Below are 144,179 nucleotides of genomic sequence, written 5' to 3'. Positions count from 1 at the left end.
ATTTAAGTCTCACCTTAAAACTCATTTGTATACTCTAGCCTTTAATTCAAGGGTCTCAGTCACGAGCCCCGCGGGCCCCCACCTTAATATGAAAGTTTAATGTTAGTGCGGCCCGCGAGTTTTATATGAATGCCGCTTGAGACTGTTGTGTTATTTAGGTCCGAAATGGTTCTTTCAACGTTCTGGGTTGCCTACCCCTGCATTAGTGGAAAAGCGGCAAATGTATGAAAGCGACAGAGACGTTGCCATGGAAACTAGGGTTTTCTAACACGCCTGGCTGCAATAACAGTCCCCGATAACCTGGACCAATTCAAACCACTATGTGTTTTTTTTTTGTTTAATTTGCATTGCCTCACTTTTTTTAAATCTTTTTTTTTTTCATTTATAATTTGATTTTATTTTGTGTTGAAAATAAAAATAAAGACATTGAAAAATATATTTTTTTAGGAAATATTTTCTCGCGGCCCAGCCTCACCCAGACTCTGCATCCAGTGGCCCCTAGGCAAATTGAGTTTGAGACCCCTGCTTTAACAGACCCCCTTTTTAGACCAGTTGATCTGCCGTTTCTTTTCTTTTTCTCCTCTGTCCCCCTCTCCCTTGTGGAGGGGCTCCGGTCCGGTGGCCATGGATGAAGTACTGGCTGTCCAGAGTCGGGACCCAGCCTGTGTATCGGTTGGGGACGTCTGTGCGCTGCTGATCCACCTCCGCTTGGGATGGTTTCCTGCTGGTTCCACTATGGACGGGACTCTCGCTACTGTGTTGGATCCACTTTGGAATGGACTCCCACAGTTGTGTTAGATCCACTATGAATTGAACTTTCACAGTATCATGTTAGACCTGCTGGACATCCATTGCTTTCAGTCCCACATATGCAGTCCTCTCCAAGGTTTCTCATAGTCATCATTGTCACTGTCACCGACGTCCCCCTGGGTGTGAGTTTTCCTTGCCCTTATGTGGGATCTACCGAGGATGTCCTTGTGGTCTGTGTTGTGGTTTGTGCACCCCTTTGAGACACTGGTGATTTAGGGCTATATAAATAAACATCGATGACTGTGCACTGACGATACTTAAGCACAAAGTTTGTTTAAGGAAATAGTACAACACCATACATTTAAGTTAGCTAACTGGTAGCTATTTCGAACAAGCACCAAATAAACAACTTACACATTGCATATTTTACACATCTTTTATAAATGAAATTATGAGTTGTATTGTAAAAGTTAACCACAAAGGGAGTGTCAGAACAACAATGAAGAGGCTTTGAATAGCAATTAGCATGGAAAGTATGACAACGCCGAGCAGCTTTTTTTGTTGAAACTCACATTTGTGGAAGAAGCGTCCGGTCCGTCACAACATGGCGACTTTATTCAATATTATCAGGATTATCAGGACTCAGCTAGACGTTTCAGCGGCACTTCCCCGGTGAAAACACGCCTTAGTAGCGTCACAGCATGGCTGACACGACCGTTTGTTGTATTGTTACAGGAAGTAAGCGCAAAACAACCGTGACGTAGTTAACTCTTCTTCCTGCGCCATTTGAGGATGTTTAGAAAGCTCATTGCGGGCTCTGCTGCTGTCTACTGGTCAACAATATATGGCGTGGTCCTTTTGATGTACGATACCCCGCGACCCCGAAAGGGACAAGCGGTAGGAAAATGGATAGATGGATACATGGCCGGTGTTGTGCCGAATTCTGCACCCCCGCCGTAAAATGCACCCCCTGTCGGGAGCGCGCTTACGTCACTCGGTTGCATCACCCGTCTCGAAAAGTAGCTAAACTCGGCTAAAATCGCCTCTTTCGGCATAAAAATGTACATAACAAGGTGAATAATCCAAGTTGTCTTTACTTTGGATATATTAATGGATGGATTAATTGTGATTCTTTAATGATTTCGCCGCCATTGCCTTTAATGATTTCGTCGTCATTCAATCGCCTCTTTCGGCATAAAAATGTACATAACAAGGTGAATAATCCAAGTTGTCTTTACTTTGGATTTATTAATGGATGGATTAATTGTGATTCTTCAATGATTTCGCCGTCATTGCCTTTAATGATTTCGTCGTCATTCAGGTGGGTACATCGCCTCTTTCGGCATAAAAAAGTACATAACAAGGTGAAATAATCCAAGTTGTGTTTACTTTGGATTTATTAATGGATGGATTAATTGTGAGCCTTTAATGATTTCGCCACCATTCAGATAAGGCGAAACAATAACCATTTAATATAGGAATATTTGCTGTCCCGAAAATGTATTGAAGTATTGTATTAAAGAATATATACACCAAAGTAAGCCTCTATATGTACTTTTTTAGAGACATCAAGGAGAACGAATGTTTGCTGCTTCACTCGACGGGATCCAATACATGTATTTTAAAAATATGACATTTTCTTTAACTGTAAGAAGCTCATGGGTGGATAGATGAATACATTAATAAATGAATGCATCTGATACCTATCGTTGTTTTGATTTTAAGAATTTTCAAACTGAACATTCACAAATAACTTTACCAAAAGTACCCGAAATACCAGAGATGGAGTTATGGTGGGGGTGCATTTTCAGTGAAGAGTTGATTCCAGCTGCCTGAACATCTATCTATCTCTGGCTAGGATGGTCGTAGAGACATGAAACTCACCCTAGTAACTCATCCTTACCCCATCTGTATACTGTGAAAACCATGTGATGATTGGACCCCCACAGGCGGAGTTAGGGGGGGGTGCATTTTCAGGCAGCACCAACAGCCCACCTGCCGGAAAATGCATCCCCTAGCTATCTCTGGCTAGGATGGTCGTAGAGACATGAAACTCACCCTAGTAACTCATCCTCACCCCATCTGTATACTGTGAAAACCATGTGATGATTGGACCTCCACAGGCGGAGTTAGGGGGGGGTGCATTTTCAGGCAGCACCGATATCTCTGGCTAGGATGGTCGTAGAGACATGAAACTCACCCTAGTAACTCATCCTCACCCCATCTGTATACTGTGAAAACCATGTGATGATTGGACCTCCACAGGCGGAGTTAGGGGGGGGTGCATTTTCAGGCAGCACCAATATCTCTGGCTAGGATGGTCGTAGAGACATGAAACTCACCCTAGTAACTCATCCTTACCCCATCTGTATACTGTGAAAACCATGTGATGATTGGACCTCCACAGGCGGAGTTAGGGGGGGGGGGGGTGCATTTTCAGGCAGCACCAACAGCCCACCTGCCGGGAAATGCACCCCCTAGCTATCTCTGGCTAGGATGGTCGTAGAGACATGAAACTCACCCTAGTAACTCATCCTTACCCCCCCTGCATAGTGTGAAAACCATGTGATGATTGGACCCCCACAGGCGGAGTTAGGGGGGGGTGCATTTTCAGGCAGCACCAACAGCCCACCTGCCGGGAAATGCACCCCCTAGCTATCTCTGGCTAGGATGGTCGTAGAGATATGAAATTCACCCTAGTAACTCATCCTTACCCCCTCTGTATAGTGTGAAAACCATGTGATGATTGGACCTCCATAGGCGGAGTTAGGGGGGGGTGCTTTTTCAGGCAGCACCAATAGCCCACCTGCTGGAAAATGCATGTTTTTCCCCTCTAAACTCTCTCCCTTTGTTTATAATGCCAATTTTTTGCTGGATTTAGTCTCTATAAACTCCAAGGAAAACAATACCCGGCTGGGGACAATTTTTGAAATTGGTCTCCAAACTAAGGCATGCGGGCCGAAAGCGGCCCGCCGACGTCCAAAATCCGGCCCCTGGATTTTTATTCATGTTTTGAATTTTTGGGACATGGGGGACTTGTGGGAATCCATCCCAGGTAAGATTTTTGAACATTTTGAGGACTTTTGCCTACTTTCCCAACTTTCCCCCCCACTTCCAGTGTGACTTTGCGGTGTGCGCTATGGACATGCTGGGCATCCCTTGACTCGGGTGGCCAGCTGCGGGACTTGTGTGATTGATTTTTTAAAACTTTGAGGACTTTTGCCTACTTTCCCAGCTTTTCCCCCACTTCCAGTCAGTTGTGGTGTATCGCTATACATGGGCTATTATTAGGAAGAGGCGTTTATTTGGTAATATACAGTATATATATATATATATACTGTTATATACAATTTCAAAAATTGTCCCCAGCCGGGTATTGTTTTCCTTGGAGTTTATAGAGACTAAATCCAGCAAAAAATTGGCATTATAAACAAAGGGAGAGAGTTTAGAGGGGAAAAACATGCATTTTCCAGCAGGTGGGCTATTGGTGCTGCCTGAAAAAGCACCCCCCCCTAACTCCGCCTATGGAGGTCCAATCATCACATGGTTTTCACACTATACAGAGGGGGTAAGGATGAGTTACTAGGGTGAATTTCATATCTCTACGACCATCCTAGCCAGAGATAGCTAGGGGGTGCATTTCCCGGCAGGTGGGCTGTTGGTGCTGCCTGAAAATGCACCCCCCCCTAACTCCGCCTGTGGGGGTCCAATCATCACATGGTTTTCACACTATGCAGGGGGGGTAAGGATGAGTTACTAGGGTGAGTTTCATGTCTCTACGACCATCCTAGCCAGAGATAGCTAGGGGGTGCATTTCCCGGCAGGTGGGCTGTTGGTGCTGCCTGAAAATGCACCCCCCCCCCAACTCCGCCTGTGGAGGTCCAATCATCACATGGTTTTCACAGTATACAGATGGGGTAAGGATGAGTTACTAGGGTGAGTTTCATGTCTCTACGACCATCCTAGCCAGAGATATTGGTGCTGCCTGAAAATGCACCCCCCCCCTAACTCCGCCTGTGGAGGTCCAATCATCACATGGTTTTCACAGTATACAGATGGGGTGAGGATGAGTTACTAGGGTGAGTTTCATGTCCCTACGACCATCCTAGCCAGAGATATCGGTGCTGCCTGAAAATGCACCCCCCCCTAACTCCGCCTGTGGAGGTCCAATCATCACATGGTTTTCACAGTATACAGATGGGGTGAGGATGAGTTACTAGGGTGAGTTTCATGTCTCTACGACCATCCTAGCCAGAGATATTGGTGCTGCCTGAAAATGCACCCCCCCCTAACTCCGCCTGTGGAGGTCCAATCATCACATGGTTTTCACAGTATACAGATGGGGTAAGGATGAGTTACTAGGGTGAGTTTCATGTCTCTACGACCATCCTAGCCAGAGATATTGGTGCTGCCTGAAAATGCACCCCCCCCCCTAACTCCGCCTGTGGAGGTCCAATCATCACATGGTTTTCACAGTATACATAGGGGGTAAGGATGAGTTACTAGGGTGAGTTTCATGTCTCTACGACCATCCTAGCCAGAGATAGCTAGGGGATGCATTTTCCGGCAGGTGGGCTGTTGGTGCTGCCTGAAAATGCACCCCCCCCCTAACTCCGCCTGTGGGGGTCCAATCATCACATGGTTTTCACAGTATACAGATGGGGTGAGGATGAGTTACTAGGGTGAGTTTCATGTCTCTACGACCATCCTAGCCAGAGATATTGGTGCTGCCTGAAAATGCACCCCCCCCTAACTCCGCCTGTGGAGGTCCAATCATCACATGGTTTTCACAGTATACAGATGGGGTAAGGATGAGTTACTAGGGTGAGTTTCATGTCTCTACGACCATCCTAGCCAGAGATAGCTAGGGGATGCATTTTCCGGCAGGTGGGCTGTTGGTGCTGCCTGAAAATGCACCCCCCCCTAACTCCGCCTGTGGGGGTCCAATCATCACATGGTTTTCACAGTATACAGATGGGGTAAGGATGAGTTACTAGGGTGAGTTTCATGTCTCTACGACCATCCTAGCCAGAGATAGATAGATGTTCAGGCAGCTGGAATCAACTCTTCACTGAAAATGCACCCCCACCATAACTCCATCTCTGGTATTTCGGGTACTTTTGGTAAAGTTATTTGTGAATGTTCAGTTTGAAAATTCTTAAAATCAAAACAACGATAGGTATCAGATGCATTCATTTATTAATGTATTCATCTATCCACCCATGAGCTTCTTACAGTTAAAGAAAATGTCATATTTTTAAAATACATGTATTGGATCCCGTCGAGTGAAGCAGCAAACATTCGTTCTCCTTGATGTCTCTAAAAAAGTACATATAGAGGCTTACTTTGGTGTATATATTCTTTAATACAATACTTCAATACATTTTCGGGACAGCAAATATTCCTATATTAAATGGTTATTGTTTCGCCTTATCTGAATGGTGGCGAAATCATTAAAGGCTCACAATTAATCCATCCATTAATAAATCCAAAGTAAACACAACTTGGATTATTTCACCTTGTTATGTACTTTTTTATGCCGAAAGAGGCGATGTACCCACCTGAATGACGACGAAATCATTAAAGGCAATGACGGCGAAATCATTGAAGAATCACAATTAATCCATCCATTAATATATCCAAAGTAAAGACAACTTGGATTATTCACCTTGTTATGTACATTTTTATGCCGAAAGAGGCGATTTTAGCCGAGTTTAGCTACTTTTCGAGACGGGTGACGCAACCGAGTGACGTAAGCGCGCTCCCGACAGGGGGTGCATTTTACGGCGGGGGTGCAGAATTCGGCACAACACCGGCTCTACGCATGGGCAAGAGGGGGCAGGGCCCCCTTAAATAAATGTCTTGCCCCCTCAAATCAAAATTTGAGAAAGCAAATTTTAATAAACTCACAAAATTACTACATTACAAGTTGACAAAATTATCTGCACTAGCGGAAAAATCCGCCGAAAAAGGGACACACACGATATAGTAGTGTCGGCTTCCCTTTCATCCCTCCCTCCGCTGTGCGTGTATTCAACATTCCACAGGCTGCGCAGCAGACACACACCTGCACACACCCCTCAGCCCTCAGTAAACATCCAATCACTGTTGCAGTATGAAAGTAAAAGAAAATGAAAAGTTGTCTACATTTATCATATACTTGTTAGGATGGGTGTATTTCTGTAGTCTTATCTGTCATAAACACGTTTATCGTTGCGGACTTTCGGCGCTACGGAGTTCCTTTTTTTTTTTTACAACTTGACGAGAGCAGTGACAACGGAGGCTCTGAGCAGCAGTGGTTTGCAAGGCAGAGAGCTTCCACTGTCCCTGTAACAAGCTACAAGTCATTTATGATGCTGTTAATGACGGTAAAAATTAAACATAAGCAGTCCTCCTCTGCTGTCCTCTGTTCAGAGTGGAGTCCCTAGCAACGGACCGTTTTACTTAGCAACGGTCTGGCAATCGACTGCTGGAATTCTTTTTCTGTTGTTTTTCTTGTAATTCTACATAGTCAATCTTTAATGTTTTAATCTACATTTTGTAATAAACAAATTATAAGTTTCATTTGAAGTGAAGTTAATTATATTTATATAGCGCTTTTCTCTAGTGACTCAAAGCGCTTTACATAGTGAAACCCAATATCTAAGTTACATTTAAACCAGTGTGGGTGGCGCTGGGAGCAGGTGGGTAAAATGTCTTGCCCAAGGACACAATGGCAGTGACTAGGATGGCGGAAGCGGGAATCGAACCTGCAACCCTCAAGTTGCTGGTACGGCCGCTCTACCAACCGAGCTACACCGCCTTGATATGACCAAGACACCTAAAAACAAAAACACAGCCGTTTTCATCAATTTACAAGCAAGTGGGCAACACACATACATTGGAGTGAATGAATTTTGTGCCCAGATGAGTGCCCACGTCCACTGCATGTGACAAACTGAAGACAAGTGACCTGTGTCTGACAGACCCCTACGTAAAGCCCCGCCCTAGGCTGTAGTCCTGTACTGTTGTTGTTTTTCTTCATGCAATCACAGCGGGTTTTTTCTGTTGTTGTTCAAGCTTATTTATTTTCTGCTCCAGCTTCCAGCAGCTCACAAAGAGAAAGTTAATGCTCTGTAATGCATCCATTTTTCAGAGCATTTAAAAAGTCTAGTCCTGCTCCTGCATGTAGTAGTAGTAGCAATGATGCTACTGCTAGTACATCAGGGACAGCAGCTAGCAATACTGCACCTTTAGCACCAGCAAGCAGTGTTTCTCCTGCACCAGCTCCCTCCGTCCCCCCAACAAGCGCTCCGCCAAAGCAGCCTGCTCTTGTACCCAGTGACTTAAATGGCAACGCACCATCTCAGCCAATACTGGGTGGCTACCCAAAGCGTGCATTTGGTACAACATTAAGATCATTCAATCCTGTCTGGTACCGCACACGACCATGGCTAGAGTATTCTGTGGTGCGAGACGCCTGCTTCTGTTTCCGCTGTCGGAAATATGGCAGCGCTGTTAATGTTTCCCCCCCTGAGGGATTGCCACCTTATTGTGGTCAGGGGGTTTGCGTGCCTCAGTGACCGTAAGAGCTATACCAGCAGGAGCTTAGTCTTCTGGTGGGACACCCAAGTTGGACAGGTCTGAAGGTAGAGGCCTGACTAAGTGCAATCTACTACTCCAGGTTGGGGTTGGACACATAGCTAAAGACCCATTTCAATGAAGAAAGCATCGTTACTGTAAGCACAGAAAAAAAGTGCTGGAGCATGATGTGTACACATGATGCCCCCTTCACATTTCTGACTGCCCCCTCATACAAGCATGCCTAGAACCGCCCCTGGATGGATACCCTGCGACCCGAAAGGGACACACGGTAGAATAATGGATTTACATTTCACATACGAAACAAACACCATCCTTCATAGGAGCAACACTATGAACATAGATATTAACAAAATATATATTTTTTCAAAAGGTGGATTAAAGGCCTACTGAAATGAGGTTTTCTTATTTAAACGGGGATAGCAGGTCCATTCTATGTGTCATACTTGATCATTTCGCGATATTGCCATATTTTTGCTGAAAGGATAGTAGAGGACATCCACGATAAAGTTTGCAACTTTAGGTGCTAAGAGAAAAGCCCTGCCTCTACCGGAAGTCGTGGACGATGACGTCACAAGTTTGGGGCTCCTCACATATTCACATTGTTTTTAATGGGAGCCTCCAACAAAAAGTGCTATTCGGACCGAGAAAACGACAATTTCCCCATTAATTTGAGCGAGGATGAAAGATTCGTGTTTGAGGATATTGATAGCAACGGACGAGAAAAAAGAAAAAAAAAAGTTTAAAAAAAAACGCGATTGCATTGGGAAGGATTCCGATGTTTTTAGAGACATTTACTTGGATAATTCTGGGAAATCCATTATCTTTCTATTGTGTTGCTAGTGTTTTAGTGAGTTAAATAGTACCTGATAGTCGGAGGTGTTTGTCCACGGGTGTGTTGAGGCGCAGTGTCTCAGGGGAGTCGACGGCAGCTCTCCCGTCCAAAGGCAAAACCTAGTAACTCACTTCTAGCTGATTTTGAGAAAACAAAGGAAAACCAATCTATCTTGATGCTGTCTTACAAAGACCTACAAAGTCATCAAACGTATAGATGTTTTCTTGAGCTTTCATTTTCTTGCCGATTGAGCCATGGATTGAATCTGCTCTCATGAACGTGTGCCCTTTCTCCAGATATTTTATTACAATCTCGAGTGGGCCCCATTCTGCGTTTGCACATTGGGCAAGAGCCGTGTACAGCTTCCAATTTTTATTTTTACCTCCACAGTTATCTGCCCAAAAGAGTATACAAGGGGAAGAATCAAGAACAATACATTTAATGAAAGTGCTTGCAACGTCCTGGGCCAATCTTCCAAATATCCCCTCGTGCCATAATATCACAAAATCAGGTTGACCGTCGGCCCCCATTCGTGCAAATGTCTCATTAAAGACAATAAGGCGACTGACAAAGAAGGTCCGATTGGTCCCTTGAGATATTAGGTTTTTCTGTTGTATCTACGCGGTTATGTGGTAGTTGCTAGGTCTTGCCATGCGCGTAACAGTTTACTTACGGAACAAATTACAATATCGCATACAATAATGTAAAGCATATCACCTAGGAACTCCAAAATTATTATCAGCTCAGTTTTGACCAAAATTGAGTTACTGGGTTTTGCCTTTGGACGGGAGAGCTGTTCGGACGGCACAAGCTCAGCTTTTCTCCGGTAAGAAGCGACTTTTTAACCACAATTTTCTCACCGAAACCTGCTGGTTGAAATTCAGTAGGATCCATGTTCGGTTGACCGCGCTCTGATCCATAGTGAAGTTTCACCTCCAGGAATTTTAAACAAGGAATCACCGTGTGTTTGTGTGGCCAAAGGCTAAAGCTTCCCAACTCCATCTTTCTACTGTGACTTCTCCAATATTAATTTAACAAATTGCAAAAGATTCAGCAACACAGATCTCCAAAATACTGTGTAATTATGCCGTTAAAGCAGACGACTTTTAGCTGTGTGTGTGCGCAGCGTTCATACTTCCTTAAAACCCGTGACGTTCTGCCATACACGTCATCATTACACGACGTTTCCAAGACGAAACTCCCGGGAAATTTAAAATTGTAATTTAGTAAACTAAAAAGGCCGTATTGGCATGTGTTGCAATGTTAATATTTCATCATTGATATATAACCTGTCCGACTGCGTGGTGGGTAGTAGTGGGTCTCAGTAGGCCTTTAAAGATAAGCTGACTCAATTTAAGATATTGAATAGATTGTATTTTATATCTTCTCAGCTGTTTAAAATTGGTGTAGTTGATAGCAAGTTATGTACGAAATGTCGGGCAGCTGAAGGTACTCTTGTTCATTTATTGTGGGAATGTCAGAGAATAAAAGAGTTATGGTTGAAAACAACAAAAGAAGCAATCACATTCCTTAATATAAACACCCCAATGACATTGCAAACTCGTATTCTTGGGGATCTCCATCAATTTAGTTAACGTGTCATCAAAGAGTAAAAATGCATTTCTTTCAATATACATAATAACAAAACGGGTAATATTAAACAAATGGATAGATGTTGATAGTCCAACTCATACTGACTGGTATACACAAGCTATGGAGTTGATATCAGTAGAAAAAACTGCATTAATAATAATGAGTCATATATTGGAATATGGGATGCATTATTGAAATTTGTTTTCAATCATCAATCAATCAATGATTATTTATATAGCCCTAAATCACTAGTGTCTCAAAGGGCTGTACAAACCACAACACAAACCACAACGACATCCTCGGTAGGCCCACATAAGGGCAGGAAAAACTCACACCCAGTGGGACGTCGGTGACAATGATGACTATGAGAAACCTTGGAGAGGACCGCATATGTGGGCAACCGCCCCCTCTAGGGGAACCGAAAGCAATAGAGCGGGTCTAACATGATATTGTGAAAGTTCAATCCATAGTGGATCCAACACAACCGTGAGTGTCCAGTCCAAAGTGGATCCAACACAGCAGAGAGAGTCCCGTCCACAGTGGAGCCAGCAGGAAACCACCACAAGCGGAGGCGGGTCAGCAGCGCAGGGATCTCCCCAACCGATACACTGGCGAGCGGTCCATCCTGGGTCCCGGCTCTGGATGAGCGGTCCATCCTGGGTCCCGACTCAGGACAGCCAGCACATCATTCATGGCCACCGGACCGGACCCCTCCAGCGGGACAGAGGAGAAAAAGAAAAAAAACGGCAGATCAACTGGTCTATAAAGGGAGTTTTAAGTATTAAATGAACCAAAATATGACTTATTATATCTTTGTGTAAAATATTGGACACAATGTGTTATCAAGCTTATGAGATGCGATGCATTGTTCATTTTTTTTAAATAATTTTTTGTATTAACGTTTTTAATGATAATATCAATGAGGGGTTTTTAATCACTGCTATTTTGAAATTGTTACTAATATTGATAATATTCATTTTTGTTTCACTACTTTTAGATTGTACCATGTCATGTTTGTGTGTCCTCAATTGCTCTGTTTATTGCTATTCTGAATGTTGCTGGTTCGGGTTTGGTTTTGGAATTTGATTGCATTATTATGTATTGTTTTGTTGGACGGATTAATTTAAATTCATTAAAAAAAAAAAAACATTTCTCCTTAATAAATTGGCAAAACAAAAGGTGGATACAAAACATATATTTGTATACATGTGCCCTGGTATATTCTTTTTGTTTTATTCTGAAATAAAAATATACATAACTAACTAATAATTGAAAAACAAACAGATAACGAAAACAGTTTAAATCAAAGAAAACAATATTAAGTAATGTGTAGTATGATGCTTTTATTTGCTTTTCTTTTATTCTTTGACTGTTCCCACGCACATGTTTCTTGTTTCTTTTCTTTTTTTTATTGTTTCAATATATGTTTGAAGATTCTAATCGTACCAATAACAATAAAACAATTTGCGTGTACTTATTTTGAAAATGTATCACATGCATGTTTATTTTAATTTTCAGATTGTTTAAATATCTGTATTGTAGTTATTGAAATACAGTTTGCGCATGCGCCGGACAACTTCCGTTCCCGACGTAAGTGCATTTTACCATTTTTATTTCAACAACGGTACGCGGAAGTATCTTTGAAAAACTTCCAACAATCGACAAAAACAGTAAAAAAACAAACAATAAATTTAAGAAATTTCTCCATCCACATAATTTATTCATATTTTACGCTGCACTTTTTTTTAATCTTATCTTTGAACACCAGGCGGTTACATTACAGTAACTAAATATATTTACATTTCACGCTAATAATGAACATGTTCCTTTTTTTGAAAATACATTTCGTGTTTAAATTCACTAGTTTGGATATTTTTGTGAATTTTTTACGACTCAAAGTGGAGTAACACGAAAGAAATTATTTGCGCATGCGCGTAGTTAATCGGTCATAGCCCAGCCTCATCCAGTAGATGTCAGCAAATATATACAGTTGAGGTTTGACGTTTTACGCCAGGCAATGCTCTATTCATATTCAAGTATTTTTATTAAAATGTATATTTGTATAAATAATAATAAAAAAAATGGTATTTATTGTTTTTATAAACATATATTTTTTAATATATTTGGTATTTAATATTTGTATCATGTATAAATGGGGTTGTCATAACATCCTAAGTGATTTATGCAAAACTGCGTAAAAAATAATAGCATAGAGAAGTAAATAAGATATTCCTGTAATACCTTAGTTTATGATGCATTATGGGTATACTGGTACTAACTGTTGGGCCCTGTTTGACTTCTCATATCAGCGTAATTGTATTTAGTTATATAAAGGTCAAAGGTCACGGATGTTGTCATCATATTTAACAGGGTTTATGTGCAGCTTGCCTGCTGCCTCGTCACTTTCACGCCAACAATAGTCGACAGCGTTTGTGCATGTCCAACAATAGCTCTAGACTCCCTGGCGGCGCCGCCTGCCAGTCAGCTCCGCTCCGCGAGCTGCCTCAGAGGCGGTGGCCCCAAATCCATTTAACCCGAATTCCACAGAGGGCAACAACAAGGACCTGCAGGCACACGTCTGAACACCAGCCAACATGGCCGCGCAGTTCATCAAGGCGAGGGCACTTGGTCATAAATACTAAAACGGGGATATATTGCAGGGGCGTCCAAACTTTTTCCATTGAGGGTTACTCTCTGAAAAACTAAAGCACACAAATTTTGATATTTTTCATTTTCAAAACCAATATATAGATTTGTTTTTACCTTTATGTCTCCCCTTAAGTCAATTAAAAAAAAAAAATAAGTCACATCATTTTATATATTTTTTTATTATTATTCGATGCTTAAATCTGAACATCAACCTGAGGTCCATCTGTCTATAGAGTTTTTAAAAATGATGCTCTTTTTGTAGAAAAAACACACAAAAAATAAAAGTAGAATATTTCATGTTAAGTAATTGGAGCCTTGAATAGATCAATAATTGATGTCAACACCGATTTTGATTCATTAACATTTTTGGAGCAATGACAGTTAGAAAAAAAAAACACCAAAATTCCTGGGGACCCAAAAGGGTCCCTCTTAATAAAGCATTAAAAGAAGTCACACATGTATATATTTATTTTATATAGATAAACTTCAAATCTGTTGGTTATGATTTTTACAATGATTTTCTTTGTTTAATCCCCTTTTTGTCAAAGAAAATACATTTTTTTATGGCAAAAACATAAAATATGCAATATATTACCCCCTAAAAAATTTTAAGTGCAATATTTGATGTGAGTTTGTTGGAAACTTCAATAGGTCCATAATTCATAACATTATTGACTTTAATCTATTAATACTTTTTGAGAAATTATTATTTTTTAAAAGTCCCACAAAAATTATTGGGGATCCAAAAGCGTCCCACTGAATAAAATAAGTCTCCATATATATATATATATATATATATATATATATATATGTGTGTATGTATATACATATATATATACATATATATGTATATATATATGTATATATAAATATTTATATATACAAATATATATATATATATATATATATATATATGTATATATACATATATGTATATATATACATATTTATATATATATATATATATATATATATATATATATATATATATATATATATATATATATATATATATACACACAAATACGTAAGGCCTACATTTTCTAATTGGCTTAAAGGTTTACAATAATCAATCAAATCTTGGAGGATGATTAAGAGTACAAAAGCCCTTAAATTTATATATTTTTAAAAAACATTTAAAGTAATTTAGTTAGCCCTTTTTGTCTTTTTTCTTCTTCTTACATTTTAACATATATGTATATAAATATGTATATATACACATATATACATACATACACACATATATATACACATATACATATATACTTGTATAAATACAAGTATATATGTCAGCGTGGCGTGGCGCAGTGGCAGAGTTGCCGTGTGCAACCCGAGGGTCGCTAGTTCAATCTCCACCTAGTACCAACCTCGCCACGTTCGTTGTGTCCTGAGCAAGACACTTCATCCTTGCTCCTGATGGGTGCTGGTTAGCGCCTTGCATGGCAGCTCCCTCCATCAGTGTGTGAATGTGTGTGTGAATGGGTAAATGTGGAAGTAGTGTCAAAGCGCTTCGAGTACCTTGAAGGTAGAAAAGCGCTATACAAGTACAACCCATTTATCATTTATATATACACATACACACAAACAAACATAAAACAAGCACAGACACACACGCACCCACACTTATATATATAAATATATATGTGTGTGTGTGTGTGGTTTATCCGTTATAAAGTGCTCAATACCGGGGTAGAGCGGAAAAAACAAAGAGGCCATTTCATCCCTACAAGCCTGTTTCAATGGTTTCCCTGCTCTTCAGGGGAAAAATCAGGGAAACCCCTGAACACTTTTGAACACTCCTCGGACTTTAACACTTCAAAAGGCACATATTTAACCCCTTTTTTGACCTGCAAAGTATGTCTTTGTGGTGGAGTTGTCTGGTCAAGTGATGGTTACCTTGAAGCTAACAGCTAGCCTGTCTCCTTCCTCGAGCGATGTCGAACCAGCAGGAGAAGAAATCCTCTGAAGAGCAGGGAAACCTCCGAAACAGACTTGTATGGATGAAATAGACTCAGCATTTTTTTCCTGACCTAACATAAATATACATCCATCCATCCATCCATTTTCTACCGCTTATTCCCTTTTGGTGTCACGGGGGGTGCTGGCGCCTATCTCAGCTACAATCGGGCGGAAGGCGGGGTAAACCCTGGACAAGTCGCCACCTCATCGCAGGGCCAACACAGATAGACAGACAATTTAGTGTTGCCAATCAACTTATCCCCAGGTGCATGTCTTTGGAGGTGGGAGGAAGCCGGAGTACCCGGAGGGAACCCACGCATTCACGGGGAGAACATGCAAACTCCACACAGAAAGATCCCGAGCCTGGATTTGAACCCAGGACTGCAGGAACTTAGTATTGTGAGGCAGACGCACTAACCCCTCTGCCATTGTGAAGCCTATACATACATACATACATACATACATACATACATACATACATACATAAATATATATATATATATATATATATATATATATATATATAAAATATATATATATATATATATATATATATATATATTATATACATACATATATTTGTTTTATAAAAAAAGTTTAAGTTTTTTTTTTTTACACTTAATACCCTTGATCAACTTCAGATCTATCGACGTTTTTATTTTATTCATTTTTTTTATGTATTTTGTTTGCCATTTGTTTTGTTTTTTTGTGAAACAAAAGTTTTTTTATAAGGCGCAAACACAAAAATATGCAAAATTTTCCACAAAAAAAATTCAAATCGGGATTTCTGTTGTGAAGTGATTGGAGCCTTGAATGCTGCAAGTCAATAATTCATAACAACAATAATTTTGATGCATTATTAATTTTTAAGCAATGACAGCTTTTGCAACTTTTTCTCTTTACATTATTCCACTTTTTTTTTTTTTTTATTAGGATTTTTTAAAATGTGCCGCAGGCCACTAAAAATGGTCCTTGAGCCGCACTTTGGACCCCCCTGATAAAAAGTATAATATTGTGTGAAAATATTGTCTCGCTATAAATGGCCTCTCAAAGTCTTGTTTTACTGTGAATGTGTTATTGTGGTAGAAACCTCTCAGCTGCAAAACGGAATATAAAATTAGTCTCTCCTGGATTCCAAGGCAACTTTTTCACAAAGCTGCAATGTTTTGAGGTTTTTTTTCCAACAATATTGCCTCACATTATATTTTCTTTTTATTTGTTGTCAGTGTTTTTAGTGTTTTAATGTTATTTATAAACCTTCTCACTCCCACCCCAAAAATACACAGAATTACAAAAAAGTCCGACCAAGTGTGTTTTTTTTTGTTTTTTTTGACACATTTTTTAACATTAATCATGTCGAACTGATTGGTTGAATTAGCAAAGAACGTGTGTAATATTCAGTTTTATTGCATATTTGAAAGGCAGTATTTGTGCAGCCAAGCAGTGGCACACGTCCCTCAGAGGCATGTGAGGGCTCGTGTCTAATTTTAGCAACATCAGTCCCGCCAGGATTTTGCAGTTTTTCGTGTGATTGCTGTGGTCTAAAATGTCCAAATATGCAGCAGTCTCGGTTTACTGTACACCCTAGGGTCAAATATTTGGATACTTTTTGCATGCCAACTGTTAGCATGCTAGCTTTTTTTTCGTTTATTTTGCAGAGATCCACCTCAGTCAAACATGTTATTTCATGCATGCTAATATTTTTAGTAAGTATTTTTGCTGGCATGTCCACACTTTTATTTTTACCTTACCAATGCTAACTGTTAGCATGCAAAAAAAAAAAAATTCTAGCTAATTTTGCAGATATATATATATATATATATATACATATATATATATATATATATATATATATAGATATATATATATATATATATATATATATATAAATATATATATATACCCAAGAGTCATTTGTTTTTTACAACCATGCTAACTGTTAGCATGTAATGGTAACATGTCGGCTTTTTAGCAAATTCTTTCCGTGTAAACCTCAGAGTCAAATATTTAGTTATTTCATGTGTGCTAATTGTTAGCATGTTGTTGTTGTTGTTGTTGTTTTTTTGTTGATAATTTTGCAAATATACACCTCAGAGTCAAATATTTAGTTATTTATGTGTGCTAACTGTCAACAGGCTAGTTTTTCTTCTATCATTTTGCAGATATACACCTCAGAGTCAATCATTTTGTTATTTTACACATGCTAAGTGCTATACCAATAATAACATGCTGGCTTTTTAGCTAATTTTGTCAGCATACACCTGGGAGTCAAATATCTTATTTCATGCGTGCTAACTATCAGCATGCTAACATTAGCATTGTTAGTTTTTCAGCTTATTTTGCAGGCAAATATGTTGTTACTTGATGCATTTACACCGTTAATATGCTATATTTTTAGTTAATTTTCCACGTATACAACTCAGAGTCAAACATGTAGTTATTTTATGTGTGCTAACTGTTAACAGGCTGGTTTTTCTTATATCATTTTGCAGATATACACCTCAGAGTCAATCATTTTGTTATTTTACACATGCTAACTGCTATACCAATGGTAACAAGCTGGGTTTTAGTCAATTTTGTCAGTGTACACCTTGGAGTCAAATATCTTGTTTCATGCGTGCTAACTGTCGGCATGCTAGTTAGTTTTTTAGCTAGTTTTGCAGGCAAATATGTTGTTACTTGATGCATTTTACTGTTTGTATCCGCTATATTTTTAATTGATTTTGAACGTATACACCTCAGAGTCAAATATTTTATTTAAAACATTAGCATGTTAGCTTGTTAGTTTATTAGCTAATTTTGCAGGCAGGTTTACGCTTTAGAGTGAAATATTTTCCTGCTTGACACATTTTAATTGTTAGTATGCCATCTTTTTAGTTAATTTTGCGGGTATACATGTCAAAGTCAAATATTTTGTTATTTCACGCATGCTAACTGTTAACATGCTAACGTTAACATTGTTGTTTTTTTTAGCAAATTTTGCAGTCAAATATTCTGTTGATGCAACTTGACTGTTAGTATGCTATATTTTTAATTGATTTCGCACATATACGCCTCAGAGTCAAATATTTTGTCATTTCAAACATCAGGATGTTTGTTGGTTAGTTTATTAGATAATTTTGCAGGCAGGTTTACGCTTCAGAATCAAATATTTTGTTACTTAACACGTTAACTGTTACTATGCCATATTTTTTGTTGATTTTGCAAATATTCTTGTCAGTGTCAATTATTTTGTTATTTCACACATGCTAAAAGTATGTTAGCTTGTTAGTTTTTTAGATTACTTTTCAGACAGGTCTACAGTTCAGAGTGTAATACTTTTTTATGTCATGCATGCTAACTGTTTGCATGCAAACATCATGTTAACTTGTTAGTTTTTTAGATAACTTTGCAGAGGTTTACACTACAGAGTCTAATACTTTTTATGTAATGAATGCTAATTGTTAGTATGCTAGATATTAGCTAATTGTTAAGGTGTACACCTCATAGTCAAATTTTTTTGTTAAATCAAACGTTAGCATGTTAGCTTGTTAGTTTATTAGCTAATTGTGAAGGCAGGTTTAGCCTTTAGAATCAAATATTGTGTGACGTGACCATATTTGTTACCTTTTGGTATGTCATGTTTACATGTCAGAGTCAAATATTTTGTTATTTCACGCATGCTAACTATTAGCATGCTAACAGCATGTTAGTTTTTTTTAGGTAACTTTACAGAGAGGCTTACACTTTAGAGTCTAATACGTTTTATGTCATGCATGCTAACTGTTAGTAAGCTAGATTTTAGCTAATTTTGAAGGTGTACACCTCAGAGTCAAATATTTTGTTACTTTAAACGTTAGCATGTAAGCTTGTTAGTTTCTTAGCTAATTTCACAGGCAGGTTTAGCCTTTGTAATTAAATAATTTGTCACTTGACACATATATATACTATTATTATGTAATTTTTGCATGTCAGAGTCAAATATTTTTTTATTTCACCCATGTTAACTGTTAGCATGCTAACAGAATGTCAGCTTGTTAGTTTTTTTTAGATAACTTTGCAGAGAGGTTTATACTTCAGAGTCTAATACTTTTTATGTCATGCATGCTAACTGTTAGTATGCTAGATATTAGCTAGTTGTGAAAGTGTACACCTCATAGTAACATTTTTTGTTACGTCGAACGTTAGCATTTGAACTTGCTATTTTATTAGTTACATTTCTAGGCAAATTTAGCCTTTAGAATCAAATATTTTGTTACTTCAAATGTTAGCATGTTAGCTTGTTAGTTTATTAGCTAATTTTGCAGGCAGGTTTAGCCTTTAGAATCAAATATTTTGTTACTTGACACATGTTTACTATTAGTATGTCATTTTTATATGTCAGAGTAAAATATTTTGTTATTTCACACATGTTAACTGTTAGCATGCTGACCGAATGTTCGCTTGTTAGTTTTTTAGATAACTTTGCAGAGATGTTTACACTTCAGAGTGTAATACTTTTTATGTCATGCATGTTAACTGTTAGTATGCTGGATATTAGCTAGTTGTGAACACCTCATAGTCAATTTTTTTGTTTACATGTCGGAGTCAAATATTTTGTTACTTCAAACGTTAGCATGTAAGCTTGTTAGTTTATTAGCTAATTTTGCAGGCAGGTTTAGCCTTTCAAATCAAATAATTTGTTACTTTTAATTATAGCATTTTAGCTTGTTAGTTTATTAGCTAATTTTGCAGGCAGGTTTAGCCTTTAGAATCCAATATTTTGTTACTTGACCATATTTGTTACCTTTTGGTACGTAATTTTTACATGTCAGAGTCAAATATTATGTTACTTCAAACGTTAACATGTTAGCTTGTTAGATTATTGGCTTATTTTGAAGGCAGGTTTAGCCTTTAAAATCAAATAATTTGTTACTTCAAACTTTTTAGGTCATGCATGTTAACTGTTAGTATGCTGGATATTAGCTAGTTGTGAACACCTCATAGTCAATTTTTTTGTTTACATGTCGGAGTCAAATATTTTGTTACTTCAAACGTTAGCATGTAAGCTTGTTAGTTTATTAGCTAATTTTGCAGGCAGGTTTAGCCTTTCAAATCAAATAATTTGTTACTTTTAATTATAGCATTTTAGCTTGTTAGTTTATTAGCTAATTTTGAAGGCAGGTTTAGCCTTTAGAATCCAATATTTTGTTACTTGACCATATTTGTTACCTGTTGGTATGTCCTTTTTACATGTCAGAGTCAAATATTTTGTTACTTCAAACACTAACATGTTATCTTGTTGGATTATTAGCTAATTTTGCAGGGAGGTTTAGCCTTTAAAATCAAATACTTTGTTACTTCAAACTATAGCATTTAAGCTTTTTAGTTTATAACCTATTTTTGCAGGCAGGTTTAGCCTTTAGAATCCAATATTTTGTTACTTGACCATATTTGTTACCTGTTGGTATGTAATTTTCACATGTCTGAGTCAGGTTTAGCCTTTAGAATCAAATAATTTGTTACTTCGGATTATTGCATTTTAGCTTCTTAGTTTATTAGCTAAATTTTGCAGGCAAGTTTGGTCTTTAGAATCAAATATGTTTATATGTTTACGGTTAGTATGTCATTTTTACATGTCAGAGTCCAATATTTTGTTATTTTACGCATGTTAACTGTTAACATGCTAACATATTAGCTTGTTAGTTGTTGTTTTTTTAAGCTAATTTTGCCAGCATGTTTACATTTTAGAGTCAAACATAGTTATTTCACCCATGCTTACTGTTAGTATGCTAGATTTTTAGCTAATTTTGCAGCTATACACTTAACAGTCAAATGTTCTTTTTTACATGCTAATTGTTAGCAATACTAGCTTTTTAAGCGTATTCTGCAGGTACACACCTAAGGGTTTATATATTTTAGGACTTAATGCTATTAGGCTAGCGTGCTAACTGTTTGCATTCACTCTCAATTCCTACCAAAATATGTCTTTTTCAGTTCCGCATGTATTCCACATGTTCCACCAAACCTTGTTTTGAGCACACGGAGTATGATCACATGGTGGTCCAGGCGGCCGTGATGGAGACAAATCATCTCCTGAGTGTCGGCGCCCAGCTGGGATGATGAGGCCCAGACGGTGCGCACACAACTGATGATCACAGCCGCCATGCTGCTCCTGCCCCAGGAAGCTGAAAGAGACGGCTGTCTGGCTCGGGTCATGGAAGGACATGGAGCTGCAAAAGTTGCTCAAAGAAGAATCTTTCAGGGAGTAAAAACACATGATTGTTAATCAAAAATAACTGACAACACAAGTTAGTAGCAACATAATTGTCAAGTTGTAAGTTATCACAACACTTTGTGTTTCAATGAGTTCCTGGCGAGCAGACAAAAGCTGTTTTTGATCCTACCAAAAAAGGGTTGTAAAACTCCACTGTGTAGGATGGGGAGCAACATGAGGGTTCTGTTTCTTTGATTGTATTGTAACCCACAGAAATATTTTGTCTTGACCCGAGATCTACAAAGCGGACAGAAAGCAGGACCTGCCCAAGCTCCAGGCACCTTTTCTTTGAACTGTTTTTAATCATAGGCGATGGCTATGACCCCCCTCCCTTAGAAACAGCCGTCGCCATGTAATCAGGGAAAGTCCAAATAAAAGACGAGGCGTAGAATCTTTCGTCAGAGCGTGTTGGAACTGTATAAAGAGAACAGTCCTGTTAAGATCCGCTTTTCGGATCGCCACATATTATTGTTTATTGTTCCAGTTTTTGTATCACGCCATCGTTCCACCTGCTTAGTACCTGTTTTGTCCGTTTCCTTGGTTTCTCATTGATTTCACCTGCTACTCACGGTCCCCCACACCTGTTACTGTTAATCATCTTCTCTATATAAGCCTGCCTTTTTTGTTGCTCAGTCTGGGACCCAAGTTTGCTTTCATGCAACTGTACGACCAGTTTATGTTTATTCATGCTAGCTTATACGCTATTCTTATTATTCTTGCAAGCTTACATGCTACGAATTTGTTTCCTTTCAGCTCTCACGCTGAAGAATTGTTTTTCTGTTTTTGTGTGCCTTCGTGCCAGTTTAGTTTCTCCATTTTGTATACCTAGCTTTCATGCTAGCGCCCTTGGTTTGTTTTGTCTGTTAGCTCCAGTATTTTTGTTTCATAGCTCCTTTTTGTTATTTAAATAAATCAGTAATTATTATCTTTGCTCTGTTCTCATGTTGACACATCCAGGGAGGGACAACTTTGGCGTTACTATGCCAGCCAGACGCAACAAGTCCAGAACATTCTCCTCAATTGAGCTAAATTGAATTGTGTCTCTATTTAATTCCTTGCTTCTTGTCTTGTTTTATCAATGTCATCAGTGTTTGAACCTGACACTAATTGTCTTGCCCAAAGTCCAGAATGGTGCATGAGTGCTGCCGGCGGCAGGGATCTGTGGTTCATCCAGGGGAACATTAGTTCCAACATGTAGGCTATGGTGATATTCTGAAGTACCGTTTTCTCGGTGGTGGTAGTGTCACTGTCTGAGGCTGCACAAATGCTGCTGACTCTGCACAGCTGTGGTTCATTGAATGAAAACATGACATCTAACATGTACCGTAGGAAACTGGACCGCATGGCGGTTTTCTAGTATGATAAGGATCCCAAACACACCTGAGAGAACATAGCTGCCCCGTTGCTGGCAGCACTCATGCACCCTTAAATGGCGATGCTACCACCACAGAGGTACAGGATATTCAGTCACAGCACATGTCGAAATGAATGTTTCCCCTCAATGAACCTTCACTTCCCTTATAATGGCAGCACTCATGCAGCCCTATAATGTGATGCTACCTCTAACAAGGCAGTGGATATTAAGTCACAGCACAAGTTGGATTAAATGTTTCTGCCCCAAGAACCACAGCCGCACTCGTGCAGCCCCACATTGCGATGCTACCACCACTGAAGAAGAAGATATTCAGTCACAGCACATGTCGAAATCAATGTTTCCTCTCAATAAACCGCCGCTTCCCTTATAGTGGCAGCACTCATGCAGTCCTATACTGTGATGCTACCCTCACCAAGACAGTGGATAATAAGTCACAGCACAAGTTGGATTCAATGTTTCTGCCCACAAGAACCACAGCTGCACTCATGCAGCCCCACATTGCGATGCTACCACCACTGAGGTAATTCAGTCACAACACATGTCGAAATGAATGTTTCCCCTCAATGAACCTTCGCTTGCCTTATAGTGGCAGCACTCATGCAGCCCTATAATGTGATGCTACCTCTAACAAGGCAGTGGATATTAGGTCATAGCACAAGTTGGATTTAATGTTTCTGCCCCAAGAACCACAGCTGCACTCGTGCAGCCCCACATTGCGATGCTACCACCACTGAAGCAGAAAATATTCAGTCACAGCACATGTCGAAATCAATGTTTCCCCTCAATGAACCGCCACTTCCCTTACTGTACAGTGGCAGCACTCGTGCAGCCCTATACTGTGACGCTACCCCCAACAAGGCAATTGATATTAATTCACAGCACAAGTTGGATTTAATGTTTCCGCCTAATGTACGACAGCTGTCTTAGTGCTGGCAGCACTCGTGCAGCCCCAAATTGCAATGCTACCACAACCTGGGTAGAAGATATTCAGTCACAGCACATCAATCAAACAATCAATGTTTATTTATATAGCCCTAAATCACAAATGTCTCAAAGGACTGTATAAACCATTACGACTACGACATCCTCGGAAGAACCCACAAAAGGGCAAGGAAAACTCACACCCAATGGGCAGGGAGAATTCACACCCAGTGGGACGCCAGTGACAATGCTGACTATGAGAAACCTTGGAGAGTACCTCAGATGTGGGCAACCCCCCCCCCCCTCTAAGGGACCGAAAGCAATGGATGTTGAGCGGGTCTAACATGATATTGTGAAAGTTCAATCCATAGTGGCTCCAACACAGCCGCGAGAGTTCAGTTCAAAGCGGATCCAAGACAGCAGCAAGAGTCCCGTCCACAGGAAACCATCCCAAGCGGAGTCGGATCAGCAGCGTAGAGATGTCCCCAACCGATACACAGGCGAGTGGTCCATCCTGGGTCTCGACTCTGGACAGCCAGTACTTCATCCATGGTCATCGGACCGGACCCCCTCCACAAGGGAGAGTGGGACATAGGAGAAAAAGAAAAGAAGCGGCAGATCAAAAGGTCTAAAAAGGAGGTCTATTTAAAGGCTAGAGTATACAAATGAGTTTTAAGGTGAGACTTAAATGCTTCTACTGAGGTAGCATCTCGAACTGTTCCCGGGAGGGCATTCCAGAGTACTGGAGCCCGAACGGAAAACGCTCTATAGCCCGCAGACTTTTTTGGGGCTCTGGGAATCACTAATAAGCCGGAGTCCTTTGAACGTAGATTTCTTGCCAGGACATATGGTACAATACAATCGGCAAGATAGGATGGAGCTAGACCGTGTAGTATTTTATACGTAAGTAGTAAAACCTTAAAGTCACATCTTAAGTGCACAGGAAGCCAGTGCAGGTGAGCCAGTATAGGCGTAACGTGATCAAACTTTCTTGTTCTTGTCAAAAGTCTAGCAGCCGCATTTTGTACCAACTGTAATCTTTTAATGCTAGACATGGGGAGACCCGAAAATAATACGTTACAGTAATGGAGACGAGACGTAACAAACGCATGGATAATGATCTCAGCGACTTTAGTGGACAAAATGGAGCGATTTTTTGCGATATTACGGTGATGAAAGAAGGCCGTTTTAGTAACGCTTTTAATGTGTGACTCAAAGGAGAGAGTTGGGTCGAAGATAATACCCAGATTCTTTACCGAGTCACCTTGTTTTATTATTTGGTTGTCAAATGTTAAAGTCGAAATTGTTTCCCTCAATGAACCGCCGCTTCCCATATAGTTGCAGCACTCATGCAGCCCAGTATTGCAATGCTACCACAACTGAGGTAGAGGATATTCCATCACAGCACACGTCAAAATTGTTTCCTTCAATGAACCGCCTCTTCCCTTATAGTGGCAGCACTCGTGCAGCCCCACTTTGCAATGCTACTACAACCGAGGTAGAGGATATTCAGTCACAGCATATGTTGAAATGAATGTTTCCCTCAATGAACCGCCGCTTCCCTTGTAGTGGCAGCACTCTTGCAGCCGTATCCTGTGATGCCACCTCTACCAAGGCATGATAAGTCAAAACACAAGTTGGATTTAATGTTTCCGCCCAATGAACCACAGCCGCCCTAGTGCTGGCAGCACTCATGCAGCCCCATGTTGCAATGCTGCCCCCCAACAAGGCAGCGGATCTTCAGTCCCGGCACATGTCGAAATGCTTGTTTCCGCACAATGAACCGCAGCTTCCCTAACACCAGCAGCACTCATGCGTCCCTCAACTGTGAACTAGGCAGTGGCTTTAGTCACAGCATATGATGAAATGACTGTTTCCGCTCAAGGAACCGCATGTTCTCTAATAGTGGCAGCACTCATGCAGTCCTATACTGCGATGCTACTCCCCTTAAGGCGGTATATCTCTAAAATGCCATGGTGCATGTAGGAATTATTGTTCCTGGCAACGAACCACAGCTCCCCAGTGCTGGCAGCACTCATGCACCAGGCTTGTTTTTTAGCCACATGCAAGACATAATGATCCTGCCACTCACTTGAGTTACCTTGGCTTTTTTTTCAATAACCATGTGTTGTGTCATATTCACTAAATCCATACAAGCTGTGCACTGGCTACTTTAAAGTAGAGACCAACTGATGTGTTTTTTTGAGGGCCGATACCGATATCGCTTACTAGTAGTCAAGGTAACCGATATTTGGAAATGATATTCATTGGCAGTGAAAGTTATGTTAGATCCACTATGGACTGGACTTTCACTATTATGTTAGATCTACTATGGACTGGACTTTCACTATTATGTTAGATCCACTATGGACTGGACTCTCACTATTATGTTAGATCCACTATGGACTGGTTTCTCACTATTATGTTAGACCCACTATGGACTGGACTCTCACACAATTATGTCAGATCCACCATGGACTGGACTCTCACTATTATGTTAGATCCACAATGGACTGGACTTTCACTATTATGTTAGATCCACTATGGACTGGACTCTCACTATTATGTTAGATCCATTATGGACTGGACTCTCACTATTATGTTAGATCTACTATGGACTGGACTCTCACTATTATGTTAGATCCACTATGGACTGGACTCTCACTATTATGTTAGATCCACTAGGGACTGGACTCTCACTATTATGTTAGATCCACTATGGACTGGACTGTCACTATTATGTTAGATCCACTATGGACTGGACTCACACAATTATGTCAGATCCACCATGGACTGGACTCTCACTATTATGTCAGATCCACAATGGACTGGACTTTCACTATTATGTTAGATCCACTATGGACTGTACTCTCACTATTATGTTGGATCCACTATGGACTGGACTCTCACTATTATGTTAGATCTACTATGGACTGGACTCTCACTATTATGTCAGATCCACAATGGACTGGACTTTCACTATTATGTTAGATCCACTATGGACTGGACTCTCACTATTATGTTAGATCCATTATGGACTGGACTCTCACTATTATGTTATATCTACTATGGACTGGACTCTCACACTATTATGTTAGATCCACTATGGACTGGACTCTCACACTATTATGTTAGAGCCACTATGGACTGGACTTTCACTATTATGTTAGATCCACTATGGACTGGACTTTCACTATTATGTTAGATCCACCATGGACTGGACTCTCACTATTATGTTAGATCCACTATGGACTGTACTCTCACTATTATGTTAGATCCACTATGGACTGGTCTCTCACTATTATGTTAGACCCACTATGGACTGGACTCTCACACTATTATGTCAGATCCACCATGGACTGGGCTCTCACTATTATGTTAGATCCACTATGGACTGGACAGTCACTATTATGTTAGATCCACTATGGACTGGACTCTAACTATTATGTTAGATCCATTATGGACTGGACTCTCACTATTATGTTAGATCTACTATGGACTGGACTTTCACTATTATGTTAGATCCACTATGGACTGGACTCTCACACTATTATGTTAGATCCACTATAGACTGGACTCTCACACTATTATGTTAGAGCCACTATGGACTGGACTTTCACTATTATGTTAGATCCACTATGGACTGGACTTTCACTATTATGTTAGATCCACCATGGACTGGTCTCTCACTATTATGTTAGACCCACTATGGACTGGACTCTCACACTATTATGTCAGATCCACCATGGACTGGGCTCTCACTATTATGTTAGATCCACTATGGACTGGACAGTCACTATTATGTTAGATCCACTATGGACTGGACTCTAACTATTATGTTAGATCCATTATGGACTGGACTCTCACTATTATGTTAGATCTACTATGGACTGGACTTTCACTATTATGTTAGATCCACTATGGACTGGACTCTCACTATTATGTTAGATCCACTATGGACTGGACTGTCACTATTATGTTAGATCCACTATGGACTGGACTCTAACTATTATATTAGATCCACTATGGACTGGACTCTCACTATTATGTTAGATCCACTATGGACTGGACTCTCACTATTATGTTAGATCCACTATGGACTGGTCTCTCACTATTATGTTAGACCCACTATGGACTGGACTCTCACACTATTATGTTAGATCCACTATGGACTGGACTCTCACACTATTATGTTAGATCCACTATGGACTGGACTTTCACTATTATCTTAGATCCACTATGGACTGGACTTTCACTATTATGTTAGATCCACCATGGACTGGACTCTCACTATTATGTTAGATCCACTATGGACTGGACTTTCACTATTATGTTAGATCTACTATGGACTGGACTCTCACACTATTATGTTAGATCCACTATGGACTGGACTCTCACAATTATGTCAGATCCACCATGGACTGGACTCTCACTATTATGTTAGATCCACAATGGACTGGACTTTCGCTATTATGTTAGATCCACCATGGACTGGACTCTCACTATTATGTTAGATCCACAATGGACTGGACTTTCACTATTATGTTAGATCCACTATGGACTGGACTCTCACTATTATGTTAGATCCATTATGGACTGGACTCTCACTATTATGTTAGATCTACTATGGACTGGACTCTCACTATTATGTAAGATCCATTATGGACTGGACTGTCACTATTATGTTAGATCCACTATAGACTGGACTCTCACTATTATATTAGATCCACCATGGACTGGACTCTCACTATTATGTTAGATCCATTATGGACTGGACTCTCACTATTATGTTAGATCTACTATGGACTGGACTCTCACACTATTATGTTAGATCCACTATGGACTGGACTCTCACACTATTATGTTAGATCCACTATGGACTGGACTTTCACTATTATGTTAGATCCACTATGGACTGGACTTTCACTATTATGTTAGATCCACCATGGACTGGACTCTCACTATTATGTTAGATCCACTATGGACTGGACTTTCACTATTATGTTAGATCCACCATGGACTGGACTCTCACTATTATGTTAGATCCACTATGGACTGGACTTTCACTATTATGTTAGATCCACTATGGACTGGACTCACACTATTATGTTAGATCCACTATGGACTGGACTCTCACTATTATGTTAGATCCACTATGGACTGGACTTTCACTATTATGTTAGATCCACTATGGACTCTGACTTTCACTATTATGTTAGATCTACTATGGACTGGACTCTCACACTATTATGTTAGATCGACTATGGACTGGACATCTGCGGTTCCCTCCAAGGTTTCTCATTGTCATCCCATTGGGTTGAGTTTTTCCTCGCCCGGATGTGGGATCTGAGCCGAGGATGTCGTTGTGGCTTGTGCAGCCCTTTGAGACACTCATGAGTTAGGGCTATATAAGTAAACATTGATTGATTGAGAGTGAGGCAGAGGAGAGACGCACTGTAGGAGGGAGAGAAAGGGGGCGTGGCCGTGTGAGCAGACTGTAGAAGAATTCTCACAAAAATTCAAATGTCAGATATCAAAACATATTTGTTGAGTTATTGACAATAAGAGCATTTTTAACTCTTAAATAAATCTGTCTTTTCTCAAGCACTTCACTAAATATGGATTTTTTAATACTAAATACTGGTGTCATACAGTATGTTTATATATTCTATATGCTGATTATAGTTCTGATGTAGTAAAAAAATAAAATCAAATAAAAATGTTTACGTCCAAATGCCAAACATCAGCGGCGACAACGTGCCAGGCCAATAGTCGGTCGACCTCGACTTCAAAGTAGAGCCAAGTTTATATCGTGCGGTGCTGATGCTCGACACGACATCAACAAGGCTAACTGTAGTCCCAGGGTGGTCACATGACACATCACATGGTTAATCATCTCCATTGCAGTGATTGCCGTGTATTACGGCAATAAGCTACGTTAGCATTAGCGGCTAATCTTGCTGTCAGCAGTAAATTCCTGCAGTGACACACACACACACACACACACACACACACACACACACACACACACACACACACACACACACACACACACACACACACACACACACACACACACACCAATTCAACCTCTCTCAGCTCACTGAACTGAATGAAACGACTTTCTGATTAATTTTTTTCTCTCTCCACCACAGTGGGAACGTTGCCTTGGAGACACAACACCCCCCCCCCCCCCCCCCGCCTCCCACCACCACCACACACATCCCCACCCCAATAGCCTTGGCCCCACCTCCCACTTTTCTTCATCAGCATCAAGCTGGTGTGTGTGTGTATAAAAAGCTATCCTACTCCACCTCGCACGATTCTTCAGCCATCTAGTGCCCCCCCCCCCTTCACAAGCCCCCCACTCTTAATTTTCCTTCATTTGTCTAATCCTCCTCCTCCTCCTCCTCCTCTGTCATTTCGCTGCACACCCCGGCTCTTCCCCGTGGTCGTCTCCATCTTTCTGAGGAGATAATGACCACACGACGGATTGTACGAGGGTTGGCGAGTGTGTGTGGGCCCGGTGGGGGGAAGGGGGTGGCAGTAGCCAATCGTGCTCCATTTTGCATTTGGGCAAACTGCAGCCGTAATGAAGAATTCATGACAAAACGGTTGAATAATTACAGGCGACTTAATGCAGAGCAGGTACAGGGGATTATATTGTATTTTGGCCTCATTCTTGTGAGGATCCTGCTCGTGTGGGAAGCATTCAGGAGTGGGACTAACCAGGGCTAGCTGCAGTGCGTTCAATCCACCACCAGGGAGCACCTGTTAGCAGATAATACTGTATCGTCACTTTAAGCAGTAGTCCCCAAACTACAGCCTGCCAGCGTCCAAAATCCGGCCCGCGTGAAGTCCCAAGTTAAATTTTTTGATTTGTATTAATTTTTTTTTTTTTTTTTTACACTCAGTCCTTTCGAATCCATTTTCTACCGTTAGTTACTCTCGGTGTATCCGAGCAGCTCAAGCAAATCATATTGTTTAAAAATGCATTTTCCCATTGAGAATGTGACATCATCAAGCTCGGAATTATATATATATATAAGTACATATATATATATATACATATGTACACATATATACCCACATATATATACACATTATATATATACATATACACAGACATATATATACGCATATATATATATATATATATATGTACGTATATATATATATATATGCATATATACACATATATACCCACATATATACATATTATATATATATACATATACACGCATATATATATATATATATATAAATATATATATATACATAAATATATATATATATATATATATATATATATATATATATATACACATACATACCTATAGATACATAGGTATGTATACATACATACGTACGTATGTGTATACGGGGTGGCATAGCTTGGTTGGTAGAGCGGCCGTGCCAGCAACTTGAGGGTTGCAGGTTCGATTCCCGCTTCCGCCATCCTAGTCACTGCCGTTGTGTCCTTGGGCAAGACACTTTACCCACCTGCTCCCAGTGCCACCCACACTGGTTTAAATGTAACTTAGATATCGGGTTTCACTATGTAAAGCGCTTTGAGTCACTAGAGAAAAGCGCTATATAAATATAATTCACTTCACATACATATGTATGTGTATATATACATACATATATATATATATACATACACACATATAGATACATACACACACACACACACATATATATATATATATATATATATATATATATATATATATATATATATACAGTTCGGTCCCCAGCCATATTGTAACCCAATGCACCCCGAGTCAAAAAGTTTGAGCACACCTGACTTTAAGTGAGGTGTGGAGCAAAAACTAGCCTCTGTAGTCACGTGTAACATCCCACGCATTGCGTAGCCCCGCCCCCTCCCAGAAGAACCTGCTGGCGCCAGGCTGCATGGTACATATCATCATTTTTTTTTACTTCCATCAACACGGCCTCGCCATTGGACCGCATAAAAACAAACTCACTCATGAATTAATCCTTTATTTAAAAAATAATCCAAACTGCAGAGAGATAAATACGCAGAGTATAACAACGCTCGCTTCCGTCAGGGTTGCCCTTGACGACACACTTGACTCGGGAGTCGCCGTCGGACGTATTAGTGCCGAGTTCGCTGGCCGAGCGCCACTTGTGTGGTTTCTCTTTGCATCAAGTTGACATCATTCATGTTAATTAGAAGCATGCAAACCTCCGTGACCATTCACAACTGCACGAACACGACAAGACGGTGGGAAGGGGAAGGGTGTTAGGGTGGGTCGTAGGAAGGGAGGCCAAGATGGAGGAAGAGGACTTGGGGGGTGAGATGGCAGCAGAGGATGAGTGATTAGATGGAGGCGGGGTTCATTCAAATGAGGAGGTGTGGCTAATGCTGCCTTCACACTGCAGGGTCGGGATTTTAATCTTTTTTATGTGGCTATTCACATTACTACAAAAAAAAAAAGGGATTTCTAATGTGAATGCAACCTGACCCGCATGCGGACATGACGCCATGACCGTTTACGCAAGTAAACATGGCTGCCGCTCCAGTCGGGTATCAGTCCTGGCAATTTCAACTCAACTTTTCAAGTAATTTTCTCAACCAGATCATTGCGTGTAGAAGTTTAGCAGTTTTACGGGATATTTGGATTCAAAGTGCGTGCAAGACAGGAGCGGTGTAGCTTTCACGTGAGTGCCAAAAACATTATGTTCACCTGTTGTCAACTCTTCATTTTGTAACCGTCTCTTTTCGGCAAATAAATATGACGCTAATCGCTTTTTGGCGACGTTCCTGTCGGATGAATGCGACCTGAGTGCGGGAGTATTCACAATGAGGACGCATCGCATATACATTATATTACCAAGAAGTATTTGGCCACCCATCCAAATTATGAAAATCAGGTGTCCTAATCACAGGTGTATAAAATCAAGCACTAAGCCATGAAGACTGTTTCCACAAACATTTGTGAAAGAATGGGCCGCTCTCAGTGATTTCCAGCGTGGAACTGTCATAGGATGCCACCTGTGCAACAAATTCAGTCGTGAAACTTCCTCGCTCCTAAATATTCCAAAGTCAACTGTCGGCTTTATTACAAGAAAAAGGAAGAATTTGGGAACAACAGCAACTCAGCCACCAAGTGGTAGGCCATGTAAACTGACAGAGAGTGGTCAGTGGATGCAAAAGCGCATAGTGCAAAGACTTTCTGCACAGTCAGTTGCTACAGAGCTCCAAACTTCATGTGGCCTTCCAATTAGCCCACGTACAGTACGCAGAGAGCTTCATTGAATGGGTTTCCATGGCCGAGCAGCTGTAAATAAAGCCATACACCAAGCATACTTGCCAACCTTGAGACCTCCGAATTCGGGAGATGGGTGGGAGTGTGGGGGTTGCGCGGGGTTTGGTGGTAGCGGGGATGTATATTGTAGCATCCCAGAAGAGTTAGTGCTGCAAGGGATCCTGGATATTTGTTCTGTTGTGTAGTGGCGTAGTGGGTAGAGCGGCTGTGCCAGAAACCTGAGGGTTGCATGTTCGCTTCTCACCTATTGACATCCAAATCGCTGCCGTTGTGTCCTTGGGCAGGACACTTCACCCCTGCCCCCGGTGCCGCCCACACTGGTGAATGAATGATGAATGAATGATTGATGGTGGTCGGAGGGGCCGTAGGCGCAAACTGGCAGCTACGCTTATGTGAGTCTACCCCAGGGCAGCTGTGCCTACAGATGTAGCTTACCACCACCAGGTGTGAATGAATGATGGGTTCCAACTTCTCTGTGAGCGCTTTGAGTATCTAACAATAGAAAAGCGCGATATAAATCTAATCCATTATTATTATTATTATTATTATTGTGTTTATGTTGTGTTACAGTGCAGATGTTCTCCCGAAATGTGTTTGTCATTCTTGTTTGGTGTGGGTTTACAGTGTGGCGCATATTTGTAACAGTGTTATAGTTGTTTATACGGCCACCCTCAGTGTGAACTCTATGGCTGTTGACCAAGTATGCCTTGCATTCACTTATGTGTGTCTGTAAAAGCCGCATATATTATGTAACTTGGCTGACACGCTGTTTGTATGGAGGAAAAGCAGACATGACGACAGGTTTTAGAGGACGCTAAAGGCAGTGTCTTTAAGGCATACCCTCAATATTGTTGTCCGGGTGGAAATCGGGAGAAATTCGGGAGAATGGTTGTCCTGGGAGATTTTCGGGAGGGGCACTGAAGTTCGGGAGTCTCCCTGAAAAATCGGGAGGGTTGGCAAGTATGTCACCAAGTCCAGCGCAAAGCGTGGGATCCAGTGGTGTAAAGCACGTCTCCACTGGACCCTAGAGCAGTGGAGACGCCTTCTCTGGAGTGATGAGTCACGCTTTTCCATCTGGCAATCTGATGGAGGAGTCTGGGTTTAGAGGTTGTTACCAGGAGAACGCTACTTTTCAGACAGCATTGTGTTGAGTGTGAAATATGGTGGAGGAGGAATTATAGTGTGGGGTTGTTTTTCAGGAGTTGGGCTTAGCCTCTTAGTTCCAGTGAAAGGAACTCTGAATGCTCCAGGACACTTAAACATTTTGGACGATTACATGTTCCCAACCTTGTGGGAACAGTTTGGAGCGGGCCTCTTCTTCTTCCAACATGTGCACCAGTGCACAAAGCAAGATCCATAAAGACATAAATGAAAAAGTCTGGTGTGGGTAAACTTGACTAGCCTGCACAGAGTCCTGACCTGGACCTGATAGAATACATTTGGGCTGAATTAGAACGGCGACAGAGAGCCAGGCCTTCTCGACCAACATCAGTGTGTGACCTCACCAATGCGCTTTTGGAAGAAAGGTGGAACAGTCCTATAAACACACTCCGCAACCTTGTGGACAGCCTTCCCAGAAGAGTTGAAGCTGTAATAGCTGCAAAAGGTGGACCGACGTCATATTGAACCCTATGGGTTAGGAATGGGATGGCACTTCAAGTTCATGTGTGTCAAGGCAGGTGGCCAAATACTTTTGGTAATATAGTGTATATGCGATTTATTCCCACATAAGAGGTTTGAGTCGGATATGAAAAATTCTGAATTGCACTGTTCACACGGACATGACAAAATCCGACAAGGTCGCATCTGGGCAAACAAAATTGGAATCCACCTGCAGTGTGAACACGGCCTAAATGGGTCATGGGGACAAGGGGTGCACAAAAATTTTTGTCCAACTTTTAGAAAAATAATCACATTTTAAAAATATGTTTTTAAGCCATCTCCATGCAACCAGAAGGCGCTTTTCTAACCTGTAACCTTTTTTTTTTCTTTCTCAAGTCTCCCTATAATCTTAGAATTATCATACCAAATAATACATTACAAGAATCAAATTTCAATGTATTGTAAATCAAATCATCACCCCAGGAATTGGATGGAATGGTCAGGTGGCCAAAGATTCGCGTCCCTAGTGGGGACTTTGCTTTGACAGTTTCTCCCAGCTGAGCCTTAATCTACAGGTCACATGGCGCGCACACACACACACACACATGCACGCACACACACTCACACACATACATTACACGTAGTGACAGCAAAGTGTGTGTGGGTTGGGAGGAGGGGGTCGATTGATTTTAACAAGGTCCATTCGGCCAAACTAACTCTTCACTCCAAATTTGACTGCACCCTTCAAACTTGCCTCAGACGCACGTTACACACAATACCGAAACACGACAATGTTACACGACAGAGTGGGAGGGGCTTAATGACTGCTAACGAATGCTCGCTTACGGGGACTGCAACATGCTTTATGAACCATAAAGGAAATACAGCCCTGCCTCGGTTTTTGTTTTCGTATGTTTTGATTTTTTACGCAAATTTGCGTCAGAATGTGTATATATATATATATATATATATATATGTCTTGATTGGATTATCCAGAGAATAGTGCTCGATACCGTGGTAGGGCGCAATATATAGGTGTGGGAAAAATCACAAGACTACTTCATCTCTACAGGACTGTTTCATGAGGGGTTCCCTCAATCATCAGGAGATTTTTTTTTTTTTTTTGACGAAATCTCCTGATGATTGAGGGAACCCCTCATGAAACAGTTCTGTAGAGATGAAGTAGTCTTGTGATTTTTCCCACACCTATATATATATATGTATATATATATATTTTTTTTAACAAATCAACATAAAAAACACAATATACACTTACAATTAGTGCCCCAACCACAAAAACCTCCCTTTTTCATGACAAAGAAGAAAAAAAAATTATTAAAAAAAAAAAAAAGGATTCCCCCCACTCCAACCCCCTGGGGCGCGGGACAAATTATCAAGCGTTGACCGGTCCGCGGATAGAAAAAGGTTGGGGACCACTGGTGTACAGCGCCTCAGATTAAAAGACAAACTGAAAAAAAAACAAAGAAATCAGTTTCTGTGCTTTTTTTGACGACTAAAACTGCAAAATAATTCACTAAAGGGCCAAAGAAAGTTGCAAGTGCCAGCACTTTGATATTAAATGCGAGAAACACTTTCCTTCTCCTTCTACACTCATCGTTGTCTTTGCCATCAAGTGTTCATTCAAAGTAAAAGTACTTATCCTTTGTCCTTTATATGTAGGTATATTTCATAGGGATGGCGTGGCGCAGTGGCAGAGTGGCCGTGCGCAACCCGACGGTCACTGGTTCAAATCCCACCTAGAACCAACCTCGTCGCGTCCGTTGTGTCCTGAGCAAGACACTTCACCCTTGCTCCTGATGGGTGCTGGTTGGCGCCTTGCATGGCAGCTCCCTCCATCAGTGTGTGAATGTGTGTGTGAATGGGTAAATGTGGAAGAAGTGTCAAAGCGCTTTGAGTACCTTGAAGGTAGAAAAGCGCTATACAAGTACAACCCATTTATTTATTATTTATTTATTCATTTAGTTTTGTGCTCGTAAAACTATATTTTTCTCAATAAAATGTGTTTTGGGTGTCTGAAATAAGATTCACTGGATATTCCATTATTTTCTCTGAGAAACATTGCTTAGTTTTTTTGTATGATTCGGTTTTTGTTGTACCTTTTGTAATGATAACTACGTCCATCATCAACAATCCTTTATGTGAGACAGGAAAACGCAGGTATTTCCCCTTTCAGTGTGTTCTAAATAGAAAAAAACTGCTAGCAAGAGGCGCGTAATAATGCGGGTAACAGGGAGTCAGCTACTCTGCCTAAAAAGCTCTCTTGAAAAGATCCCAAAACTGCCGACAACGTTTGAAATACGTGTCGTTACCTGCATATTTTTAACCGAGGTATAGCAATACACCAGCAGGCACAAGACATTGAAACAACGTTGAGAACTTGTTGAATTAGGTCCTGAAGTTAAGCAGCTCAAAAATAACATTGAAACAACATGCTTTTTGACGACGTTTAATCAATGTCGGGTTCTGACGTTGATTTGACCATTGAATTTTGGTAATTTGCCAACCAATATGTTACAACGTACCAACAACGTGGATCCAACGTTGGACACCAACATTGTCTCAATTTACAAATACATTTTGCAACCTTGTTTCAAAGTGGGTTTTAAAGGACATGTATGTATAATCAACATTGTATCAATGCCTTGTGCCTGATAGGATTTTTATTGTAAGAGCTAACCAGAGGGACTACTTGTTCACACAGACACTCACACTGCTCCTTTGGCTAGTAGTGAGAGATTAGGTAGGTACTGAGCTGCTGCATCGCCTCTGGGTTGGTAAAAGTTAATGCTTGATTATAAATTATACTTCACACTTGTATAGTAGGAGGTTGTGGTGGTAAGCCGAGAAGTTGGTCAACTTTGAAATTCAACTTAGACTCGAAGACTTCGCCGAGATGTTCCTTTCCTCCTAGCATTTTTTACCTGAGAAGAACGGATTATGCTAACAAAGGAACTCAAGAGTTGAACGATACAACCGTCCTATCAGTTGGCTTACCATGAATTGATTAACGTAGACCCCGACTTAAACAAGTTGAAAAACTTATTCGGGTGTTACCATTTAGTGGTCAATTGTACGGAATATGTACTGTACTGTGCAATCTACTAATAAAAGTATCAATCAATCCATCAATCAATTCCCAGTGAGGGCGGACATAGTGAGTGATTGTTTTATTGTGCTCCAATTTTGTGAAGCATTCATTCTACATATTGGTTTAGTGTTTCACTTTACAGTGGAACCTCGATTTTGGATTTACACACTTTTAGATCGAGCCAAAATAGGCCTCCGTGTGCCAACCACATCTCTATGAACCAACATTTCATTCATCCCTTCATTTTGTGTGACGCCTGCAGGCAAAAAGCAGGGGGCTTGCTGCCCAGCACACTACTAGTCACTTCAGCGTCTGCGCTTTTTCCGTGTCTTTTTCCGCCGTTTGACGCGTTTTGTCCAACTTGCTAACTCAATATGAGTCCAATATAGACAACAGACCAGTGTGGAAAGATGGAGGGGATTGATGCACATTTAATGGCGCTCACAAGTATAGAAGACTCGACGAAGCAATCTTCATACCACAGCAAGTTATAAGTGTGATGAGACCGGACTTTTTCCGTAAAAGCAGAATTATTTCACAGCGGATGATAAGACACTACCTCTTGGTCAGTGGAGTCTCTTCCAAGAGCACATAGACGGCCCCTCTTCCCCCACATCCCTGTCTCCGATGTTAATGTAAGTGGATTTCACTTTCTTTAAATGTTTATTATTGGAAGAAATATGGTTGTTAGAGTTAAAGATTTTGGGGATTTCTGATTGTTTGTGAAGGCACCAATCAGACTTGTGTGTGTGATTGTGTTGGCAGAGCAGCGCAAATATAGGACAGTACAGCTTTGTCGTCGTTTTTGCCTGTTAATAAAGAGAACGTTGATGTATTACCTCATTTTTGAGTTTGTTTGAATATAAAGTGAAATACATTACTGCATATCAAAGTGTTCAAACCTTCACTAAAACATGGGCTTTTGTCGAGGCTGGAACTCATTCACACAAATGGAGAAATTTCTTTCACCGTACGCATTTTTCCATTTACGAACTTTGTCAAGAACCAATTAAGTTTGTAAATTGAGGTTCCACTGTATATGAAACAGGGTTTTTTCTAAGATTTTACAGGCAAAATAAAATGGTTTCCAAATTGCTTGCACTGTTAGCCGCCTCTTGCCAGCAGTTTTATCCTATTTAGAACGCACAGAAAAGAGAAACACTTATGTCTTCTTGTCTTACGGAAAAATCATGAAAGACAAGAAAAAAATCCCACCAAAGTTCCCCTTTAAGACAAAGACCTAAGACCTACAGGGGTCTTGTTCAATTTCTCGTTGATGAAGAACTGCGTCCCAATACTTTTTGACACAGGCATGTCCCCAGGATGTAAACAAATGCTTTGTCTCCATCTTTAACTCTCTCGGTGGGTCCCCCCCCGGCTGAGACGTGACGGATGGACACACCGGCGAGCTGTCATGTCCCGCGAGACACAAAGTCGATGCCGACTATAAACTCCCAGAGTGACCGCATATCTGAAATATTTGTGTTTGTCTTTTTTTTTTTGCAGAACTTTAAAACCCGTTACGGAACACAAAGGAAACGTTGCAGTCGGCGTAAAGCGTCCACATTCTCCCGCCTGGTGACACACGACAACACGGAACATTCACACAAAAACGCGGCTCCTTGTGAAGACGTCAAGACAGACGGCGGCGGCGGCTCGGAGATAGTGATGTGCCAATACCGCCGATACCAGTTTCCTTATGCTTTAATATCTATCCTCAAATCAAAATACCTGTCTAAATCAGCGTTTTTCAACCATAGCGCCCCCTAGAGAGCCGCCAAAAATATGGTTCTCAGCATTGGGCCATATGGGCCGCAGCGGTACTCAGCTGTGATATACACTTTTCCACCACTTGTGGCAGTAGTGAGAAATGGAGAAGTTTCTTTAGCGCAAAAATTATGACTTAAGTGGTGCAGCGGTAACGCTTCAAAAATACTACCTTTTATATTTTACCAGACACATTAGGTATACCATGTATTCGGGACTATAAGGCGGAAACATTTTCCTATGCTTTGCACCCTGCGGCTGATGAAACGTGGCGACTAATTAGTGGGTTTTTCTTCCCTGACGGCCATAACACAGATAGTTTTTGTTAGACACTTGCAAAGACACTTAAAATGTGTGTTATTGTTTGTGCTACAGAGCCGTTTTTTGGACGAGTTCGCTAACTGCAGGTGCTGTGCTGGGTGACTGCCTACAAGTGTTTCCTGCTGTTTAAAGTTTTGAACTGGAGGTAGAATTTCGTTTTTTTCTTCCAATCCTTACATAGCGTTTCTACTCAAATTGATTCTTCATTCATCAATCCAAGCAACGTGTGTAAGTTTTACAAAATAACTAAAACAATTATTACTTACTATACCATCCCGTGTGTGATGTCTTTAGTAGTGGTTTCATGCATTTTTGTACGTGCTTGTTAGAATAATTATGTATATATTATCATCATAACTCTATGCTTAAGGGCCGTTGATATAAATTATTGTCTATTTTGCTGAAGTGGCCTTTTTATGCAAGCTGGCAATCCAAAAGATTGCTAGTTGTTTTTATAAGTGTTGTGTCCAGATTCGGCCTGCTTATGGCCAGGGCCAAACACCGCCGTGACACAGACAGAGTAGAGACAAGGCCGAACGCCGCCGTGACACGGACAGAGTAGAGACAAGGCCGAACGCCGCCGTGACACAGACAGAGCAGAGACAAGGCCGAACACCGCCGTGACACAGACAGAGCAGAGACAAGGCCGAACACCGCCACAACACAGACAGAGCAGAGACAAGGCCGAACACCGCCGCGACACAGACAGAGCAGAGACAAGGCCGAACACCGCCGTGACACAGACAGAGCAGAGACAAGGCCGAACACTGCCGTGACACAGACAGAGCAGAGACAAGGCGATATGACCTGCGTCACCTACTTTTTATTTATTCTATAATCATATATTGTGTCTAACTGGAGTTGTTGAGATTACCCTCTTCACTCAGCGACAGCTTAAGTGATGTAACAGGGTTTTCCAAATAAATAGAGGAGGCGCGCAGGCTTGACTTTTAGAACATAGTTTGGGTCTGCAACTAGAATACAGCTCGAAATATGCGTCTCCTCATGAGCTAAATTGAACTCTGTCTCTGCATGATTCCTTGCTTCTTGTCTGATTAATAGATGTCATCAGTGTTTGAACCTGACAGTGCTATCGTAATGTTATCAAGCTGGCCTCGTTTGCATGAGCTAATATACTAAGAGGTTTACGAGTGTCTGTGTTAGTATTATTAACTCAAAACGGCATTATTTTTGTAGTGTTTCAATTTCACAAATTCCTCAGCAAATTCACCAAGATGTCGCCGTGGAGTTATTGAGTCTGTTTAGCTGATTGGAGAGCTACTGTAGATTCCGCAGCTAGTGGGTCCATGACGATGACTTCTATTTTGTTTGAACACCCGTTTTACTGCTGTGTTACAGACGCCATTTGGAAACAATTAAGGTGTGTAAATAGACATTTAGAAAATCTTCCTGTGTAAATCACTCATTTCATATCTGCGGCTTATATACAGTAGATCCCTCTTGCTATTCGGACGGCTCCCTCTTTAATTAGTTATAAATAACAGCTTAACACATATTTTTAGTCTTTGGCTTTTAAACCAGCATGAGAGTTTATTTTCTTTTCTTTTATGTATTTATTTTTCTTATAATTAAATGTTTTATATTATTGACTCTTCTAGTGTGTAAAGTACAGGCCAAAAGTTTGGACACACTTTATTCAATGCGTTTTCTTTATTTTCATGACTATTTACATTATAGATTGTCACTGAAGCAATCAAAACTATGAATGAACACATGTATTTACTCTACAAAAAAAGGTGAAATAACTAAAAACATGTTTTATATTCTAGTTTCTTCAAAATAGCCATTCTTTGCTGTATTTTGCACACTCTTGGCATTCTCTCGATGAGCTTCAAAAGCCCTCGCAAAAATGACTAATGATCTATTGCTAACGATGGATTCTGATGCGTCATCTATGTTGCTGCTCCTCGATCTTAGTGCTGCTTTCGATACCGTCGTTCATAATATTTTATTAGAGCGTATCAAAACACATATTGGTATGTCAGACTTAGCCTTGTCTTGGTTTAACTCTTATCTTACTGACAGGGTGCAGTGCGTCTCCCCTAACAGTGTGACCTTGGACTATGTTAAGGTAACGTGTGGAGTTCCCCAGGGTTCGGTCCTTGGCCCTGCACTCTTCAGCATCTACATGCTGCCGCTAGGTGACATCATACGCCAATACGGTGTTAGCTTTCACTGTTATGCTGATGACACCCAACTCTACATGCCCCTAAAGCTGACCAACACGCCAGATTGTAGTCAGCTGGAGGCGTGTCTTAATGAAATTAAACAATGGATGTCTGCTAATTTTTTGCAACTCAACGCCAAAGAAACGGAAATGCTGATTATCGGTCCTGCTAGACACCGACCTCTATTTAATAATACAACTGTAACATTTGACAACCAAATACTTAAACAAGGTGACTCGGTAAAGAATCTGGGTATTATCTTCGACCCAACTCTCTCCTTTGAGCCACACATTAAAAGCGTTACTAAAACGGCCTTCTTTCATCTCCGTAATATCGCTAAAATTCGCTCCATTTTGTCCACTAAGGACGCTGAGATCCTTATCCATGCGTTTGTTACGTCTCGTCTCGATTACTGTAAGGTATTATTTTCGGGTCCGCCCATGTCTAGCATTAAACGATTAAAGTTGGTACAAAATGTGGCTGCTAGACTTTTGACAAGAACAAGAACGTTTGATCACATTACGCCTGTACTGGCTCACCTGCACTGGCTTCCTGTGCACTTAAGATGTGACTTTAAGGTTTTACTACTTACGTATAAAATACTACACGGTCTAGCTCCATCCTATCTTGCCGATTGTATTGTACCATATGTCCCGGCAAGAAATCTGCGTTCAAAAGACTCCGGCTTATTAGTGATTCCTAAAGCCCCAAAAAAGTCTGCGGGCTATAGAGCGTTTTCCGTTCGGGCTCCAGTACTCTGGAATGCCCTCCCGGTAACAGTTCGAGATGCTACCTCAGTAGAAGTATTTAAGTCTCACCTTAAAACTCATTTGTATAATCCAGTCTTTAAATAGACCTCCTTTTTAGACCAGTTGATCTGCCGCTTCTTTTCTTTTTCTCCTCTGTCCCCCCCTCCCTTGTGGAGGGGGTCCGGTCCGATGACCATGGATGAAGTACTGGCTGTCCAGAGTCGGGACCCAGGATGGACCGCTCGTCGGCACCCAGGATGGACCGCTCGCCTGTGTATCGGTTGGGGACATCTCTACGATGCTGAGCCGACTCCGCTTGGGATGGTTTCCTGTGGACGGGACTCTCGCTACTGTCTTGGATCCACTTTGAACTGAACTCTCGCGGCTGTGTTGGAGCCACTATGGATTGAACTTTCACAGTATCATGTTAGACCAGCTCGACATCCATTGCTTTCAGTCCCCTAGAGGGGGGGGTTGCCCACATTTGAGGTCCTCTCCAAGGTTCTCATAGTCATCATTGTCACTGGTGTCCCACTGGGTGTGAGTTTTCCTTGCCCTTATGTGGGTTCTTCCGAGGATGTCGTAGTCGTAGTGGTCTGTACAGTCCTTTGAGACATTTATGATTTAGGGCTATATAAATAAACATTGATTGATTGAAAAGGAATTTATCTGAAAGGGTTTTCACTTCACAGGTGTCATAGCTTTGATGCCTTCAGTGACAATTTACAGTGTAAATAGTCATGAAAATAAAGAAAACGCATTGAAATGAAAAGGTGTGTCCAAACTTTTGGCCTGTACTGTATGTCTCAACTTCGTTGCAGCACTTGGTGAAGCTTTTTTTTTTTTTTAAATGAGCTATATAAATAAAGTGGATTATATTGGAGTGGGGGCGCTCTATGTCGGAAAAATACGGCATTTGCACAAAGTAACAACATCGAATCGATATCGCCGATATCAGCGGTAATGCACATCAGTTCTCCGAGATGGGTGGAAGGTTCAGGCGAGAAAAGTGGGAGAGGGAGTGATGAGCACAGAAACACACAAAGTCACCAAGACACACACATACACACACACACATACACACACAAATACAAAAACACACAACTCACGGATCAAAGCAACACAGACGTGTGCGTCCTGCTTCAGTGGCGTCGTGGAGACATTGTCCTAAAGCATGATAGGGGAAACCAAACATGTTCTTTGGGGATCCTCGGAAGAGTCTCTCATCCCGGATGATACAAAATGGCACAAACATAGGGACGGGCACAGGAAGCGTGAGGAAGACGGACACGTTTCAAAGTAACATGCTCGGGCTGAAGTCAGTCTGTCCGCACTTGACATCAATAAAGACCGCCGCACGCGTCCTTCACTCCGGCGGATTAATAAGCCTGGGGGGACGACGTCCACAGTCCACCTGGACAAGTGGTCCCGCTAAGTACTACGCGGGGGATACAGCACGGCTCTGGCTGTACACCAAAGAAAAATATGCACATCTTCTTCTCTGACGAGAGCGTGAAGCGTCGGTCCCCACTTGGACGATGGCTTTCTTTTGTTCCGTCCTCACGGTTGGACAGTGTCTCACATCACACTCCTCCTACCAAATACTACACGTCAACTACGCACGTACAGCAAAGTGAGTGTGTTTGTAGCAGCTACGGCTTGAAATGTGACGTGACGAGGGTGTTGTTTTGTCTGTGAGTCTCTCTTTGATGGAAAGATTTATTCACAGATGAGAGGAGAAAAAGGAAAAGTCCACAGGTGGAGACTCGACCTGAGGAAGAAGAGAAAATAAGGAGGAGTCAGTGTGCTGACGGTACAGGTAAGGGGTTTGATGCGTTTGCGATAAGCAGGGGTGTCCAACGTGTGGCCAGTCGCGCATTCTAAAACATACTTGCCAACTTTGAGACCTCAGATTTCGGGACGTGGGGGATGGAGGCGTGGTTGGGGGCGTGGTTGAAGCGGGGGGCGTGGTTAAAAGGGGTGGCGTATAATTCACCAACTCGAGTATTTCATATATATTTCATATACATATATAAATATATATATATGTATGAAATACTAGACTTTCAGTGTTTTCTAGCTATATATGTTTATTTTATTATATATACAAATTAAATAAATAGTTGATTTTCCGACGGCACCTATCAAATACACAGTAATAAAAACACAGTTGTGCTACTAACTGTACTGTGGTTGCTGGTTACTAAAAAACAACAACAACCCTTACCTTTCACTATTTCAGTTGCCTTTGTTCTGCCATTTGTGTACTGCCAAGTACACAAATCCGGGAACATCCTTCACGGATTTGTTGTAGACATCCGCAAATGAGAACGGGATGTTGCTTCCAGGTATCAGCATATCCATCTTTGTCTCAGCATAAGATACACCATTGATTGATACTTTTATTAGTAGATTGCACAGTACAGTACATATTCCGTACAATTGACCACTAAATGGTAACACCCGAATAAGTTTTTCAACTTGTTTAAGTCGGGGTCCACGTTAATCAATTCATGGTACCATCGGGTCTCCATTTTGCGAGGTGGCCCATAATACTGGGTTGTGAACGATGCTGCGCTGCGGACGCTTTGTGCTTCGCTGACCGTTCATGGCTGAATATCCGTTCGGCCGCCGTGTTCAATGGAGAAGTCTGTTCTACAAAATTTACAGGCAACATACCCCTTCCCCTTCGAACTTTCCTGGATAAACTGAAATTGTTGTTTCCAATCGTTCTGGAACTTGCAAGCGTATTTCTTCATTTTGCTTGTCGACGGTGTAATATATTGGGTTGGAGTCAATAACCAGGCGACGTGATGAAGTTACGTCTCTTTACTGTGGGCTTCAGGAAGGACTTTCTAATGCATGTTCCTTGACTGCACTTAAATGTAGAATATATTTACATTGTATTCTATGCACAGTAGATGGCAGTATTGTCTTCAACATTGAGTCAGGTCTGTCTGCATGGAGCTGGAGGGGGCGTGGCCTCAAGCTCCACTTGAATTTCGGGAGATTTTCGGGAGAAAATTTGTCCCGGGAGGTTTTCGGGAGAGGCGCTGAATTTCGGGAGTCTCACGGAAAATCTGGGAGGGTTGGCAAGTATGTTCTAATAATACTATAAAAAATAAAAACATAAAAATGGAATAAAAGAGCAAACAGGTGAAATGCAACATGAAAAAGGCTGTTTTTATCTTTAAAACTGTCATTGTTCAAAAAATAATAATGAATCAAAATCAGTGTTGTTGTGAATTATTGACCTCCAATTACTTCACATCAAATATTCCACTTTGAGATGTTTTTGAGCAGAAAATATTGCATATTTTGTGTGTTTGCCATACAAAATATAATTTTTTTTTGTAAAAAAAAAGGACATAAAAACACAAAAACAAATAATAAAAATGTATATCTGACGGATATATCTGAAGTAGATCTAGAGACTTAAGTGTTGAAAGTAATAATAAAAAGAAATAGTGTGACTTTTTTTTAACACTTTTATGAGTGGGACCCTTTTGGATCACACAGAATTTTAGCGGGATTTTTTTTCTTTAAAAGTTTCAGTGCTCCAAAAAAAAGTAATTAAAATCAATGGTGGTAAAAAAAATATTGATCTATTTAAGGCTCCAATTACCTCATATCAAATATTCCACTTTGAAATATTTTTGGGAGAAAATACAGAATTTTTTGTGTTTGCCGTATGAAAAAGAAAGTTTTATCTATAAAGAAGGGCATAGAAACATAAAAACATAAATAATATAATAAAAACGTATATATCTGAGGGATATATCTGAAGTAAATCTAGAGACTTAAGTGTTGAAAGTAATAAAAAAAATATAGTGTGACTTATTTTTAACACTTTTATGAGTGGGACCCTTTTGGATCACAGAATTTTAGCGGGATTTTTTTTCTTTAAAAGTTTCAGTGCTCAAAACAAAAAAGAATTAAAATCAATGGTGGTAAAATATATTGACCTATTTAAGGCTCCAATTCCCTCATATCAAATATTCCACTTTGAAATATTTTTGGGAGAAAATACAGAATTTGTTGTGTTTGCCGTATAAAAAAGAAAGTTTTATTTGTAAAAAAGGGCATAAAAACATAAATAATATAATAAAAACGTACTGTATATCTGACAGATATATCTGAAGTAGATCTAGAGACTTAAGTGTTGAAAGTAATAAAAAAATAAAATTGTGTGACTTATTTTTAACACTTTTATCAGTTGGACCATTTTGGATCCCCCAGAAATTTTAGTGGGAATTTTTTCTTTACAAGTTTGAATGCTCAAAAAAAAAAAAAAAAAAAAATTAAAATCAATTGTGTTAAAAATTATTGACCTATTTAAGGCTCCAATTACATCATATCAAATATTCCACTTTAAAATATTTTGGGGAGAAAATATTGCATATTTTGTGTTTGCCATATAAAAAAGAAAGTTTTTCTTTAACAAAACGAGCGTAGAAAATAAAAAAAAAAACATGAAAAAATAATAAAAACTTATACTGATCTGGAGCACTGATTCTTACACTGTGGTACTTGTACTACTAGTGGTACGTGGGCTCCATTTAGTGGTCGGTTTTATTTTCCTATATTCAAACACAGTGTTACCGTTCAAACTGTGTGTAATGTTTTAGTGGCTAAAAATATTCAATATACTTGTTAAATAAAACCTTGTGTTTAATAAATACATAGATAGGCCTATTTTGCAGATGTATTTTAATGTTGGTCATTATGGTGTTACTTGGAGAGCCAAGTTTTTTTTTCTGAGGTGGTACTTAGTGAAAACAGTGTTAGAACCATTCACTGTTGAAAGAAAAAAAATCTAAATAAAAAGTAACTTATTTTTAACACCTTATGAATATGGTATCCCAATAATTTTAGTTTTTTTTTTTTTCAAAGTTTCATTATCAAAAAATAATAATGGATTAAAACAATGTTGTTATGAATTATTGACCTATTTAAGGTTCCAACGACTTCACATCAATTCCACTTTAAAATGTTTTTGGCGAAAATATTGTATACTTTGTGTTTTTGTCATAAAAAACAGACATTTTTTTTTAACTTTGTATTGATCTGAAGTTAATCCAGGGATGCATCTTTGTAGAAAATAGACGGTTGGACGACTGAGACCTATAAGGGGAAGATTAAAGGTAAAAAAATAAAAATCTATATATTGTATTGGTTTTGAAAATTAAAAATATCAAAATGGTCCTCGCAAGATTAGATTTTTCAGTGAGCACCCCTCAGTGGAAACAGACTGGACACCCCTGGCGTAAGGCGTAACGTTGGAGATGATACTCATGCGTCTGCACACTCGCTGTTAAAAAAAAATCATCAGCAGCGCCTTGTGTTGCCACACAGACTTTTGTGCTGGGGACACAGAACACAGAAGATCTGGGACAGGACGCCGGCGGATAAAAAGAGAGAAAAAAGTTAGAAAACTCACAGCTTTAATCGGAGTGAGGACTGTCCACCACGATATGCGGCTTGGCGGAAGGGGACGCTTCGCTCTTTGACACAAACGTACCGATTGCTTTTTCCTGCGGAGAGAAAACAGTCATTTCGCTTTAAAAGCTTTCTTGAGGTCATGACAGTATAGTCTTCTCAGAGGGTCTCCTGTATTTCTTTTACAGGCATTTACTAGGACATTGGACCCCTGTGGATAATTATTTGATACAGGACTGTTTGTATCGCACATGATATCACACTCACGTAAACACGCTGCAGGACTGCTTGTATCACACATTATACCACACACACTCAAGTAAACATGCTGCAAGACTGCTTGTATCGCACATGATACCACACTCACCTAAACACGCTGCAGGACGGCTTGTATCGCATATGATATCATACACAAGTAAACATGCTGCAGGACTGCTTGTATCGCACATGACATCACACACAAGTAATCACGCTGTAGGATTGCTTGTATCGCACATTATACCACACACACACAAGTAAACAGGTTTGCAGGAATGCTTGTATCACACATGATATGTAACACAAGTAAACACGCTGCAGGACTGCTTGTATCGCACATGATATCATACACAAGTTAACACGCTGCAGGACTGCTTGTATCGCACATGACATCACGCACAAGTAATCATGCTGCAGGACTGCTTGTATCGCACATTATACCACACACACACAAGTAAACAGGCTTGCAGGAATGCTTGTATCACACATGATATATAACACAAACATGCTGCAAGACTGCTTGAATCGCCTATGATATCACACACAAGTTAACATGTTGCAGGACTACATAAACATGGTGCAGGAATGCTTGTATCACACATGATATGACACACAAGAAAACACGATGCAGGACTGCTTGTATCGCATATGATATGACACACAAGAAAACACGATGCAGGACTGCTTGTATCGCATATGATATGACACACAAGTTAACAGGCTGCAGGACTGCTTGTATCGCACATGACATCACACAGATTGATTGTACAGATATGGTGTTGTTTCTGCTGGGCAAGTATGCCTGACGCGCCTCCTACAGCGCCTTGGGTCAGCTGCAGGGTCATCAGCCGGGGACCACCGCTCATTGGAGTTTCGCTCTCTTTAACCCCGGAACGCCTCCTGGTGGCGAAGCGGTGGCAGGGACGTCTCCCTGCCACCCCCTGCAGCTGACCCATCTTACTGCCTCGACCCCCAGTACTTATCCTTCCTCCTCAGCCACAACCAGAAACTTCCCTTTTCTGCTTCCTCAGCAAGGGCCTTTGTTTCCCTTTGGAGTTTAGCCCCAGTCAATCCCACACCTCGGAGCAGCCTTATGGTTGATGTACCGACGAAGCCCCGACAGCCTACTTCCCCAGGGTAGATGGTAGTGGACCAGCCTGCCTCTCTGCACTCAGCAGCCAGCTCTGCATACTTGGCTGCTTTGCGCTCGTAAGCTGCCTGGATTCCCTCCTCCCAGGGGATGGTAAGCTCTACCAGCATGGCAGACTTGGTAACAGCAGACCACAGCACAATGTCTGGGCGGAGTGAAGTGGTGGTGATCTCACGGGGGAATTGGAGCTGTTTGCCAATGTCAGCCCTCATACTCCAGTCCCTTGCCAGAGAGAGGACACTGCGGGGGCCTCTTCGGCTGGTGTCTCCTTTGCCTTCTCCTGGCCTCACAAACATGACAGGACGTTGCTTGGCTATGGGTTGGCTGTTGGCCTCTCGTCTACTGCTCTCCAGGATTTCTGCCAGTTTTATCAGGACTTGATCATGCCGCCATCTGAAGCGACCCTGTGTCCGCGCGATCTTGCAACCTGATAGCAAGTGCTGCAGGCTGGCGTTGGGAGCACCACACAGGGGACGGCTCTCCTCCTGGCCGTACCACTGGTGGAGGTTTCTGGGGCATGGCAAGGTGTCATAAGTTGCCCTGAGTAGGAAGCTGAGTCTGGCTTGGGGCATCTTCCATAGGTCGGCCGAGCTGATGGGTCTGCTGATGGTACCTTCCCAAGTGGTCCATCTTCCTTGTCGACCTTGAGACACGGCCTTGATGGTATATTGCTCCTGGTTCGCCCTTGAGACCTCCTCCACAACCATGGCTCTGCGTTCCCTCTTTGTGGCCTCGGACCACAGGCATGGAGAATCTCCCCAGCCAAGCCCCGCTCTTCCTACTTGCACCCTGCCAACGATCTCCTGGTGTTGGAGCCTGCCAATGGCCTTGGCAACCTCTGGCCCTGCTTGCCACTTCCGGCCTGTTCGGATTGGTACATGTGCATTTCTCACTATAGGATCTGAGGATTCTTTCAGCTCGAGAACCAATCTGGCCTTCTCCTGCTTGTAGCCCAGGGCGATGGACTGAATCGGCAGATGCAGTAAAGTTGCCCCAAATAAGCCAGTGTCGGAGAAGCAACGCGGTAGGCCCAGCCACTTCCGGATGTAGGAGTTGGCTAATCTGTCCAACCCGTTGGCTGTTGAGGATGCTCGCTAGGCTTTCTGAGAGTTGTTTCTTTGCTGCCTTGCCTGCATGCTTGTCCGACAGGTCCGCATTGTACTGGCTCCCCAGGCTTTGGATGGAGTGGTTGACCAGTAGAGGGATTTGCTCACCTCCTGCAACAAAGATGGTTTTGTCGTTCCTGGTGCCTTTGCGCAATGAGAGGCTTCGTGACTTGGAGGGTTTTATCTTCATCCGTGCCCATGTCACTAGCTCATCCAGCCTCTTCAGACACCTTCTCATGCATGGGGCTGTTTGCAGTACCACAGTGACATCGTCCATGTAGCTTCGGAGTGGTGGAAGCCTCTGCCCTGTCTGCAGCCTCATCCCACCTACAGTCTGACGGGCTCCGCGGAGGATGATTTCAAAAGCTGCGACAAAGAGAACTGGGGAAATGGAACACCCCATGGCTATGCCTACTTCCAGACGCTGCCATCCTGTTGTAAAATCTTGGAGGCTAAAGCACATCTGGAAGTCCCTGAAGTAGCTGGTTACCAGGTTGATGATGGAAACAGGGACGTGGAAGAATTCCAATGCAAACTGGATGAGTTTGTGAGGGACGGAACCATAAGCGTTGGCAAGGTCAAGCCACACCACATGGAGGTCGTTCTTCTCCTGCTTGGCCCTCTGGATCTGTGCCCAAATCATAGAAGAATGCTCCACGCATCCTGGAAAACCTGGTACTCCTGCTTTCTGGCAGCTGGTGTCAATAAAGCCATTCGCTGTGAGATAAGATGTTAGTCTCTTGGCCATGACTGCAAACAAGATCTTTCCCTCGACATTCAACAGAGCAATGCTCCTGAATTGATTGATGTTATGGGACTCCTGTTCCTTCGGAATAAACACCGCCACAGCTCTCCGCCACTCCGACGGTATGAGTAGTTTCTTCCATGCTGTGCTCATTAGCTTCCACAAGCATTTCAGCACTTGGGGGCAGTTCTTGTATAGCTTGTAGGGGATTCCGTTAGACCCAGGAGCTGATGCTGACCTCGCTTTCTTGACCACTGCTCTTACCTCGCTCAGTCGAGGAGGGCAGCTGTCAAACTGCGTGGTTGGAGGTGGAAGAGGAGGGACATATCCTGGTGAACCTAAAGGATCGTTCCTCTTTGAGTCACTGCATTGGCCCCTAATGTACTGCTCAAGCTCCTCCTTGGTGGCTTCCATTTTCCCGTTTCTTTTCTCCTCCAGAAGCTGGCGGGCGTGCTTGAAAGGATTCCTCATGAAGCTAGCCCTTTATTTCTCCTTTCTTTTCTTGCGTCTGCGAATACGCTCTGCTCTTCGCATGCTGCCCAGCTTCTGTCTCACCTCGTCCCATGACACCTTCAGGCCTTCTTTCTCCTCTGCAGTTGCTTTCCTCCATCTCCTGCGGAGCTGGCGCCGATCTTGCACCAGAGCGTCAATCTCAGCCTCCCTCCTGCCCTTTCTTGGGTGGAGATTGCTCTGCATCTTGGTGAGGCTACCGAATCTAGCTTTGCACTCCTCGTACAGGATGTTCCCAAGAAGGTTTAGTTTCTTGTCCACTTTACCACGCAGTAGACTGAGGTCTGAGTCCAGTTTCTGCCATGCCTTCACATCACTTGCCCCAGGCCACTTGATGGTGCCCTTTCTTCCTGGTTCCCTCTTTTCTGTTTGCTGGGTGACTGGGGGGCTGGCGGGTCTACCTTCAGCATGCTCACATGCCAGGGGGGTACTGCTCCGCTCGGGGGGTTCTTCCTCTACCGTCCGCATATCAACAATGTTTGGACCCTCGGCTCTGTGGTTCTATCCCCAGCTGGGGGTCCTGCTTGTCTTATCTGCCGGAGCAGTGCAAGGATGTTGCATGCCTTTCTTTTCGCTCTCCTTTTTCTTCCTCCCCTGATGAATCCGTAAGCCCCTGTATGTGGTCACTTTCCCCCACCCACACCTGCACAATCGGAAGGTCTTCATCTCGTTGTCGATGTCCGTTCCAGTCGTTACCGAGTAGTCAGTCCTGTTAGGCCCATCTTCCACCCCGCCTCTCGGAAGGCCTTCGGGTTGTTTTTCCTTATTCGTTTTCGTAGCTAAAGGTTGGGTGTCTCCTGGCTAGGAGACTAGTGGGTTGGGTAACTAGCTGCCCACTCCCGGTACAGACTTTCCTGCTGTCATCCAGACTTTCCTGGAAGTCTTCCAGTCTTTCCTAACTGTCAACTGTCCTTTCACAGTAGTCACTGGTTACCCCTTTTCGGCGCCCCTGCTTGCAAGAATGCTTGTATCACACATGATAAATAACATGAGTAAACACGCTGCAGGACTGATTGTATTGCACATGACATCACACACAAGTAATCACGCTGCAGGACTGCTTGTATCGCACATTATACCACACACACACACACACACACACAAGTAAACAGGCTTGCAGGAATGCTTGTATCACACATGATGTATAACACAAGTAAACACGCTGCAGGACTGCTTGTATCGCACATGACATCACACACAAGTAAACAGGCTTGCAGGCAGGGGCGCCGCTAGAGATTTTGGGCCCCATGAAAAGAATCTTTACAGGGCCCCCAACACATAATTTCATATAATTTCATCATCATTAGGGGCCTCTCTGGGCCTCCCTCCATCATGGGCCCCTAGAATCCGTCTCCTTTACCCCCCCTTTTCGGCGCCCCTGCTTGCAAGAATGCTTGTATCACACATGATATATAACACGAGTAAACACGCTGCAGGACTGATTGTATCGCACATGACATCACACACAAGTAAACAGGCTGCAGGACTTCTTGTATCGCACATGATATCACATTTTACAAGCAAGCACAATACAATCAAATACTTATTTTTTTGCTGATTTTGGACAGATAGTTGATATAAATATCAGATCGGGACACTCCTAAATAAAATACTCTATTAATCTCGAATTGGCTAAATCTAAATTTTTCTCCTCTTGGCCTAACGTTTTATAGTTTTTATGTTATTAATGTTTTATTATTCATAATAAGCGCAATACCATAAAACTACAATAGACAAAAAAGTTTTGCAGCACAAAAGAATGGGAAGATTTTGACAAGGTTGGGGGGACTGGTGATGGAATAACGACACATTGATTACACAAAAATTATAATAGTTGGACGACAAAAAAATGTGCAGCACAAATCACCACAAACATAGCACAAACAAATGTGACACGTTAATAACATAAAAAGTATAAACAATAATAATAGTAATAGTAAGACAAAAAATGTTTGCAGCAAAAAAGCAGTAAAAACTAAAAGAACAAGTTTAGAGAGATTTGACACGGTGGAGGATGCTTATGAATAATAAAACATTTATAAAAAAAAGTATAAAATGTCAACAAAATTATAATAGACAAAAATACATTTGCAGCACAAATGTAGCACAAACTAATGGGACACATTTGGGGAGATTTCTGACAAAAGGGGTGGGGCTAGTAATGAAAAATAAAACAATAACACAAAAACTATAACATGTGAACATACAATTATAATGGACAAAAAAAATGTGCAGCACCAATGAATGGGGAAATTTTGACAAGGTTGGAGGCGCTGGTTATAGATAATAACACATTGATAACATAAAACGTATAATAGTTAGACAAAACAAATGTCCAGCACAAACCACCACAAGCATAGCACAACAAATGTGACACGTTCATAACATAAAAAGTAAAACATTATAATAATGGTTTGCAGCTCAAACCAGCACAAATGTAGCACAAACTATTAGAATAAGTTTGGGGAGATTTGACAAATAATAGACAAAAAATATTTGCAGCACAAACTAATGGGACACATTTGGGTATATTTTTGACAAAAAGGGGTGGGGCTAGTAATGAATAATAAAACAATAACACAAAAAGTATAACATATGAACATAAAATTATAATAGACAAAAAAACCATAATAGACAAAAAAGTTTTGCAGCACCAATGAATGGGGAGATTTTGACAAAGTTGGGGGCTCTGGTTATGGATAATAACACATTGATACCATAAAACTTGTAATAGACAAAACAAATGTGCAGCACAAACGACCACAAACGTAGCACAAAAAATGTGACATGTTAATAACATAAAAGTATAAAACGATAATAGTTTGCAGCTCAAACCACCACAAATGTAGCACAAACTATCAGAACAAGTTTGGGGAGATTTGACAAATAATACACAAAACATGTTTGCAGCACAAACTAATGGGACACATTTGGGAAGATTTTTGACAAAATGGGTAAGGGCTAGTAATTAATATAAAACACTAACACAAAAAGTATAACATATGAACATAAAATTATAATAGACAAAAAAGTTTTGCAGCACCAATGAATGGGGAGATTTTGACAAGGTTGGGGGCGCTGGTTAAGGATAATAACACATTGATAACATAAAACTTATAATAGACAACACAAATGTGCAGCACAAACCACCACAAACGTAGCACAAAAAATGTGACATGTTAATAACATAAAAAGTATCAAACGATAATAGTCTGCAGCTCAAACCAGCACAAACTATTAGAACAAGTTTGGGGAGATTTGACAAATAATTGACGAAAAATGTTTGCAGCACAACTGTAGCACAAACTAATGGGACACATTTGGGGAGATTTTTGACAAAATGGGTTGGGGCTACTAATGAATAATAAAACAATAAAACAAAAAGTATAACATATGAACATAAAATTATAATAGACAGAAAACTATAATAGACAAAAAATATTTGCAGCACCAATGAATGGGGAAATTTTGACAAGGTTGGAAGCGCATGTTATGGATAATAACACATTGATAACAAAAAACTTATAATAGTTAGACAAAACAAATGTGCAGCACAAACCACCACAAACGTAGCACAAACAAATGTGACACGTTAATAACATAAAAAGTATAAACATTAATAATGGTATTAGTAAGACAAAAAATGTTTGCAGCAAAAATGCAGTAAAAACTAAAAGAACAAGTTTACAGAGATTTGACACGGTGGAGGATGCTTATGAATAATAAAACATTTATTAAAAAAAAGTATAAAATGTTAAGAAAATTATAATAGACAAAAATAAATTTGCAGCACAAATGTAGCACAAACTAATGGGACACATTTGGGGAGATTTATACAAAAGGGTGTGGGGCTAGTAATGAATAATAATACAATAACAGAAAAACTATAAGATATGAACATACAATTATAATAGACAAAAAACCTATAATAGACAAAAAAATTTGCAGCACCAATGAATGGGGAGATTTTGACAAGGTTGGCGGTGTTGGTTATGGATAATAACACATTGATATCATAAAACTTATAATAGACAAAACAAATGTGCAGCACAAACGACCACAAACGTAGCACAAAAAAATGTGACATGTTAATAACATAAAAAGTATAAAACGATAATAGTTTGCAGCTCAAACCAGCATAAATGTAGCACAAACTATTAGAACAAGTTTGGTGAGATTTGACAAATAATAGACGAAAAATGTTTGCAGCACAACTGTAGCACAAACCAATGGGACCCATTTGGGGAGATTTTTGACAAAATGGGTAAGGGCTAGTAATGAATAACAAAACAATAACACAAAAAGTATAACATATAAACATAAAATTATAACAGACGAAAAAATATAATAGACAAAAAAGTTTTACAGCACCAATGAATGGGGAGATCTTGACAAGGTTGGGGCCGCTGGCTATAGATAATAACACATTGATAACATAAAACTTGTAATTGACAAAACAAATGTGCAGCACAAACGACCAAAAACGTAGCACAAAAAAATGTGACATGTTAATAACATAAAAAGTATAAAACGATAATAATTTGCTGCTCAAACCAGCATAAATGTAGCACAAACTATTAGAACAATTTTTGTGAGATTTGACAAATAATAGACGAAAAATGTTTGCAGCACAACTGTAGCACAAACTAATGGGACCCATTTGGGGAGATTTTTGACAAAATGGGTAAGGGCTAGTAATGAATAATAAAACAATAACACAAAAAGTATAACATATAAACATAAAATTATAACAGACGAAAAAAATACAATAGACAAAAAAGTTTTACAGCACCAATGAATGGGGAGATCTTGACAAGGTTGGGGCCGCTGGTTATAGATAATAACACATTGATAACATAAAACTTGTAATAGACAAAACAAATGTGCAGAACAAACGACCAAACACGTAGCACAAAAAAATGTGACATGTTAATAACATAAAAAGTATAAAACGATAATAGTTTGCAGCTCAAACCAGCACAAACTATTAGAACAAGTTTGGGGAGATTTGACAAATAATAGACGAAAAATGTTTGCAGCACAACTGTAGCACAAACTAATGGGACCCATTTGGGGAGATTTTTGACAAAATGGGTTGGGGCTAGTAATGAATAATAAAACAATAACACAAAAAGTATAACATATCAACATAAAATTATAACAGACAAAAAAACTATAATAGACAAAAAAGTTTTGCAGCACAAATGAATGGGGAGATTTTGACAAGCTTTGGGGCGCTGGTTATGGATAATAACACATTGATAACATAATATTTATAATAGTTAGACAAAACAAATGTCCAGCACAAACCACCACAAACGTATCACAAAAAATGTGACATGTTAATAACATAAAAAGAATAAAACTTATAATAATAGTTTGCAGCTCAAACCAGCATAATTGTAGCACAAACTATCAGAAAAAGTTTGGGGAGATTTGACAAATAATAGACCAAAAATGTTTGCCGCACAAATGTAGCACAAATTATTGGGACATGTTTAGGGAGATATTGACAAAGTGGGGGGGTGGTTAGTTATGAGTCAAAAACACTAATAACAGAAAATAAATAGACAAAATAAAATTGCAGCACAAACCATCACATAACACAAACAAATGGGACAAGTTTGAGGTGATTTTGACAAAGTGGAGGGACTGGTAATGAAAATTGAGGCTTTAATTACATGTTAATAACATTAAAACTATAAAACATTAATAACATAAAAACTACAATCATTAGACAAAAAATGTTTGCTGCCCAAACCAGAACAAACATTTGGGACAAGTTTGGGGGGATTTTGACAGGGGGGGCGTGAATGACGTCACGAGTCAGAAAATGTATTTCAGAGTAACGTAAAGGCCAACTGAAATGAGATTTTCCTATTCAAACGGGGATAGCAGGTCCATTCTATGTGTCATACTTGATCATTTCGCAATATTGCCATATTTTTGCGGAATGGATTTTGCAGTGAACATCAACGATAAAGTTCGCAACTTTTGGTCGCTAACAGAAAAGCCCTGCCTTTACCGGAAGTCGCAGACAATGACGTCACCCGTTGATGGCTCCTCACATATTCACATTGTTTTTAATGGGAGCCTCCAACAAAAAGAGCTATTTGGACCGAGAAAACGACAATTTCCCCATTAATTTGAGCGAGGATGAAAGATTTGTGTTTGAGGATGTTGCTAGCGACGGACTAGAAAAAAAAAAAAAAAACGCGATTGTATTGGGACGAATTCAGATGTTTTTAGACACACTTACTAGGATAATTCTGGGAAATCCCTTATCTTTCTATTGTGTTGCTAGTGTTTTAGTGAGTTGAACAGTACATGATAGTCTGAGGTGTTTGTCCACCGGTGTGTTGACGCCAGTGTCTCAGGGAATTCGACGGCAGCTTTATGGACGGCGCAAGCTCAGCTGATCTCCGGTAAGAAGCGACTTTTTACCACAATTTTCTCACCGAAACCTGCTGGTTGACATTCGGTCGGGATCCATGTTCTCTTGACCGCGCTCTGATCCATAGTAAAGTTTCACCTCCAGGAATTTTAAATAAGGAATCCCCGTGTGTTTGTGTGGCTAAAAGCTAAAGCTTCCCAACTCCATCTTTCTACTTTGACTTCTCCAATATTAATTGAACAAATTGCAAAAGATTCAGCAACACAGATCTCCAAAATACTGTGTAATTATGCGGTTAAAGCAGACGACTTTTAGCTGTGTGTGTGTGTAGCGCTCATAGTTCCTGGAAATTTGAAATCGCAATTTAGTAAACTAAAAAGGCCGTATTGGCATGTGTTGCAATGTTAATATTTCATCATTGATATATAAACTTTCAGACTGCGTGGTGGGTAGTAGAGGGTTACAGTAGGCCTTTAAAAACCATAACGACACAAATAACATGTTTACAGCACAAAAATAGCACGGACAAATGTGCTTATTTGAATATTTGCATTGAGCGGTCCAACTTCACACCGGTCGAGTGAGTCCACGACTATTTGAGGAAACACGGCAATCGGTCAAGCAGACAAAATGTTAATGCAAAGAGGCTAAAAGGGAGCACGGCACCACCTACAGGAGCGGAGGTGGACATACTTTGGCGAATGATTCATGATCATGTACTGACCAGTGTGACCCACTCACAGGATGTTTAATGCCAGCATCGCAGCTACTGTATTCATGAGAACACAATGTATTTCCTGCAATGCCAGTACTTGACAATAACCCAAACCTCCACCTTGACCCTTCTGCCAGCGCACAACTCGGAACATCCTGCAACGTTCTCCACCTCTGCTATGTTGCTGCTCATAAATTATCATGCATAAAACATCAATTGGGATGTCAAGGTGTACACGTTACCTCGACCAGCTGATGCCAGTGCTCTATTGGCTTGCGTGGATTAGCCAACATAGCGGTCCAGTGGTCCCTCCCTGGACCGTCAGCATCGCTGCCCACGCGGCACATGCCTATCACCTCGTTATGACCGATGCTGAACAGATGAGGGCAGAGAGAGTGTGGAAAAACAGCCAGTGAAAGAGTCATCTATCAACGTTAAACATGAGGGACAAACTTTTGATCAGGGGTGTCCAAAGTACGGGCCGCAACTGATTTTTTAACGGCCTGCTGCACATTCTAAAAATACAATCAAAAAAAGAAACAAAACAAAAAAACAGTTAAAAATGGAATAAAAGACCAAACAGGTGAAATGTAGCAGGAACATGTGGCCTCTAATAACAAAAAGCTGTCATGCAGGCTGTTTTTTATATTTTTTTCTAAAACTGTTGCTAAAAAAATGCATCACAATTACTTTTGTTTAGAATTATTTACCTATTAAAGGCTAAAATTACTTTACATCAGATATTCCACTTTGGAGGGAAATTAACGCATATTTTGTGTTTTCCATATAAAAAAAATGTTTTCTTTGAAAAAAAGGCATAAAACAAACAAAACAAAAAAACTTAAAAAAAAAAAATACTTATAATAAATATGATCAATAGTATCTAGAGAATTAAGTATTAAAAATAACACTTTTATGGGTGGGGCCCAATTGGATCCCCAATAATTTTAGTGGGATTTATAAAAACAAAACTGTAGTGCTCAAAAAATAGCAGTGAGTTAAAATCAAAGTTGTTATGAATTATGGACCTATTTAAGGCTCCAATTACTTCACAACAAATATTCCATTTAGAATTTTTTTGGGGGGGGGGTTAGGGGGTGAATAATACATATTAGGGGTTTTTGCGGAAAAAACAGGAGTTAATTTGACAAACGACTGAAAAACAACTTTTAGTGAAGGGATAAATCTGAAGTTTGTCGAGAGGCTGAAGTGTAGAAAGTAAAAAAAAAAACAAGGGAGGATTTTTTTTAACGTTATTGAATTCATTATATGTGTGGGATTATAAAAAATAAATCAAAATCAATGTTGTTGTGAATTATTGACTTGTTGGAGACTTTTAATTACTTCACATGAAATATACCACTTAGAACTTTCAGGGGGGAAAAATATTGCATATTTTGTGTTTTTGCCATAAAAACTGAATTTTCTTTGACAAAAAGGGTATAACACTTAAAAAAAAATGTTTTATTATTTATCGACATATAGACCGAGAGTTGATCTAGAGATTTAAGCGTTAAATAATAATAAAATATATACACATATATACAGTATACATAGACACATATACTGTAAAAGTACAGGCCAAAAGTTTGGACACACCTTCTCATTCAATGGGTTCTTTATTTTCATGACTATTTACATTGTAGACTATGAATGAACACATGTGGAGTTATGTATTTACTGTAACAAAAAAAGTTGAAATAAATGAAAATATGTTTTATATTCTAGTTTCTTCAAAATGGCCACCCTTAGCTCTAATTATTTTTCACACGCTCTTGGCATTCTCTCGAGGAGCTTCAAGAGGTAGTCACCTGAAATGGTTTTCATTTCACAGGTGTGCTTGAAGCTCATTGAAAGAATGCCAAGAGTGTGCAAAGCAGTAATATATGTATATATATATATATATATATATATATATATATATATATATATATATATATATATATATATATATATACATACATACAGTATATACTGTATATATATATATATAAATATATACATACAGTATATATATATATACATAAATATATACATACAGTATATATATATATATACAGTATATATACATATATACACATGTATATATATACATATATACATATGCATATATACATATGCATATATATATACATATATATTTTATCTATATATATATATTGTATCTATACATATACATATATATATATATATACTGTACATGTATATATATACACATACATACACACAGTTATATATGTATATATATTTTTTAGGGGAGTGGCCCCCAGTGGAAATATTTTGGACACCCCTGTTTTAAATCTTTAAATGCCAACACACACAAACACACACATTTACAAACGTTGTCAAAAGTATCAATACTTTGATACCAATTCAATACCCATGCATTTACATATATACCTGATATTTTTTTCAGTATCGTCAGTACCAAGTAATTACTGTACAATGCTTTCTGTTCGACAAGCCATGTCAATTCTTGGCCCGTGATCACTGAGTCTGCGTCGAAAAAGAACGAATGCCGTCTTGAAAACATAATCCAGTGTTTCCATGTATTTATTTGTGGATTCGGCGCTTCCGCTTGGTAACTGTAGGTGTGACGTAACTCCACATCACAACACACCTCATACGTGTCTGTTTTGCCAGAGAATAAGACGTAGCAGAAATGATCTACTTTGCCGCTATATTTAACGAGTAGAGGTAAATATTAAAAATGAAAGAGAGGTGCATCTTACGTCATGTATTCATTACATAATCAAATACAAAAGGTCACAAGAGTATTCGTTGCACGAGTGGCAAGTACATCCGCCACCACAAGCCCAGGGAGTGTGCATTACCACAGAAAAGCTCCGGAAGCATGCAAGCCAACCTTTATCAGTCTCATAAGTGCAAAGAGAACACAGCTTGGACACACTTTTGTGTTGTTTGGCAACACTTTGAGCACTACTGCTTTACTTCTTTCAATTGTGGGACATTTGCTCAATGCACCTCTGTTTTGTGGCACATTGGAGAAATAAAAAAAATGAAAGTGTACAAACAGTAAAAAGACATAAAATATTGAGATAAAAGACTGACAAGAAAAAAAAAAGATTTATCTTCAAATATATGTTTTAATCAGAAATGACTTGATGATGTCACACTACCACCACATTGAAATAATAATATTGTTTTATATACTTGAAAGCTCCACTGTTCCTTTTAGAATATAAAATAGTTGACTATTGTTGTTATTTTCGATCATATTTCTAACCACTGTACTGTTTTTGATATACTGCGAGGTTATAAAACCCTACTTTTCTTTTTTCGATGTCTACAATAGTTACTCCTTGGCAGATCATACTTTTTTACTTTTACGATCTTAAACACTTTTCAATAAACTAGTACATTTAAAAGTATAACGGTTCAGTTTTTTTTTTTTTTCATCCTGCTATCGAATAAATAATGAGAATTGTGGAAATTCATAGTTATCAATATCGATTACTGATAAGCTTGTATTGTGACAACGCTAACACACACACACGGGTAAGTAAACAGAGACACATCACACCTGATAAACAAACACTAAAACCGCCTCCTAATTAGCATAAATTAATGTCAATCCCGCTCACCAGTCGTAGTCCATGACGGCAATGATGATGGACACGCTCTCTATGTTCTCGTTGGGAATGTCAAAGACCAGCGCCTCATTGTAGGTGGGATTCAGGGTGTTCTTCTTGATGGACGTCTTCCTCTTCTTCAGCCGGCGCCCGTCGCAGATCAGCGAGGCCTTCACATAGGGGTCTAAGAGACAGACAGCGAGACATGTTCCAGGAGGTTCTAGTCTGCAACGCTTCAGTGGTAGCGAGCGTCGAGGATAAAAGCAGAAGGTGGAATCGCTTTGTTTTGCATTCAGCCACGGGAAATGCACACCCGCCCACGCCTCCATCTTTTCTCTGTGTTCCTCAAGCGTCTGTCTCGCACTGTCGGGATCACGCTGGCGATAACTCACGCAGTTATTATCTCGTCTATTCCGAGAGGGCAACGCCGCCACCGCTGCCGCTCCGCGAGGGAGCAGTAATCAAACAGTCATGCCTCAAAGGTGTCGCTTTTGTTTGCTGAACAAGCCTTAAAGTTCACGTTGGTTTGTGGGAGTAAAAATAGATGCAAACTCCCGTCTCATATATTGAAAGGGCACTCATGGGACTTTATCCTGGACTTTAGAGTCTATTTGGTTTCAAAGTAAAAACCATCACAGCAGAAACTAGTCAGGTTTAGTATAGTCCTTTTTCACCAGAAACTGGTCAATCTAAGTCAATTACCCAGTGTGGGTGAGCATCTTATGGAAGGACAGCACAATTCCATCAAAGTCCTTTACCAGAGAAACCATTAAGGTCCTAGTGATTTACCTCTGAAACCAACCAAGTACCTGTGATTTTTTAACTAGAGAATCTGCTACACAAGTCCATGTGCCTGTAGTAAACCTTTACAGTAGACCCTGGGAAGTCGTTTGCCAGAAAAAAAACAGTCAGGTCCAGCTCAATCCTTCACCTGAGGAACTAGTCCACTAAACTTCTTTACACTCAGTAAAAAAACAGCCAGAACCAGCATAGCCCTTTCCCAGAGAAACTGGTCAGGTATGGGTTAGTCTTTTGACAAAGAAAACTGCTCAAGTCCACCTGGGTCCTTAAACTGAGAAAGCATTGAGAACCTGGCAAGTTTTCTATGTGAGAAACCAGTACTCATGAATTCTTTGCATTGGAAGTCATTCAGGTCTAGGTTTGTTATTCATCCAAGAGTCCGCATCAGTCCTTTAACTTAGAAACAAATCTGGTATAGGTAATCCTTTATGCCACCTACCAGACAGGTTGGCTTTAGGCTTTAACTTAGAAACCAACACATTTACTGTAGGTTCATCCTTTATCTGAGAACACACGTTAGTGATTGTAGGAGTGAAGCCAGTCAGTTCAACTCTGTCCCGTTGTAAGACTCCGTTACTCCATTATCTGGAAACCTTATCAGGTCAACGTTAGCCCTTGTAAGTCTTAATTAGTCATTTATCTGAGAAGACATGATAACCCGTGTAAGTCTTTGTTAGTCCTTTACCTGAGAAGACATATTATCTTCATGTTAGTCCCTGTAAGTCTTTGTTAGTTCTTGACCCGAGTACCTGGTTAGTCACTAGGTAACTAGTAACTAACAAGTTACCTTATTTACTTGATAAGTAAATAACTTCTCATGTTATTTACTTGAGGAGACATGTTAGCCCTTGTAAGTCTTTGTAGTCATTTACCTGACAACCCATTATGGTCAACATTAGTCCTTGTAAGTCTTTGTAAGTCATTCATCTGAGAAGACGTGTTAGCCCCATGACAGCCCTTGTAAGTATTTGTTAGTCCTTTACCTGTGAACCCAGTCAGTTCAACTTTGTCCCTTTTAAGTTCTTTGTTAGTCCTATACATGAGAACCTAGTCAGTTCGAAGTTAGCCCTTGTAAGTCTTTGTCAGTCCTTTACCAGTGAGCAGTCAGTTCAACTTTGTCCATTGTAAGTCTTTGTTAGTCCTAAACATGATAACCTAGTTGGGTCAACATTAGCCCTTATAAGATTTTGTTAGTCCTTTAGCTGTGAACCCAGTTAGTTCAACTTTGTCCCTGGTAAGTTCTTTGTTAGTCCTATACATGAGAACCTAGTCAGTTCAAAGTTAGCCCTTGTAAGTCTTTGTCAGTCCTTTACCTGTGAGCAGTCAGTTCAACTTTGTCCCTTGTAAGATTGTGTTAGTATTTTACCTGAGAACCCAGTCAGGTTAACGTCAGCCTTTGTACGTTTTCGTTAGTCCTTTACCTGAGAACCCAGTCAGGTCAACGTTAACACTTGTAAATTGTCATTAGTCATTTATCTGAGAAGACATGATAGCCCCATGTTAGCCCTTGTAAGTCTTTGTTAGTCCTTTAACTCTGAACCCAGTCAGTTCAACTGTCCCGCGTAAGTCTTTGTTAGTCATTCACCTGATCTGACATGTTAGCCGCTGTCAGTCTTGGTTGGTCCTTTACCTGAGAACCCTGCAGTCATGTCAACGCCAGCCTTTGTAAGTCTTCATTAGTCCTTTACTTGAGGAAACATGATAGCTTTTGTATGTCTTGGTTAGTCCTTTACCTGAGAACCCAGTGAGGTCAACATTAGCCCTTGTAAGATTTCGTTCGTCCTTTACCTGAGAACCCTGCTGTCAGGTCAACGTTAGGCCTTGTAAGTCTTCATTAGTCATTTACTTGAGAAAACATGTTAGCCCTTGTACGTCTTGATTAGTCCTATACCTGAGAACCCTGGGGTCAGGTCAACGTTAGCCCTTGTCAGTCTTCATTAGTCATTTACTTAAGGAAACATGTTAGCCTTTGTTAGTCTTGGTTAGTCCTTTACCTGAGAACCCAGTCAGGTCCATGGCTTTCAGGTTGGTGGCCTTGATGACAGTGGCTGTGAGTCTTCCGGCGGTTGGCAGGTAGCAGAGAGAGAAGTTGAGCTCCCCGAGGTCGGCTTTCTCCTGTGGGCGAGCAGACAGAAACACAGAGACTTTTAAGACTTCTAAAAGGGTTCAGGTGAAAACCAGAAAAGAACAGCACGTGCAGCAGCAGGCGTGGAGGAGGTGGCGGGGTTTCGTGTTAAGGGAGGTGTAATGTGTCATGTGTTTGGACAGAAGGGACGTCAGTGTAAATAAATCATGCGCCAATCTGTCACCAAGCCCCCCCGGCGAGGAAAGCGGTAAGCGAAGGCAACGACTCTTCCGTTTTTTTCCATCCCTCTCCTCGCCGCCATAATGACACGCAAGCTATTCAGGTCACAAGGCAGCGTGATGGCCCCTCAGCGGCCTTGGCGATCAATACTTCCTTCGAGAGGCTTCAAAGTTATTTAATAAATCAGACGTCCATAAGGTGTTTCGCATGCCTGCTATGAATATTTCATATCAATTTACTTCCTGTTCCTCTTAATGCACTCATTTCCTCTTCACCTGCATCCTGCAGTTCACTAATCAGACGCATCAAAAGGTACACAATGTCCTCGTTTTACGCTGCCTTCATCGCTTTGGAAGGAGCTCGTCAACAAGTCACCGAGCCCTGATGGCAAAACGCTAATCAATAACCAATAGTGGGAATGTTTTTAATTACCAAAAAGACCCAAAAAATGATGAACTGTCAACGTGTGGATTAACTGGCAATTTGACATGTCAGCATTCTGTGAAATAAATGCTCCATTTGTGAACTTAAAGTAGTCCAGATCCACTTTTACAGTGGAACCTTGATTTACGAAACTCTTTGTGCGAACATTTCGATATATACAAATTTTAGATGGCGCCTAATATGTCGCAGTGTGCTAACCATGTCTCTGTGTACGAACGCTTCATCCATTTATTAATTTTGCGTCACGCCTGCAGGCAAAAAGCAGGGTGCAGTATTTTTGTGGACGTCACTTGCTGCCCAGTACACTACTAGTCACTTCTCAGCGCTTCAGCATGTGTCCGTTTTCTGTGGGGTTTTTTTTTCGCCTTTTGACAAGTCCATTTCGCTAACTCAATATGACTCCTAAAAAGACAACAGACCAAGAAGGAATCGCTGTGGAGTTAAAGTACAAGTGGACTGAAAAAACAAGTTGCCTCTATATTGAAGCTACTATAAGTTATATCTGATTTATGACTCCGAACGACCTCCAAAGTTTTGCGAGTAAATAGCTATGATCAAAATAGTATCAATCTCAAGGAGATTCCCGAAACATTTTGAGAGATAATGCGCTAGCCAGTCACGTGACAAAGAGGTGAGAGCTGCAGATCCCTTTCCCACCAACAACAATGCAAATCATGCAGACTTTGTGAGCGAAAACAACGATTACTTTGGGAAAAATTATGATCCACAAAATTATATTGTTGATCCTGTACATAAGGAGGATGATCTGCTAAACCAGGGGTCTCAAACTCTATTTACCTTGGGGCCACTGGATGCGGAAACTGGGTGAGGCTGGGCCGCAAGAAAAGATTTCTTAAGAAAAATCTAAAATGCACTTTTTAATGAATTCACCTTCTTTGAATGGCTTTCCCGCCATAGAGTCATACTTGCCAACTCTCGCGATCTTTCCGGAAAACACCCGAATATCAGTGCCCCTCCCCACAGTCTCCGGGGGCTAATATTCCCCCGGTTTTCACCCGGACAAACAATATTTAGGGCGTGCCGTGATGGCACTGCTTTTTACGTCCGCTTTTCAAGCATTCATACAGTGTGCCGGCACAGTCAAATATTTTAAGAGGCTTTTGCAGACCCATGCAAGTGACTGCAAGACATATTTGATCACAGCCATACAGTTCACACTGAAGGTGGCCGTATAAACAACTTTAACACAGTTACAAATATGCGCCACATTGTAAACCCACACCAAACAAGATTGACAAACACATTTTAGGAGAACATTCGCACCGTAACACAACATAAACACAACAGAACAAATACCCAGAATCCAATGCAGCCCTAACTCTTCAGAACTACAATAAGGGGCGGGGTTGGGAGGGGCCGGGCTGGATATTGTAGCCGGGAAGAGTTAGGGCTACATTGGATTCTGGGTATTTGTTCTGTTGTGTTTATGTTGTGTTACGGTGTAGATGTTCTCCCAAAATGTGTTTCTCACTCTTGTTTGGTGTGGGTTCACAGTGTGGTACATATTTGTAACAGTGTTAACGTTGTTTATACGGCCACCCTCTGTGTGACCTGTGTGGCTGTTGATCAAGTCTGTCTTGCAGTCGCTCACTGCGTCGACTGAAGTCAAATACAACATGTGGCTGGGCTGGCACGCTTTTTGTACAGATTGTAGAGGATGCTAAAGGTAGTGAAAACCAGGGTGCCCTATTAACATAGTTGTCGGGTGAACTTTGGGACAACAATTACCCCTGGAGGGGAGGGGCACTGAAAATTGGGAGTCTCCCGGAAAAATCGAGGGTATACAAGTATGACGCCGTAAAGCGCCATTCATATAAAACTTGCGGGCCGCACCAACATTAAAATTTCATATTAAGGTGCGTGCCGCAGAATAACGTCTGCCGGGCCGCAATTGACCGCGTGTTTGAGACCCCTGTGCTAAACAAATCCAGCTTTAGTAAAACAATATAGCATCATTTAGCAGTATTTCCAAGAACTAAACTAAAAATCTACAAACATAATAAAGTGTTTTCTTACTGTAAAATGTCTGCTGTAACCATACACTTTTTTTCTTTTTTTTTTTAATTGCAACAAATATCATTTATGCATTTAATATTTGTTGGCATACTATGGTATGTTATTTATATATTCACTGTTCTGTTACAGAGATCAAGAAAACGTGATACAATTGCTATGGTATGAAAAGAAGTAGGATTAAAAAAGCTCTGCTTCTCCCTACTCTTTGGATGTGCTGTAATGAAACAATTGGATATGTGTGATGCATCACATTGTATCGTATGCATGTTTGAAATAAACTGAAACTGAACTGAACTGAACTTCGATTACGACTGATAGGGTGTCTGTATCTTCCTGTTTATACGAATAATTAATCATGATGCACACTAAAGGTTAACAATAAAAAGTCTCCCTGTAGACACCGTCTTCGGTTGTGTGTCTCCATTTCCCGGTATAAATTGAATGTCACACATGAACAACTTCTACATTTATGGCTAAATCATCTTAACAATTTATAGAATTTTACCGCAACATTTATGGTGTTTTTTTCTTTTTTTTTTATTATTTTTTTTTTCACCTAGGGATAGGTTGATTGGCAACACTAAATTGGCCCGAGTGTGTGAATGTGAGTGTGAATGTTGTCTGTCTATCTGTGTTGGCCCTGCGATGATATGGCGACATGTCCAGGGTGTACGCCGCCTTCCGCCCGGTTGTAGCTGAGATAGGCGCCAGCGCCCCCCGCGACCCCAAAATGGAATAAGCGGTAAAAAATGGATGGATGGATGTTTTTTTTACACCAAATTACTGTAAATTGATTTTTGGTTTTACATAAAAATTCTGGTGACAGAGCAGTCAGTTTTTGTACCGTTAAGTCAATTGCCATTTTTACTGTAAATTGTAAAAAAAAAGGTCCATCCATGCATTTCTACCACATATTCCCTTTGGTAATACTGTTATTTTTACAGTAACATGTTGACGACTGAGCTGCCATTTTTTTAACAGAATAATCTATGGTCAGTTTTTTTGTACAGTTCATGATATAAATAGAGAAAAACTGGTATTTTTTAGCGCGAATGCGACTTTTTTATCGTAAAGTCTATGTTTCTTGTTTTTACATTGCGTTACTATAAATACAAAATTGGTACTACTGCTTCTTTAACCATAACTATCGGTGACCAAGCTGCCAGGTTTTTAAATAAATGGTAAATGGGTTATATTTGTATAGCGCTTTTCTACCTTCAAGGTACTCAAAGCGCTTTGACACTTTTTCCACATTCACCCATTCACGGTGGGAGCTGCCATGCAAGCCCCTAACCTTTTCGGGGCGGTTTAGCTCGGTTGGTAGATTGGCCGTGCCAGCAACTTGAGAGTTATAGGTTCGATTCCCACTTCCGCCATCCTAGTCACTGCCGTTGTGTCCTTGGGCAAGACACTTTACCCACCTGCTTCCTGTGCCACCCACACTGGTTTGAATGTAACTTAGATATTGGGTTTCACTATGTAAAGCGCTTTGAGTCACTAGAGAAAAAGCGCTATATAAATATAATTCACTTCACTTCACTAACCACGACCCATCAGGAGCAAGGGTGAAGTGTCTTGCTCAAGTACACAGTGGACACGACAAGGTTTTTAGAAGGTGGGGATTGAACAGGGAACCCTCAGGTTGCTGGCACGGCCGCTCTCCCAACTGTGCCACGCCGTCCCTGAATTTTACCGCAAAATCTGTCATGACCAATATCCACATGTCATGTCCCGTGTTGTTTTTGTTGGTATTCTTTCCTGTTAGTGTTTGGCTCTTGTCTAGAGCTCCTGTTTTGGTTTCCTCTACCTGTGTGCGTCGTCCTGCTGTGACCTGACCACTTATTCTCTGCACCTGCCTTTGTTTATTGATTAGAGTCCCCACCTGCTGTGTACACTAATCACACCCCCTTGTTTACCAGGTCCATTCATCCATCCATCCACCACGTGGGGGGTCCCTGGAGCCTATCTCAGCTGCATTCGGGCGGAAGGCGGTGTACACCCTGGACAAGTCGCTACCTCATCGCAGTTTTTACCAAGTCTCACCATTCATACAACGCGGGTACATCGGTCGCCACTAGCGACCGTTTGTTTCACGCTAAGCTAATATAGCTTTTCCATGCTAGCCGTTTGCTACCTTCTTAGTTCCTGCTACTCATTTTGCTATGCCAAGATCCTTGGACTTCACGTGCGCTTCCCAGCAACACAACCCTGTTTTTGCATTTTTGCCTTGCTATTGGATGAAGAGACTAACCTGCACGCCGCTTCCTGTCTTTCCGCATCTTGGGAATACGCCAAAATCTACAGACTTTTTTGCAGTGCAGCCTCGCAGACATGCCATCAAAAATTGTGCAGCTTGAAATAGGTCAGTATGAATGTGTATTCACTTTGGAATGACACGACGTGCCAAATTTGGCCCGCGGTCCCCACTTTGGGCATCCCTGGCATAAAATGTGTCTCGCTCACCACCGTGCCCTCCACGATGTCCCTCCAGACCGGCTTGTCCCCGCTGCCCTCGCTAAAGTCCAGCAGGTTGTCCACGACCACCTGACCGATCAGGTCGTGCCTGGAGAAGCGGTCGAAGTCGTACACGGAGAAGTGCAGCTTCCTGGAATGTAGCTCGTTCAGCGGTACGCCGAACTGGAAGGTCTCGTTGAACACCGGGTTTAGCGTCTTTCTGTGGACCTGGTGGAGGGAACATGGACGTCTGAATGATGCACATTTTCACATAAAAACAAGGAGACGGTGAGGATTGTAGCGCGCAGACACACATACACTCACGCGCACACGCACACAGTCACTATGTATTCCTCTGACATGTTCACTGATTTTTCATTCTTATCTTGTCGCCACTTGGTTCCTCTCCAGCTGTTCCTTCGTCGCTAAACACTTCCGCATCACATATTTCATTCCGAAATATTCCGCCAACCAGTCGACCGCCGCCGCTTCCCGTTTTTCCATTTCCGGAGAAGCCGCCGTAAACTCCCCCGAGCAAACATTTGTCATTCCCTGACATTAGAACATCACCCCAGGACACTACATTAGGTACACCAGCTAATGAGAACACAGCCAGATAAGTAACAATATGTGTAGTTAACCCCCTTACAGTAAATATTACAACAACATTGTCATTCGTTTGTGCTGTAACAATTTCCTTTTGTGCTGTTACAGTTTTTAAATTAGTCACCAAACTTGTCTGAAACGTTTGTGCTGCAAACATTTTTTGTCTATTATAGTTTTTATGTCATAGTTGCCATGGTATTAACATGTTACATTTCATAAACAGCCCCTACCTTTTCAAAATCTCCCCAAACGTGTTTGTTTGGTTTTTGCCCCAATTTGTTTGTCTAACTATTATAGTATTTATGTTATTAATGTGTTATTATTCATAATCAGCGCCCGCGTCTAATCAAAATCTCCCCAAACTTGTCCCAATCGTTTGTGCTGCACTTGTGCTGGTTTGTACTGCAACATTTTTTATCTATTACAGCCTTTATTTTATTTCTGCTGCATAATCGGCATGTTATTATTGTGTCATTATCCAGAACAGCCACCCCATCAAACTTTGTCAAAATCTCACCAAACTCATCCCAATCATTTGTGTTAACGTATGTGTTGAAACATTTCTATCTAACTATGACAGTTTTTATTTTATTGCCACTGTATAATTTTTAGGTTATAATTGTGTTATTATTCATAAGTCCACCAAACCCCAACTTTTTAAAAATATTCCCGAATTTGTCTCAAACGTTTGTGCTGCTGCAAAAAAAAAAAGTTTATGTTATTAACATTTTATGGTTTTTATGTCATTATTGTCCCTATCGTTTGTGCTACGTTTGTACTTGATTGTGCTTCAAACATTTTGTGTCCATTATAGTTGTTTTGGTATTAACAAATTATTCCTAACCAGCCCCCCACCCCGTCTTGTCAAAATCTCCCCAAATTTGTCCTAAATGTTTGTGCTTCAAGCATTTGTCTATTATTGTATTTATGTTACTAACATGTTATTACTCATAGCCAGCCCCCCAAACCTGTCCCCAATGTTTGTCCTACACATATTGTTTATCTTTTACAGTTTTTATGGTATTAACGTATTATTATTCACACAGGCAATTAATTTTACAGCACAAACAAATGGCAGTAATAACTGCAATGATAAGGGATCAACTTCAAACAGGTACCTGTTTGCTATATTATTATAGTGAACATAAATGAGAGATACTGTACATGTTGACTCAAAACGACAACCACTGGAGTTTTGCGAAGCAGAAAAAAAGGTGCGGATGAATCATGCGTCGCTTGATTAATTCTGATTAATTGTGAGGTCGTACGTCCTTGGGAGAAATAATTAACCTTTATTCTCGGCTGCAGAGCGGAAAATTAAATTTCACTCTCTTTCCTGTGGGATGAGGAATCCAATTGAACTCATCCGAAATGTCACATTCTTTCTCATGAAAATAGATTTATTCTTTATTTTTTTAACTTCATTCCTTTTTCCTGCCTATATCGCGTCTGTTGGCTCCGTCTCTCGCCCACGAAAAGACATCAGCTGTCTTAAAATTGGCATATAATTTTGTATGCTCTACAATATGCACTAAAGTCTTTTGAGTGCATACTGTAAGGCAGTGGTTCTCAACCTTTTGTCAGTGATTTACCCCCTGTGAACATTTTTTTAATTCAAGTACCCCCTAAGAAGAGCTAAACATTTTTCGTTGGAAAAAAAGAGATAAAGAAGTAAAATACAGCACTATGTCATCAGTTTCTGATTTATTAAATTGTATAACAGTGCAAAATATTGCTAATTTGTAGTGGTCTTTCTTGAACTATTTGGAAAAAAAGATATAAAAAGAACTAAAAACTTGTTGAAAAATAGAAATCTTTAACATCAATATTTATGGAACATGTCCACAAAAAATCTAGCTGTCAACACTGAATATTGCATTGTTGTATTTCTTTTCACAGTTCATGAACTTACATTCATATTTTGTTGAAGTATTATTCAATAAATATAGTTATAAAGGATTTTTGAATTGTTGCTATTTTTAGAATATTTAAAAAAAATCTCACGTACCCCTTGGCATTCCTTCGAGTACCCACAGAGGTACACGTACCCCCATTTGAGAACCACTGCTGTAAGGGGCTGATCTACTAAAAGTTGGCATGTATTAAAAAACGTGCAAACTTTTTGGCACACATGCAGAGTTAATCTACTGAGTTTGTGCGCTGAGGATTGCATCTCTTCAATGAGCAAAAAAGACAGTGCAATCCATTTAGCGTGTATGTCTTCATGTACAAACCCCAAGACCAGTGAAGTTGGAACATTGTGTAAATCGTAAATAAAAACAGAATAAAATGATTTGCAAATCCTTTTCAACCTATATGCAATTGAATTGACTGCAAAGACAAGACACTTAACGTTCGAACTGGAATTTTTTTTATTTTGCAACTATTAGCTAATTTGGAATTTAATGCCTGCAACATGTTTCAAAAAGGCTGGCACAAGTGGCAAAAAGACAGAGAAAGTTGAGGAATGCTCATTGGACACATATGAAACATCCCAAAGGGGAACAGGCTATTTGGGAACCGGTGGGTGCCATAATTGGGTATAAAATCAGCTTCCATGAAATGCTCAGTCATTCACAAACAAGGACGGGGCGAGGGTCACCACTTTGTCAACAAATGGGTGAGCAAATTGTCCAACAGTTTAAGAAAACCCTTTCTCAACGAGCAATTGCAGGGAACTTAGGGATTTCACCATCTACGGTCCATAATATCATCAAAAGGTTCAGAGAATCTGGAGAAATAACTGCATGTAAGCGATGAAATTATGAACCTTCGATCCCTCAGGCTGTACTGCATCAAAAACCGACATCAGTGTGTAAAGGATATCACCACATGGGCTCAGGAACACTTCAGAAAATCACTGTCAGTAACTACAGTGTGTTGCTACATCTGTAAGTGCAAGTTAAAACTCTACTATGCAAAGTAAAGGCATTTATCAACAACACCCACAAACGCTGCCGGCTTGATGGACTGATGCAAAGTGGAAAAGTGTACTGTGATCTGACGAGTCACATTCCAAATTATTTTTGAAAACTGTGGACGTCGAGGAAACGAACCATCTGATCAAAAGCCAGCATCTGTGATGGTATGGGGGTGTATTTGTGCCGAAGGCATGGGTAACATACATACCCATTGGTGGAGCATAGTATTGTTTTTTTAAGATTGTTTTTAACATGGCTGTGCAGCACTTTGGAAACGTTATTGTTGTTTAAATGTGCTATATAAATAAAGTGGATTGGATTGGATTGGATTGGATTGGATTGGATTGGATAGAAGGCCCGATTAATGCTGAAAGGTACATACAGGTTTTGGAGCAACATACAGTATGTTGCTATTCGAGCAACATAATTTTCATGGACATCCCTGCCTTTTTCAGCAAGACAATGCCAAACCACGTGTTACAACAGCGTGACTTCATAGTAAAAGAGTGCGGGTACTAGACTGGCCTGCCTGTAGTCCAGACCTGTCTCCCATTGATAATAGGTGGCACATTATGGAGCGTAAAATACGAAAAGGGAGACCCCGGACTGTTGAACAACTTAAGCTGTACATCAAGCAAGAATGGGAAAAAATTCCACGTGTAAAATCTTCAAAAATTGGTCTCAGTTCCCAAACGTTTACTGAGTGTTGTCCAAAGGAAAGGCTATGTAACACAGTGGTAAAAATGCCCCTGTGCCAACTTTTTTTGCAATGTGTTGCTGCCATTAAACTCAAAGTTAATGATTGTTTGCAAAAAAAAAAAAAAAGTCTTAGTTCGAACATTAAATATCTCGTCTTTGTAGTCTATTCAATTGAATATAAGTTGAATAGGATTTGCAAATCATTATATTCAGTTTTTATTTACGAATTACATAACGTGCCAACTTCACTGGTTTTGGATTTTGTAAAACAATTTCAGCTAATTTCTCACTACATAATTTTTTGTTTTTTCTGTAGTTTTCTTAACCTGTGTAATAATTGATAAGTACACCTATAACACAGAACTGAAAGTATGCTTTGTCAGTTTTCATCAATTTTTTTTGCGACAAAATTAAAACAAATCAAAATATACATTGCCTTTTTAGTGTGCCACACCATTGTATTAGTATTATATATTCCAAACATTTTTGTGTAAGAATAAAATGCTCGTCGCTCTGACTTATAATTTCAAAAGCAAGTATGTTATCCATCGATTTGTACAAATGGTAGGTAAAAATTCTATCTAAATATAACAAAAATATTGTCTGATTACAAGAACATTTGAAAGAGTAAAAAAAATGAACAGTCAAATCCATAAGGAGTTGTGCAATAACAATGAGGTGATTATACATTATAATTCATATATATTCACATATCTATTTCAAGTGGCGCTTTGAAATAAAAATGAGTTTGACACCACTGATTTAAATGATTCTACTGATCATCATTTGTGATTGAAGATGTTATGGCGAAACATGACATACTTTAGTTATAACAAATATTGCAGTTACAGTCATGGATTTGGATAGTATTTGATGCACTTAGAAACTACTGCAAGTACTCAGTGAAGTATACTTAATCAAGTGTACTAACATGAATATAAAATTTGAGACACAGTGAAGGTCTTAAAAGAGCAGATTGACAACCTTCTGCCAAATGTTCACACTTCTACTTATTCCTTCTGTGGAAGGATGCCAACGTTTGATGCACACGCCGCCCACCATCATCTCAGTCGACTAAATCCAGCCTGACTCAGGCTAATTAGCGCCTCGTGAGCTCCCGTTGGCGGCAGGAGCCAACATCAGGCGGAGTGATCCGCTCTACCCGTAACGAGAGCGGCGAGAAAGCGTGGCGAAGAGACACGGCGCTAAACGCCCTCACCTTTTTCACGCGCACATGAAGACATTGAAGCAAATAAAGAATGGCAGATGTTCAAACCATCCATCCATCCATCCATCCATTTTCTACCGCTTATTCCCTTTCGGGGTCGCGGGGGGCGCTGGCGCCTATCTCAGCTACAATCGGGCGGAAGTCAGGGTACACCCTGGAAAAGTCGCCACCTCATTGCAGGGCTAACACAGATAGACAGACAACATTCACACTCACATTCACACACTAGGGCCAATTTAGTGTTGCCAATCAACCTATCCCCAGGTGCATGTCTTTGGAGGTGGGAGGAAGCCGGAGTACCCGGAGGGAACCCACGCATTCACGGGGAGAACATGCAAACTCCACACAGAAAGATCCCAGCCTGGATTTGAACCCAGGACTGCAGGAACTTCGTATTGTGAGGAAGACACACTAACCCCTCTGCCACCGTGAAGCCCCATGTTTAAACCATTTGAGCAAAATTTTTTCAGCAAGAGTCGCATACAAAAACATCAAAGATACTAAAAATGGCAAGATATGCTAAACCATCTGAACAAATTGGTGTAACATCAAATCATTTATCTCATTTATAATCAATTTGGTTTTTTTTGTCAGATAAAACATGAGCTGCCCAGTGCCAAGCTTTAGTTCATTTGAATTAAATTCTGATACGTGATGTGGTTTCATTGGTCCAGTGTGAACACAGTAATCAGGTGCAGACTAGTGTTGTCCCGGAACCAAAATAATTTTGGTACTTTTCAGTACTTTTCTAAACAAAGGGGACCACCAAAAAACTGCATTATTGGCTATATTGTAACAAAAAATCTTAAGGTACATCTAACATATGTTTCTTATTGCAAGTTTGTGCTTAAATAAAATAGTGAAAATAGGAGACAACTTGTCTTTTAGTAGTAAATAACCAAAACTCTTAATTTAGCTGCTGACATATGCAGGAACATATTGCAGGGTTTCCCACACATTCATTTATTTGTGGCGGCCCGCCACGAAAGAATTACGGCCGCCACAAATAAAAATTCAAAAATAAATAAATAATTTTTTTTTCTGGCTTTTGACTCGCTCGACCGCTCATAAAAGCAATGGGACTATGTCTGCGAATGGAGCTTGTGGTTACATATTATATAAATATGTAAATATTCTATAAATATATATATAAATATGTTCATAAAGTGTTGTAATTATATTAAAACTCCACGTTCTTCTTGGTCATCTATGAAAATAATATTATTCCTGGTCCTAGACAATTTATACTATTCTTGGTTATTGTCTTGAAAACCAATACTATTCCTGGTCTTACAAAACTACTTCTATTCCTAATTATTTTCCTGGAAACTAATATTACTCCTTGTCTTAGAAAACTAGTACCATTCCTGGTTAATGTCTTTGAAAATAATAGTCTTCCTGGTTATTTTCTTGGAAAATAATACTAGTCCTTGTCTTAGAAAAGACCGTAGTTGCGAGACCTCTTGTGGCATGTTTAATTCGGACGCTGGAGAAGAAGAATTCGAGGGATTCGTGAATGAGGAATAACTTAATAAAGTGGTCTTTACATTTTTATTTTGTGTGTTGTGTGACATTAACGTTTGAGCAACGTTGAGTTCTTGATATATTGTTATTGCTTTGCACTATTTCGAGACGTCGTTCATGGAGTCAGTGTCGCTGCTGTTGTCTAGCAATTCAGTGACAATTCTTGCTTTCCTGAAATCATGTCTCTCAATAGGAGCCATTTTGGGGTCTTTACATTCAAACACACAAATGGAAATGAAGCGGCACGGCCCGGCGCAGTCATATATCCCAGCATGCACCACGCGCTTCTTCTCCTTTGGGGCAAAATGAAATCGGCGGCTCCTTACCGTAGTTGTGAGACCTGTTGTGGCCCAATATTGGTCCATATATAAGGCCCACCGGATTATAAGGCGCACTGTCAGCTTTTGAGAACATTTTAGGTTTTTAGGTGCACCTTGTAGTGCGGAAAATACGGCACTATTTGTGGTTAATGTATTTGAATCCAACACTATTCCTGGTTATGGTCTTAGAAAAAAATATTTTTCCGAGCATTAGAAAACCACTACTACTCCTGGTTATTGTCTTAGAAACTAATGTTATTCCGAGTATTATCATGGTTATTGTCTTAGAAAGTAATATTATTTCTGGTCTTAGAAAACTACAACTATTCCACGTTATTGGGGGCGAACCACAAATATGGTGCCAACTAAAAGTATATTTATGTGTATGAATGTATTGACACACGTTTAGGGCTTGTCTGCCATGTTTTTTCCCCTTTACTTTCAAGTGAAATACTTCAAGTCAGCTGATGGGATAATCTCCATTTCACCACGGCGCAGCAATTACAGGGCGGCGGAGCCTACCTTGGTCTGGAATTTCTTCTTCCTGTCGGGCAGCAGGTAGATCTTCACGTAAGGGTCGGAGAAGCCGTTGGCGTCCTTGGCGGGAAGATCCAACGCTTTGAGAATCTTCACCACCAGCTGCTCCGTGCTGATACACAAGACACACACACACACACACACACACACACAAACGTAGAGTTTGAGAAGAGTTTAAAAGTCACATATGTTTACGCTAATACACATCCATGTGGGAACAGGTTAAGCGTGCATACACACCTCGACCAGCGGTAAACACAAAAAAGTGGGAGGTCTCTAGAGCAGGGGTCACCAACCTTTTTGAAACCAAGAGCTACTTCATGGGTACTGATTAATGTGAAGGGCTACCAGTTTGATACACACTCAAATAAATTGCCAGAAATAGCCAATTTGCTCAATTTACCTTTAATAAATAAATCTATATATATAAAAAAATGGGTATTTCTGTCCGTCATTCCGTCGTACATTTTTTTTTCCTTTTACGGAAGGTTTTTTGTAGGGAATAAATGATGAAAAAAACACTTCATTGAATGGTTTAAAAGAGGCGAAAACACGAAAAAAAAAGAAAATTTAATTTTGAAACATAGTTTATCTTCAATTTCGACTCTTTAAAATTCAAAATTCAACCGAAAAAAATAAAGAGAAAAAATAGCAAATTCAAATATTTTCGAAAAAATTAAAAAAATTATTTATGGAACATCATTAGTAATTTTTCCTGATTAAGATTAATTTTAGAATTTTGATGACATGTTTTAAATAGGTTAAAATACAATCTGCACTTTGTTAGAATATATAACAAATTGGACCAAGCTGTATTCCAAACAAAGACAAATCATTATTTCTTCTAGATTTTCCAGAAGAAAATTTTAAAACAAATTCAAAAGACTTTGAAATAAGATTTGAATTTGATTCTACGGATTTTCTACATTGGCCAGGATATTTTTTTTGAATTTTAATCATAATAAGTTTGAAGAAATATTTCACAAATATTCTTCATTGAAAAAACAGAAGCTAAAATGAAGAATTAAATTAAAATGTATTTATTATTCTTTACAAAAAAAAAATGTACTTGAACATTGATTTAAATTGTCAGGAAAGGAGAGAAAGGAATTTAAAAGGTAAAAAGGTATATGTGTTTAAAAATCCTAAATTCATTTTTAAGGTTGTATTTTTTCTTTAAAATTGTCTTTCTGAAAGTTATAAGAAGCAAAGTAAAACAAATTAATGAATTTATTTAAACAAGTGAAGACCAAGTCTTTAAAATATTTTCTTGGGTTTTCAAATTCTATTTGAGTTTTGTCTCTCTTAGAATTAAAAATGTCGAGCAAAGCGAGACCAGCTTGCTAGTAAATAAATAAAATGTAAAAAATTGAGGCAGCTCACTGGTAAGTGCTGCTATTTGAGCTATTTTTAGAACAGGCCAGCGGGCTACTCATCTGGTCCTTATGTGCTACCTGGTGCCCGTGGGCACCACGTTGGTGACCCCTGCTCTGGAGTGAAGAAAACTATCACAAAAGTGTGTGTTTGTGTTTAAAGCGTTGTGTTTGTCCAGCAATCACTCGCGGACACACACACACACACACACACACGTGTCGTTACGTCCCTCACGTGTCGTTTGTTATGTATTTTAATTACAATCGTAGCCCCCAGGCCTCTAATCAGACCTCGTTAGGTCGCGTCGTCGCTTATTAGCCGCCGTGTCAGCACTTCATTAGCCGCTCGGGTGGGTGGGGGTTTCGGCTTGTCGCCGCCACTGTGGCTGGTCGCCGCATGTGCGAACCTCGGCACCGTGGCCAATTAAGGCAATTAAAGGGCGACTATAACACGAGACCGTGCAGCGGCAGGAAATGACATTTCGCTCGAACAAAAAAATCCACCTTGGGGAGCAGCCCGCTTCACACTGATCTTCATTTAAAGTGGCTCTTTTCACAGTCCGTGAGAACGGGGGTTGGGTGTCACAGTGATGATTACCTTTTTTTTTTTTCCCCTCCCGATGACAGATCGACTGACATGATTTTTTCAGAGCTGATACCAATTATTAGTAGTCAAATAGGCCGATGACTGATATTTGAAACCGATTTGCAGTAGAAGTTATTTAAACATGAATAGTATGTCAGTAAACAGCTGGACAAGGCCTTTGGTTGTTTTTTTAACATTATTTTTTAGGGAACGTGGGACTAGTAGCGACATGATGTTTTATGCGGCGCTGATGTTGTGGTTAATTTAGCAGCAAAAACATTTCACAAACACCTTTATTACTTGGGTCTAAGAGGAGCATCAACATTTGCATTTCCAAAAATGGAAAATCTCCTGGGAGAATGGGTAAAAATATGTCATTTTTCTACATAACTAAACTCGCCATCTACCGCAATTTTCGGAGTATAAGTCGCTCCAGAGTATAAGTCGCACCTGCCGAAAATGCATAATAAAGAAGGAAAACAACATATATAAGGCGCACTGGAGTATAAGTCACAATTTTTGGGGTAATTTATTAGATAAAACTCAACACCAAGAATAGACATTTGAAAGGTAATTTAAAATAAATAAAGAATAGTGAACAACAGGCCATACTTGCCAACCCTCCCGGATTTTCCAGGAGACTCCCGAAATTAAGCGCCTCTCCCGAAAGCCACGCCCCCTCCAGCTCCATACAGACCTGAGTGACGTGTCGACAACCTGCTTTCACGTCCGCTTTCCCACAATACAAACAGCGTGATTGCCCAATGATGTTTTAACTGTAGAATGATCGAGGGCGAGTTATTGGTTTCTTTTGTGGGCTTATTGTTAGGCAGTTTCATTAACGTCCTTCCAGCGCGGTAACAACACACAACAACAGCAGTCACGCTTTCGTCTACCGTAAAGCAGTTCGTCTGCCGTAAACAGCAATGTTGCGACACTCTTAAACAGGAAAATACTGCCATTTACTGTACATGCATATGTGACAGTAACATCTACGGCTTTTAGAGCAATGGTCCCCAACCTTTTTGTAGCTGCGGACCGGTCAACGCTTGATAATTTGTCCCGCGGCCCGGTGTCATGAAAAAGGGAGTTTTTTTTGGGTTGGTGCACTAATTGTAAGTATATCTTGTGTTTTTTATGTTGATTTAATAAAAAAATTGTTTTAAAAATCAATAAAAAATTATTCCGCGGCCCGGTACCAATCGAGCCGGAGAGTGCAGTGCACAACTGCGCACACAACAAGGAAAAGAAGCAGAATAACGAGGAAGATACAGCCATGGCGACGCCGACGACGAGTAAGATGAAGAAATAGGCTTGTAAGTTCCAAGCCGCAGCTGCGATTGGACCTGGATAGCCTCCGGGAAGAAGTAGTGGACTACCAAGTGCTTGGCACCAACGACTTTCTGACCAAACAATTGTTACAGAGTGTGAAAGAAAATATATTGTTTAGTTCAGTGGTATCCAAAGTGCGGCCCGGGAGCCATTTCCGGCCCGCAGCACATTCTAAAAAGACTATTTAAAAAAAATATAATAATAATAACAAATAAAAGTGGAATTAAAAAGCAAACAGGTAAAATGTAACAAAAAAAAGTTGCAATGTTGACTCGAATAACACAAATCTGCCATGCGGGCTGTTTATTTTTTTTAACGCCGTCATTGCCCAAAAATAATAATAAATCAAATCAATGTTATGACTTATTTGTCAGAGTTTGTTTGAGACGAACCCCAAGATGCAGAGAAGGAGGGAGGCATTTTGCAGGAAAACAAGATTTAATTTAAAACACTAAGACAAAAAAAAACAAAGGGTACAAACAAAAAGCACACACGTAGGCGGGTAACAGACAAAAAGAGCTAGCATGGGAACTAGAAACTTAGCATGGAAGCTAGCAAAAACAAAAAGGCCTAGCGCAGAAGCTAGCAGGTCTCGAGCAGGAAATAGAAGTCGTACATGAAATATGAAAACACACTTGAAAGCAGGGAACAAAAGGCAGTAAGCCAAAAACCGCAATCAAATAAAGCTTACCGCAACGCTGCATTGACAAAACACGATACGACAGGTAGCAACGACAAGAGTGACATCGACATGACAATAAACCAGCACTGACTGGAAGACAAAGCAGGTACAAATAGGAGCGGGCTGATTGACACCGGGTGTGGCCAGGTGCTAATCAGCCGCATCTGGGGGGAAAACAGCGCACAGGGAAAAAAAACAGGAAACAGACAAATTAAGAGTGCTGACAGGAACTAAAAACATGAAATACTAAACACACACAGAGGAAAAACTAAAACACAAACAAACTGTCAGTGGCAAGCCTGAAATTATTGACCTATTCAAGGCTCTAATTACTTCACATCAAATATTGCATAATTGTTTTTTGGGGGGGTTGTGAGATATTGATTGAATGATTTGTGTGTTTGCCATATACATCTATTAAAAAAAAAGTTTTATTTGGCAAAACAGGTCTAAAACCAACAAATAAAAAAACAAAAAGAAAAAAGAAAAACAACTTATAATAATGGATAGATCTTAAGTTGATCTGGAGACTTGAGTGTTGAAAGACCTTTCACTGAACAATTTTATGACAGTTAAAAGCTGTCATTTCTCTAAAGGTGATATTTAATTGAAATCAGTGGTGTTATAAATTATTGACCTACTTAAAGGCCTACTCAAACCCACTACTACCAACCACGCAGTCTGATAGTTTATATATCAATGATGAAATATTAACATTGCAGCACATGCCAATACGGCCTGTTTAGTTTACTTAATTGCAATTTTAAATTTCCTGCCGAGTTTCTTGTTGAAAACGTCGCGGAATGATGACACGTGCGCGTGACGTCACGGACTGTCAGGAAATATTAGCGCAGCACCATTTGCGGCTAAAAGTCGTCTGTTTACATCGCGCAATTAAACAGTATTCTGGACATCTGTGTTGCTGAATCTTTTGCAATTTGTTCAAATAATAATGGAAAAGTCAAAGTAGAAAGATGGAGATGGGAAGCTTCAGCCTTTAGCCACACAAACACACGGTGATTCCTTGTTTAAAATTCCCGGAGGTGAAGCTTTACTATGGATCAGAGCGGTCAAGCGAACATGGATCCCGACCACTTGTCAACCGGCAAGTTTCGGTGAGAAAATTGTGTTAAAAAGTCGCCTCTTACCGGAGCTCTATGGAGTTTGCGCCGTTCTTGTATCTGCCGTTACTTCCCTCAGACACTGGCCTCAAGACACCCGTGGACACACCCTTCCGACTATCGGGTAGTATTCAATCTCACTAAAACACTAGCAACACAATAGAAAGATAAGGGATTTCCCAGAATTATCCAAGTAAATGTGTTTGAAAACCACTGAATCCGTCCCAATACAATCGCCTTTTTCCCCTTTTTTTTCTTCTAGTCCTTCGCTATCAATATCATCATCCACGAATCTTTCATCCTCGCTCAAATTAATGGGGAAATTGTCGTTTTCTCGGTCCGAATAGCTCTTGCTGCTGGAGGCTCCCATTAAAAACAATGTGAGGATGTGAGGAGCCATCAAAGGGTGACGTCATCGTCTGCGACTTCCGGTAAAGGCAAGGCTTTTTTTTATCAGCACCAAAAGTTGCAAACTTTATCGTCGATGTTCTCAACCAAATCCATTCAGCAAAAATAGGGCAATATCCCAAAATGATCAAGTATGACACATAGAATGGACCTGCTATCCCCGTTTAAATAAGAAAATCTCATTTCAGTAGGCCTTTAAGGCTCCAATTATTTCACATCAAATATTAAACATTGACATTTTTTTGCCATAAAAAAAAATGATTTTCTTTGAAAAAAAAAGAGCATAAAACATGAGTTTTACTTATACCAACAGATAGACCTGAAGTTGACCCATAGATTTAAAGAGAGTATATCCATCCATCCATCCATTTCCTACCGCTTATTCCCTTTTTGGGGTCGCCGGGGGAGCGCTGGCGGCTATCTTAGCTACAATCGGGCGGAAGGCGGAGTACACCCTAGACAAGTTGCCACCTCATCACAGGGCCAACACAGATAGACAGACAACATTCACACTCACATTCACACACTATGGCCAATTTAGTGTTGCCAATCAACCTATCCCCAGGTGCATGTCTTTGGAAGTGGGAAGAAGCCGGAGTACCTGGAGGGAACCCACGCATTCACGGGGAGAACATGCAAACTCCACACAGAATGATCCGAGCCTGGGATTGAACCCAGGACTGCAGGACCTTCGTATTGTGAGGCAGACGCACTAACCCCTCTGCCACCGTGAAGCCCATAATAATAATAAAAAAATAGTACATTACTTATTTTTAACATTTTAATGACTGAGACCCTTCTGGCTCCCTAGGACCAAACTTGAGTGGAGCCCTAAAGGTAAAAAAATATCTATATTATTGGCTTTGAAGATGCAAAATATCAAAATGGCCCGCGCATGCTTTAATTTTGCCGTCTGCGGCCCTCAGCGGATAAAGAGGACGCCAACAAGCATGTCACATGTTGGAGGCAGGAAGCGAGCTATGGCTACTATTCCCACGCGGACAATGTGTCAGCTTTTAATGGGCTTGCCAATAAAATGGACGTTCCCGCGTGGATGCGAGAAAGGAAGATTGACTTTGTTGTACCGACGGCGGCCCTCCAAACAGCAGGGTCCATCAGTGTTATCACACGTTAACAACACGCTAACACGCACACTCACACAATGTCTGGCAACGATCGGCCCCCGAGCGGTTTTCTCCAACATGATTTGCCTTCGGTGCAACAAGCGTTGGATAATAAATCAAGCTGTGTCCTCCGAACATGAATGTTTTTCATCCATGCTACGACGCTCCCTTGCCCCATTCTCACCGCACGTTACAGTGACTCAGCATTTATAATTCATGCGCCGCCTTTTACTTTTCTGACCATCAGCACATTGGGCCATGGCAATGCCTCAATGTGGCGCCCGCCCCGGCATCTGACGGCGCAAAGTGGCGTTAACAGCAGAATCTCCTCCTCCCCCTCCTCTCATTCGCCATCTACCTCCTTCTTTGGCGGCGGCACTGCATCGTACCTCCCAGTCTCTCGTGGAACTGAATAAGGTTACCGAAATATTAGGGACGGCTCGCAGTGTGGTGCAGTACGCGTGTGCATATGGGACGTTTGCGGACAAGTTGAGCGTTTTGTGCGGCTCTTTTCACTGAACGATACGAACCAATTCGCCGTTTGTTTAGGAGCCATTCTTTTATGCACGTGCAAATTTAGTGTGGGCAGTTGCCCAATCTGCACATGCGTGCCACCTAGGGTTGTGCGGTATTGATATAGTACCGCGGTATGAATGAACCATATTCGGTACTATACCGCCTCTAAAAAGTACTGGTCCAACCCCGTCATGTCATTGTTGGTTTTACGAGCAGACGAGCATGTTCGGCAGTGCATAATAACGGAGTACTTACAAGCAGACACAGTGTGTAGACAGAAAAGGGAGAATGGATGCATTTTGGCTTAAAAACTAAAGATAAAGGTGAAGTTATAACACTGATACACCCTCAGGAAGAGGTGCTTTAAAGGGGAACATTATCACCAGACCTATGTAAGCGTCAATATATACCTTGATGGTGCAGAAAAAAAGACCATATATTTTTTTAACCGATTTCCGAACTCTAAATGGGTGAATTTTGGCGAATTAAACGCTTTTCTGTTTATCGCTCTGGTGGCGATGACGTCAGAATGTGACGTCTCTGAGGTAATAACACATTGCAAACACCGGGTCTCAGCTCTGTTATTTTCCGTTTTTTCGACTACTTTTTGGAACCTTGGAGACATCATGCCTCGTCGGTGTGTTGTCGGAGGGTGTAACAACACAAACAGGGAGGGATTCAAGTTGCACCACTGGCCCGAAGATGCGAAAGTGTCTGCCGCCAGACCCCATCGAATGTACCGGAGTGTCTCCATATTTTACCGGCGATGCTAAGGCACACATGGCACAGAAATGTATGGATAACCTGCAGATGCATTTGCAACGATAAAGTCAACGAAATCACAAAGGTGAGTTTTGTTGATGTTGACTGCCAGCTAATTGATGCTAACATGCTACGCTAATCAATGCTAACATGCTATTTACCGGCGGTGCTAAAGTAGAAATGGCACAGAGATGCATGGATAACCTGCAGATGCATTTGCAACTATATTACGTTTCCTTCCACCCACATTTAATGTGAAAAAAACACTTACCAATCGACGGATTTATGTTGCTCCAGTGTCAAGAGATGCGAAAGTCCTGATCGTTTGGTCCGCACATTTTACCGGCGAGGCTAACGCAGCTATTCGGCCATGCTATGGCTATGAATAGCGTCAATAGCTATTCGCTCAATAGCTTCAGTTTCTTCTTCAATACTTTCATACACCAACCATCCGTTTCAATACATGCATAATCTGTGGAATCGCTTAAACCGCTGAAATCCGAGTCTGAATCCGAGCTAATTTCGCTATACCTTGCTGTGGTATCCGCCATTGTTTGTTTACATTGGCAGTACTGTATGACGTCACAGGAAAATGGATAGTCGCATCGCAAATAGCGAAAATCAAGCACTTTAAAGCTTTTTTTAGGGATATTCCGGGAACGGTAACATTTTGAAAACAACTTCAAAAAATACAACAAGCCACTGGGAACTGATTTTTATTGTTTTTAACCCTTTTGAAATTGAGATAATGTTCCCCTTTAAGACATGGCTAGCTAGCTAGCGGCTAAAGTCCATCCGCAGTCTGCAGTGTTTTAGCTACGTCTAAATCACTAATCCTCGCCTCCAAGGCGACAGATAAAGTACATTTCTTACAAGCATCATCCCTGCAGGACGAGGAATAACTAAACATGCTTCACTACACACCGTAGCTCACCGGTGTCATTAGCGGTGACGCCATTCCTGAATGTAAACAAATGCCATGGGTGGATCTACGCTTATCTTCCACTGTAACGATAACAAATACAGGAGCGTTTATAGTCGATACTACTATGATTACATCGATATTTTTTAGCATCACAAAGTCTACTTTCGTTTTTTTCTTTATCTATATTATGTTTATAAACTCAGGAAATATGTTCCTGGACATATGAGGACCTTCAATATGACCAATGTAGGATCCTGTAACGACTTTGTATCGGATCGATACCTAAATTTGTGGTATCATCCAAAACTAATGTAAAGCATCCACAACAGAAGAATAAGTGAATATTACATTTTACAGGCATGTGATCTGACCACAATGAAAAAGCCTGAAAAAATTTCCGGGAGTCTGGGGGACGAAAGCCCCCAGCCCGGACCAGGGCGGTAACCTGGTGGGGGGACAAGGGGGACAACGCCCCCCGAAGCTCCTGGTTTTTCACCAAATTAACACCATTTGAAGAAAATATTTTAGTGTTTAAAGACATGAAAACATCATTAATAGAACATACATACCCCAATTATTCTAATGAATCATTGTATATGGTTCAGTCCCAACAGTATTTAGTCCCTAATATTTACATCTTGTGTTCATTTCACATCCAGAGGTGTCACATTGATCAGTGTTATTATCTACAGTTTATTTACAGTATTACCACATTCCTTCAGTTCACTTCACAAACGTGTATTTCGCAAGCAAATATTTTTTAGCTTACCTCATTATTAACTACCCTGTCTGCAACTAAAGTGGGTTGTTTGGGTGGATCTTTCCTCTCGATGTCTACGGCAGTTGTCGATGTAAACAAAGAATGAAGTCCGTAAGTTTTGCTCACTTTCGGTTGACATCCAAAAGTACCAGCTAGTGAAAAGTTCATTTTCCTTGCTTCAAGTTGTTACAGGTTTTAGGCGTTTCGCATGTACTTTCAAAGCCTTGAAACCTCGTGATCCATAGTCAATATTATCATGACACCATGTGCACAAAACTTTTCCGGGACGATCGATTTTCCGAATAAAATCGCCGAACAAAGTTGTAACTTCCTTCTTCCCAACAATATCAGTGATTTCCCTTTCCATCCAGTCCCATCGAAACTAATTTTTGACATGTTTATCAAATTCTTTTACTCGTGAAGGTCCTTTCTCTCAAGAACCAACATCGTTTACATTTGGAAAATGGCGGTAATAACCTCATCATTCATAACAGATGTCCTGATTGGTCACAAGGAACATATTGACAAATCAACTACGGCGTAATACAAGCTACGTCTCGATTACAAAAGACGAATCGGCAAGTAAACAAATCTTGATTTAGGGTGGGAAAAGAAACACTGAAAAACGGAAGATAATTTCCGAGATTAAAAAAGACGGCATTCCGACTTTCGACGAAAAATCACATGCCTGTTTTTAACAGAAGTGTAGATAGAACATGTTAAAAGAGAAAGTGAACAGATATTAACATCCATCCATCCATCCATTTCCTACCGCTTATTCCCTTTTGGGGTTGCGGGGGGCACTGGCGCCTATCTCAGCTACAATCGGGCGGAAGGCGGGGTACACCCTGGACAAGTCGCAACCTCATCGCAGCAAGTAGATTAATAATCGATTTTCTACAACTTGTCCATAATAATGTTACTGCATATGTCAGCAACTACTTTAGGAGTCTTTGTTTATTTACTTACTACTGAAAGACAAGTTGTCTTGTATGTTCACTATTTTATTTAAGGACAAACTTGCAGTAAGAAACATATGTTTAATGTACCCTAAAATTTGTTGTTAAAATAAAGCCAATAATGCAATTTTTTGTGGTCCCCTTTTTTTGGAAAAGTAACGAAAAGTATCGAAATACATTTTGGTACCGGTTCCAAAATATTGGTATCGGGACAACACTAATGCCACCCGAGTCAAAGTTGAAAGAAAACTCAATACAATTTGATTAAATTCTTGGGAGTAACGATTCAATTCAGAATCAATTCTACATTTAAAAGAATTTCGATTCAAAATCAATACTTTTTAAAAACTTTGGATGCGAGTTCTATAGGATTAGCTACATTCCTCCATAAAATAGACACACAGCTAAATACATTTCTTACCTAAAAGTAAACTGGTTTTGTTTAATAAGATTTTTAACCTAAACATTTAATAAAGTAAAAATATAAAATATAAATAAAGCAACAAAAGAAGTATTCAACCCTTCTCTTCTCTAAAGTAAATATGTACAGCAGATATGATCATCTACATCAACTGTATGATTCTGAGTGGCTGGACAGGACAGATTTATAAAAAAAAATAAAACATTTAAAATAACTTGTACTCACCTTTTATTATGTCCTCATTTTTATTTTATTTATACTTTTTTATATTCAGAAATGCAATTTATTGTTACTTATTATTATTATTATTATTATTATTGTTTTCTATATTGTTAAAATGCTACAGATGTTTTTAGGTGAGGGGAAATTTAAACTAATCATGTCACTTGGAGAAAAAAATCCCTGCTAGGTTTAAAATAAACTTCATAAACATTAGAATAGATTCACCTGGTCAAAACCATAGGTATACCTGCATGCTCACAGATCGATACATGTCACATGTTGGTGTGATTATGCAAATGCCAAGATTAGATAAAAATAATACTCCATCATGCCTTTTTTGTTTTATCACAGCCTCAAGCTGAGAGCTTCACTTATGTCCAAATAAGTATGTCCTCCTCGCCGTGATGATGCTGGGGCTGCCACATATACTGTAATATTGTACATGGTAATTGGTATATACTGTATATATGTTATAGACATAATATATCCGTATATATAATATACTGTACACATAAGTACATATTGTATATATTCGCAGATATGTTAAATTTTATATTGCTATATCTAGTCTATTTATACCTACATTGTCATTTCCATCCTTACACTCTCCATCATTGTAACTGAGCTACTGTGTTAAACAATTTCCCTTGTGGATCATTAAAGTTTGTCTCAGTCTAAGTCATGATTTGATAAGAAAGAATATCAATATTACTGATCATAACCTACATTTAAAAGTGGCAGCAAAATCATGATCGTGATTCAAATTTGATTAATTATGCAGCCCTAAATGACGAGCGCTTCATATGAAACTTTAATCGCTAAATATTTTCCCAGTCTCTTCCTGCTCCGTCACTGATATTAATAATAGAGCAAATTCGGAGAATTTGGCAGAATGGTTTACTGATTTGTTTCCTGATTAATTCGTCCAAACATGCATTTAATGTATTCAAATAGTATACAAATCCTTTCACACAAATTAAAAATTGTAAGGAAATGTAATGCTTCAAAATGACATTCTTAAGTTTATGTTAAACTTAAAAAAAAACTATATAAAGTTTGGCATCGTCAACACAGCCAATGAGTTAGTTTGAGGTTACAACAACCTTGACAGGTTTTTGGGAGGATTTGAGTTTTGTTTTGTTTTTTTGATGGCAGCCAGCGAGAAGTCAATAACGCTGACGCGGCATCTTCCCGCAAGCAGCCCAGTTGGAACTGAAAGGATGTTTGGCTCACTTGAAGGCGTAGCGCAGCAGGAAGCTGATCTTGCCGCAGTTGTCGCCCTGCTTGCCGTCGCCCTGGTCGCCTTTGGGCCGGTACAGCTCCGGTTTGATCTGCCCGATGCTGGTCACCTGCTCCTTCTCCTCGCCGTGGAAGTCGGGGCTGGAGAGCTGATGAGTCATGGGCTTGGGCCTGAACGCCGAATATTAAGCAGAAGACTCAGTGACAGCTCATCTTCACTATTTATTTATGTGCACTTTATACCAGCCTCAGATTATTACAAGCCGTTTCTTTTTTACATACCAGCCACAAATGCACTTTTATCATGATTTAAAGCTCCAATAGGGATATAAACCATACTTGGTTTTATTAAACTTAAAATGAGAGTAATTGTAAGGAACCATGTCAATCTTCAGCTGGCTGGTACAAACTTAATAACTGCAAGGTAAGATAAAACGTAAAGAAAGTCACATGACAAGGGATGAGTACTGAATCCAGTATTTTTAAGCACCGGCCTTATCCCGCCGTCAACCGATTCACGTAAAACGGTGCCATTGCGAGTGACGTCAATCACTCCAGCAGCACTGAGAGCAGACTTAGTCTACCTACCACTAGGTAATGTTCCAATTTTTAATGGAAACAAAGAAAAATAAGCTCCAATGTAAGTGAAGTAAGGCTCCAATTTTTCCCAAAATACGCCAGCCTGATGCTAATAAACGTTCGCTTTGCTATTTACATTAGCACTAGCGATTTTACCCGGCAATTTCAACACCTCCAAATTTTTTGATGAAAATTACAACTGAGATGCCCGTTACAATCAAGCAGTCGGTGTGTAATAAGTGCAATACTTACAGTATTAACACTTTTTGGGGTGCAACAAAACACACCATAAACTATACACTATTGCCATCTAACGTCTTGGACTTGCAACTGTAATTTCAACATAATGTCAGGATACTCAGAAATGTGGTAATAAAACAAGATATAAAAACTGGACAGCAGTTGAAATCAGCAAATTTTTAAATGTTGCAATAAAAAAATAAAATGTTATTAACAAAAACAATTAATATGTGTTAACACACACAAAAGTAAAAATAATCTTGGTCCCGTTGAGTACCGGTATCGATACCTGGGTACCAGGAATTGGTATCGTATCGGTTAAAACGTAAACAGTACTCATCCCTACGCATGACAGTGAGATGTATAAGAAGTATGTTTAGCTCTAAGGGGGTTGAATAAGAAATATTGGGCCTGATTTACTAAAAGAGGTGCATACTTGCTAGTACGTAAAGCTGATCTACTAAGCTTGTGCAAAGAGAATTGAGACTCTTAAATGAGAAAAATAGAGAACACAATCCATTTAGCCTGTCTTTGTGTATTTGTAGATTATATGCACATTATCAGAACTCATAATATTGGAAGGAGGAGATGCAAATTGAATAATTTAGCACTGGCAATGTGATTAATCAAGATAAATTGTTCTGCAGCCGCAGTTTTTCATCTACATTTAGCATGTCTGGAATGCAAACTGGCACAGTTACGCACACATGACGTTGATGGCATGAAGAGAAGGAAATTGCAGAGCAATGGGGAGCGAATATTCCGTCTGTGTGTCAACATATTTGGGCTGTCACAAATAAAAATACTAGACATATTGTCTCTTTAGCAATATCATGTTATACTTTTATAACTGCTGGATGAAAAACATTTCTCACTCAGTTGTAATACACTTTTCCACCACTTGTGTTGCAGTAATGACAATATAACATACATAACAGAAGAAGTGTGGAGATAAAGTCATAGAGAAGTTTTTAAAGCGCGAAAAATATGACTAAAGTGGTGATAGTTTAGCAAAATAAAAATAAAAAATACAAATATATTAATATATATATATATATATATATATATATATATATATATATATATATATGTATACACTTTTTTTATTAATTTAGTTTTTATTTCGTTTAATTTAGTTAGACATCTGTACTTAAATTTGTTTTGTTGAAAAACATTCATTATTAATTTATTTTATCTTATTTTTTGAACAACCTAATTGTATTTAAATACATTTTTTGTCAGTCATTTATATGTCCCTTCTTTTGCAGTATATTTGATTACTACTGTCTGCTTAAAAAACAATCATTTTTGTGATTAACATATGCTTTTATATCATTTGCCGAGGTTGTAAACTGTAAGAAGGTTAGATATGATTATTGAATATGATTAAAATCAAGAGTAATTCAGTGTTAGTATTTAAGTGGGCCTATGTAGTGGAAAATTTGGGCTCCAGGGTCAAACAGCTTTTTGGTCTCATTCGTTTGGTGTCTGATGGCATTGTTTAAAAAAAAAAAAAAATATATATATATATATATATATATATAATTATAATATTTGTTCTATATAAAAAAAATGTCTAGCAATATGCATTTTCTTGCATTTGGATCACTCCAGACGCACCATCACAACACCGCAAAGCCACCTGGAGCTAAAATAATAGGTTCCATTGTCTTTTTCAATACAACCTACACAATATGGTTCATATATTTATGTGTTTCATGTCAACAACATAACAAAACACCACAGGTTGGACTATGTAATGCCATATAATGCTATATAATGTGTAGGCAAATGAGTATCTCTATGGTGACAGCGGTTTTATACGCAAAATCCTCATTTACACAATTTTTGCACTTGTTATAAATTGTCTTGCGCGTACAATCGCAGTACTAAGAGTACACACAATTTTGTATTTTGCCCACATTACTTAGTATTTGTTTTTTGGACCTTAGTAAATCAGGCCAATTGTTGGTGTAGTGAATGATGTTTTAGCAACATGACTTGAGTAAGCAGCTGAGAACAAAGGTGAGGCACACCGACCTGGAGGTGACCTGCTGCTGAGAGACGGCGTTGGGCAGGTCTTTTTGGGGGTGCGCACCCCCTTCCGAGTTGGGGACGTCTGGAGACGTTTGGCTCAACTTCAGGGTTCCTAACAAAGTTGTAAATTGGAGAGGAGGAGAAGAAGAAACCTTAATGACTTGCAATAAGGGATGTGGCGCCGTTGGCTGGGAGTTATTTATTGCAGGTTGCTTCGTTGATGGCATCGATTCCACCGACCTGAAAGTCCGAAAGAGCAAAGCGATGCAAATGTTTGAGCGTTGTGAACTGGGATGATGAACAACTTGGGTCTGCCGTGCACAACACACAGACTTGTCAGCGTTTGCTGACATGTAAACATCCTAAAAGCAGGCGGGGATTTGTTATCTTTTAATAGGGCCAGCGGGAGCATCAACACCGCAAAGACAGCAGAAGAGCACAAGGCGGAGTATTTATATCGTTGGCCACTTGATTAGGTACACTCTGTAACGCCCGACGGATGACAGGAGCAAATACCCAGCAAGGTCCAAATGCTCACAGAGATGACAATGGCAATAACAAACCCAAAGGGAAAAGGCTGCAATCACAATAAAAAATTAATGTAAAAGAAAAATGCGGCGAATACCAAAAATACACACAAACCCCGAAAACAACTGCATGAGAGAAATCCTACAAGTTCAAGGAACAAAACAAATTTCTACCAGGAAGTTAGCTCGGCTACCTGGACATGAGAAAAGCTGATAGAAGGTTAGCTAGGCTATCAGGAGTTTAGCTAGGGCTACCAGGAAGTGAGTCAAGCTACCAGGAAGTGAGCCAGGCTACCAGAAAGTGAGACAAGCTACCAGGTATTGAGTCAAGCTACCGGGAAGTGAGACACAGCTACCAGGAAGTGAGACAAGCTACCAGGAAGTGAGCCAAGCTACGAGGAAGTTAGCAAGGCTACCCGGACAGGACTCAAGCAACCAGGACGTTAGCTATGCTACCAGTAGATTAGCTAGGCAATCAGGAATTGAGCCAGGCTACCACAAAGTGAGTCAAGCTACCAGGAAATGAGCCAGGCTATTAGAAGGTAAGCCAGGCTACCAGGAAATGAGTAAGGCTAGCAAGAAGTGAGACAAGCTACCAGGACGTTAGCCATGCTACCAAGAGATTAGCTAGGCTATCAGGAATTGAGCCAGGCTGACAGGAAGTGAGTCAAGCTACCAGGAAGTGAGTAAGGTTACCAAGAAGTTAGCTAGGTTATAAGGAAGTGAGCCAGGCTACCAGGAAGCGAGCCAAGCTACCCAGACGTGAGTCAAGCTACCAGGGCGTTAGCCACGCTACCAGGAGATTAGCTAGGCTATCAGGAATTGAGCTAGGCTACCAGGGAATGAGTTAAGCTACCAGGAAGTGAGACAAAGCTACCAGGAAGTTAGCTAGGCTACCAGGAAGTGAGACAAAGCTACCAGGAAGTTAGCCAGGCTAACAGGAAGTGAGACAAAGCTACCAGAAAGTGAGACAAGCTACCAGAAAGTGAGACAAGCTACCAGCAAGTGAGACAAAGCTACCAGCAAGTGAGACACAGCTACCAGCAAGTGAGACACAGCAACCAGGAAGTGAGACAAGCTACCAGGAAGTTAGCCACCCTACCAGGAAGTGAGACAAGCTACCAGGAAGTGAAAAAAAGCTACCGGGAAGTGAGACACAGCTACCAGGAAGTGAGAAACAGCTACCAGGAAGTGAGACAAGCTACCAGGAAGTGATACAAAGCTACCGGGAAGTGAGACACAGCTACTGGGAAGTGAGACACAGCTACCAGGACATTAGCCCGGCTACCAGGAAGTGACACAAACTACCAGGAAGTTAGCTAGGCTACCAGAAAGGGAGACAAAGCGACCAGGAAGTGAGATACAGCTAGCAGGAAGTTAGCCACCCTACCAGGAAGTGAGACAAACTACCAGGAATATAGCCAGGCTACCAGGAAGTGAGATAAAGCTACCCAGGAAGTGATACACAGCTACCAGAGAGTTAGCTAGGCTACCAGGAAGTTAGCTAGGCTACCAGAAAGTGAGACAAGCTACCAGGAAGTTAGCCAGGCTACCAGGAAGTGAGTAAGGCTACCAGGACATTAGCCAGGCTACCAAGAAGTTAGCTGTTTAACCAGGAAGTAGTAGTAATAGTTTGTTAGGAATGATAAATATTAAAAACATGTTAATTATTGCACATACAGTCATTTTATTACGAGAGCTCATGAGGTTGTGCTCGTGTACTTAATGTTGTGACTCGTTGTGAAGTGAATTATATTTATATAGCGCTTTTCTCTCCAGACACAAAGCGCTTTACATAATGAAACCCATTATCTACATATTTCAGCTACATTTAAACCAGTGTGGGTGGCACTGGGAGCAGGTGGGTAAAGTGTCTTGCCCAAAGACACAACGGCAGTGACAAAGATGGCGGAAGCGGGGATCGAACCTCGAACTCTCAAGTTGCTTCACCAAACGAGCCACGCTGCCCCAATGAAACAAGTAGCACATGTAAAAGGAGGGATCAGCACCACGGACAGCACTGTGCATTATTGTGTGTGTGTGTGTGTGGGGGGTGTGTGTGTGTGTTCTAGTATTCTACCCTTCTTGAGACATAAAACAGGAAAGTAGGACCGAAATATGTATAGCAGGGGTTTCCGACACGCGGCCCGCGGGCCAATTGCGGCCCACAAGACGTTAACTTGCGGCCACCACTTTATTATGAAAGTTTAACGTTAGTGCGGCCTGCAAGTTTTATATGAATGGCGCTTGATAGCGTTATGTTATTTGGGTCCAAAATGGCTCTTTCAGCGTTCTGGGTTGCCTACTTTTGCGATAGTGGAAAAGCGGCAAATGAGTGAAAGCGACAGAGACGTTGCCATGGAGACAAGGGTTTTCTTACATGCCTGGCTGCAGTCACACCGCGACACCTGTCCGTCAGTAATAACAGTCTCCATTAAACTGGACCAATTCAAACCGTTATTTGTTTCTTTATTGTTTAATTTGCATTGCCTCACACGATGAACACTACATATTTTTCTATTTGACGCCGGATAACACTACAGGAGCCGTCACTTGTTTGCGCTCGCTATCCAGGTACTTTCCCGGCTATTATGCGCCGACCGCCGTGTTGCTTGTAGGGAGGGAAAGCGGAACGACACACATTGTGGAAACATTATTCTCCGCGCGTCGGCTAAATACAAATATATTCCACAACCCCAAACGTGTCTTTTTCAAAGCATGCAGTGAAGAGAAAGGTTCGTGATGAGCAAAGACAATTCCAGGAAAAGTGGGAGATGCAATATTTCTTTGTTGAGCACAGGGGCGCCCCGACGTGTCTTATTTGCACAGAGAAAGTTGCGGTGCACAAGGAATACAATTTGAAACCTCATTATACAACTAGACATGTTGAGGAGTATGCAACATTTTTTTAAAGAAATCTTTTCTTGCGGCCCAGCCTCACCCAGACTCTGGGTCCAGTGGCCCCCAGGTAAATTGAGTTTGAGACCCCTGATGTATATAGAGACATACTGTTATAACCAGGACCAAAATCATGGTCCCAATTCGGAAAACCATTGCATCAAAATGACGCCTCCCCCTCTGGCCAACATATGTAATAACAAGTGTGTGTAAGAAATTGAAATGCGCCCCCTTTGGCAAAAATGCATTTAAAAAATAAATATCTATTTAGAGACATACTGTAATAATGACGTAAATAATGGAGATTAATTACAAAAATAAAATAATCAACTAAAAGCTCACATTGTTTATATTTGCATAATTTGTGTTAATAAACAATGTTGTAAATACAAATCCTTATATACCTAGAAAGGGTGGTCCTAAAGAGGTAGGCATTTTTCAGAGGTCCCAAGAAAGTTACAAATACAACAATGTGTGTTTGTGTGTGCGTGCTTCTCACCAGCATTGTTGGGGTACGAGTCCATGTCCAGGTACGAGTGCTCCTGCGTCTCATTCGGGCCCCCGACCACGCCCCCAACCTCGCCCCTCTCCAGCCCCACCAGGTCAGAGAAGTGGGGGTGATGCTGCCCCTGCTGGCCGAGGGACGGGTAAAGAGAGGAGGACGAGTGGCCCTCCTTCCTCTGCAGCAGCGGGGGCAAGAAGGACGAGCCTCCGGTGCCGCCCAGACCCCCCACGCCAGCGCTCCCGGGGAGCAAGCCCGAGGTCAGGCTCAGGCCGCCGCCCTCCTTGTCTCGCCATGGCAACCAGCAGAGCTTCCAGGAGACGAAGAGGGACACAGAGAGGAGGACGATGCCGCAGAAGGTGACGATGACGGACAGCAGACTGACGTTGATCTCTGTATACAGGAAAGACAAAAAGACGTTCATCAAGTCGTGTCGTTCTATCATAAAGACGACCTTGACTTGATTGACAGATGGTTATGGATGCACTCCAGTCCTCTAGGGGGCAAAAACAGGGATTAAAACATGTCCATGGACTACCATGTGTTATTTAAAGGCCTACTGAAACCCACTACTACCGACCACGCAGTCTGATAGTTTATATATCATGCCAATACGGCCGGTTTAGTTTACTAAATTACAATTTTAAATTTCCCGCGGAGTTTCTTGTTGAAAACGTCGCGGAATGATGACGCGTGCGCGTGACGTCTCGGGTTGTAGCGGACATATCAGCCCAGCACCACACACGGCTAAAAGTAGTCTCTTTTCATCGCATAATTACACAGTATTTTGGAAATCTGTGTTGCTGAATCTTTTGCAATTTGTTCAATTAATAATGGAGACTATAAAGAAGAATGCTGTTGAAGGAAAGCGGTGGATTGCAGCTGACTTTAGCACCGAAACACAGCCAGTGTTTCTTTGTTTGTTGTGAAGCTTTACCACAGAGCGGTCAAGCGAACATGTTTCGCTACGTCAACCAGCAAGTTTTTGGATGGGAAAATTGTGATAATAAGTCGGCTCTTACCGGAGACTTCAGTGGATTACGGGACCTCCTCCTGCATCTCAAAAAGGCAGCTGTGATCTTGGCTCCTTGGCTTCTGTCAGAGACACTGGCATTCACTGTAGCCATCCAACTTTCAGGTATGACTTTACAATCTCTCTAAAACACTATTGAAACAATAAGCAGATAAAGGATCTTCAAGAATTATCCTAGTAAATGTGTCTAATTACATCTGAAACGCCGCCTGCCGCCGCCTTTTCTTTTTTTTTTCTAGTACTTCACTCTAAACGTCTTCTTCCACGAATCTTTCATCCTCGCTCAAATTAATGGGGAAATTGTCTTCTAGTACTTCACTCTAAACGTCCTCATCCACGAATCTTTCATCCTTGCTCAAATTAATGGGGAAATTGTCGCTTTCTCGGTCCAAATAGCTGTAGCTACTGCTGGCTATGATTGTAAACAATGTGAGGATGTGAGGAACCCTACAACCGGTGACGTCACGCGCACATCGTCTGCTACTTCCGGTAAAGGCAAGGCTTTTTTATTAGCGACCAAAAGTTGTGAAATTTATTGTCGATGTTCTCTACTAAATCCTTTCAGCAAAAATATGGCAATATCGCACTACAACCTAAAATCATCAGCCTGGAGGTTGGGTCTTGGGCGCAGTTGGGTGTTCCAACAGGACAATGATCCCAAACACATGTCAAAAGTGGTAAAGGTATGGCTAAATCAGGCTAGAATTAAGGTTTTAGAATAAACTTCCCAAAGTCTTGACTTAAACGTGTGGTCAATGTTGAAGAAACAAGTCCATGTCAGAAAACCAACAAACTTAGCTGAACTGCACCAATTTGGTCAAGAGGAGTGGTCAAACATTCAAGCAGAAACTTGCCAGAAGCTTGTGGATGACTACCAAAAGTGCTTTATTGCAGTAAAACTTGCCAAGAGACATGTAACCAAATATTAACATTGCTGTATGTATACTTTTGACCCAGCAGATTTGGTCACATTTTCAGTAGACACATAATAAATTCATAAAAAAACCAAACTTCATGAATGTTTTTTGTGACCAACCAGTATTTGCTCCAATCACTCTATCACAAAAAAATAAGAGTTGTAGAAATTATTGAAAACTTAAGACAGCCCTGACATTATGTTCTTTACAAGTGTATGTAAACTTTTGACCGCATGTATATATATACTGTATATATATATATATATATACATATATATCATAGCAACTGGCGGTTGAGAAGTTCTGGATTTCCTACTGTCTGTCAAACCGACAGACTGCATTCTGATTGTTATTTATGATTATGATTGTGTAAGAATGTGTATGATTATGTAGGTTGATGCGGGCAGAAGATGACATTTGATGATAGTCAAGCTTCTTCATGTTCCAGCCGACCGCCGCCTGTTTTGTGGTTTGCAATAAAGAGATTGTGGATCGCTTCTTGTCACCTTTACAATGTCTAGGTAGACGCTATAACATTTTTGTGTGTCTGGTGGATAGACCTGGGCCGATAATAAATTATGCCGGACGATATATTGTCACACAAATTCTTGTCGATAGAAAAACGATATACTGTCACCATTATTTTGAGACCAAATCAACACTTGATTACACTACTGCAGGGGTCACCAACCTTTTTGAAACCAAGAGCTACTTCTTGGGTACTGATTAATGCGAAGGGCTACCAGTTTGATACACACTTAAATTGTCAGAAATAGCCAATTTGCTGAATTTACCATTAATAAATACATCTATATATATAAAAAAATGGGTATTTCTGTCTGTCATTCCATCGTACATTTTTTTTCCTTTTACGGAAAGTTTTTTGTAGAGAATAAATGATGAAAAAAAAAACACTTAATTGAACGGTTTAAAAGAGGAGAAAACACGAAAAAATTAAGAGAAAAACTAACTAATTTGAATCTTTTTGAAAAAATTTAAAAAATAATTTCTGGAACATCATTAGTAATTTTTCCTGATTAAGATTAATTTTAGAATTCTGATGACACGTTTTAAATCGGTTAAAATCCAATCTGCACTTTGTTAGAATATATAACAAATTGGACAAAGCTATATTTCTAACAAAGACAAATCATTATTTCTTATAGATTTCCATAACAAAAATTTTAAAAGAAATTCAAAAGACTTTGAAATAAGATTTAAATCTGATTCTACAGATCTTCTTTATTTGCTAGAATAATTTTTTTGAATTTTCACATAAGTTTGAAGAAATATTTCACAAATATTCTTTGTCCAAAAAACAGAAGCTAAAATGAAGAATTAAATTAAAATGTATTTATTATTCTTTACAATAAAATATATACTTGAACATTGATTTAAATTGTCAGGAAAGAAGAGGAAGGAATTTAAAAGGTAAAAAGGTATGTGTTTAAAAATCCCAAAATCATTTTTAAGGTTGTATTTTTTCTCTAAAATTGTCTTTCTGAAAGTTATAAGAAGCAAAGTAAAAAAATGAATGAATTTATTTAAACAAGTGAAGACCAAGTTTTTGAAATATTTTCTTGGATTTTCAAATTCTATTTGAGTTTTGTCTCTCTTAGAATTAAACATGTTGAGCAAAGCGAGACCAGCTTGCTAGTGAAGAAATACAATTTAAAAAATAGAGGCAGCTCACTGGTAAGTGCTGCTATTTGAGCTATTTTTAGAACAGACCAGCGGGCGACTCATCCGGTCCTTACGGACTACTTTGTGCCCGCGGGCACCGGGTTGGTGACCCCTGATTTAAGCTAGCGTCTCCTTGAAGTGTTCTCCCGGCGTCTCTAAAGTGCACCTCATTGCTGGCGGTTATTCCCTTTCCCATGATGCCGCCTGGCACCGGTGAATTATTCATCAGTCAGTTTATGTCATTAATCAGCACACAAATCACCGGCCCGGGAGGAGGGGACAGACGCAGAGGTTGGAAGCACAATTCCTTCATTTTAGAAGGTGTCGTCGGCGAGCATGCAGGTCAGCTGAGGCGAAGAAAAGGAAGCGAGGAGGAGCAAGGGAGGAGGAAGCAGACATAGGAAGGAGGCTGAGAGACGGATTGCTGCTCATGTGGAAGTGGTCACATGACGCCGACTGGATCCATTTCTCCTTTTCATTTGGCCCGAGGAGGCTGATGAAGTCGATGCAAGTGGTGCGGCGTGCGAGAAGGAGAGATGGGGGAAAACAAGCTGACAGTGATTAAGGTTCGAGCCTGGCGAGGGGCGGGGCTTGGCGATGGGAAAGGGTTCATGTATTGATCCGCAAGAGTAAGGGGGAAAAAAAAACAACACCGCAAGCTGAAGAGACGTGGCGGCCGACACATCGGTAGGCGCCGATAGGAGAGGCCGCTCGCCTTCATTTGTCGACGGACCTTCCCAAGCAGCGGTGTGACGCTAGCGAGCCGCTAAAGCTGTGACCACACAAGCATCATCCATCCATCCATCCATTTTCTACCGCTTATTCCGAAAAACTCATTTTTAACGCTGCAGTGGCGTGAACATAACCTCATGAAAAACATTTTCAGGTGCATGCCGGAGCAACAGGTGGCGCTATAACCTACGACTGTCCAGTGTTTCTCATGAGACTGCAATCTACAGTCTGGCCTCGATTTACATGTTTCGTTTATTGATAATTAAAATTAATTAGCGGGGCGCTAATTAATTTAAAACCTCTTCTCACTCCTGCGCTTACCAAAGGCATGCGGTAAAAGTAAGCACGCGCTAAATATTTTAAAACCTCTTCTCACTCCGGCACTTACCAGAGGTATGCAGTAAAAATTTGAGTGTGATGTAAGCTTAGACCATAAATCCTATTGAATAGCTCTTAATATATTTCCATTTATGCGATTTCAAATTACCGGTATTGAAATCAGCCTCTTCCATTTTGAAAATGATGACAGGGGAAGTGTCACTCGTGACGTCAAGAGTTTGACCTGGCGGTAATACTAAGCATGCGCTAATTATTTTGGGAAGCGAGTTTGACCCGGCAGTAATTCAAGACAGGCGCATACTATATGCCCTGTGGCAATTCAAGGAAATACGGTATTGTGTTTTCTTTTATATTTTTTTATTGTTTATTTAGTTAAAAGGTAAGGTGTAGTTATTCCACTTTTTCTTTTTTGAGTTTAGATGCCTGTTTGTTTTTTTGTTTTCCGTCAAGTCCATGTATAATTGGGTCTTTTAAAAAGTTATAATAAAATAAAATAAAAAACCTTCCTTTTGTCATGTCTGTTGATCATGTTTTTGTTTGGCCATGTGCTGTTTGTTTTTGGACTCTTTTTAGTTCCTGGTTGTGCACTCCTGCTTTTTTTGTTTCCATGACTACTCATTAGTTTCACCTGTCTCACATTTTGCACTCGCGCACCTGTCACTAATCAGGTCGGTATCATTTAAGCTTGCAGTTGCCAGACAGTCGGCCTGGCGATATTACCTCCTGGACACTCATGCTATCTGATATCCTTACTACTCATGCCATTGTCATGCTGCTATAGTTTTCTTGCTGCTCGTTTCTTGCCACGTGAGTTTTGTGTATTCTTGTCACAGTAAGTGTTTATTTGTTTCATGTTCATAGTGTTTTGCCCAAGTGCTAGTTTTTGTTTCATCAGTCAAGTTTGTTCTCCGCCTTTGTGCGCGCCATTAGTTTGGTACCTTTTGTTAAAGTTAAAATAAAGTCATCTATTTACCTTCAAGCCATGTCCGATCCAACTTTACTTGCATCTTGGGAAAACAAACACCTCAAAGTCCACGCATTGACACCTTCATTCTTGCTTTTTGTCTACTGCTTCCTCTTCAGATGTTAATTTTGGATAAATTTGTCTTTTTTTTCAAAGTGTATTATTGTTAGTGATGGGTTGATGAGGCGTCATAAAGCGTTTCGACACATTTCAAAACTGTATTGATACCGTGTCACTAAATACTGACATCTGCTGGACATTAAAAATCCCTACAGGCAACCTATGGACCGACTCAACTGACACTGATTTTATGACCTAAACCAAGTCATTGTATTTGGTTTAGGATTATTTCATATCTTCATTTAAATAAAAATATATTTTTATCTTTTTTATATACAGTCAATAAATAATGTGAACATGTATCATAACATGGAAATCTAAGAGAACGTGTTGTGAATGAGAATACATGGATGATGTTTTTTTTTACATGCGCTCTGAATACGCACTGTTGATTGATTGATTGATTGAAACTTTTATTAGTAAATTGCACAGTTCAGTACATATTCCGTACAATTGACCACTAAATGGTAACACCCGAATAAGTTTTTCTACTTGTTTAAGTCGGGGTCCACGTTAATCAATTTATGGTAAAAACTTAATGGGTGATCCCTCGAGCTGGATTTGAATCAGTGCCCTAAGGAACTCAGCAACTTCAGTCCTCCACTCTACCAACTGAGCTATTGAAGGGAAAGGCTGGAGCTGCATTTTAATGTAACCAATCAGATGGTTGTGTGGGTGGGACAATGCTGGGTGCTGAGACAGAGGCAGAAAAATCAAGAAAGCTCATTAAGACTTTACCTTAGAAACACCCCCGTACCGAAACAGTTCAATACAAATACACGTACTGTTAAACCCCTACTAACAGATCAAGTAGAAACTTTGAGAGAACAGGATGAAACGACAAGGAAATTTAAAAAAATACCTATTTTTCCGATATATGATTAAAATATTCCCACATGGCGGAAATGATCTCCGACGACGATAAATTACAAATGACCAACGACAGAAGTGCGGCGATTCTGTTGGCAGCATGCATCTCGTTGACATATGCGCTTCCTTATAAACATCGTTTGGCGCGCAGGCGTCAGTGCGACACAGTTTGCGTATCGGTCACGTGACCTAAACAGCTCATGAACGGTCACGTGACTTTCTAAAAGCGTTACGCGCACCGACACATGCGCCGATGCATCGGTGTTGCCGGGCCCATCACTAATTATTGTTTATTATTGTAGCAATGTGTTTTTTGTGTGATTTTTGATAGTTTGTGATGGCACTAAAGGGACTTTGAAAGTTGAATCATCACCTAATTGATAAGTTTGTTTGATATATAGTATCGTGTAACAGTTTATATTGTGCCGGGACGGCGTGGGGCAGTTGGTAGAGTGGCCGTGCTAGCAACCTGAGGGTTCCTGGTTCAATCTCCAGCTTCTACCACCTTAGTCACGTCCGTTGTGTCCTTGAGCCAGACACTTCACCCTTGCTCCTGATGGGTCGTGTTTAGCGCCTTGAATGACAGCTCCCACCATCAATGTGTGAATGTGCGTGTATGAATGGGTGAATGTGGAAATAGTGTCAAAGCCCTTTGAGAACCTCAAAGGTAGAAAAGTGCTATACAAGTATAACCCATTTACCAATCAAAGTGTTCAAACACTAAAATATGGACATTTATCGAGACTGGAACCATCCATCCATCCATCCATCCATCCATTTACTACCGCTTGTCCCTTTTGGGGTCACGGGAGGCGCTGGGGCCTCTCAGCTACAATTGGGCGGAAGGCGGGGTACACCCTGTACAAGTCGCCACCTCATCGCAGGGCCAACACAGATAGACAGACAACATTCACACTCACATTCACACACTAGGGCCAATTTAGTGCTGCCAATCAACCTATCCCCAGGTGCATGTTTTTGGAGGTGGGAGGAAGACGGAGTACCCGGAGGGAACCCATGCAGTCACGGTGAGAACATGCAAACTCCACACAGAAAGATCCCGAGCCCGGGATTGAACCCAAGACTATTCAGGACCTTTGTATTGTGAGGCAGATGCACTAACCCCTTTACACCGTGCTGCCCGAGACTGGAACCAATTATTCATATTTATATTTATGTTTCTTATGGAGGAATTTGCTTCACTATACAAACATTTCGATTTGTGAACCAAGTTTTTAAAAAATTATTACATTAAAAAAACATGGTTCATAAATTGAAATCTTTGTATAGTGAACCCAATTTCTCCATAAGAAATGTAAATGTAAATATGAATATTTCCAAATTCCAAAAAAGTCCAAACTTTAGTGAAGGTTTGTACACTTTCAACACAATATAAAATGTTACACAATACTGTATGTTAAACAAACTTAACAATGACATGATGGATCAACTTTCAAAGTCCATTTGGTGCACTCACAAACAATCAGAAATCACACACAAAAAAACATCATTTTAACAACAATAATAAACATTTTAAAAAGTAAAATTCACCTGTGTTAACAACATCTGAACAGAAAGCAGTAGGCGGGAAGCGAGAATGAAGGTGGCGGGAGAGAGTGAGGTGTGTGTGTCTGTGTGTGTCTGTGTGTCTGTGTGTGTGTGTGTGTGTGTGTGTGTGTGTGTGTGTGTGTGTGTGTGTGTGTGTGTGTGTGTGTGTGTGTGTGTGTGTGTGTGTGTGTGTGTGTGTGTGTGTGGTGTATTTTCCTCCGCTGTGAAAAAGGTTTGCATTGTCTTCCAGAAAAGTCAGATCTCATCACAAATAAAACTCGTGGTACAAAGCCTTTAAACTTGTAGGCGCCATTAATGTACTCCTCGCAAATAGCCTTTTTTAAAACATTCTTATTCTACAGCGATTCCCTCCTTCTCCCCACACTGGTCTGTTGTCTTTGTGGGACTTCTTTTGAGTTTGCATAATGGAGGCAAAAAAAACACGGAAAAGGCACACTCGCTGAAGCGCTGAGAAGTGATTAGTAGTGTCCTGGGCAGCAAGTGACGTGGAGGGCTCCGCCTCCTCACTAAAAGGCTGCGCCCTGGTTTTTGCTTGCAGGTGGGACACAAAATGATTGAAGCGCTCGTAGAAAGAAGAATATTTGGTGCGGTCTAAAAGTTTTTAATGGAAAAGTTTGTAAACCGAGGGGTTCGGAAATCGAGGTTCCACCGTATTTGTGAAGTCACTACGCCTCAATTTTCCTTATCTCTTAGTGAATTCTAAAATATCGACTAAAGAAACTTCTTGAAATTGCCACAACCTAACAGAAAGTGGAGCCATGTTTACTTCCGTAAATAAAGGACTTTGCGAGTGTCATGTGGGTCGAATTCTATTCACATCAAACACTATTTTTTTTCTACAACGTGAACGACTACATAAAAAGGTCTTATTTAACAAAAACTCCAAGTTGGGGGGTCATACCCTGCCATGTAAACATAGCCGTATAGGGGAACTGCACTTTTTCCAAAAGTTGCTTTCATTCACACACACAAAAACACATTTTCTTTCTCTTTTCCGTGCGTTCTTAATAGTGGAAAAACTGCTACCAAGAGGCGGCTAACGACGCATGTGATGGAGAGTAATTTTTTCCACTTATAAAGCACTCAAAAAAACATCCAACAACAGTCCATTGACATGCCGTGACCTGCATATTGACAGAGCCAGAGCGACAATTTTTGGAGGATGGTGTTTTGTCCTGTCCAGCTACTCAGGCAAATCATTTTGTTGATGTGGATGCCCATATTTGTTATACAGATGCACTTTACAGAAGACAAGTGTGGGATACTTCTCCTGTTGCCCAATTTGTATCTGACTTTATTAAATGGATTTATTTAATGTTTGGTGCAGCCGGATCGGGGCAGGAGGGGATAGAAAGAGAAAAAAAAGGAAGACAGAGGGGGAAATTGCAAGGGCAAGAGGGGGATAAGACAGAGAGACAACAACAACAATAACAACAACCACAACAACAACTACAGAACAGCGAACACGATATGTATAAATATGATACAAAAAGTGATAGCAAAGAAGCAGTTAGTGAAGTAAATTACCGTATTTCCTTGAATTGCCGCCGGGGCGCTATTTAATTTAAAACCTCTTCTCACTCCTGCGCTTACCAAAGGCATGCGGTAAAAGTAAGCATGCGTTAATTATTTTAAAACCTCTTCTCCCTCCGGCACTTACCAAAGGTATGCAGTCAAAATTTGAGTGTGATGTAAGCTTGGACCTTAAATCCTATTGAATAGCTCTTAATCTACTTCCCTTTATGCGATTTCAAATTACCAGTATGGAAATCAGCTTCCTCCATTTTGAAAACGATGACAGGGGAAGTGTCACTCGTGACGTCACGAGTTTGACCAGGCGGTAATACTAAGCATGCACTAATTATTTTGGGAAGAGAGTTTGCCCCGGGAGTAATTCGAGGCAGGCGCATACTATATGCCCTGCGGCAATTCAAGGAAATACGGTAATTACACAAAAATAGCAAATAACATTATTATTCTACAAATGACTCAGTAAAAATTGTGAATGTTAAATGTCTTAAAAGGACTGCAGATGGAAATTACTGTGGTGCTAAATCTTGTACAGCCATGGTTTTTAATGTAACTGTGAAATGCCCTCTATATAAATATTGTATTTTTCGGACTATAAGTCGCTGTTTTTTTCATAGTTTGGCCGGGGATGCGACTTATACTCAGGAGCGACTTATGTGTGAAATTATTAAAACATTACCGTAAAATATCAAAAATTATTATTTAGCTCACGTAAGAGACTAGACGTATAAGATTTCATGGGATTTAGCGATTAGGAGTGACAGATTGTTTGTTAAACGTTATTTGAATGACTCTTACCATAATATGTTACGTTAACATACCAGGCACCTTCTTAGTTGGTTATTCAATTATATTGAAAACCTTCTAGAGCAGTGGTACCCCCCTCCCCCGCCCCCCCCCCCCCCCCTTTTTGTATCAGCGGACCGGTCAACGCTTAATAATTTGTACCGCGGCCCGGGGGTGGGGGGTCCTTTTTTTTTTTTTTCTTTGTGATGAAAAAGGGACATTTTTGTCATGAAAAAGTGAGGTTTTTGTGGTTGGTGCACTAATTGTAAGTATAAATTGTGTTCTTTATATTGATTTAATAAAAATAAATAAAAAAAATACAATTATTATTATTATTTTTTTTTTTAAATAAAAATGAAGAAAACATTATTCTGCAGACCGGTACCAACGGCCGGTGGTTGGGGACCACTGTTCTAGAGGACCACATATGTGGGCAACCCCCCACCCCTAGAGAGGGGGGGTTGCCCACATATGTGGTCCTCTCCAAGGTTCTCATAGTCATCATTGTCACTGACGTCCCACTGGGTGTGAGTTTTCCTTGCCCTTATGTGGGCCTACCGAGGATGTCGTATGTTGTGTTATGTTGTGTTATGATATGTTATGTTATGTTATGTTATGTTGTGGTTTGTGCAGCCCTTTGAGACACTAGTGATTTAGGGCTATATAAATAAACATTGATTGATTGATTGATATTTATGCGTCATATAACGTACACTTATTCAGCCTGTTGTTCACTATTCTTAATTTATTTTAAATTGCCTTTCAAATGTCTATTCTTGGTGTTGGGTTTTATCTAATACATTTCCCCAAAAAATGCGACTTATACTCCAGTGCGACTTGTATATGGTTTTTTTTCCTTCTTTGTTATGCATTTTCGGCAGGTGCGACTTATACTCCGGAGGGACTTATACTCCGAAAAATACGGTAAATAAACAAACAAATGAGCATGTTAAATTTTGTTAACTTTGCAGCCCTGCACCTCATGTACTGTAAAACTTGGTTCCTTGAATCATGCTAACTAGCGAGCCAACATTTACATGCTAACTATTATCATTTTTAGCAAATTCTGCAGACATACATCAGAGTCATACAACTTGGTACTTGACACACACACACACACACACACACACACACACACACACACACACGTTAACCTGTTAACATTAGCATGCTAATATTTTTAGCCAATTTTGCAGCCGGTTAAAAACCGCGTGGAACTCTTAACCTTTGTGCAACGTCAGACAACAACAAAAATGCCATTTCGCACAAATAAGTTTACAGAGAAAGTCAGTGTTCACGTCGCTGAAGAAAAAAAGCCAACGTGTGAGTAGAGTAGAAAACACGTTTCCGTGTGGACTCGACACTGGAGACCTCTGACGACCGGCCTACACTTCCCGTCAATCACTTCCTGTTGGGAAGCCGCCGGGAGTCGCTCGGCGTCAAAGCCGCCTCTGCTGCTTACACAAGCCTTTCGCTGGCAGCTCGCGACCATTCCGGTCCCACGAGGCCTTCCAGGCTCAAACCACCGCGTGACATTTCTTGGCGGCCTCGTCCAAATCTCCAGAGGCAGCGTGCGGCCAATCCGGGCTAATCTACGCTAAACTGCGGCGCATCTCCACGCTTGTCTGCGTTACAGCGCTCAGCCATCGCTTCAGGGGAACTCAAACAGCCACCTCCCGCTTTGATTGGTTACAAACGTGAAATCCATCAGCGCCAACGATCGCATACTCGAAGAGAGACTCTTCGGGGGCTCATAAAAAATAAGACAATGAATATTTCATGTTAGCGATCGGCACTCAAACATGTTTAAGCGTCTTCGGAACATTCGTCTTCAGCTTTCAGGCGTATGTTTTAGTGCTGAAGTACACGGTAATAGTAATAAAAAATAATAAGCATGCAAACAATGTAATGTGCCGTCAGCGAACACCATTAAAGGCATTTTTTACAAGCGTACTTCGGAGGTTGTTTCCTTCAAGGCAAACATTATTACATGAAGTACGCAGCATAACAGCCACTGACTAACTAGCAAGCCACACCCCTTACCTTTAGCCTCAGATTACAAAAGCTGTGAAAAAAGTCTGAAAAACACAATTCCAAGGCCATCTCTGGCGACGGAGTAACTGACACTTTGCCTACAACAAACTGATGTTGTGTTCCCAGCATGCTTATAGACAAGGTCACTCAACATCTACTGCTCTAGCTCAGCTGACTGACGACTGGCTGTCACAAATGGGTGTCAAGAAGATGGTTGGTAGTGTCCTGATTGATGCGGCAATCAATGTCTTAGATCACAACATAATGATCTCCAAACTGAGAAAATATGGTTTTAATAGTATGTCGCTTTCTTGGATGTTGAGCTATCTATCAGGAAGATCACAGAGGTTCAAGGTTCAAGGTTCAACTTTATTGTCCCCGCGCGGAAATTTGTCTTGGACACAGTGCATCATTGCTTTCTTAACATACACAAAAACAACAGAACAAAAACACAAGCACAGACACAACCACAACCAGACAACTAACATTTAAACATCTAAACATCAGAACATGGAGCTTGATAGACATGGGTGGCACTTTGATGTAGGCATAAAATCTACAGTATGGAGATAAAGATAAAGTACCAGTGTGTATTGCACTAGAGCTCATGGATAATGTGCTGTGTGGTAAAGTGTTTAGTTCTAAAGTGCTATGTGCTAAAAAAAAAAGTGCTAACCTATGTATTAACATTCTATTGCACATTGTTGGTCAGCTTAATGGAGGCCGGGACGAATGATAATTTAAGGCGGTTAGATTTGCATAGTGGGACCCTGAGTCTTCTCCCTGATGGCAGGGTTCCATATTCAGGAAAGAGTGGGTGTTGTGAATTGGAAATAATTTTCTTAGCTTTTTTCCTAACTGCCTGCTCATAGATGCTCTGTATAGGCTCATATTCTTTCCTCCCTACGATTTTCATTACCGTTTTATGCATGCTGGCCAGTTTGCTTCTTAGCTTAACGGTTAGGTTGCCAAACCATGAGGTGATCCCGTATCTAATGATGCTCTCTACAATGGCACGGTAGAAAATCATCATGATGTGGCTGCTTAGGCCGTACAATCTTAATCTTCGCAAAAAATATAGCCTGCGTTGCAGTCTATTGCACAGTTTGTCAATATGTGTCTTCCAGCAGAGAATATTATCAATATGAACCCCTAAATATATATATATGAGGATACCTGAGTGATTTCCGGATTTTTGATGACCACTGGCTCATGGTCAGTCACATTACTCGGATCCAAAGCCATTTCCTGTGTCTTGGTCACATTTAGAATAAGATGGTTGGTATCACACCAACTAATAAATAGGTCTATCTCGTCTTGGTACACAGAGGTGTCCGTATCCTTGTGTAGAAGGCTTAGGAGCACGGTATCGTCCGCAAATTTCACCATATAATTTTTAGGGTGCACAGTCCTACTATCAATGGTGTACAATGTAAACAGTGTTGGTGATACAACGCAACCCTGTGGGACGCCTGTGTTTCAGTGTTTGGTGTCTGACAGTGTTCTGTTGACCTTCACTTGCTGTGTTCTGTCTGTTAAAAAAGAGTGGAACCATTTGATCAAGGTAGAGTTTACACCCATGTCTTTGAGCTTCTCCAAGAGTATGTGAATTTGCACTGTATTAAAAGCTGAGCTGAAATCAACAAATAAAATTCTAGCATAAGCTTTTGTGTTCTCAAGGTGCTTGGAGATAAAGTGCAAGGTGCAAAGGTTTGCATCATCCGTACTGCATTCCTGCTTGTACTCAAACTGGTACACATCTACAGTTGGCTTGACATCCTTCATGAGCAGTGACACAACAAATTTTTAAAACATTTCATAACAATCGAAGTGAGAGCTACGGGACGAAAGTCGTTGTTTACTGTGACACCGGGCTTTTTAGGCACTGGAGTTATAATTGACTTCTTCCACAGAGCTGGAACAGTGTGAGTGTTAAGTGACTGTTGGAATATTGGACACCATGCTGTAGTTAGTTCCTCTGCACAGCTTTTGAGCAAAAAAACTGGGAGGCCGTCAGGGCCTGCGGCCTTGCCCGTACATACTCTACTTAAGAGACGGCGGATGCTGGTCGGGTCGACTTCCAGAGTGTGTTTTAACGGTAGCCTATCTGAACGCAAGTACAATTACTGCGGCGTGCCTCAAGGAAGCTGCTTAGGTCCTTTACTTTTTATTATTTTTACTAATGATCTTCCCTGTGTTACAACAAACACCAATATGGTTATGTATGCAGATGACACAACTCTATACAGCACTGCCTCTACCTTAAATTACTTACAAAATAACTTAAATCAGGGCCTGGGGAGAGTGTCACGCTGGGTAAATGATAGTAAACTTGTTGTAAATATTGACAAAACAAAAAGCATTCTTTTTGGATCCAGGCACATGCTTGTTGAAGACCCTCAGCTTCACATTTCAATGTTAGATATACCTATTGTGCAGGTCAAAAAAGCAAAACTGCTTGGTGTGCTATTAGACTATCAACTGTCATGGTCCGATCATATTGATAGTATGTTAATGAAAATGGGAAGAGGTTTAGCCATGGTCAGAAAGTGCTCCACACTCTTGACATCCTCAACAATGGGTCAAGTTATACAGTCTTTGGTTTTTTGTCATCTTCATTACTGTCCTATAATATGGTCCGCTACAATTAAGTCTGACCTGAACAAACTTCAACTTGTTCAAAACAGAGCGGCTAGACTGTTACTTAAATGTTCATTGCGCACTAATATTTCATATATGCATTCACGCCTGTCCTGGTTGTCTGTTGAACAAAAGATGCGGTGCAGTCTCCTCATGTTCTTTAGAACTATCATTTTAGATCAATCACCAGATCACTTTTACAAACAGTTTTTAAAATCAACTAGCACACATACTTGTGACACTAGGAATGCCAGCAATGGCTACAGTTGAGATCAAAATTATTCAACCCCCACACAACTTTGGGGTTTTAGCAAGTAGGACATTTATTCCGTATTTTGTTTATAGTCATATCAAATAAAGATGCATTAAATAGACAAATGCAACTTGAATTACAACATTATATTTTGTAACATACCAAACAGTGTCATTTTCCCTTAATATCTCATTCAACCCCTTGTAAATCATTACTCTTAAGAACAGAATTTGAATAAGGTCTTTTCAATCAGGTGTTGAAAACACCTGTAGATGTGATTAGAACCATAACGAGCAACAATTAAACTGATTGAAAAAGACTGTGACGCTCAGCTTCTTGTAGATGGTCAATGGTGTATTTGCAACATGGTGAAGTCCAGGGAGTGGTCAAAGAAGTCAAGAGAGGAGGTAATTTCTCTTCATAAGAAAGGATATGGATATAAGAAAATAGCAAAGACATTACACATTCCAAGAGACACAGTTGAGAGCATAATTCGGAGGTTTAAAGCTAAAGGCACAGTGGAAACACTACCTGGGCGTGGTAGAAAGAGGATGCTGTGTGCAACTGCTGTCCAGTATTTGAAGCGTACAGTGGTGAAAAACCCCCGTGTAACAGCTGAGGAACTACAACAGGACATTGCAGAGGGGGGAACACAGGTTACGTCCCAGACAATAAGGCGCGCACTACGAGATGAAGGCCTCCATGCCAGAACCCCCAGGCGCACCCCACTTCTGACTACCAGGCACAAGAAAAATACACTCCAGTATGCCAAAATTTATCTGGACAAACCCCAAAGGTTTTGGAAACTGTTCTATGGAGTGATGAGACAAAACTGGAACTCTTTGGGCCTATGAATCAACGTTATGTCTGGAGGACAAAAAATTAAACTTAAAAAGAGAAGAACACCTTTCCTATTGTTAAGCATGGTGGGGGGTCAGTCATGCTCTGGGGCTGTTTCTCTGCCTCAGGTACCGGGAATCTCCAGCGCGTTCAAGGCATTATGAATTCTATTTCCTACCAGGATATATTAACTGCAAATGTCTTGAAGTCAGGGACGAAGCTGAGGCTTGGGAGACGTTGGACCTTCTAACAGGACAACGATCCCAAGCATACCTCCAAATCAACATCAGAGTGGTTGCAGAAGAAGGGCTGGAAGACTCTGGAGGGGCCTTCACAGTCGCCAGACCTAAAGCCTATAGAAAACCTGTGGTGGGACTTGAAGAAGGCAGCTGCAGCACGCAAGCCCAAGAATATGAATGAACTGGAGGCCTTTGCCCAAAAGGAATGGGCTAAAATACCTCTAGATCGTTGCAAGAAGCTTGTGTCCGGTTATGTATCACGTTTGAAGGATGCAATTACTGCCAAAGGGTGTTCTACTAAGTACTAAAGATGCATGTAACTAGGGGGTTGAATCATTTTGTCAATGAGATATTAAGAAAAATGTCCTTTTTTGGTATTTTGTAAAATACAGTGTTACAATTTAAGTTGCATTTGTCTATTTGACACATCTTTATTTGATATGACTATAAACAAAATACGGAATAAATGTCCAACTTGCTAAAACACCAACATTGTGTGGGGGTTGAATAATTTTGATCACAACTGTATTTGGCACTTCCTGCTCCCAGGACCAATCTCCTCAAACATACAGTCATGTATAGATATGCATCATTCTGGAATATATTGCCATCACACATTAATCTCTCACAAAGTAAATTGTCATTCAAGACAGCTTTGAAGATACACCTATTGCAGCTGCCCACATGACGTGAATTTTTAATACTGGTTTTAACCAGCTTTTTTATCTTATGTTGTATTTTTCCATTGTATGATGTTTGGTAATGCATGTAATTCTTTGTATTTTAATTTTGTATGCTCCTATATGGACCCCTGGAAGACTAGCAGTCACCCTGGCGTTAGCTAATGGGGATCCATTCAATAAACAATAAACAATGAACACTGAGCCCCCTCAATAGTCACCATCTTGGGCTACGCACCAAACAAAGATGGATTTGAAGCAGAAACAAGTCATGACAAATTCATAATTAATAAAGATGGCAGGTGTTTTACCGGTTGAACCGATTGGCGATAATGCTTGCAATACACCAATAAAGAAGAGAGAAGAAGAAATATATATTCAGTTCTGCTGTTGTGCACCACGAGAGTCATGGTCAGTGGTGCTTTGAGTATTGTATCGATATTGAAAATGATCCAACACAATATCAGCATGAATCATACATTTTTTTTATTCTTTTGTAGTGTGGAAAAGGTTTGATCGAGTGAAATGAGTCAAACAGAGATCGATGGTCAGTATTCAAAACACTAACTTAATCTTTTTATTAACCACTTGGAATGGACTTATGCTGTCTTTAAGTTGAAGTGGAGTGGCAATTTGTTTAGTTGTGGTGAAAAGTTGAATGATATGGACACATTTGTTACTAGATGCTTTCGAACACACTTCCGCCTTGGAGACTTTGTATGTGTAAGTAATATGCAACTATAATTGATACTTGTTTATGTTGACAAATGTGCTGTTTTACACTGCAATATTGTTCAATGAAGGACACTTATTATATCCCTATGGGTGCTAAAAAAATAGATTCTCATCCGAATCGCAAGGTTACTCATTCCAATTCGAAATAGATTAATAATTTTCAAAAATCGATAAGAAAATAAAAAGTATGAATCAAAAAATACAGTTTTAGGCCATCTCCATGCAACCAGAAGGAGATTTTATCACCTGTAACCTCAATTATTATTACATAAAGTATGCAGCGAAACAGCCACTGACGAACCAGCAAGCCAAAAATGTATTCAACCTCACATTACAAAAGCTGTGGAAAGTCTTGAAAACACAGACATTTACAAGGCTGTGTCTCCCGACAGAGTGACGAACCATGCGCACCCTCAACAGTTGCCATCTTCGGCTACGTAGCAAACAATGATGCATTTGAAGTGTTTGGAAAAGTTTCATAATTTATTATACCAAAATATATATTGGAAGAATCGGCTTGAATCGAGAGCAGCAAGGTGAAAGAGGGGTTAGTGTCTCTGCCTCACAATACAAAGGTCCTGGGTTCGATCCTGCGCTCAGGATCTTTCTGTGTGGAGTTTGCATGTTCCCCCCGTGACTGCGTATATATATATATATATATATATATATATATATTATTTATATTATATATATATATATATATACATATATACGCACATATATACACACACATATATACACATATATATAAATATACTGTATATATACATACATATATACATAAATATATACATACATATATATATATATACAAACCCCGTTTTCATATAATTTGGGAAATTGTGTTATATGTAAATATAAACGGAATACAATGATTTGCAAATCATTTTCAACCCATATTCAATTGAATATGCTACAAAGACAACATATTTGATGTTCAAACTGATAAACATTTTTTTTTGCAAATAATCATTAACATATACTGTATATATATATATATATATATATATATATATGTATATATATATATATATATATACATATATACATACACACACACACATATATATATATACGTACAGTACATACATACATATATATATATATATATATATATATATGCTTTTTAAAAATATGTTTTTGGCCATTACCATGCAAACCGGAAAGAGCTTCGCTAAACTCTTTTGCTAACACCCCTACTTATTATGTACAGTATGTCTACCTTATGTGCTATCGTGTAGCTGCTGGCTCCAAGTAGCATATAGCTTCGCATTTTTACCTTTTGTAAGCATGTTAAGTGTGTGTGTGTGCGTGTGTGTGTGTGTGTGTGTGTGTGTGTGTGTGTGTGTGTGTGTGTGTGTGTGTGTGTGTGTGTGTGTGTGTGTGTGTGTGTGTGTGTGTGTGTGTGTGTGTGTGTGTGTGTGTGTGTGTGTATATATAAAAGAATACTTTTTAGAAATTAGTTTTTTGGCCATCTCCATGCAAACCGGAAAGTTTTGCTAACCTGTAACCGTTTTGAAAAAGTTTCATTATAACTATAATACCAAAAAATACATTGCGAGAATCGTGTTTAATCAAGAATCGATTCTGAATCAAATAGTAACCCGAGGAATGGGAAACGGATCAAATCGTTAGGTGCCCAAAGATTCACACCGTACGTGCTATTGTGTGCTTAACTTTTGTGTAGTTGCTAGCTCCCAGCAGCCTTGCGTGTTTACCTTTTGTAAATGACTTAGACTGACTTGATTTAGATGTTAACTGTCTGTCCAGCTTCGCAAAGGCAAACATGCTGCAGGACTGCTTGCATCTGAGATTATGTCGGACATTTTCCATGCTCCCTGACAGATAGTAACCCATACTTAATATCAGTACTTACAGTATGTGAGACATTTTGTTTTTTTGTAAATATTGTAAAAGGGCAAAAAAAAAATTCCCTTTATAATAGTGTTATCATCGCCACCTACAGGACTGGAGAGGAAGAGCATGAGCTCACACAGCAGGATGTTGTTCATGCTCTGACAGGAAGACATACCTGCGTCCAGCTGTCGGTTGCGTCCTCTCAGCAGGTCGTTGAACTCCTGGCACAGTTCGCTCTGGCTGTACCCGCGCGGAGAGTTGAGGCAGAGCTCCTCCACCAACATCAGCGCCTTCTTGCACAGGTCTTCATCCCAGTCGCCCGACATCCTCCAATCCGCATGGCACTCTCGCCCGCACTCGGCCAATCGCAGCGCAGCCCTCGCCGCACCGTCCTCAGGAAGTTGAGCAAAGAGGCTTTGTTGGCTTTTGAAGTCTCGGGGCCCGGATCACGTGCACCGGAAGGACGGGCCCATGAAGGACAGAGGGACACGCCCGACTCACTTATCCTGGAACACACACACACAGTTGCCATGGCGACACCGTCCATGTTCTAACTGGAATCTTCTAGCGCAATACTGAGCCTGTAAGTTATCTGACAATGGGGACGTAATACTCAGTCTTTCAAGGATTTTGAGGGTTTTTGTTTGTGATTGCTGCGCCCTAAAAGGACTGCATTCGCGGCAGCTTTTTTAAAACAAGTTGCGATGTTTTAAGGCTTATTTTTTCCAATAACATTAAATCAACGTGTGATTTTAAATATGTTACCAATGTTTTAAGTAGGAGTGCACAAATAAATCGATTCACATCCGAATCACGTTTCTTATTCAAAAAAATCTATTTTTTTATTTTAATAAAAATCTATTTTTCAAAAAGTCGTTTTTAAAACCATCTTCAAGCAACCAAAAGATGCTTCTGGAACTTGCAACCTGTTTTGAAAGAGTTTTATTTCACCATAAAATATTGCGAGAATCGGTTTGAATCGTGAATCGATTCTGAATCACCCCAAGAATCGGAATCGGATAGTTAGGTGCCCAAAGATTCACACCCCTAGTTTTCAGTGCTTCTTTTAGCTTCAACCTAAAAAAGCCAAAAACATTGTAAATCATACTGTTGCCAAGCATGGACTTGGACTTTGCTTGTTTCTTCGACGCAGAGGATATTTAGGACGAGCCAGACGTGAATGTAAGAACATCATTATTTATTAACACTAACACAAACAAACTACAAAAAGGCAAACAAGGGGCGCGCACAATGGCGGAGAACAAATACTTGGCTACAAAAACAAATGACTAGAATAAAGGCTGTAAACCAGGGGCGCTCACACTTTTTCTGCAGGTGAGCTACTTTTCCATTGACCAAGTCGAGGAGATCTACCTCATTCCTATTTATAATTTATATTTATTTATTTATGAAAGAGACATTTTTGTTAACAGGTTAATGGTGTTTAATGATAATACAAGCATGTTTAACACACATAGATTCCTTTCTTTCATGAAGACAAGAATATAAGTTGGTGTATTTGATTCTGATGACTTGCATTGATTGGAATTAGACAGTGGTGTTGATAACGTCCGCATTTTCAAATGGAGGGAAAAAAAAGTCCTCCTTTCTGTCTAATACCACATGAAAGTGGTTGGATTTGGCTTCTCATTTGTCCAACTTGCATACTCGTTTTTAAACACTTTGTTATGAGAGTAGCATATGTGTGTGGCCCTTTAATGTCTGGCAGCAGGTGAGTGACGTCAGTGAGTGTGCGGGTGGGCAAGCAAGTGAGAAAGCGGTCGCTGAGGGCGGGGGAGAAATACATTGGCATCAAACTCCGTAGCTTGCTAGCTTGTGCACGCTAGCTTTCTGAGACTCTTATTTTGTTAGCACAGGCAGGATGAAACAGGTCTTTTATGGTGAAGACAGGAACTGTGCAGTCGGTCTTTAGAGTTTTGACAGTAGGTACGGAGTCTCTAGAAATAAAATGTGTTTCTCTGCGTCCGCCCTGTTAGTGATTTTTTTCTTAAATATGAGCTCGCAGCAGCCAGCGTCATCTCACAAGATCCTCGGGTGCCGAGAATGTCAAACAACTGACGAAAGTGAAGTAAGTCTTGGTATGATTGATGATTGCTCATTTTTATGTATATTTTTTAATGCCTGGCTTGAGATCGACTGACACACCCTCCGAGATCGACCAGTCGATCGCGATCGACGTAATGTCCACCCCTGCTGTAAACTATAAACGTGAAACAAAAACACTTGCGCTGTGGCATGAATAACAAACCAAAAACTTACGTGGCATGGACAGAATAATAAACAGCGTGGCAAGGTATGAAGATAGATGGGTGATGTGGGTAAAGTGGGAAGTTGCCAGGCCGACTACCTGGTAACTCTGGCTTAAATAATAACTGTGATCATTACTAACAGGTGTGAGGGCTGAGGACGGGGCGTGACTTGAGGGTAAGGTGAAAATCAATGAGTTGGCATGGAGATGAAAACAAACCAGGAAGTGCAAAAACAGAACTGAGTGTCTAAAAAACAAAACATAACATGTCCAAACATGACAAAAAAAAAACATGATCCATAGGCCTGACAACTGTACTGATGTTTTACTTGTTTTATAGCACATGTACTTAAAAATGGAGACTTGATGGAAGTAAAAACACATATTTAGAGCTTTTTGTCAAATTACTGTACTGTTTTAATTAATTATAACTAATAATATTCATAATTATTAATACCACCACAATAAAGCTTTGTTATTGTCCACTATCAGTTGTTCAAATTTTCCTTACTCATCCCGATTCTAAATCAATTCACACTTTTTAAAAATGAATTTAAAATTGTAAACACTACAGGGGAGCCCTGTAGGTAAAAAAAATATATAAATTGTATTGGTTTTGTAAATGAAAAATATCAAAATGGCCCCCGCATGCTTTAATTCTGCAGCATACGACCCTCAGTGGAAGAAGTTTGGACACCCCTGTTCTGATTGGACATAATTATTTTGAATTTTTTTGTGCCGACCTCAATGCACGCTTTTATTTTGAAATTATTTTGTGTTCAATGCCAGCAATAAACTGTTGACACCTTAGTTGAAAAGATGTTCAACTTAAAGGCGAACTATAAGATTTAAAAATTGAACAGGAGTGCTGACTTGTGGGATGCAAATAAACAGGAATCAAATGTCACATCGACTTGTGTGTGTGCGTGTGTGTGTGTGTGTGTGTGTGTGTGTGTGTGTGTGTGTGTGTGTGCGTGCTTGCGTGCGTGTGCGTGTAGTATGCTAAAGACGAAGCCCAAGTTAACACTTTTTCATTATCTTTCTTAATGTCAGAGATTTGTAGAATTTATGGAGGCGATGTCGTGTGTCCCCAAGTGAGGAATTTGTGTTTGGCTGTTTAATGCCTAAAGTGTGTGTGTGTGTGTGTGTGTGTGTGTATGTGCGTGCGTGTGTGTGTGTAACCTTTAGCATCTGCTTGTGTTGCTAAAGAGCACACAAAGCAGCTCGGTTTAGTCCTCCAGGCTTCAGCGCCAGTCTGCCACCAATCAGCATGAACTTCCTGGACGGACTCTTGGCGAGCTTGCTGACATCACCTTCAAAACAAAAATAATAAAAATGAGTCAAAGTGAGTCTAAAAGCAGAGTATTATATTCAATAATTATAATTAGTCGAGGGTTTGAGGGTGCTGCTGCTGCTCATATCAGCCAAAAGATGCTTATGTATGTGCCTTTACTTTTGAACTCATTCTGTCAAAATGAAAGCGAATCAGAACTCCACACTTCCAGTCTTACAGGACACAACATGAGCACTGTATAGCACAATTCTGCCTTAACAAAACTATTAATGCTCATTAGGGATATGGTCTAAAATCTATATCGCAATATATCACTTGGCATATAAATGGTTCTATAATTATTTAAAAATTGGTTACAAAGACTTCTAATTTGGCTCCTGACATATGCAGTAACATATTACATCAATTTCAGTTGTACTATTTTATCAAAATTATTATTAATACTGTTAATATCTGCTTACTTTCAGGCATAACATGACTCTAGTTACACTTCTGTTGAATTGTAATAAGGACTTATTCTCATATTGTTTGAATACTTTCTATAAGTTTTAGACGGTACTAGAAATGTGGGTATGGATCCAATCCCAAGTAGATACAGAGGAAGTATCGGTCACAGCGAGACCGATGTGTCAAAATTTCAAGAGCACTGAATTACATTTTTGATCACAATTATAATGAGAAAAGTAATTTTGTGTCCTCTGGGACTCATTTCCTGAATTTGTAAACAATAACAAAAATGACTATATATATATATATATATATATATATATATATATATACAGTGGGGCAAAAAAGTATTTAGTCAGCCACCGATTGTGCAAGTTCTCCCACTTAAAATGATGATAGAGGGCTGTAATTTTCATCATAGGTACACTTCAACTGTGAGAGACAGAATGTAAAAAAAAAATCCAGGAATTCACATTGTAGAAATTTTAAAGAATTTATTTGTAAATTATGGTGGAAAATAAGTATTTGGTCAACCATTCAAAGCTCTCACTGATGGAAGGAGGTTTTGGCTTAAAATGTCACGATACATGGCCCCATTCATTCTTTCCTTAACAATCAATCGTCCTGTCCCCTTAGCAGAAAAACAGCCCCAAAACATGATGTTTCCACCCCCATGCTTCACAGTATGTATGGTGTTCGTGGGATGCAACTCAGTATTCTTCTTCCTCCAAACACGACGAGTTGAGTTTCTACCAAAAAGTTGTATTATGATTTCATCTGACCACATGACATTCTCCCAATCTTCTGTTGTATCATCCATGTATCCATTTTGGTATAAACTCAACTCGTCGTGTTTGGAGGAAGAAGAATACTGAGTTGCATCCCAAGAACACCACACCTACTGTGAAGCATGGGGGTGGAAACATCATGCTTTGGGAATGTTTTTCTGCTAAGGGGACAGGACGATTGATCTGTGTTAAGGGAAGAATGACTGGGGCCATGTATCCTGAGATTTTGAGCCAAAACCTCCTTCCATCAGTGAGAACTTTGAATGGTTGACCAAATACTTATTTTCCACCATTATTTACAAATAAATTCTTTAAAATTCCTTAATTGTGAATTCCTGGATTTTTTTTTCCACATTCTGTCTCTCACAGTTGAAGTGTACCTATGATGAATATTACAGACCTCTGCCATCATTTTAAGTGGGAGAACTTGCACAATCGGTGGCTGACTAAATACTTTTTTGCCCCACTGTATATATTTTTAAATGTCATTGCAACCACAGCGGTATCGACCTGATACTAGCCTACTTAGTATCGTTACCGTATATATTTGTATCAGTTTGCCCACCTTGTTCACATTCAAGCTTTAGCTTGTAGTTAGCATGTCCACCAACGGTGTGTAGTGTAGCACGCTAGCTATCCCTCGTCCGTTCTGGAATGGAATGTAGATTACTGGGTTTGCACTGTCGAGGGACATTAGCCGCCCGCGAGGACGTTACATTGCGTTGAGGACACGGTCGATTGCAGGACAACGCTCAAATGTGTAATTAACATGCGTTACACATATCACAATATAATGACAGTATTACAAGTTAGATCATCGTCTAAATCAGGGTTTATTATCCTTTTTGACCTTGGGGCCCAACTTTTCCACTACAGAAGAGCCCTGGCCCCACTCAAATATTAACACCGAATTAGTAATCTTGCTCTTGATTTTCAAAATCCTTTTGAAATATTACAGTACTAAAGTAAATAAAACAAAATTAAATATAAAACAAAATAAAAATACATCCATCCATCCATTTTCTACCGCTTATTCCCTTTGGGGTCGCGGGGGGCGCTGGTGCCTATCTCAGCTAGAATCAGGGCGGGGTACACCCTGGACAAGTCGCCACCTCATCGCAGGGCCAACACAGATAGACATACATTACAATAATGTATATATATATATATAATTATCAATAAATATGTATACACATGTATAATCAGTAAATATGTATATATACATGCATATAATAAATATATTTATTCCATTTATTTGTATTTTATATTTATTTATGTATATAAAATAAGATAAAAACACATTCTAAATACATGAATTAATCATTTATTATATATGTATATGTATACATAATAAATGATTAATAAATATGTAGAATAAATTATTAATAAATGTCTTCAGAATGTATTTTTTTATTTATTTTATATTTATTTGTGGGTTAGGTTCAGGGTTAGTGTTATATTTGTTTTATGTATTATATGTCCTTGAATAAACAATCAATAAAAATAAAATGCAAATGAAAACAGAGCTTCACCATTCTTGTCCTTTTTTTTTTTTTTTTAACGTTTCTATGACTTTTGCCCCAGACTTCAGTTTGATATTGTCATTACTGCCACAAGTGGAAGAAAAGTTTATTACAACAGAATTACGCTGCGGCCCATACTGACCACAGCTGAGAAACAGATATTTTTTGCGGCCCTCTAGGGCAGTGGTCCCCAACCTTTTTGTATCCGCGGACCGGTCAACGCTTAATAGTTTGTCCCGCGGCCAGGGGGGGGGGGTCCTTTTTTTTATTTTATTTTTATTTTTTTCTTTGTCATGAAAAAGGGACGTTTTTGTCATGAAAAAGGGAGGTTTTTGTGGTTGGTGCACTAATCGTAAGTCTGTGTTGTGTTTTTTATGTTGATTTAATTAAAAAAAAAAATTATTATTTTTTTTTTTAAAACCTTTTCACATGACGTTGGCAGACAAAAAATTGTTTTTATTTTTTTTAAAGAAAAATTAATAAAAAATTATTTTGCGGCCCGGTACCAATCGGGCCACGGACCGGGCCGCGGCCCGGTGTTGGGGACCACTGCTCTGGGGGATGCTTGCGGCCTAACAAGGGGTTAATAAACACTAGTCTAAATTGATTAGATTTATAGCGCAAATCATTTATATCACCGAACCCTAAAGCTCATGTTTGACTGTTAGTCTGCTTGCATTGGGGGGCCATGTGGGGCCACATCCAGCAGATGGCAAAAGTGAAGGTCCAGTCATAGTTTGCAAAATGCAAGCTCAAAAGCAACTTGAACCTGCTGCGAAGCAACGTCCTCTGCAGTGGAAATTTGTGTTTTGTATAATTGAGCATTCCCCCGGTCCCTCAAATTTGTAAGTAACAGGCATGTAAGGTATATCGGCACAAAGCACTGCAGCGCAAAACCCGAAAAAACATTCAAAAACTCAAGACTGCATTTCCTGCAATTGGGTGCATTTGTACATTGTATTTTACATTTAGATTTATTCTCACCTAGCAAAATCATACGGCCGTCTTTTTGACACTTGCATGTCCAATGTAACGTAACACAAAAATGTTTACTAGATAAATTACTAAAATTATTATCTTTGAAAATGTCACTTAAAATTCTATAACATGCAAAAAACGCAGAAATTGTTACCCATTTGCCAACTCTATCCTGTAGCCACACCCCTTCAGGTAATATAAAAAAATGTGAAAGCGATTTTTTGATGCGAAAATCTACGTTATTTATATTTTTATTTCACATACCTGAAGTAGTGGTGTCCCGATCGGATATTGACATCAGATATTCGTTCAGTCATTTACAAAAGGTAAACATGCTAGGCTATAGGCTACTAGGAGCTAGCAGCTACACAACAGCTCAGCGCACAATAGCACACAAGCTAATTATAAGTAATACTAATTGAACAATATTGCAGTATAAAAAAGCACATTTGTCAATATGATTTTTATAGTTGCATATTACTTGCAAAGTATCCAGTAACAAACGTGTCCGCATCATTCAACTTGCTGCGTCCTGAACTTAATTGTGGCCACTAGGTGTCGCCAAAAGAACAAGTACCACTTTGTTTAAACTGAAAGACAGCATAAGTCCATTCCAGACAGTTATGGATAAATAGGTTAGTGTTTTTCATACCTATCGATGTTCTCTGACAAATTTCACTTGACGGCCCCTTTTCTAACATTCCACAATAAATATGGCAGAAAAATGTCCACTGCAGTGGACATTGAATCTCAGTAGGATATTGTTAGATTAGTAGTCATACTTAATGGACTACTGAAATGAGATTTTCTTATTTAAACAGGGAAAACAGGTCTATTCTATGTGTCATACTTGATCATTTCGAGATATTGCCATATTTTTGCTCAAAGGATTTAGTAGAGAACATCGACGATAAAGTTCGCAACTTTTGGTCGCTAATAAAAAAAACCTTGCCTGTACCGGAAGTAGCAGACGATGTGCGCGCGACGTCACGGGTTGTGGAGCTCCTCACATCCTCACATTGTTTACAATCATGGCCACCAGCAGCGAGAGCAATTCGGACCGAGAAAGCAACGATTTCCCCATTAATTTGAGCGAGGATGAAAGATTCGTGGATGAAGATAGTGAGAGTGAAGGACTAGAAAAAATAAATAAATAAAAATAAATATATTTTAAAAAAGACAGAGCAGTGGGAGCGATTCAGATGTTATTAGGCACATTTAATAGGATAATTCGGGAAAATCCCTTATCTGCTTATTGTGTTTCTGGTGTTGTAGTGAGATTATACTGTCGTACCTGAAAGTCGGAGGGGTGTGGCCACGGGTGTGGTGACCACCAGGGTGAGGCAAGAGAGTCGCAGCTGCCTCTTTTTACACGAGGAACGACGCAAGCTCCGCTCATGTCTACGGTAAGAGCCGACTTATTACCACCATTTTCTCACCGAAACCTGCCGGTTGACATGTGGTTGGAAACCATGTTCGCTTGACCGCTCTGTTCCATAGTAAAGCTTCACCTTCGGGAATGTAAACAAGGAAACACCGGCTGTGTTTGTGTTGCTAAAGGCAGCTGCAATACACCGCTTCCCACCTACATTGTTTTTCTTTGACTTCTCCATTATTAATTGAACAAATTTCCAAAAATTCAGCAACACAGATGTCCAGAATACTGTGTATTTATGCGATTAAAGCAGACTACTTATAGCTTGGATCGGGCTTGAAAAAAATGTCCGCTACAATCCGAGACGTCACGCGCACGCGTTTTCATACCGACGTTTTCAACAGGATACTTCGCGGAAAATTTAAAATTGCAATTTAGTAAACTAAAAAGGCCGTATTGGCATGTGTTGCAATGTTACGATTTCATCATTGATATATAAACTATCAGACCGAGTGGTCGGTAGTAGTTGGTTTCAGTAGGCCTTTAAAGCATGTTTTTAGCTCAATCTTTGCAGGTGTGCCTAATGTGCCCACTGGGTCCAGGCCAGTGGGCGGGAATAAGTGGAAAGCAAAACAATGGCGGGAGGTCACGAGCCGTGGCTAAAATGAAGGACTATTGATCGTCCGACGCGTGTCATTCAAGTAGACGTCCGTCTTCGAGTGACAGCTCCTCGCCAAAGTGCTCCTTATGGCTGCATCCATCAATCAGCGCATTAAGAGGCCGCCGACATATTTCACTCACAACAAGATCCAAACGGAGAAACGCTCCTGCTGGCTTCGAATAGTCACGTCTGAACAGTCTGTCCGTCTAAAGGAGAACCACTTAAGTCTATTTATCCGTCTGTGACAGCGCAGCCAAATCCAAAATTGGGGACAGGAAAAAGATCCAATATTGCTAACGTCTAGCCCCGCCCCCTTGCGCCCTCCCATTAGGACAGTAAATCTGTCTGAGTGACTTTTCTACTCTCAGGTCTCAATCTGAGCAATGGCCGTCTGGCACAAAGAGACGGCGCCTCAAATGCCAGGATCGAGGAGACAAGACGGGGGAGGGGGGCAAAGGAAGGTGTTTACACTAAAGTTCCCAGCACACAGTATATTTTTGGTTCACTTCACTACGGTACACAAAGGTTGTGTCCCGGACGACATCTGGTGTGTAATTTGTGTGTGAAGCAAACTAAAACAGGTCACACTTCAAAGAATTACCCAGGATGTGATTAAGTATTTCCAGGTCATAGACGTGTTGTAGTGGCCGGGTGACGACCATAGGCTCATGGCTACTATATTGGGTGAAACCAGTCTAAAAGTGACTATATTGCTGTTATTTTAAGTTTAAAAGGGTCTAATTCTGTTGAAAAACACATTTAATGGGTAATAAACAATCTTTGTATGCACTAACTCAAGGGGGTCCAAAGTGCGTCCTGTAGCTAATTTCTTAACGGCCCGCGGCACAATGGTTAGCATTCTTGTATTGGATTGACAGCTTTTTATGTTGCAGATTTTGCAGGTATACATCTCAGTGTCAAATATTTTGTTACTTGACAAATGCTACCTGTTAGCATGCTAAACTTAGTAGGCTTTTTTTAGGTATACACCAGAGTCAGTATGCTAACATTACCATGTTAGTATACAAAACAGGGTATTATATTTTGGTGCTTGAAGCATGTTAGTAAATTAGCGTGCTAACTAGTGTTGTGCCGTTACCAATATTTTGGTGCCACTACTTTTCGGTACTTTTCTAAATAAAGGGGACCACAAAAAATGCATTTTTGGCTTTATTTTAACAATAAAGTACATTAAACAAATGTTTTAGTAGTAAGTCAGCGAACAAAGGCTCCTGATTTCGTCTGCTGACATATGCAGTAATAAATTGTGTCATTTTCCATTCTATTGGTTTGCCACAATTATTAAGGACAAGTGGTAGAAAATAAATTGTCAGTTTGTTGTTGTCGAACCCCAAGATGCAGAGAAGGGGGGAGGCATTTTGCAGGAAAACATGATTTAATTTAAAACACTAAGACAAAAACAAACAAAGGGTACAAACAAAAAGCATGCATGTGGGCGGATAACAAACTAAGAGAGCTAGCATGGGAGCCAGAAAACAAAAAAAGAACTTAGCATGGAAGCTAGAAAGAATCGAGCATGAAACAAAAGTCGTACATGTAATATAAAAAACAAACTTGGAATCAGGGAACAATGGGCAGTAAGCTGAAACCCACAATCAAACATAGCTTACTGCAACGCTGTATAGACAAGACAAGATAACACACGACTGGAGCAATCACACATCACAAGAGCGACAACAAGTGTCGTCGACAAATCTATAATCCAGCGCTGACTTGAGGAACAAAGCAGCTAAAATAGGAGCTGGCTGAATGAAATTAGGTGTGGCCAGGTGCTAATCAGCCACAGCTGAGGGGAAACAAAGCACTCAGGGAGACAAACAGGAAGTTGAACCAAAATAAGAGTGCTGACAGGAACTACGGACAGGAAATACTACACACACAGAGGAGAAACTAAAACAAACAAACTGTCCGTGGCAAGCCTGACATAAATTTTTAATCTACTTGTTCATTTTAGCGGAACGGTATTTTTCAGATGCGGTATAGTACCGAATATGATTCGTTAGTATCGCGGTACTATAATTATACCGGTATACCGTACAACCCTAGTGCTAACATTAGCATGCTAGCTTTTTTTTTAGCAGGTATACACTACAGTGTCATATATTTTGGTATTTCACGAATGCTAACTGTAAGCATTTTATTGTGTACATGTTAGCACGCAAGCTTTTTTCACTCATTTTTCTTTTTTTTTTGTTACTTGACGCTATCAGGCCAGCTTGCTAACTGTTAGCATTTCAGGTCTGCTTTGGCTCCTCAGCATTTACACAACATCTCTACCAAAATTGGTTTTGAAGGCGACAACTAAAAAAAATGGCCCAGACACAATTATCAATCAATCAATCAATGTTTACTTATATAGCCCTAAATCACTAGTGTCTCAAAGGGCTGCACAAAATTAAATAAATTAAATGGGTTGTACTTGTATAGCGCTTTTCTACCTTCAAGGTACTCAAAGCGCTTTGACACTACTTCCACATTTACCCATTCACACACACATTCACACACTGATGGAGGGAGCTGCCATACAAGGCGCCAACCAGCACCCATCAGGAGCAAGGGTGAAGTGTCTTGCTCAGGACACAACGGACGTGACGAGGTTGGTTCTAGGTGGGATTTGAACCAGTGACCCTCGGGTTGCGCACGGCCACTCTCCCCACTGCGCCACGCCGTCCCTAACCAAACCACTACGACATCCTCGGTAGGCCCACGTAAGGGCAAGGAAAACTCACACCCAGTGGGACATCGGTGACAATAATGACCCAGTGGGCATTCATTAAAAATGACCCTATTTTGTGGAACCTGACCCAAAGGAGGGGCGACTGTAGTATTTCTGTCTTCATTGTTTTTGCTGATTGACTGTGAGAAAAAGTGTGTTTCGCCAGCCTCACAATTGAGGTCTGCAAGGTCTGTCATAAAGACTCAAGTTACCAAATATGGTTTCCCAGCTGATAAAAGGGCTAACCACTTGGCCGCAGCTAGCAGGAAGCTATGTCCCCTTTGTGTACACGCTACTGGAGCAGACAGCAACAATAACCCTCCCACGGACGCTCCATTGACTGCCGCGCAGCTCGGGATCGATACAGAGAGCCGCACGACGCTCGCCAGCCTACTGCTAAGGTCACCGAGCGATTGGACGAGCAAAGTCACCGTCTCATTACGCCGCACTAAAAGAGGACGTCACAGGGGATAATGGCCGGTCAGATGATGATATACATTTTCGGAGAAAATAGGCGGAAGGGCTCATCAGTGAAGGCGTAAATGAGGCTAAAGGTGCAGTCAATGACCTGGAATGAATCATTAACGAGCTCCGGCTATCGTATTTAATGTCTCCATCCAGCTATTACGTCCTCAATCTTAGAGGCCGTAAAGACCTGCAGATGTTTATGTTTGGATCCACTCGCTCGCCTATATGGAGTTTTTAGACAAATCCTTGAAATCTACAAGAATGGAACATTGAATATGAGGTGTCCTAAATGAGAAGGGGGGGCATTTTCAGCCCACGGCTCGTTTTCTTTGGGCTCTCTGAACAGAATGATGTAATAATTAATAAGCTATTTTGTAACAAATTATTATCAGCTTTAACACAATGGCCCAAGTCAAAAAAATAAATAAATAAATAATAATACATACATACATATATATATATATATATATATATATATATATATATATATATATATATATATACACACATACATATATATATGTACACATACATACATATAAATATACATACACACATATATATATATATACACATACATACATTACAGACATGTATGTATACATACACATATGTATACACGCATATATACACATGCATATATACACATATAAAGTATATTACATGTACATATATATACATACATTTATACATATGTATATACATATATATACACACATACATACATACTGTACATACATACATACATTACACACAAGTATGTATATATACACATATATATATTATATATACATACGTATATACATATGTATAAATGTATATGTATATACATATACATATGAACAAATACATATATACATTTATATACATACAAACCCCGTTTACATACGAGTCGGGAAATTGTGTTAGATGTAAATATAAACGGAATACTAAGATTTGCAAATCCTTTTCAACCCATACTCGATTGAATGCACTATAAAAACAAGATATTTGATGTTCAAACTCATAAAACTTATTTTTGTTTTGCAAATAATGATTAACTTACAAACCCAGTTTCCATATGAGTTGGGAAATTGTGTTAGATGTAAATATAAACGGAACACAATGAATTGCAAATCCTTTTCAACCCATATTCAGTTGAATATGCTACAAAGCCAACATATTTGATGTTCAATTTTTTTTTTTGCAAATAATCATTAACTTTAGAATTTGATGCCAGCAACACGTGACAAAGAAGTTGGGAAAGGTGGCAATAAATACTGATAAAGTTGAGGAATGCTCATCAAACACTTATTTGGAACATCCCACAGGTGTGCAGGCTAATTGGGAAAAGGTGGGTGCGATGATTGGGTATAAACATAGCTTCCCAAAAAATGCTCAGACTTTCACAAGAAAGGATGGGGCGAGGTACACCCCTCTGTCCACAACTGCGTGAGCAAATAGTCAAACAGTTTGAGAACAACGTTTCTCAAAGTGCAATTGCAAGAAATTTAGGTATTTCCACATCAACAGGTCAAAATATCATCAAAAGGTTCAGAGAATCTGTAGAAATTACTCCACGTAAGCGGCATGGCCGGAAACCAACATTGAATGACCGTGACCTTCGATCCCTCAGGCGGCACCAACATCAATCTCTAAAGGATATCACCACATGGGCTCTGGAACACTTCAGAAAACCACTGTCACTAAATACAGTTTGTCGCTACATCTGTAAGTACAAGTTAAAGTTCTACTATGCAAAGCGAAAGCCATTTATCAACAACATCCAGAAACGCCGCCGGCTTCTCTGGGCCCGAGATCATCTAATATGGATTGATGTAAAGTGGAAAAGTGTTCTGTGGTCTGACGAGTCCACATTTCAAATTGTTTTTGGAAATATTCGACATCGTGTCGTCCAGACCAAAGGGGAAGCGAACCATCCAGACTGTAGACGACGCAAAGTTCAAAAGCCAGCATCTGTGATGGTAGGGGAGTGTATTAATGCCAAGGCATGGGTCATTTACACATCTGTGACGGCATCATTAATGCTGAAAGGTACATACAGGTTTAGGAACAACATATGCTGCAATCAAAGCGCCATCTTTTTCATGGACGCCCCTGCTTATTTCAGCAAGACAATGCCAAGCCACATTCAGCACGTGTTACAACAGCGTGGCTTTGTAAAAAGAGTGTGGGTACTTTCCTGGCCCGCCTGCAGTCCAGACCTGTCCCCCATCGAAAATGGGTGGCGCATTATGAAGCGTAAAATACGACAGCGGAGAAAAACTGAAGCTCTACACAAAACAAGAATCGGAAATAATTCCACTTTCAAAGCTTCAACAATTAGTTTCCTCAGTTTCCAAACATTTGAGTGTTGTTAAAAGAACAGGTGATGTCACACAGTGGTGAAAATTCCCTTTCACAACAACTTTGGCACGTGTTGCAGCCATGAAATTCTAAGTGAATTATTATTTGCAAAAAAAAAAAAAAGTTTATGAGATTGTACATCAAATATCTTGTCTTTGTAGTGCATTCCATTGAATATGGGTTGAAAAGGATTTGCAAATCATTGTATTCCGTTTATATTTACATCTAACACAATTTCCCAACTCATATGGAAACGGGGTTTGTACATACATATATGTATATTCCAAACGCAATGATGTTACGTTATCGATGGGAAAAAGTATTTTTAGACATTATGATTTGCCTGAGCCGCTACTTAGAAGACACCAAGAGTTTCAAGCTGTAGAAAACGGATTAGAAAGGGCAGATTTAAAAAATTTAATTGGAAGAATAAAAAAAATAAATACATACATACATACATACATATATATATATATATATATATATATATATATATATATATATATATATATATATTCTAATAAGGGTTATGTAGGAGGACAAACCTTCCTAATTGTTAGAAATCCCACTGTTTATATCAAACAAACTGAAGAGAGTATTTGTAAAGTTCCATTTGGTCCTACTAATTAAAGTGGTCCACTCCTTTGTCTCATTTTTTCCACCTAAGGTTTTATGCTGTGCGTGAATGCACAAAGGTGAGCTTTGTTGATGTTACCTATTGACTCGGAGTGCTAATCAGCAAAATTTGGTCAGTGCATGACTGCAAGCTATTTGATGCTAACATGCTATTTAAGCTAGCTGTATGTATATATTGCATCATTACACATTGTTTGCTGGTATATTTGAGCTATTTAATTTACTTTTTATATATTTGCATGTCTCATGATGTGATAGTTGTTTGTGTGCCATGTTGCTCCAGACCACAGCAAACGTTACTCCATACCACAGCAAACGTTACTCCGTGATAAAACCATTCGAAGAAGAAAGCCTGCCATTTCCTTTAACTTGGACACGCGTATCTTTTATACCTTTGGCCATTCTAAGCCAGTCATTTCCAGGAGTTATCTCACCCTTTGAGACACTTAAGTCATGTGTTGACTTAATTATAAGACTCATGTAAGGCTTTTATTTTTTGCGGCTCCAAACAGATTTGTTTTTTGTGTTTTTTAACCAATATGACTCTTTCAACATTTTGGGTTGTCGACCCCTGCCGTATCTAAATATGAACAACTTATATTTACTCAGACCTTCGAACACGGTGGATGAAGAGGAAACACAGATGCTATTACTAACCATGCAGAACGTATAAAACACATGAAAATGTTTAATTTAAACTACAGCTGTACTTCTCATATAGCGTCGTTTTTCATTCTTGAACGATACACAAGCCTCTAGCTAGGTGGCAGCACTGTTCAAATTAACATGAACAATAGATGTACTACAGAAATCTTTTAAAATTTAAGAATCATTAGATCGGTACTTCTCAGAGTGGTTTGTACTGATAAGTGAATATCAGATTCTCAATCATCCATCCATTCCTTTTCTCTACCGCTTATTCCCTTTTGGAGTCGCGGGGGGCGGGGTACACCCTGGACAAGTCGCCACCTCATCGCAGGGCCAACACAGATAGACAGACAACATTCACACTCACATTTTTAATCATATTTCAATTTAAGAGGGGCGAGCGACAAAGTTACAGTAACAGTAACTTAATATATACACGTCCAACAATACATTGCAGATGGCTGATTCAGTGCAATTAAAATTGTCAGAAGAGCTAATAACATAATACAGAAGCTTATATTGTTTACATTCTGAGCAGCCATGTTTGAAGACAACTCCAAGTAGGAAATCTGAGCTCATCATGAGATAACAGGGTGATGAAATATATAAACAATTACTTCCAAGTTTACATGTCTTGATATATTTAATACACATTTATAAGGCTGGGCGATAAATCGAATATACTCGATATATCGGGTTTGTCTGTGTGCAATATAGAAAATTACTATATCGTGATATTGGAGTATACGTTCTCATGCAGTTGCTTTTAGCTGCGGGCATTACACTACATGCGTTTGTCATTCTTTCTTGCCTCTCCTTCTCACAGAGACATAAAACAAGCACACCTTGTTACATACGTAACAGACAGGTAGCAGCATGGGAACATTAGCTGTGATGCTAGCTGTGCGGTGCAGGTGGTAATACAAGAGAGAGAAGGTGTGAATCTGGTAACAATTGAAGGAAGAATAATTAATTTGCAAGAAAAACAGCAGGGGGTTCATCGTCTGGTGGTGGTTTGGCTTCAAGCGGGAATATGTTGAACAGACAACGGTAATATGTCAAGTATGCGGCAAAGGCATTGCTACAAAAAGTAGCATTACTGCTAATTTGTAGCATCATTTGAAAAGTCACCTGCTAGAGAATGAAGAGTGCTTACTCCGCATTTCAAAATCTCCATTCGCTGCCACACCCACAAAATGCCCACGCAACCATTTCCAGATAAACACTGTATGAAAAAAATAGTTAACAGAAAGAGATAACGTCCACATGAACCTACCACATAGCGAAGGCCATATATTATTTGATTTCCTATTATGCAGCTCATTTTTATTTGACACTTATTGAAATATCTTGTGTGACATCATGCACAAAAGTGCACTTTATTTGTTTTAAACTATTGTAGTGGCGTTCTTTACAAAAAGTGCACTTTAATTTAGTGTTGTTTTGATATGTTATCTTAGTGACATCATGCACAAAAGTGCACAAACAGCTTGTTTTAAAATGTCTCTGACAATCTTGCACTTTCTGTTTTAAAATGACATGATTGTCTGTGCCACTGCTAAATAACTGTTTAATAAATAGAGTTTTGGTAAATTGACTTAGTTGTGATTTCCCTCTCTACATGAAACTGTAAAATTATCATATATTAATGTAGTATGAACAAGAACGTTTTAATGTAGAAACATAGAATCATCATACTGCTGTGATTATATGCATCAAGTGTTCATTCAAGGCGAAGGCAAAATATTGAGATATATATCGTATATCGTGACATGGCCTAAAAATATCGAGATAATAATAAAAGGCCATATCCCCCAGCCCTATACATTTCATTAACCAGGGTAAGGTATTTGAGAACAGGTTTTATTTTTGCAATACAAACCTAGCAAAGAGGCTGCATTTATATGTTTGAGATGTTGAAGTGTGATTATAATCTCTCATTGGCTCTCATTTACCAACAAAAATTGTAATAATAATAAGTTTGATTTATTTACGGCGACAACTCAGAAGCCATCTTTAATTTACTCCCCATTCATGATGTTGGTAAGCTACATTTGTAGCCACAGTTGCCTTGAGATAGGCTGAAAAAAGCAGTTGGACCCATACTGCCACTCTACCTTTTGAGCCACGCTGCTCTAAAAATAGCTACATTGCTCTCAATAGTGCACAAATGCTCTTAACCTACGGGGACATAAACCAATGGTTAAGATTGACAAAAAAGACTTCCTCCAATTGTTTTTCTGTCTGTAATTATAATTATTACTATTATTAGTTTTAATGAAATAAAACAGTACAGTAATTTGACAATGAGCTCTGGGTTCCGTTTACATTTGAAACGATACGCTACCAGTTCCCAGCGCCTGGCAATCGATACATGTACTCAACGGTACCAATTTTCATTATTTTTGTGTGTGTTAATAAAAATTGTTTTTCATAAAAAAATCATTTTTCATTGCGGCAGTTAAAAGTGAGCTGATTTTAATAACTGCTGTCCAGTTGTCTTATTTTGTCCCATTCCTGAGTGGTTCCTAAATTGCAATTACAATTGGGGGGGTAGGGGGTATGGTGGCAGCGGCGGCAGCGATGACCAAGAAGAACGTGGAGTTGGAATATAATTACAACGCTTTATGTACATATTCATATACATATTTATATAATATTTACCTATTTATATAATATGTAACTACAAGCTCCATTCACAGACAGAGTCCCATTGCTTTTATGAGCGGTCGAGCAAATCAAAAGCCGAAAAAAAAAAAATAATAATAATAATTAGTATTATTATTATTATTATTATTTATTTATTTATTTATTTTTCGTGGTGGCCGTAATTCTTTCGTGGCGGGCCACCACAAATAAATGAATGTGTGGGAAACACTTTTTTTCACATTGCAGGGACGTGTCCGGATATTTTAAAAAATGTACCGGTATTTTTCGAAAGCAGTATAGCCCCGTTTTTAATTTGTTAGTACAGCGGTACATTACTAGTACCTGTATAACGTACAACCCTATTGTCTACTTTTAAATGTGTGTGGTGTAAAACGGGTAAAACGTCAATACAGTATTTGTTTTTCATGTGCTTTTTGAGGTCAAGGTTACAAGGAACACTTAAAATATTGATAGAAAATTCATAAAAGTCGATTCCATGGTAACGAAGAAAAAAATAAGTCGCAACTTTATGAAAAAGCTGCCTTGGAATCAGACATTTTAGACCGCGACAGTAGGGGGGGAAAGCCCGATGTTGAATGAATTGCTTCCTGGTTGATATTATAATAACAAAGTGATCAAACATAACGTTTATGAAGTATTATTACTAATGAGAGATTATTGGAAAGGGAGATGAACCACACAATTATGTCTGCTTGCTGTTGTTGATGTGGATCATTTGTTTACGGCCAGGGATGCTAATCCACTGGTTACACCTGATCTGCTTTCTGCTGCTTCTGTCTGCCATCCATCTATCCATTTTCTACCGCTTATTCCCTTAGGGGTCGCAGGTGCCTATCTCAGCTACAATTGGGCGGAAGGCGGCGTACACCATGGACAAGTCGCCACCTCATCGCAGGATTGTAAGAACATTACTGTCATATTGAGTTTTACTAGAAACATGTGCTTTTGCACTATTTCAGGCATTATTAGACATGTTGCTTGTTTGGTTTAGGAGTTATGTTTGAAAAATTTTGTGTTGCTTTTTTCACATTGCAGCGACATGTCCGGATATTTAAAAAAATGTACTGGTATTTTTCAAAAGCAGTATAGCCCGGTTTTTAATTCGTTAGTACTGCGGTACTTTACTAGTACCTGTATAGCGTACAACCCTATTGTTTACCTTTAAATGCGTGTGGTGTAAAACGAGTAAAACGTCAATACTGTATTTGTTTTTCATGTGCTTTTTGAGGTCAAGGTTACAAGGAACACTTAAAGGCCTACTGAAACCCACAACTACGGACCACGCAGTCTGATAGTTTATATATCAATGATGAAATATTAACATTGCAACACATGCCAGTACGGCCTTTTTAGTTTACTAAATTGCCATTTTAAATTTTGTGCGAAGTATCCTGTTGAAAACGTCGATATGATGATGCGTATGATGGCGCCTGCGCCTGACGTCTCGGATTGTAGCGGACATTTTTTTCCAGCCCAATCCAAGCTATAAGTAGTCTGCTTTAACCGCATAATTACACAGTATTCTGGACATCTGTGTTGCTGAATCTTTTGCAATTTGTTCAATTAATAATGGAGAAGTCAAAGAAGAAAGATGTAGGTGGGAAGCGGTGTATTGCAGCTGCCTTTAGCAACACAAATACAGCCGGTGTTTCCTTGTTTACATTCCCGAAGGTGAAGCTTTACTATGAAACAGAGCGGTCAAGCAAACATGGTTCCCGACCACATGTAAACTGGCAGGTTTCGGTGAGAAAATTGTGGTAATAAGTCAGCTCTTACCATAGACATGAGCGGAGCTTGCGTCCTACTGCAGCTGCGACTCTCGTACCTCCTCCCACCGGAGACACTGGCGGTCACCACACCCGTGGCCACACCCCTCAGACTTTCAGGTACAATATAATCTCATTAAAACACTATTAACACAATAAGCAGATAAGGGATTTTCCAGAATGATCCTAGTAAATGTGGCTAATAATATCTGAATCGCTCCCACTGCCCTCGCCTTTTTTTTTTTCCCTAGTCCTTCACTCTCACTATCCTCATCCATGACTCTTTCATCGTCGCTCAAATTAATGGGGAAATCGTCGCTTTCTCCGACCGAATCGCTCTCGCTGCTGGTGGCTATGATTGTAAACAATGTGAGGATGTGAGGAGCTCCACAGCCCTTGACGTCAAGCGCACATCGTCTGCTACTTCCGGTACAGGCAAGGTTTTGTTTATTAGCGACCAAAAGTTGCGAACTTTATCGTGGATGTTCTCTACCAAATCCTTACAGCAAATATATGGCAATATAGTGAAATGATCATGTACGACACATAGAATGGACCTGCTATCCCCGTTTAAATAAGAAAATCTCATTTCAGTAGGCCTGTAAAATATTGATAGAAAATTCATAAAAGTCGATTCCATGGTATCGAAGAAAAAAATAAGTCCCAACTTTATGAAAAAGCTGCCTTGGAATCAGACATTTTAGCCCGCGACAGAAGGGGGGGAAAAAGCCCGCTGTCGAATGAATTCCTTCCTGGTTGATATTATAATAACAAAGCGATCAAACGTAACGTTTATGAAGGATTATTATTGAGAGATTATTGGAAAGGGAGATGAACCACACAAGACATAAGATTAATACAACAACGTCTGCTTGTTGTTGTTAATATGTATCATTTGTCTACGGCCAAGGATGCTAATCCACTGGTTACACCTGATCTGCTTTCTGCTGCTTCTGTCTGCCATCCATCCATCTATTTTCTACCACTTATTCCCTTTGGTGTTGCGGGGGGCGCTGGTGCCTATCTCAGCTACAACCGGGCGGAAAGCGGTGTACACCATGGAAAAGTCGCCACCTCATCGCAGGATTGTAAGAACATTACTGTCATATTGAGTTCGAGCTAGGATGAAAGATTCGTGGATGAGGAAATTTAAAAGTGACGGACTACAAACAAAAAAAGAAGTTAAAAATAAGTTAAAGCGATTCAGATGTTTTTAGACACATTTACTAGGATAACTATGGGAGATCCCTTATCTTTCTATTGCGTTGCTAGTGTTTTAGTGAATTAAATAGTACCTGATAGTCGGAGGAGTGTGTCCACAGGTGTCTTGACGCCAGTCTCTGAGGGAATTAGTGACAGCATCTGCGGCACGACAGAAGCTCTGCTGATCTCCGGTAAGAGGCGACTTATTTCCACAATTTTCTCACCGAAAACTGCCGGTCGACATGTATTCGGAATCCATGTTCGCTTGGCCGCTCTGATCCATACAAAAGCTTCACCTCTGGGAATTTTAAACAAGGAAACACTGTGTGTTTGTGTGGCTAAAGGCTAAAGCTTCCCACCTCCATCTTTCTACTTTGACTTCTCCATTATTAATTGAACAAATTGCAAAAGATTCAGCAACACAGATGTCCAGAATACTGTGTAATTGCGCGATGAAAAGGGACGACTTTTAGCCGCAAGTGGTGCTGCGCTAATATGTCCCTTCCAACCCGAGACGTCACGCGCACGCGCCATCATACGCGTCATTATTCCGCGACGTTTTCAACAAGAAACTCCGCGGGAAATTAAAATTACAATTTAGTAAACTTATTGGCATGTGTTGCAATGTTATTATTTCATCATTGATATATAAACTATCAGACTGTAGTAATGGGTTTCAGTAGGCCTTTAAATGCGTGTGGTGTAAAACGAGTAAAACGTCAATACAGTATTTCTTTTTCATGTACTTTTTGAGGTCAATGTTACAAGGAACACTTAAAATTTGGATAGAAAATTCATAAAAGTCGATTCCATGGTTATGAAGAAGAAAATAAGTCGTAACTTTATGAAAAAGCTGCCTTGGAATCAGACATTTTAGCCCGCGACAGTAGGGAGGGAAAAAGCCCACTGTCGAATGAATTCCTTCCTGGTTGATATTATAATAACAAAGCGATCAAACGTAACGTTTATGAAGGATTATTATTAATGAGAGATTATTGGAAAGGGAGATGAACCACACAATTATGTCTGCTTGCTGTTGTTGATGTGGATCATTTGTTTACGGCCAAGGATGCTAATCCACTGGCTACACCTGATCTGCTTTCTGCTGCTTCTGTCTGCCAGTCATCTTTTATTCTGAAAGCACGTTTCACGTGTCTTAACTTGACGGACAGGCATAGAGGTCACTTACTCCGTTTTAGGCCGCAGCCTGGCGGGTAGAAAGGTGGCGTCCACGGCGTCTTCTCGCCGGTTCTTTTTTTTTCTTGTGGGGGGGGCGGGCAATACTTAATGTCTGTCGACCGGACGTTATCGTCCTGCTGGGTCTCGCCTCCGTTTAACGAGCCCCGTAATCGCCGCGGGACGTAAATAACGCCGAGGGTTCTCGTCTGCGTTTCAGTGGGATCTCCTGAGGTGTTTCCGCGTGAATAGGGAAAAGGGGCGTGGTCGTGAGGGGTGCAAGGCAAATGGGGGGAAAGGGGGGGGGGGGGGGGCATGTCTGTGGGTCGTTACGTCCGATAAGCAAAAGTTGTCATCATCATCGCCGTGGGCAGAGTGCACGCGCACAGCAATATGGACGCCACGCGTTAAAACATTCATGCCAGCCAGCCAGCGTGCGCGCGCACGCCGCGTGAATTTGCGCCGTGCACACGACGCGCAGGAAAACAAACACACACACACAAAAAAAAGAAGAGGTGAGAGTCTTTCTTACCTCGGACGACGAGCAGAAATCCTCCCCGCTTGGCAAGGTCCTGGTTCCGGTTCTGCTCTCCCCGTCCGAGACGTCCTAGAAGAAATAAAGAAGCATCCCGCGCGCCCCCCTCTACTTCCCAACCCCCCTCTCCTCCTCACGCACGCGCCTCTGCCTCCATAGAGATGCGGTGTGGCGCGCACACGGAGACACAAATGATGGCGGCCCGATCCCGTTTACTGTCTCCGCTAATGTTTCTGCCCTCCTTGTGTGCTCTCTCGATCGCAGCTGCCTCACTCCCTTCCCTATTTCCTTCCGTCCTTCCTTACTCCCTCCTCCCTCCTTGTCTCCCTCTCCTGGATGCTCGCTCTCAGCTTCCCTCCCTGTGCTCGGAATACTAATTCACTGCCTCTCTCTCCTCCGCTAAAGACACGCTGATCTATGCAAGGTGTGTGTGTGTTTGTGTGTGTGTGTGTGTGTGTGTGTGTGTGTGTGTGTGTGTGTGTGTGTGTGTGTGTGTGTGTGTGTGTGTGTGTGTGTGTGTGTGTGTGTGTGTGTGTGTGTGTGTGTGTGTGTGTGTGTGTGTGTGATGGGACATGCTGCTCCTATATGATCTCCTCAGCGCTATTAGGCGTGTGATTAGTTAATAACACGTCTAATACCCCTGCAGGGGCCCCTGGAGATATGATGGCGGTGGCGCTGTGGACATGTCATGGCGGCCCCTCACGTTGACGAAGAGACTTGTTGAAGTTCTGACGTTACCCTGCTCCAGCGGGAACTCTCATTCAACCCGTTTTCGATTACGCTTGCACCTCCAAAACACTCAAATCTAGACTCCAAACATCCCAGTACAAGCTAGTCCGGTTACTTTTAGACCTCCACCCCAGATCACACCTCACTCCAACACTGGCGGTTTAGCTCGGTTGGTAGCGTGGCCGTGCCAGCAACTTGAGGGTTGCAGGTTCGATTCCCGCTTCGGCCATCCTAGTCACTGCCGTTGTGTCCTTGGGCAAGACACTTTACCCACCTGCTCCCAGTGCCACCCACACTGGTTTAAATGTAACTTAGATATTGGGTTTCACTATGTAAAGCGCTTTGAGTCACTTGAGAAAAAGCGCTATATAAACATAATTCACTTCACTTTTAGACCTCCACCCCAGATCACACCTCACTCCAACCCACTTCTCCAAAGTGGGCTGGCTCAGGGTGGGGGACAGAGTAAAACAACTTGCAATGAGCCTGGTCTATAAAATCCGCTACACCTCCCTGATACCGAAGTACATGTCAAACTACTTTCTTAACGTAAATGACCGCCATAACCACAAGACCAGGGGGAGCCCCACAAACCACGTTAAACCCAGATTCCGATCTAACAAAAGGTCTTAACTCATTCTCCTTCTATGACACACCAATGTGGAATGCACTCCCAACAGGTGTAAAAGTAAGTGCATCTCTATATTCCTTCAAAACTGCTCTATAACAACACCTCCAGGAAACTTCAACCCTTTACTAATACCCTCCTCCATTCACATCCCATCTCCCCAGATTATAAATAACCTAATGTAAATAATCAAATGTACTTCTAATGTATTTACTTGTTCTTATGCTATCTGAACTCACTATGTTCTCTGCTGGCTGTACTTATCCTACTAAGTAAGACCTACACTATTTCAAAGTCCATTTCTCTGTTGATGCAATTGTTGATGACTGAAGTACTGATATCAACCAAAGCTCCTCATCCCACCCCCCGGATTGTAAATAATGTAAATAATTCAATGTATATACTATGATGATTAACCTGTGTGATGACTGTATTATGCTGATAGTATATATTTTTACCATGAATTGGTTAATGTGGACCCTGACTTAAACAGGTTGAAAAACTTAGAGTGTAAACATTTAGTTGTCAATTGTACAGAATATGTACTGAACTGTGCAATCTACTAATAAAAGTATCAATTAATCAATCAATCAATCCACATGCAGGCGGGATAACAAGGTCTCTCGTGTTTTGCGCCCGCCCCCCCCCCGAGAAAGGCGTCCCTGGCGGCTGCGACGGCGTTCCTGGAGAGAACCTAATTTGATTTGTTGATCAGGCGGCGAGAAAATGTAATTGGAATGTCAGCGAGATGTCCGTCTCTGTGACATACGGCATCCATCAGGAGGGAATCTCGTCAAAGTTATCAGACAAAGTGATTAGATGGCAGAAGGGGGGTTAGGGGTGTGAGGGGGTATGTGGCGGTCCGCCTCGGGTTTGGGCCCGGCGCCAACGCTCGGTGGTTATGCAACGGCGGGAGAAGTCGTTTGCTTGCCCCTCTGAAGACGTCGCCTGCAGGCGGGCACGGCGCCATGACGGAGCGTGCGTTTCTGGTGGCAACATTAGGTACATGTACAACACCCCCCCAGCTACCGCCCCTGCAACCCCGCCTCCACAAGGCCTAACTTTCACACACAAGGCCTAACTTTCTTCACTAAGGAAAGTCAACAAAAGTGTGGAAAAACTCCTTTCAAATATCCCAGATCATTTCCTGCAGCTCAACTTTTTGGTCATTTCCTGTTGCCACCGGGTGTCGTCGTGACTAATTCAGGGAGAAGTTTCATCTTCTGCATACCCACGATTATGATTTGGAGCAGACCTCTCGAAACCGCAGACCTACCATAAATTGATTAACGTGGACCCCGACTTAAACAAGTTGAAAAAGTTATTCGGGTGTTACCATTTAGTGGTCAATTGTACGGAATATGTACTGAATTCGGCTGTTACCATTTAGTGGTCAATTGTACGGAATATGTACTGTACTGTGCAATCTACTAATAAAAGTTTCAATCAATCAATCAATCAAAACAGAGTTTTTCGGCAAATGACCATCAGAGTTTGTTGGTCAGCCCCACCCACATCGGATAACGCAGACTAAAACGCTTGGAAATGTGA

The 144,179-nt window shown here is 40.3% G+C and overlaps 2 protein-coding genes and 2 long non-coding RNA genes across 5 annotated transcripts in view; 1 reads left to right on the top strand and 3 right to left on the bottom strand.

The window, feature by feature from the left end:
- The window catches only part of med25 (mediator complex subunit 25), a 36,492-nt gene extending 34,968 nt beyond the window's left edge, over positions 1–1,524 (bottom strand). The window contains exon 1 of one of the 2 annotated variants that reach the window (XM_061905604.1): positions 1,323–1,524. The gene's annotated coding sequence lies outside the window, so the exon portion shown is untranslated. The remainder of the gene's footprint in view (positions 1–1,322) is intronic. The other variant, XM_061905605.1, reaches the window with a different exon arrangement.
- An 11-nt stretch (positions 1,525–1,535) lies between these two features.
- On the top strand, positions 1,536–2,450 carry LOC133556027 (uncharacterized). The gene is made up of 2 exons (XR_009807435.1): positions 1,536–2,071; positions 2,314–2,450. It is a non-coding gene; the product is annotated as an uncharacterized LOC133556027 (long non-coding RNA).
- Positions 2,451–5,932: 3,482 nt separating this feature from the next.
- Positions 5,933–6,852, bottom strand: LOC133555660 (uncharacterized). Its single transcript, XR_009807357.1, has 2 exons — positions 6,312–6,852; positions 5,933–6,069 (listed from the first exon to the last, which is right to left on the bottom strand). It is a non-coding gene; the product is annotated as an uncharacterized LOC133555660 (long non-coding RNA).
- A 33,949-nt stretch (positions 6,853–40,801) lies between these two features.
- On the bottom strand, positions 40,802–141,562 carry syt3 (synaptotagmin III). The gene is made up of 13 exons (XM_061905603.1): positions 141,269–141,562; positions 121,203–121,333; positions 117,927–118,257; positions 97,928–98,323; positions 94,007–94,115; positions 91,142–91,318; positions 78,703–78,829; positions 70,892–71,110; positions 65,637–65,757; positions 62,854–63,025; positions 59,491–59,620; positions 48,372–48,465; positions 40,802–44,702 (listed from the first exon to the last, which is right to left on the bottom strand). The coding sequence occupies exons 3-12, from the start codon at positions 118,075–118,077 to the stop codon at positions 48,376–48,378; spliced, it is 1,692 nt and encodes a 563-aa protein (XP_061761587.1). The 5' UTR covers positions 118,078–118,257; positions 121,203–121,333; positions 141,269–141,562; the 3' UTR covers positions 40,802–44,702; positions 48,372–48,375.
- Between the last annotated feature and the right edge of the window lie 2,617 nt (positions 141,563–144,179).

Source organism: Nerophis ophidion, linkage group LG07 (genome assembly GCF_033978795.1).
Source record: "Nerophis ophidion isolate RoL-2023_Sa linkage group LG07, RoL_Noph_v1.0, whole genome shotgun sequence".
Lineage (NCBI taxonomy): Eukaryota > Metazoa > Chordata > Actinopteri > Syngnathiformes > Syngnathidae > Nerophis > Nerophis ophidion.
This window is presented reverse-complemented; position numbering and strand designations above follow the sequence as displayed.

Bases quoted from the DNA above. Each gene is read 5' to 3' on its own strand.
- syt3 (XM_061905603.1), bottom strand. From the start codon at position 118,077: ATGTCGGGCGACTGGGATGAAGACCTGTGCAAGAAGGCGCTGATGTTG. The intron at 78,830-91,141 runs GTGAGCCAAACA...CTTGTGTATCAG, and splicing joins CTGCTGCGCTACGCCTTCAA to CACGGAGCAGCTGGTGGTGA. The intron at 63,026-65,636 runs GTAAAGGACTAA...TCTGTCTCTTAG, and splicing joins GGACCTGACTGGGTTCTCAG to ACCCCTATGTGAAGGCCTCG.